The sequence below is a fragment of the Phalacrocorax carbo genome, chromosome 1, assembly GCF_963921805.1.
Source record: "Phalacrocorax carbo chromosome 1, bPhaCar2.1, whole genome shotgun sequence".
In the NCBI taxonomy this organism is placed as follows: Eukaryota; Metazoa; Chordata; class Aves; order Suliformes; family Phalacrocoracidae; genus Phalacrocorax; species Phalacrocorax carbo.
In genome coordinates this window covers 72,823,111-72,966,918 of record NC_087513.1, presented here as the reverse complement: position 1 = coordinate 72,966,918, position 143,808 = coordinate 72,823,111, and the positions used below count along the sequence as shown (strand labels likewise).

Sequence of the window (143,808 nt, the reverse complement as noted above, 5' to 3'; positions counted from 1 at the left end):
TGAAGTTTGCTTAACAGTTTAAAGGAACAAGCATGTTTATTAAGCCTGAACTGATACTGGGCTGAGGTAGGAGCAAAAAACACTGTCAAATTTTCTTTAAGGTCCGCCCATCTCTAAACTAGTTTTCTTGGATTTTGGTAGCAACGTAAGTATGCCAGCAGGCAAATTTACCCTATTTCTATGATAAGTTTTGACGCCTGAACTGCTCATTGATTTTATCTCTTTTCTTTGTTACTCTAGTTGAAGGAAAGGACTACCCAGGGACAGGTGTTTCTGCTGGCTTGTTAACGGAGTTTTGTTTTATTCATGTTCAAAAGCAGTTATGCCCATTATGCTTACATTTTACTGATACCATCTTAAAGTAAGAACTATCAATTCTTAAAGTCCCATGCTCCTTATGTATGGAAGTCTGTGCTGCAAGACCACTTCTACTTGCTTAATGCACATTGAGGTGGAAAGAGACCAGTTAGTTAACTGGTGTAATCATATGCACAATGCAGCCATCTTGTCTTATCTAGTTGTTCCTTCAGTTGTGCAAAACAACACACTGTAGATATTTCAAAAGCAGAAGATTCTTCTGTTTCACTTTCATTAGGACCGAACTTCTGTTAGCATTCTGGTTTTTGCCGGTCTCAATTAAGATGATCTCTTTCTCTTCCCAAACTGTGACCATAAAGACATACACATCATGGTTATCTTTTTCATCCTTTTAATAATAATAATAATAATAAAAAACCCTGTTGCAATTACTTGTCCATTTATTATTGTATTTTATATATATTTCTTTTTTACAAAGGAATTTGACAAGCAGATTTCTGGAGTTCTTAATGGACTTCAAACAATAGCCTATGCATGTCATTGTACATGCATAGTGAAATGATGAACATAAATCACATACCCACACACACGCACACAAAGAAAACAAGGCACCGTTAAGACTGTACAAGTAATAAATGACCAAAAGGTTATTGATACATTAAAAACTGAGCTCCTAATGAAAACTGTATCAGTAGTCATGTTAACACCCTAAAGCTGTGCCTTGTTTTGGGGTTCTCTGCTTAAAAGCCCAACTGTGTCCCTCTTTCCATATGTGTTAGACCCCACATTGGTAGGTGAATAAATTGCTCCGATGTTGTTGCTGGAACGAACTAAAAAGTCAGCCAAGCGTTGTGTCACACACGTAGCCGTGTTGCATTTCCGTTTCTCTAGGTGGTGACTACTAAGGTAAAACAAAAAGAGCCAAGATTAAGTCAAATGATGAGCAATCAAGTGTGCCACTTCTAATAGGCATTTGAACTGTGCTAATGTGGGAGTTCTTTTAATATGTGCACAAATACAGGAACATTACAATCTTCCTGCCACCTACTTTGTGCCTGAAAAAAACTTGCACTGTATGCTATTATGAGTTTTAATGATGAGGGTTATTTAAATGCAAAGACCTTAACAGTCATATGCCATTTTTATTGGTATTCTGCATAGCAGTTTATGACATCTAGAAAACCTGTAATGATAGTATAGTTAAGGCAGTAAGTGAAAACAATGAATAAATGTTTAGCTTTAAGCTGAAGTTCTAAATCTATTCAGAGCTCTTGCTGATATGAGGATTACTAACATAATGACGATCACTAATATTTAGTTCTCTTGTTCCCACAGAATCATATCTTACTCTCATTGAAGTGAGCCATAATCTTCCCGTCCATATCAAGCGGATTGTGCCCAAAGGCTTTGTCCCAACTGCACCATGTATTTTGAGAGGTGGCAGGAGTTGCCAACTTCTGCCAACTTCAGTACCACTTAAGATTAAGCTCTGTCTAAACAGAGATTTCTTCACTACTGAAAAACACCCACATCTTTGTTGAAAGACCAGAAACTTGAAAGTGCTGTTGTGGTAGATAATAATTTACCAGATGAGATTTTAAAGAGTGTCCATGGAAGAATCTATATCTAAAAAGTCCATTTTATGGTTTGAACCAACAGACCATTTATAGAACTCCATGTAGAATTTATGTAGCATGAAATTTATTTTATTTTTTAAATCACAATACAACAGTTAGCTTGAGAGATCTTGGGTTTTCAAACTTGTGTCTTAGACCACTATGTTGTTCCTTCAGACAGAAGTACTTGCTTGGCGAGATTGCTTATTGAGTTATTGCTAATTTTCTTGGGTTTCTTCATGTTTATGTGGCATGAGGTAGACAAGAGTTTGCAGCAAAAATTTACTGTGGAGAGTGACAGTTTCCCAGTTTCAAACTCTGAGCAATTACCAATGAGTACATTTTCCTATTGATTGACTAAATGTTATCTAAAATGTCATCTATTATCTTAGACTTACTTGTATTAATCTAAGAATCCAAATGGAATAGCAATTGTGAGAGAAATGTCTGTATTAGATTGGTTCTTCATTGACAAATAGGCAGCAATTTCTAAGTAATGAATACTTTAAATATGTAATTGTATTTAAAGGAAATGGCTGGATAGGTCTTGATATAGGTTCTCTTATGTTTTCATGGGTATTTCTATTTATTTAAAAATAGTTTAATCAAGCCTTTAAAATATGAGGTTCAAATAGACACTGGTTCTCATGGAAATCATGATTTGTTTGTGGAGGCAAAATTCTCTTTTTCATTAAAGGTACAAAATCAGGCCCTGACACTCCAAGTTTAAAACTCCTTTAAAACTTTGTTACAGGAAGCTACTAGATTTCAAGCTGATGCCTAGCCTGACTGAACCCATTATACCTGTTAGCTCTCTGATCTGCAGCCTTTAACTGAATACGTACTTCAATGAGACAGTTCACCCAGTAAAAGATTGTAAACCAAGGCCCCAGAAAAACAGCTGAGGCATACCACACTCATAAAGGTTATGCCTTGTGTTTGAGTATTACACTTATTATTCTATTTTTTTAATGTAATCGCTGTAAAAATGTGGGAACTTAGTCTCCATTATCAAAATATTTTGGAAGATAACCAAATTGTCATATAATAATGACACTTTAAAAATAAATTTGGAGAGGAAGAAACAGGCAACTATACAGACACGCATTTACTGAATCTATCCATAACAGAATCGTCATTGAAAGAAATCCACTCAAAAGCCTGATGAACAGTTAGAATAGTTCAGGGCTATTTATCTTTTAGTACAAATTGCAAATACTTTTTGAAATGCTATTTTATTAATAAAAAAGTTACCTGAAATTGGATTTATGGATTTATAAACATGAATGCATTTTAGACTACTTAAATTCTATCAGAGCCAATTGCTTCTTTTCCTTCTTCCACAATTAAATTGATATTTAACTCTGTAATGAAATATTACTTGCTTACAGGAAATAGTTATGTTATAAAATAATTCCATTCTAGTAGAGCATTAGTGTTATTAAGAAGGGTATATTTTCTTTTTTTTTCCTTTCAGGCTTGGAAATGTGACAAATTTAAATAAGAAAGCCCTTTCAAAATACACCTTTCTTCTCAAGGTAATGTAGTATTTGTAGCCTTTTTCATTTATGAAAGCATTATAATTGTAAAGTGGTTAAATGATCTACAACTTTTGTCTCTGGATTTCACTTTCTACCCTGAATGCTTTGATCTTTATGCTTACAGAATGGCTCTCTTTACAAGAAGAAGGGTATTTTAAGCTCTTTTTGAGAATAAACAACAGACACAAAGAGTCACAAGTAACAGAATATCACTGACATGAAGTTTACTTCATAATTTAATCCTAACTGATATGACTAGAAGAAACAGGGAAAATCAATACCTTTTTGTCTTTGCTCCTGGTTGTTCTGGCATTTCCTCACTAAGTCCTGAGAGTGTATTCCGTGACATTACTGGCAATATCCATCCTTGTCTTTTGGAAGTACCGTCAGATAGATCATCAGCCACAGACAGTAATCTTTAAACAACAATAATATACCCTGTGAAATTGAATAGCTTAATTTTTGCTCATATTATTTGAGATATGAAAGCAAAAGCAATTCATGCAATAATCTGAACACTTTTTTCCCCTGAAAAGAAATACCTGTGATTATTTATTACTCACTTCTCAATAGGTGTAGCTTCCAAACAGCTCAGAGTGACAGAAAGTGCAATGAAGAAAACTGACAGCTTTAGGTTGCACATCTTTGCTTCCAAACTTTCTGAAAAGAATAATGATTCAAAACTGAAAACAAACCCAAATAGTCTTCAGCCTGTCCTATTACTGAAGCCCATTCTGTCTTAAATCAACAGCAGCTATTCTTTTTCACAGGCTAGAGTGAAAAAAAATTATCCCCCTAAGTTTCATGACACAATGCAGTTTCAGACATAGCTCTCAGCAGCAAATGTTCATTTTCCATCTAGTAGTTTCAATCCTTTCCCTTATCTCCAGTTTGTATTTCCCAACATGTCCCAGTCTCAAAATTCTGGTCCCAGTCTCAAATTCTGGTCCCAGGTGCAATTTGCCTTGAAGTTATCTTAGCCTTTTCCTGAAAAATGCTGTTGATTAATAGAGAAACATTGTGCTTTCCTGAAAGCACATCTGCTGCACTGCATCTCAAGTTAAAAAAAAAAACAGGGAAATTGTTTACCTTTTACTGGTTGGGAGCTAATGGAAGAAGCACGCCTGTGTTAGCAAGAAAGGTACGTGCAACAGTTCCACGCTTGCATCTAGCTCTGGAGTATCCCTTTTCCCGCTTCCTTGCTGACAAGTAATACAGCTCTTATATACCCTCCACACTTTTCTCAGCTCTGACATCAGGCAGCACAGAGAGACTGTCATTAATTCCCATCCCTATAGATAGAAAGTACCCCTGAGAGGAGCAGAGGCAGATAGGTCATTATTACATTAGCACATCAGTAAATATTAACCTGGCATATGCAGGATGCCCCCGTGAAGATACTGTAATAGCATATTGCACATCAGAACTGTAGCCTCAATTTTATAGTTCTGATAAGATGCTGAGGTAATATTCCCTGTGGGTGTTTTCAAGGGCTCAGTAAGGTAACAAAAATTATAAAGAAAGCCAGAGTAAATGAAACACCAGTTTACCAGTAATTGAAATATAAGAAAACAGATATCTTAGAAAAGAGAGAATAGACAAAATTGTGGAGGTCTGTTATAGAAGTGTATAATGATCAAAACACAGAAAAAAGTATTTGAAGGGATAAAAGCTGTATGAGGAATAAGAAAAGTGTGAAAATTATTTCAGTTGACAGATAGGGTGATCATTCAGGGTAACAAGGTAGAAATAATGTACATTTTTCAGTAAAGTATAAATATGAATGAAAATTCTACATTATTAATTGAAAATATTAAGTTTTACTAACACAGGTAGATTCCTTGTTGTGCATGAAAATTGTGTCAATTAACATTCTTAAGAAGGCAAAGACTAGGATTTAAAAGCTAGCAAATTGCAGAATAAAGGCTGGCTGTACAAGTTTATTTCTCTAGTATGCATAGAGTATGTTTCAAGGAAAAATATACAGCTTTTAATAGACTAAATCCATTGTTAATAAATTACTTGATTGCAGATTTCCAGGGATACAAATTAGAACCATTTTTTCCCAATTTCAGTGGGAATTAGACAAATTACTTCCCCCTCCCGTCTCATTAGATACCTTTAGGTGCCCAGATGCCTTTAGAAAACAGGTCTTTCAATTATTTATGGAGGTTAAGGTGCTGACATGAAAGCCCAGGCAAAATTTTCTGGGATAAGAAGTTATCATATGCACCTTCCATATCCCCACAGAACATGAATTAATTCATAACTGCTACAAGGCCAAGTACATTGCCTTAACTGGAAGCGTCCTCTGCTGCTTTAGTCTGTAACACCAGGTTTTCACTGGAACAGCTAAAGTTCCAGTGCTGGCCCTCTTCAGGTATCTGTGCTACTTGAGTTGGCACAGAAGGAGTGTTTAGCTGGGATAGTAGCCTCTTAACCTGATACTACAGGTAGTCTGCCAGCAAGATTCTAGCAAGTGACAAAATGGTGGGGTTTTTTTGTTGTTGTTGTTTTAAAATGGGATTTTTTTAAACATGACCATATACTTTTTTTCTCCCCAGGTTCCTGTCCTCCTCCTCTGGATGGACAGTCCCAGTGTGAGAGAATTGTTGTTTTATTTTCACCATGACAATATGCTTGATGCAACATCTGAAACAAGTTATCTCTCCAAAGAGTCTTCTGATGTTATTTGCATCTGTAGCTTTTGACTACAATGAAATAACATTCTGGTGTTAGTTTCACAGTAGCCATTTCACTCCCCTGAAATGAAGGCATAATTAGATTCATTTTACAGTGATAGAATTGTGCTAAAAAAAACAATTATGCAAATAATCTGGCTGGTGATTGACACCAGCCAATATTCACAGCTTGAATATTGAATTCAAATGCCTTGGTGCATTTTTTCCAGAGTGGGAAGAGATCTGGGTCACACTGACACTCAGCAGTGGGGTATGTGCTCAGCTCTTGTAAAAAGGCAAGCTCATGCTGTTTCAACTCCTGAAAAGCAGTACATAGATCAGATGCAGTTTGCATCTAAGGTGTTAGAAGATTGGACTGACTATTCAGAATCAGTTAAATTTTAAGGCATCTAAGTGAATAGTTATTATGTCAATCTTGAGTCAAGCTATAGGTTGACATAGGAAAAGTGAAACAGGCTTTTCAAAGAAATATTGGACTGAAATCCTAATTCTAGCTGTCCTGCAGGCGGCCTTGCTTTGAGGGAAGAGGAGAAAGGCTGATTCTTGAGTGCATTATAGAAATCAAACTGGACTTATGATGTCCCAGGACCATTGTCTGCCTTCCAGGCCACATAGCATTTTGGCAGAGTTAGCAAGAAGTCTCTCCAACTATTATTCAGATGTAATGTTAACAAAATTAAGGTATTGTGGCTTCTGTTGCAATTTCTCTTAAGCAGAAGTAGTGTTTTCCCACACAAACAAGAATGGAATTAGAAGTCGTGTAATCTTTCTGACAGAAGAACTATTAATAACTCAAATTTCAAGAACCTGGCCCTAAGTACTGTGCAGTTAGTGCCATTCAATGAAGCAGTTAGAAAACTATTTTTATTACGGACAAAGTTCCTTAACCTTGGTCTTAGGCTGCCCCCCCCCCGCCCCCCCCGCCATGATTGTACCTAACAAATGTTATCAGCCTAAGGAAGAAGTCAAGTATTCTCAGTAAAGAGACTTTACTCTAAATAAACCCATGATCCACAACCAGTTCTATCCTGAGTCGTAACATGGTAGTTTTACATATTTGTATGGGTGTTTAAGTCTGTATGAAAAGATTTGTCTGAAATATGGTGCCTATATAAAGGTTAGGGGACACCAGAGCTGAGGTTTACAAAGAATCCAGAAGATATGGCATGCCAATGCCTGGTTCCTTCTGGAAACTACCTACATAAATGTCTTGAGTTGCAAGATGATGAACATGAGCTGCACTGCAACATACTGGCAGTGGAGGAATGTAGAACCAGTCGTGTCTCAAGTGTCTACTCCTCTTATGTACTGGGGAGTGGGATTTATCTGTCTAATTGTGAGATGAATAGAGAGAGCATTCTAGTGCCTGTTTCTAATGTAGAAGTCTAAAATAGCTCAGATGATTTGTGCCTGTTCCTCCTTTTTGACTATAAAACCAGCCGTGGGTGACTTGCTCACATATAGATGTTTACACTGCAGGTGTCTAAATATATGTGAAATGAATTCTGTCAGGGGTGCTTTAACCCTCTTACGTGCTCAGTTTCTAACGTTTAAGGTTGTCGCCCTCTCTTTCTCATATTTACCTTTTCTTAGGCTGTTCTTGACACCTGCTGGACAGCTGTTTCCCACTTTTAATGGCTGCTTTTCAATTTCTGAGTTCCACATTTGCTTAATAATATTAATTACATGCATTAAGGCTTCTGGTAATGGATGTGTCTCTCCCATTTGTGAGAGTGTTAAAAAACCCATATTACCTGCTGCATGCACTTTACCAGATGTTGTTCTGCTATGTAAGGTAAATTTCTCCAGTAAATTATATTGTTGCTCAGTTACCAGGAGCTATAAATGTGTGAATAGCTCATGGTTTAGTTTTTACTTTTCCTGTTGTATCAAAACAGAAAAGTAAAAGCTTTAGGCATTAACCTGAAATGAGCATATTTCAATTTTTTGAATAAACCAGACATCATAACAACAGCATTAATATGCATCAGTGTAAATATTACCAGTAATGAAACGGAACGGTGCATGTGTCACTGCTTGTAGCTGTTATATGAGTTGTTTCATGTGATCTGACAAAATTGTTTTATTTTTATAACAATTTTGTTAGCCTTTGATTCCTGTTAAATAAGTCTGAATCAAGCTTTGAAACAAAAGTAAAGTATAAAAAAAGGATTTCATTGATAATGTCAGCACCTCTGAAGCAGTCTAAGTGCCTTGTGTTGAAATGGCCAAATCTGAAATTAGAGGAGTAAATCAGGTGCCTAAACACAGTTTTCTGCTATCATTTCTGATGTCCTAGGATCTCCAGGACTGACATGCATGAACCTGACTAGCAGGACACTGTTGTAGCAACTGCAGACTAGGTGGAACAGCAGAAGGAGTCTAAAATTACACTAGACACCTATGATTTGGAACGCGAATTGTTCCCTAAATTTTTACATTTGGGTGCCAAAGTCTGAAATTTTTGGCTCTAACACTTTCTACCCAGTATTTCTTGTTTGGTACTATATTGATGAATACTACAATGTTTGTATTTTCTAGTGAGCGGAGTTGTAATTTGCTACTCTTAACACTTGAGCTATGTGTATCTGCTTTGTTTAAGTATTGTTTTATCAAATATGCTTTTGCTAGCCCAACTTTGTTACTGCTATTTGGTGTGGGCCATTTCAGCACTGATAAAAACTCAAAGAGCCCTTCTTGTTGATCCCAAAACTGATGTTAAACCTATGGAAGAAATGTGGAAAAAGCAGCAGAAGAGGTAAGAGGAGCAAAGTTTAAAAACTTTTGCTGAGTAAAAAACTGGCTGGATGGCTGAGCCCAGAGACTTGTGGTGAACGGAGCGAAATCCATTTGGCAGCTGGTCACGAGCAGGGAACCCCAGGGCTTGGTTTTGGGGCCAGTCTAGTTATTAAACACTTTGACTTGGTGATCCTAGAGGTCTTTTCCAACCTTAATGATTCTATGAAAGTTAATTTCTCCCCCAGTGGAAAAAACAGGTGATTCAGAAATGAAGGGTCAGCCATTCATGGAATTGACTAGCAAATGGAAAGAAGTCATCTGGATAGTTAACAATATCTTAAATCTGGCTTTTATGATGTATTATGCTACTCAGCTCACACCATTGTCAGAGCAATGATGTAGCCTTAAAAGGCTATTGGTAATGATTGCTCTGAGAATGAGCTCAGCAGAATTTGTGCTGAATCAGTTCCTATAGCTGGGAGTCTCCCAAGCAAGAGGAATAAACCCCATTTTTAGATCAGAAAAGTCAGAATTGACAGTACAGTGATTCACGAGTTATAGTTCCTAATGCCATTCCTACCTACAGTTTACAGAGTGTTAATTACATGGCTTCTACTGGCTTGCATCCAACAATTTAGCTTTGAATACAACAGAAGGCTTAAATTCTTGATTTTCTTTTCCAGTCTCTTCTGCAACCTTCTTCCAGAAGTGTAAGTAAAAGCAGAACTCTCCTTTGGTTATAAATGTCACTTACAAAGGCTCTAGACAGTGCTAACGGTAAATAAATAATATGATATAGTACTATTATTCTTCCTTCCTGGTAACCTAAGCCCTCCATTGCTTCCTGCTATGATCATTCTCTAAAGTTACTATCTGTAAGACTTAACTATAAAAAGGTATTCAGCTTTCAAATATATTGCTGTAATGTATATATACCACTACTACAATAGTATATGGAGTCCTATAATGTGGATTCTTGTGCGCTTCAAAGCGGAACAAATAGTTTTGCTAAAAGGAAGGCTATGGCACTTACTTGGAGTATCTCCTTACAGAGACAGTGCATTGTAAATTTGCATCCTGGCCCCTGCATAGGTCTCTCCTTACAGAATAGTCCAGAGTGATTATATTGCTACTGAATGTGCAGAATGAGGTCTTCCTGAATGCTCCTGTAAGGGGAAAAAAGAGGTTAAGGAATTAGGTATGTGTAGAAGTGCTGTTTCTGATTTACTAAGTCTAACTGTGAAAACTCTCCACCCACTCTTCCCCATCCCAGCATCTTATAAAGAGCACAGACATCTGTAGAAGATACAGTGAGACCAGGAACCACCCTCCATGCTCCCCAGACTTATTTCAGCGGAGGTGAATTGCTAGTAAGTACAGAACAAATGGAATCATTCACCAGTAAGAGAAACTGCTGTTTTCAAAATAAATCTGCACAGAATCACATCAGCCCTTCCTACCTGATCCAGTGCATAAGTTTTAACTAAGTTTTCTTTTAAACTATCTCAATTTCAATAATCAGACTTTCCCCCACGCCCACCCCCCGCAAACTGCAGCAAGAGAATGACAATCTGGCTTTGTCTTGAAACACTCTGAGTCTTTTAGATGATGTTGTCTTGACAGCTCTGCTATTAATAGTGGCATTTTCTCTGCTGTTTAAAAAGGAGAGTTGTGCTGAACTGAGAATCAGTCATGTTAGCAATAATTTTTTACTGAGGGTAAATGCAGTGCACTAGCTTACGTAGGAGGATTTAGGTTGACGATACCATGAAATATAAATTATTTATGGTATGTTGGCACATGTGGCTGCAAAATAAGATAGCCCTTCTTCAAAGAGAAGTGCAGTAGGGCTGCATTTACTGTATGCTTGGGTTATTGTATGTGTGAGTGCAAGACCTGACCTTTTCATTCTACTTGGAGATGAGAAAAGATTTTGATAAGCCCAGGGAGTGTGAATCAGTACATGAAATTGCCTCTCTATTGTAAGAAGCCATTAAAAATTCATTAGGACTTCAGCACGTGTTTCTGGAAAAATTTAGTGGATTTTTGCTCTGTTGTCGTAGTATTTTTTACACCAAATATTGCTGTTTCCATCCGTTTAACAACCACTCCGCTTTTGGCTGAGATCGTCCCTGACAACAGAAACCACAAATGGTATGGAAAAGCTAGTATATAAATGTGAGCTCTCTCAGATGCTTTAGGAGCTACAAGTGACATGGCTGATTCAAAAGGTGATGTTTTTTGCAATACACTGTTATTGAGCCAAATACCCAGTGGAAAATTGAAGGGACTGTTTTATTGGAAGACAAAAAAACCCTGAGGCTCTGGAATCTTTCAGCTACTAATGTATTAAAATAATTTCATATTAAAATATATTCTGCTAATGAACGCTACAGTTTCAGTGGGACAAAGCTGAGAAGTCATTTTATCATAGTGTTTGATTCAGAAAAGAACCTTGTGCAGAGCAGCAGAGAAGCACATACTTCAGGACAGGTGACTTCAAAGTCTGTGGGTGTTGAGTGTGTACTAAGTGTTTATTTAGAATGGGTATCTTAAGCTCTGCTTTTGGGTTCAGAGTCTTTTCTGTTGCATAAACTGTTGTCTACATTGGTAGTCTTCTTTTTTTTCCTTCTTGATTTACAGGATTCCTACACATTTCCGGATGGAGGGGTAGGCCTCTGGCTACTGTCTGTGATTCTAGTGACTGTAGGCTTGATTTCATTGTACTTCACAGAGGGCCTGTACCCCTTCCTGATGCATTCACAGAGGCTGTAAATGGCTAGTTTCATTTTATATAACTATGACATTGCTACATGGTTCATACTTATGGGTATTGTGTCAAAAAATGAAGAACGTTGGCAATGTATATAATTTCACCTCAATATAATATTTCATATAATTTCTTGTCAATGAAGGGTTAACACACTCAAATTATTTTATAAGCAGTTGTCATAAGCAGTCATAATCTTCTCCATGGTGTTATGCATCATTACAGCCCGCTGCTCTAGGTCATAACATCGTACTCTTGCCTTCTACAATACTCGGAACAGTCTGTAGCAGTTGAATAAATAACTGTTAAAAGAAACGTAAAAATTGCCACCATAAAGGTAATGCATTTTTTATTAGAAAGTCTTAAATGTACATTGTTATTTGAAGTCAGTTCTTTAATTTCCATTGTCAAAAGAGGATGTATATTTAATCAAAATTAAACCTTTCTGAGCAGGAATACCTGTTTTGGGCAGTCCTATGAAAATTTTCCATGTTTTAAAAATGAAGCGTTTGTAGTTAGAAAGCCATGCTTACTGGTAGGCGCATAGCTACATGCCTGATTCCCAAAAGTTACCCCATGTTCCTGGAGCTTCCACTTAGATGTTTCACACTTTTTAGGATTGAGCTGTCTTAGAAGATGTTTCTATGTAAAGTGTACTGGAAAGGCCAGGAGTATTGCATTTAAGCATCCTCTGGTAACTGGTACCATACCCTGTTGTGCGACAGTATCTCTGCACACAAAGCATATTATCACACACCAAAAAACCTGAGGACTTGATGGATAGCAAAAGTGAAATGCTATTAGGTTACATAAATCACTGGTTGATGAATCATAGCCAATGTCATTTTTTCAGAGGAAAAGACTCCAGAGAGACTTTGAAGCTTTTGAACTGCCAGTCAACCTACAGTATATTTGTTCCTTTAACTTTTCTTGAAATATGTTCATGAGATGATATACCTCGTTAGTGGAATGCTGACGTCCTGAGCACACAACAAATCCCGTTGTACTTTAAAAAGGAGGTACCGCCCAAAAGTATATAATTAGATTTTCAACTTTATTTTACACAGCTAATTTATTCTGAAAGCTGTTTTGACAATTGGAACATTTATGTTTGCTAACATTTAAAAATAGAAGTTTGTGTAACAGAATGCCTTCCAGCATTTGGCAAATTTTACAAAGTATAAAGAATTTTATGTCTCCATAAAGTTTGCCAGGAGGCTGGAAGAAACGAACCTGTTTTGCTAAAACAAAAGCAAACCTTCCAAATCCATACAAGTGGAAATCAATGTGCTAATCTTCTTTCTTAAGAGAGAAACTATTATAGCACTCTCACTAGTTTAAATAAATAAATAGTTATGAAAACAGACAATAATTAATGTTTTGCACATAGACAATATTATCTCCAATGTATGTATCTGAATCCTTGCTATAAATGACCGTTTATTGTTCTTGTATTACAGGGGAAAAAATTGAGATGATGATGAGTTAAGGGGGATGCACATAGTCAATGACAGAGTCAAGGATGGAAGACAGGTCTGAATCTTCATCTGGTCTGTAACCGACATGCACTCCATTGAGGTGAGAGGGAAGGAAATGTTACTGGATAGTCAAACAATCTGAATTCAGGCTCAGAAGGTCTTGTGCCTCTCTGTGATTCTGCATATGCAGGGATAAGCACCACCCACTCTGTTAAATGCAGATGGGTGCTTCCCTACCTGGCTTGTGTAGGTCACACTCTTACCTATTAGTCTCTTCATTGGCCAGTACAATGAGACCGTGTGACTCCACACAATTTACCTCAGTCTAGTATAACCACTTCCAGAGTAATAACAAATACATTTTTGATTAAGGGAGGATCAGTTAAATTATTACATCTTTATTTTGCATCCTTCCTGTCTTCTGAGAGAGTAAGTTCCCAAAATATCTTGAGAAGGGTTTTTTGTTCTCTGCAGATGTTGTGGCCTCTAAGAACAGTTGAAAGGAGGGAAAGTGTTGTGAAAGAGCCTGTCTTGTGAGGTTTCCAGATTCAGTTTTGCTGGCCTGTTCAAAGGTTTAACTTTGCAGTGAAGCTTTTGGAGTGTGTACCCAGGCCAGGGCACAACCCTGAGAAGAAAATTCTGTTTTGTCCTTGTTAGAAATTCTGTTAGTCTCCATTTGACTGGGAGCTGCATGGCTACTCAACTATCGCAGCTCTGCACAGCCACTGTCCCAGTCAGTACTAGTGAGGGGTAAAATTTTAAGCTCCCTTGTGTGTCCTGATAAACCTGCAGTAGAGAAGCAGATCTCAGGAGATACAACTGAGAAAAGAAATGGTTTTAAATATTTCTTGGATTGTGGATTGTGGTCCAGCTCTGAACTGATGGGGCAAATGACAGTGAACCTACTTTGTGTCATGACATCCTTATCTGGGTTGCCACGCTATGTCCTATGGGATGTCCAACCCTTGATTGCTGTAGTAGTCTGTTCTGTGGAGGCATAGCTCGTATTTCCAGCTTTTCCTGAATTAGTTGCATTTGTAGTTGTATACAACCGCAGTGCTGGGAAAGAGCTACTTAGTCTCCAGCATTTCCAAAATCATGTACTGTATTTACAGTGAGAAAGTGACTTCTGTGTTTTGGTAGGTAACCCATCATTACATACAACATTTAGACTAGGGCCAATAATTGTACGTCAGCTTTGCGTTTTTTACTGAGAACTACTGATTTCCTTAAGAACACCATTTATCCATTTGAATTGCCATGGAGCTTGGTTAAGCAATTCTAAGGGGCTCCTGACTTTAGGCTGGGAGCTGCTGGATGACAGGCTTTTTTGTTCCTTGGCCAAAATGAGTAGATCTAGAATAACATAAGGAGAGATAACCAGGACAGATGTCATCTGACCTGATTTTTATCTGTCTAAAAGTTAGTTATCTAGACTAAGCTAGATCTCTAGACTTTCAAATCAAAGGGAAGAAAGAAGCACCTCCAGAGGCTGTTTCCTCCCACTTATTTTAGACAGCTGTCTTAAGATGGGATAAATTACTCTCTGGAAATATCTGACTCTCTCAGATACATATTGTAAGACTCTAGATGAGGATCTTCAATAAATCTACTTGCTAAGAATAGGGTATACCTCATTCTATATGAATACTTTACCCTCTCAGGGTATTTTTCTTATGTTGAAGTGTTAGATTGATTAGAGTGACCCTCAAATAAAATCTATCCAGACAGAAGAAGATACTTGTAGTCTCAGTTTCTCAAGAGATGGGCTGATTATGCAGGAAGCAATGAACTTGGTGCAAATATGGCCTTTAGGAGAAATCCTGTGACGAAGATGGGAATTCAATATGCTAAGACATCATAGACTGTCTATAATGCTGCATTATCTGTGAATTAATCACAATAGAGAAAAATACCGAATTCCATACGCACAGATTTTTACATAAATTTAATGAATATTAAACTGTGCATTTGTGAATATATTTTAATTTGATATCCCTACTCCTATATTTTTGGAGAGTTATTTAATTTGTACATGTTGGTGATCACTGGCAAATGGCTGGGAGTGACTCCTTACCTTCATTCAGCACCTCAGTACCACAGCTGAAGGCTATGTGCTCAAAAAAAAAGCAGGTTATAAAGGTCAAGATCTGCACAGTAAGTGCTTCTCAGTGTCACCTAATCACATCTAAATGCTGAAAATTCACAGAAGTCACTTAAGTCCCCAGGTATGGACCTTATGGGTGTATTCCTTCAGACACTTTTTTATACACACAAACCATGCAAGAAGGCTACAATTACCTACTTTAAGATTAGGAACACACATATACCCTAAAAATGTTCCCCCAACATCCTTCATCTCCCCAAAAGCCTGGAAAAATAGAAAAGCTCTCCAGCATTCTCAGGCAGCTAAAAATTAAACTAAATATTTTTTTCAGTCTAATAATTTGTTTTTCTGGGAAAACATTATTTTCATAGGAATTATTTCTTTTGTTATCCCTGTAAAAGGCACTTCTCCTTCCTCCAAGACTGTGGAGCCAAATGTATGGATACTAGCCTTTGTTCATTTGTAAGCACAAGTCTATAAGATCCTTTCTCCATGAAGCAAAGATTGATATAATTCCAATAGTACTTCCTTCCTCATGGTGCTGCAGAAAAATAGAACACCAGAAAGGTTTGAATGCAGACAATCCTTGGGAAAACTTTTTTGTTTGTGTGTGTGTGTCCAAAGGAATATGCCCTTGAAACATGTATTTCTTCATTTTGCTTTTACAGATAAACTAAGCACATCAGTAAGTGAAATTATTTTGACTTCTGTGAATGTTCAGCATGTAGGTTCCTACTTTAAGGCACTTCGCAAATATGCTAATATGAATTGACCAAAATTAAGTGGCATGTATAAGAGTAAATCTTTTATAATGGGCAATGTGAATCTTTGCAAACAGGAGTTTAAAACTCATAAGTGAGATGAGATAAGCCAATGCATGCAGTAATTAAAGACATCGTCCTGAAGAGGTACTTCAACTTTTTAAAAGATAATATGTTTTTTTTTTTCTTTTCTTCTTCCCCTTTATTATTTTTCTTTTTAAAAGGAAAGAGGGCACTCATTCATCTTCAGTTTCTAAAATGCACATCATTGATGATGAATTCTAGGGGAAATTTTAAAAGCAAAGTTCTCTAAAGTGGAGCTAGAAAATAAAATGATAGTAGGGACAAACTGTAAATCACTTAAACTGCCACCTGGGTTATTTTTCTCTGATATGGAGAGAAGTGTTTAAAGCAATTTGTTAAGTGCCTGCTATAAGGAGGTATTTATTTGACCAAAATGTTTGCTTTTCATTTTTTGTAAGTCCTTTGCTGTGTCTGAATCTTCAGTTTTACTCACCCTGGGCAGAAATCATTATTGAACAAAATAATCCTACTGAGACTGTAGAATTACAGTCCTGTATGTGATGTGCCTATGACTGCCTATCTCATCAAGGTTTATGTAATGGTTATTTGTTTAATTAAAACCCCAGAGAATTGCTTTTATTTCACTGGTGTGCTTATTTCCTGTAGATACTGAAAATACTTTCATGCATCTCAGAAGCTCACTTTTAAATAATTATGGTGGATAAGGAGGTTTGAAAATAGGGATCTCAGTAGTCAAAATCATGGTGTCCCCTGCCCCCAAACAGACATGGATTAAAATATAAAATATATGTAGAATATGTTCTACAAATAGTTATGAGACGAAATATTAAAAAAAGAATGGTTGGGGTGAGAAAGAAAGAAGAAAGGTCTGGCAAGCCCTTGTTCCAGCTAAACACAGGGTTAAGAAACAACTAAACTGAGATCTACAGTTCTAGTTTCTAATCACCAAAAATAAATACCATATATCAAATTCCCTGTGCATTCTAGTCAAGTCTCTTGATTAGGTGCTTGCAGTGAGATTTCCAGAACTATTACGATTAGAATATTGAAGATATTTTTAATGCAAAAGCAAGGGTAATGCCCAAATGACATCAAGACTTCTCTCCTACATAGAACAAGGTTTAGTAATACACAGAGGGCTGTTGCACATGGTATGGGTACAGAAGTCACTTTACACCTGATGCATACTACATTGTTGTTGACGTACACTGTTGAACAACTGCTGTTTTGGTAGGCAGTATCCTGTTCCTTCATCACCTTTAGCTGTTTTTTTTTTTTAAGGGGAGCAAGGATGGCCACATGGAGTAAAGGCAGCTTTACACTCGGCCATTTTCTACCTCTGTTCACCATGGCTTTTTCATTGTACTGTCTTCTGTGAACACAAAACAGCATGTGACAGAACTCGGACCACTGTCTTCATATTTTGTACTTATTTTGTCAGAGGATTTTTCAACTTTCTGAAAGTGGCAATGGATAAGTGGACAAAATATAAAATGCAAGAAAACTCTCAAAATATCTTAGTGGGAAATAAGACTTCACCTCAGACTTTAGTTAAAGGAAATGAAAGCTGGAAACGGAATTTCTATTTCTACTTAAACTGTATGAGTAAAATCCCAGCACAGGCAGCCGTCAGGTGTGATTTGGAGACGATCATGAAGTGAGAACAGAAAGTAGTGCTATAGCTCTTATGAAAAGTATGTTTTCTGAGGGAGATTGAAGCTTTTCACGTATTGGAAGCATGTTAATAAATTTTTACTTGAGAAATTTTCTAGTGTGTGAGAACTGAGAAGATAAGCTGTCAGAAATTTTCAATCATGAACTGTTATTATAAGAAATAATAGGGAAAAATGCCTTACCTCATGTTCTGGTGCAGCACTGGGCAGGCCAGGATCCTCAGCCACCGGTGGTCTGTAAGATGTCAGCAGAGGGTCTACAAAATGTTTTTCAGTACAGCAACAGAGCTATAACCTTGTGAGACAAAAACATACCATGTAACAAAAATGCCAAGTACCTTGCTAGTCTGTATTTCCCACGCCCAGGAGCCTATCCACACAGGGTGTGTGATAGTCCAGGGATATTTTCAGGAAGGCTGGGTGCTTCCTGAGAAAGCTAAGAAACACTGCCCTGGAGGCTGTGCCCAAATCCAGGCTTTCATTAATCCCAATCCCACCCTCATCACACTTCTCAGACCTTGCATTTAGGCTTTTCATGTACATTAGTATTTACTCCTGTGAGGGAGACAAACACAAATGTCATCAAGAGATTTAAGGTTACAGATGAAACCTGAAGGAGGCTCCACAACCTTTCTGGGCAGCCTGTTCCACTGCTTTGCCACCCTCACCATAAAGAAGTTATTTCTCATGTTTAAGTGGAACTTCCTGTGTTCCAACTTGTGCCCATCGCCCCTTGTCCTGTCATCAGGCACCACTGAAAAGAGTCCGGCCCCATCCTCTTGTCACCCGCCCTTCAGATGTTTATAAATATTGATAAGATCCTCCCTCAGTCTTCTCTTCTCCAGGCTGAACAAACCCAAGCCTCTCAGCCTTTCCTCATAAGAGAGATGTTCCAGCCCCCTGATCATCTTGGTAGCTCTCCGCTGGCCTTGCTTGAGCAGTTCCCTGTCCTTCCTAAAGTGGGGAGTCCAGAACTGGATGCAGTACTCCAGATGTGGCCTCACTAGGGCAGAGTAGAGGGGGAGGCTAACCTCCCTTGATCTGCTGGACACATTCCTTTAAATGCAGTGCAGGATACTATTGGCCTTCTTGGTCCCCAGGTCACATTGCTGGTCAGCTCATGGTCAGCTTGCTGTGCACCAGAACTCCCAGGTCCTTCTCAACAGAGCTGCTTTCCAGCAGGTCAACCCCCAACTTGTACTGGTGCGGGGGGTTGTTTGTCCCCAGGTGCAGGACTATTTCCTGCTCGTGCTGAATTTCATGAGGTTCCCCTCAGCCCAGCTCTCCAGCCTGTCCAGGTCTCGTTGGATGGCAGCACAGCCTTCTGGTGTACCAGCCACTCCTCCTAGTTTTTATCATCATTAAACTTGCTGAGGGTACACTCTATCCCTATGTCCAGGTCATTGATGAGGATGTTGCGCAGGACTGGACCCAGCACAGACCCCTGGGGAACACCACTAGTGACAGGTCTCCATCCAGACTCTGCCCCTTTGGTCACAACCGTCTGAGCTCTGCCTTTCTGCCAGTTCCCTATGCACTTCACTGTCCTCTCATCTAACCCACGCTTCCTTAGCTTGTCTGTGAGGACGGTACTGGCGACGGTGTCAAACGGCTTGCTGAAGTCAAGATAAGCACATCCACTGCTCTCCCTTCATCGAGCCAGCCAGTCACACCATCATAGAAGGCTATCATGTTAGTGAATCCATGTTGACTACATCTGATAACCTCCTTTTCCTGTGCATGGCTGGAGACGACCTCTAGAATGAACTGTTCCATCGCCTTTCTGGGGATGGAGGTGAGGGTGACTGGCCTATAGTTTCCCGGGTCCTCTTTCTTGCCCTTTTTGAAGACTGGAGTGACGTTGGCTACTCTCCAGTCCTCGGGCACCTCTCCTGTCCTCCATGACCTTTCAAAGATGATGGAGAGTGGCTTGGCAAGAACATCCAGCAGCTCCCTCAGCACTTGTTGGTGCATCCCATCGGGGCCCAAGGATTTGCGAGGATCCAGTTTGCGTAGGTGATCTCTGACCCAATCCTCCTCAACGAAGGGGAATTCTTGCTTTCTCCAGATTTTTTCTCTCACTGCTGGGGGCTGGGATGCCTGAGGGCTAAGCATAGCAGTGAAGACTGAAGCAAAGAAGGCATTCAGTAACTCTGCCTTCTCTGCATCCTGTGTCACCTGGGCCCTTGTTCAGCAGCAGGCCCACACTTTCCCTGGTCTTCCTTTTGCTGATGATGTATTTAAAGAAGCCCTTCTTGTTATCTTTGACATCCCCTGACAAATTTAGTTCCAGTGGGCCTTTGCCTTCCTTGTCGTATCCCTGCAAACCCTGACAATGTTCCTATATTCCTCCCAAGTGGCCAGTCCCTTTCTCCCCATACTGTGAACCTCCTTCTTCCATTTAAATTTCTCTAGAAGGTCTTTGATCATTGGTGCAGGTCTCCTGGCTAATTTGCTTGACCTCTTCCTCCTGTCTTTCACTCTGAGTACTCTAAAATGCACAGCTGAAAGCATTTGGCAAAAACACAAATTCTGCAGGAAGTATACTTAGGTTAATTTTCAACAATTTAGAAAAAGTTCAAAGTTTAAGCATATGGTATCAGTCATTTCTTCTGAAAGCCTGTTTATAACTGTAAGTACCTAACTGCTTTGCCATGAGAATTTTTTCCTTTGTCTTAGTCTAACATTAGTGTAATTGCATTTGAGTAATAATTAGAACTGTGCATGGTAAAACAAGATGTCAGAATGCTTTTTGCAACTGGGAAAATAAATGATTTAAAAATTCTGACACTGTAATCACCCTCTGCTTCGTTACCTCATGTGGTTTTTAATCCTCTTTGTAAGCAAAACAAGGACTAATGTTTATCCATATGACTAAGCTGAACCAAATGGAAGATGCATTTTACATTGCAAATAGGATGTTCCCTTAGGACTCAGGGAAGGCAACTTGCAGAATATTGCTTCCTAGACATTTAAATCCAGGTATTTGTGCGCTTTTGTTCTCTTTTTTATTGGTTAGCTAACGTGAAATGTGGTTTAAAACTATAAACATGGGTTTGTTTAGGACAAATGGGTCCAAACTCATGTCTCTCAATGCTAGCCTGCCTGCTGTTGTCAACCCCACTGAATATGCCTGCTTTGATCCACAGAGAATATGTCTGCTTTGTTTTTAAGCCAACCTCATTCAGCCCAAGTTACATCAGCTGTACTTCACGCACCTCCTTTGTAGCTCTAGCCTGTTCTAAAACTGTCCACACTGTGCACTTCAGTTCTTTGTGCACTGTGTAAGGTGGCTATCTTCTAGACACAAGGCTTCTGATTACTTGTCTGTCTTTCTGGTTGCCTGTGGAAATTTATTCCAGTGGTGGAGACAGCTGGAAGAGGCAGCTGTGGCGTTACCACTAACTAACATTTTAGCCTGCCATAAATATGTTCCAAACTCAGTGCAGAAGTGCAGGGAGTAAGATCCTGTAAGGTGGGATTTTATTAACCTCTTCCCTGAATTTTCAGTGGATGTTGGAGGCCTATGAGTAGGATTCAAGTGAAGGTGTTTACATGATAGCTGGTAGGTCAATCAGAACCCAAGGGCAAACTTTTGCATAAATATATAGTCTCATCTGGACTGTACAAATTCCTCAAGAGGTTTGTTACAAAACTTAGTTGCAACATGAATATCCTAGTAGCATAAGCTGCCTCTCCGCTTGCTTTGGCTAAAGAGTTATTGACGGATGTTTGCTGAATTAGATAATTTCCTTACAACTGTGCTGATCCTAGGAGGCCAGCAGCATTCAGGATTGGCATGGGCAGCTTAGCTTAGGGCATGAGACCGTAGTTCCACAAATGTTAGAAGTGACATAACACATCACTTGTGCTTAGATGGGCAGGTTTCACTCTCCATCCTTTCCTACTCTGCTTTCACTCCCACTTTCTCCTATCTTCTCGTGTTCTTGCCTCCACTTTCCTGCCCTTTTGTTTATGTGGGTCTAACACTTGTTGAACCATTCTGCAGGTCAAATCAGTTCACTACCTGGAAAGCAATCTTTTGCTGCATTAAATTTCTGACTGTTTAATGAGTTAAAAAGGTTTGCAGAAGAGCCTGAAGAGCACAAGAGTGGAAGAATGGTAAAGCAACAGGAATGCACAACAAAGAGCAGGGAGATAGGAGTGGGAACACCATTGGTTCATCTTTAGGCACAGAAATGGTAGTCCGAGTTCTAACCTGGATTTAAAGTGTGGTATAAATGCACCTGAGCTGAGTGAGTTACGCACCTACATCTCTCTGATAATCTAGGCTGTTAGTCTGTGTTGGCTTCAGTTCCATTTGACCAAGTATGCTGACAAAAAAATTTTAAAGGTGGGGGAAACAACCTCAGGAACATAGCTGGAAATAAGAATTCTATTTAGTTATTCAATTAGTAATCTTAATAATCTTCCCAGTAAAACAATGGATTGCAGTTCATTTTTTTCCTACCATAATTTATGCTTTGAGGGAAGGTAAAAAGGCAAACATTGCTGTTTTGTCATCTGTAATTGTATGAGGAGTAGTGTGATGTTTCTGATGCCCCAAGAGAAACTTGGGCAGAGGTTGCTGGCTGGTTTCTTATAGCACCAGGAGAGAAAACCTGTAATTAGCCAGATGATGTTCAATGTATCAATGCAGTGAAAAGCAGGGACTGGTATAGTAAGGAATAGAATCCCATTGCCAACTCCTAGGAGCAGAAGAGGACAGACATAGGTGACTGCAATTTTTGTTCTGTTCCTTACCTTTTGGCATTGCAGGTGGGCTACAGTCTGAATAAAGCAGTATTAAGATAAGGCAGAAACGATTCCCTGGAATATAAACATTTATGCCAAATTGCAAAGAAAGTGCAAAGATGTATGAGCACTGTTTAGTACTGGTGATTGAACACAGTTTGTGTAAGCATCTTTAAGCAAAGCAGAAATGCAAATTTTTTATATATCATAGTTAATTGTCTGAGTTGCTGACCACCTACACTTAATTGTATAGTAAGTATTTGCAGGAATGCTATAAAAATTCATTATGCTTTCAGAGACTGAAAATGAGGAGGTAGCTGTAGAAGGAGTTAATGCCCATGCATTTGCTGGGAATCAAGTTAAGAAACACATTTGAGAGGATTAACATTGCTGTAGAAATTAGTGTTTGAAGAGATTGACTGGGGGGGTGTTGGCCTGAAGAATGTGAAAGGCAATTCAGTCCTATTGGTGGGCTTGTCAAGGACAACTTACTTCCCAGCCATAGCTCCATGAGGTGGAAAACATAGAGAAGAGCAGGTGCCACGAGATCACGCTTGGAAAGTGTATCCAAGACGAAAAAGTGGAAATTAGCCTATATTGATCCCGACTGTAAGGTAGGGCTCTGTCTTGCCCTGGTTTCCTTCAGCTTACCCCATCAGGCAGAGGGAACTGTATTGAATAACTTGATTTAATGAAGCATTTGTGGCAATCCTTAGGGAGAAATATTCTTTAAACCAGTGTTCTTCCTGTTTAACTCATTATGCTAACCCTCAGATAAGTAGGGACTTTCACAGATAAGTATATTTCAAGTCCCCAGAATATGTTGCTCCTTCTTTGAACTAATTTTTGGGAAATATGTAAGATGTATAAGAAAGTAAGTGGGTTAGTGCTACCAGAAGCTCTAACCATCAAGTCAATATGGAGGTGACTAAAAGTAGGCCGACAAGTAAAGAGGGATGTTTTTGCAAATCTTGGGAGGGGAAGCAGAACAGAGTCTGGTTTGTTTCCACTTAGAACTTAAGTTGATGTGGTGGTTTTGGTTTTATTTTTTCTTCTTCTGATTTTAATGCCAAGTTGTTAGTCTCCAATACAGTTTCTATTAAAATGAACAAATTTTTATTGATGCCAGTGGAAGAGGAGAGGGCTCAATAGAACATGCAGTGCAGAACTAAATATCCTTTTTATGGTTAGGAAGGACAGGCATAGTAAGTAAAGACCATGGAGACAAGTATATGTCAGTGAAATGTATAGGTCTTCATAACCCTGTCTCCAGCAGTGGTCAGTACCAAAAGCTTGTGAAGAAGACTGAAAAGCTGTATTACAAACTAGCTTCCCTCTGAACGTCTCTTTTCTCTGTTCTTTGCTTGTTGTAACCTGCTGACAGTATTCAGTGTTTGATCAGAAATGGCTACCTGTTACATTGTTGACATTCACATGCCAAATTTCTCTATTAGAATGAAGTTTACAGGCTGTAGCTCTTGTTGGAATTCAGCTTGCATTTATTTAAGGAAGAAATCTGAATATCAAATATCTTAGAAGGAATCTGGGTTTTTTTGTAAACATGGGATAAAACTGTTTCTTTTTTGCTTTTGCCTTTTTCAACACTGTAATAGGAACATTGGACAGACTCAGAAGCACACATCGGGATCAATTAAAAAACTCAACATGAAAGATGCTGAGAAGCCGCATGCAGAGGACAAATTCTGCTGCATTTCCAAGCTGAAGGTACAAAAATATTTTAGCAGGTTTTTATGAACCCACAATTGTGACTGCTTGTACCTATAGTGGCTTGGTATAAGTTACAATCTAGACTAAATGAATGATTAAGTTCTGTTTCTTTCCTTATCGTGAATGCCTTAACCAAGGTCAAGCAAGTTTGTAAGCAATCATGTGTTGCTTTTTATGTCCCTGAACTTTATACTCTGTGATGTGTTGGGGGTGTGGCTGATTGCTTCTTTGAAGCTCCACCTCTGAATTTGTGTAATCCCCCTAGTCTGACATTTGCCATTCCTTCTTAAACCTGTGAAATGAGCCCTACTGATTGTAACATGGCAGTAAAAATCGGCTTTTGATGTACCCATAGACTATTATTGTCAATAATCTCTATAAAAGTTGTAAAATAGCTTGGTTTTTATAGTAATTCAAAGCCCCAATACATTACTTATGCTTTTTAGCATTTGCAGGAGTTATATTTAAAAATACTGTTGATTGTATTTCATAAATACTGTTTATTAGGAACCCTAAAGTTAAAAAGATTTTAATGCTACTGCATATACTCTTTTTTTTTTTTTCTTACTGTCAAGTGCTACTATATTATTGTAAAAAGGACACACTATTTACTACTTCTGTTTGAAATTACTTGTTCTGGGCTCATGACCTCTACTGAGGTGGGAGAGCAGATACTTGATAAAGTAATTAGATCAAAGGAAAAGATCTTAGTTCTGCAGGTTGTTTATAATTCAGATAAGCAAAGGGTGCGAAGGTCTTTGCACCCTGGTCTGGCTGCAGATGTTATGCAGTCCTGCAGATGGCAATCTTGCAGCAGACACGGTGAGAGAGGCTGTGCTGTGTCTGTCTTGGCTGGGGAAATGGGGCTTAAGGTTTCCGAAGACGGTCAATGGGAGCAGGTGAAGAACAAAATCTTTCTTCATTTTATTTTGTTTAGTGAAGCCATAATTCTGTGGACAAAGATGATAGGATCTGAGCTTTACACACATATCAGTGGATCAGGACTGCTCACTTGTTTTATCTAGAAGCACATCTTTGGTGGGGAAAATAACCATGGAATACTCCTAAATACACAACTTTGAATTCTTTATGCATTCTCCTCTTTCCTTCCTAGGTATTTCTGCTGGCGCTATCACTTACATTTGTTGGTAAAACGATGTCTGGTGCTTACATGAACAGCATGTACACACAGATAGAGAAACAATTTAATATTCCGGCTTCTTTAGTGGGGATCATTAATGGAAGCTTTGAAACTGGTAATGACTCATTTTAGTATTCCTTATTCTTTGAAAATATAATATGTCGGCTGAACATGTGTTAGTGACTCTCATGTCCACAGCAGTCTGTCAATTGCTGTATGTGACAATAGTGACCGAATCTATCCTACCGTTTCAGCTGGTACTTACATATTTACTGTCTTGGAAACTAACACAGCAAATTAAATGAAGTTTAGGATTAAACCCTGGTTCAGCTGATTTATGCACTATTTAAAGATATTGCAGTGCAACTAACAAAGTAGAACTACTTTATGAGCTTTGTACTGAATCAACTAACAAACCAGAAAGATTTTATAAACTTTGTTTGAATTTAAGGTCATGTTTAATGCTTTACACTGCTTCTAATCAGTGACCTCAAAGTTGGTTGGAGTGGATTGTCTCTTTACTCAAACTCAATAATATTTCAAGATTTTGTACCTGTACAATTTTAAAGAAAGTTTCCAGCCCTACTGTTAGTGATCCTTACCTTGCCTATCCGTGAGTTTTATCGCCCAGTGACAGGCTTACGTCTTGTCGTTGCCAAAAAAAAACCAAACAAAAGGCTTGATAGTTCCAAACCCATCTAAATAGAGACCCTCAGAGGATGTGTTTTATACCCTTAAAGTCACAATGTGGGTCCTTATTATCCCTGGCTCAGCTGAGGAAATGGTTTGCACAGGGGAGATAAGGCTCTTCCCCCACTTTTCCTGGTCTCCTATATCCACATGTGCAAGAAGAAGAAAGTGTAGGCAACACCATGCTGCTGCTGGCAAAGCAGTCTGGTGAGGCAGCTCAAAGTTATGACAGAGAAGGAATACCCAGAATATATGCTTGCTTTAGGTAAGAGACTTCAAGAGATATGACATGGTCAAGATTAATGAAGTAGTATGTAAAAGGCTTATTATTTAAAATAAATTATCCTCTCATATGCACTTTTCTATAACAAGTTGTGGCATTCTTATCTCCAAGGATGTAAAATAACTGTGAATAATCATATTAATGTTTGAAATGATTAAGAGTCAGTGTATGTGGCAGACAAGGAACTTATTAGGACCATGTAAGTGTATATCTTTTAAGTATCATTCAAGCTACTGGTTCAATAGAGTTTGTCTAGCAATCATACATAAAAAATATATCTTCTTTCAGAGCGTGCTGCTCATTACTCAGAGGCATGGTTTTGTTCTTTTGCTAAAAAGATCACAAAACTAATTGGTGTATTATTACTAAATTGTTATTTTTATAGGACCTGATTCACAACACGAAGGTTGATTCTTTTCTTACTTGCATAGCAATAGATGAAGAGTATAGAAAATCAGCTGAATCTGAAGTGAAAGTGGAGGAGAAGAGAATGAAGATTTTCAGCCCATTTGTATTTTTAGATGGTATTAGGCACAAAAATCTGTATTTTTTTAATTTCTCTTAAGCTATTACTGAAATGAATATTAATTTATTATTCCCTTTTTCTCTGTATGTCATCTTATGATTATTATTTTCAGTACAAAAACGGTTGGATATATACTTATGTATTTTCCCACACATTGCAAAATAGAGTATCCTAGGAAAATAACTTCCTAAAACAGGTAATTTTCTGCACCCCCTGAGCCTGGTCTCTATGTAAATGGTGGGAAATTTCTTCTTTACATAAATGCAGTCAAAAATCTCTTTCACCATGATGTCTTTTCCATTCTGCCTTCTCTTCTCATGTTCTTCCATGTAGTGTAAGTCTCCCAGAAAAACATCACAGATAGGAGGGACTTACTGCATAATTTAGGAAGTTCCCTGTCTAGTTCCAGTTTTTGCAAGGCAGGTAGTAACAGATGTTGAGCTAACAAGGTATACTCAAATTTCCGTTGCACTTTAAAAGACATAGGGATGCTTTGGTTTGTAAATAATGACCAGGTTCTTTTGCAGGCAACTTGCTGCTGATAGCATTTGTGAGTCACTTTGGAGCAAAGCTTCACAGACCCAGAATAATTGCTCTGGGCTGCATAATTCTGTCATTTGGATGTCTTTTGATATCACTTCCTCATTTCCTATTTGGAAGGTGAGTATTTTGCTTAGCTTACAGCAGCTTCTGTGATCCTTACTTGCCTTAACTTCTTGCACTGAAATAGTATTGCTTATTGAGAGAGACATCACTAAGCATGGGTATGATATGATAGTTGTAGGGCAGCTTATTTTATTTTGCTTCTGAGATGGCTTCAAAGGTCAGTCATCACTTCCTGAGGAGAGTGACCCCTCTGCTGGGCACCTGCCTTTGCCCTTACCTTGCTTTGCTTTGCCTTGCCTTCATCCTTGTGCTACCTCTATTGTGGGTTCTCCAAAGAAACAGTGGCCTGTGATACTGTCACATTACACTACTAGCTCTTATCTGCTTGGATGGTCAATACAACACGATTTGTAAGATGTCTTTGGTCTGGAGCCTGGATGACAGATCATACCTGATTGCTGTGCTGGCAAGGCCTTTACAGACTATAATGATTCTTTAACCACTTTTTCACTATTTTTGCTTGGCTTAACAAAATAGTCATTTAGACTTGTCTATATTTTCATCAGTGAGATATCTTTTGAGAAAAGAAGGTCTTCTAATCTTGTTATGCCCGATGTGGTGTGGCTTTGACAGCCTTAGTGGCACCCTCTGTTCAGGGTGTAAATCGGATTAGAATGTAAGAAGAGTAGGAGAGAAGAAGGAAATACGAGGGATTTTGTTGGAGTGTTTCATCCACTTCTCCAGAAGCATCTGTTACAAGATTATGTTAGAGGCTAGATAACAGTCTGGGTAAAACACTGGGGGGTTGATTCCCTGCTGCAGTTACTTTGTTCCTAGCCTGATTTGTTACTGAGGCTCAGTTAGGTTTTGATGTGGTTTTCCTTCTTCCTGTAGCTACACACTCTTCTTACAGGTAGCTTCAATACTGCAGTACAGATTTAAGAGGTGGTTCTGATGTATTTCTTCTTAACCTACACATGCTTTCCGTTGATTCAAACAGGTATCATATTGAAAGCAGTATTTCACCACGGCAGAATTTTTCAGTCATGCCTCTGTGCCTTGTTAATCAAAGTGTGTTCTCTTTACCTACAGAGGAACCATCAACAGGTATGACTCTTCCTATATCTACTAGTACTTTTTACTCAGTTTTCATAGTGTTTAAGTAACTACGTTTTTATTTTTATTAGCAATTATTTCAGGTTCCTGCTTTTGATCAGGCATAAAAACTAGAGGTCAGGTAATTTCCTAGCTGCCTTGTTTCTTTAGACTGTGACTCCAGAGCTGTAGCTTTTTTTCATGCAGTATTCACAATATCTGAACAGCTCAGTCAATATCCCTATCATCCACTTTGGGGAAATATAACACCAGATTGCTCTCACAAATATTCCTCTTTTTGACTTGAAGCACTATGATACTGGAAAACATATCTGGACAATGGGTAAAAGGCATGAGGATACTTTTCCGTTGTACCACACAAGAATAAGAGAGATAGAGCAAGAAAGTAGATCCCACTTCCTTTTATAGAAAAGAGAAAATAGTTTAAACTAGACTGAAACTTACCTGGGAGACTGAAATATGTATGTGCGCTAGCAATATGCACATAAAGTAACTATTATGAAGTCAAAAGGCTCAGACGCAACTGTTAAACGATCACACACAAAATCCTCACACTGAGGATGGGATTAATCTCCTCAAAGGGAAGCATTTAGTCTGGACCATCTGTTTAGGCTCCCTTGATAGCTGGTCAAAGGAGGCTACAGAGCTCTTGCAGAGTGTGTCCCTTGCTGTAAGGACATTCATGCTCTTTACTTGAGGGCAGGTCAGATCACCTCCTGCATGCGCCTACTGACTGGTGGAAACTTAGATGATCGGTGGGTGGCAAAAGTTGGTTGAGATTAATCCCACAGTTAATTGTTACATTTTGTGATGGTCTTCCATCAGTGTGTGCTAAAGCTCAGTCACACTGCTGAAATATTTTATGTATACAGTGACATCAAACCATACTGTTGTACTGTAGTTTTCTGTGTCTCCATTTATTAATGGGCGTGGCTTCCAAGCTTTCCAAGACTGCATGTCACTTAAGGCATTAATTTTTCCATCTTCACAATGAAAAGTTGAGAAAAGTGTATACTTAATAGCACTTGGTATTAATATTTCATTTGAAGATTTCAGATATTGTTTTTCTTCATTTTATAAATGCACAAATTAAGGTATAGATAGATAAAGCATTTTCTTCTAAATTATACAGCCATTCAATGTACTAGAACACATGTGTCCTCAAGCCTATGACTACATTTGGGTAAGGTGATTGTATCTCTATTAGTTTATGGACAAACAAAACTGTGACATTCCTACATATGAGTTCATCTCCTGTGTAATGCAAAAAGTGGTTTGAATTTGACCATGTCTGCATGTGGAGTCTTCACCTGTGTTTGCTGACAGCAGTCTGACACTGATACAGGAGATCCAGGCTTGGTCTCTGAACAGTAATGCTTTCATTTAGAAAGTTATCAGTTGCTACTAACAATGACAGTTTTTATTTGTTAACGATTTGGCAGTGAGAAGTCTCAGCATGACAAAGTGGACCATAGAGAACAGTGGAATCTGAAACAAAGTGGTGGGATGAAGAAATCCAGGGTTAGAGAGAGAAAGAAAGTACTAAAGGTCATAACAGTTTCTGATACAACTGTTCTGATGTGGGACAAACAGGATTGTGCTGCAGCGCAGTATTCTTCTGTTGAGTTATGTAGGAGGACAGATGTGAATAAATATCCCCAGATAGATTCAGCAGGCTGGCCAGATATATTGTTATGGATGTTGATTTTGATTGAGAGTTGTATAAAGGTCATAGTGAGTCAGAAACTTCCTCAGAGCAGTGCCCAGATGGGCAGATTGCAGGCTATGTTCCGGTAGGTGCCTGCTCAGGGAAATACTGACCTTCTGAGTTGCAGAGATTTGATGGAGGTAGAAAACCTTTCTGTAACATCTGGTGACGTGCCAATTGTGGAATAATTTGTATATTATATGCCAAATCAGAACATGCATTGTCCTCAGGATGTCCCAAGTCTGAAATTGAATACCTGAACAGATAAGCAGCAGGATAGATGGAATTTCTGGTTAGGGAGGTCCTTGATTTGCAAGGCAAAAGTCTGTAGTGCTAGAACAGAGCTTTGAGGTAAGGGTCTAAGCTGGGGTTTCCAGGTGGTGAGGACTGTTGTACAGAGTGCTGGTTGATGCTACCAGCAAACAGTCAATGATTAGACATAGTCAAATTTACTCTCGATGTGCTTTTCTGGGGGCTTATGAACATTAGTAAACCCAAAGCTAGCAGTCTGAATCAAGGCAAAGAACCTGAAAAGCTCAGAAATCTCATTCCATGCAAAGGTAGAACACCACCACATCTTCTGCACTGGCAAAGCTTTCTTGGAAGCAAATGGTGGCACCTCACTGTGCAATCAGGAAGTCTTCAGGGTTATTTCAGACAATGTTCTTATAATTAACTGATAATGTATGGGCTTTAAGCAACAATTACCTGAATCATTGCAAAAGTCTCCTGAATTTCAGAGAGGTGGTCATACTGTTCTTGCTAGCCCACTCTTCCAAACTGTCCAAGTCTCTCTCTAAGATAGCTCTCCCTCCTGATGTGTCCACCTCACCATCCAGTTTGGTGTCATCAGCAAATTCAGTGGGGGTGCTTTCAATCCCATCATCCAGACCATTTCTGTAGATGTTGGATAGCATGGTGACCTCACTTGTGACAGGCTGCCAACCTGAGTGAAAGCCATTGATCACAATCTTCTGAGTGTGGTCTATGAGTCAATTTCCCACCCGTTTGGCAGACTGTCCCTCCAGTCTGTATCTTGCCCGTTTGTCTAGGAGGACACCATGGGAAACAGTGGCAGATGCTTTGCTGAAGTACAGGTAGACAACATCCGCTGCCCTCCCTGTGTCAACAGAGAGTATTACTTTGTTGTAGAAGGTGATCAGGTTAGTCAGGCATGATTTTTCATCCCTTCATCCCTGATGTTCAGGCACTGTCTTCTCTCTGCTGACATGAAAATGGCAGTTTTGTTGAGGGAAAGGGAAGGGCCTAGGTTATGCAGTAGCTGGACTGCCAGATGGTTGGATGAGTAATGGCATGGAGAGGGATGGTATTTAAACCCTACTCCAGCAAGTGCAACAGCTTCTTCCAGTTCTGGAGCCTTTCAAGTATCACAACTACTTATTTCCCTGATTTACAAGACAGACCTACCCATCAAAGTTTAAGCTGTTAGACAATTTTTTGTCTTCATCTCTAGAATTTACTTAAGAGTTGGAATTAAAATATTAACTCTGGCTTCTTATTTTATTCACAGAATGTGAAAAAGAGCCTGGGTCTTTGCTGTGGATATTTGTGATGGTTGGAAACATAGTACGAGGAATGGGTGAAACTCCCATCATGCCTCTAGGCATTTCATATTTGGAGGATTTTGCCAAAGCAGAGAATTCACCTTTCTACCTGGGTAAATAAACCCTAGTGTGATAACTTCCCTTCCCCAAACACACACACACATAAACAAAAGCAAAAGAGAAGGATATTATGACTCCCTTCAGTCCAGTAAAGGAAGAGAGAAGAAAGACATTACTGCCTTATCAAAAGAATAATACTGTAGAACTTGTAATTTAACTGGAGGTGAACTTGTTGAAATAAGGCAATTTTTAGGCACAAATGTCTATTCAGTAAAGCTGTCCTAAACATAGATAACAATTCCAAGAAAATAATTATGTCTGTGTTCTAATTTAGTATGTTTTCTCGTTTTCATACTTTAGGATGTCTCCATACAGCAACCGTAATCGGCCCCTTCCTTGGTTTCTTGTTGGCATCATTCTGTGCAGAACTGTTTGTTGATCTGGGATCAGTAGATACAGGTAATGGATGAATCTATAAAATCTTACAGATAAGATTTATAAGATTTATACCTACAGATCAGTAGGCATGATGGTGCATTTATGAACACTAAAAGATGCTTCATTGCTAATATGAGGTGTCTTCATTTTACCCAAGTTTGCTTATGTTTCTTTTAGAATGGAAAATCTGTGTATAATATTCAGTTCAATAAAAGGTCTGAATTCACACATACACAAATGAATCTGCATATCAATTATCTGATGAACAATTGTGTCAGCTGGCTTAACATAGGAGAAGGCCAGAATTGATTTAATACAAAACACTGAAATTTGCTAGAAAATTAGCAACATTAGAAAAGAAAACTAGAGACTATTCTTTTTCATCAGCCTCATTTTAAGAATCTCTAAAATGTTTTTAATATCTTGCATGTCAGAGATGACTAGGAAAACACACAATGACAGCAAAGACTGTTTCTGAACTGATTTAAGATGTGTGGATTTTTTTGTTTCTTTGAATTTTTTTTTAATAGAGGACATAAATATAACGACTACTGATGCCCGCTGGGTTGGAGCATGGTGGCTGGGCATTTTGATTTGTGCATCACTGAATCTTCTCGCAGGAATACCTTTTTGGTTTTTGCCCAAGTCACTTGTGAAGGAAGGAGAAACACATGAACCTGAGAGGACAAGTAAAAAAAGTGTAGTACTATTGCAAGAAAATGATGAAAATGAAGCCAAACAGACCATGTGTGAAATTGCTAAAGGCAAGTTGTATGGTATTTTATTTTATTCTTAATTTAGTCCCTAAGGTGTGAACTATGTATATTTTCGTAAATAAAGATGGGTCCAAGGTATGAAATGCATACTCTGTTCTTCACCTCTCTGTAGTACAACCAATTTATTTGTGTAGGGATTTAGAATGGCTCCTTGCAGAGGAAGAAAGCTAATTCCATAGATCCAGGATCTGAATTCACTCCTTTCCCCCTCCCGCATTTCAGGTGTATGTAGCTCTGGAGCTTTTCTTCCTGGTAGAGGATTAATGCACTGAAATCTGCTTAAGAATGTTACACCTTGGTGTGCTGAGGACAAGTTGCAGATATCAGTTGGTTGTACCCCTCATTTATTGTGCAGAAAAGCAGAAAATCAGCACAAGTCTTATGCGTTTCTTGACTCCAACTTGAAGCTATAAAAGGGAATTGACAGGTGCCTAAGTGACTCATAAACATTTAATATCTGTTGAACAAGGATCTATCTGACATATTTATTCATGTTACCATTGGCAGCATTAACATCTGTGGTCTTTCAGATCTATATATCTCTAGGAAGCTATTATTTTTCCTTCCATTTTTTGTGCTAGTTGGAAACATAAGTGAGTAACGTTCATCAAAGGCTATGATCTTCAGAGTAGTGTCATGATTCTGTATACTCAGCTCAGGGCCCCTTGACAGGATCTTCATTTTCAGAAAGTGCCAGGTGCCAGCTACCTCTCCATGGTGTTTCAAGCTGAATCCTGCAAATTCACCATACTCAGATCTTGGCTGATATTGCAGCTTCATTTTGATAAACACAGCATCTTTCTCTGCTGACATGTAGAGATGAATCCATGAATAAAGTACTGCTCTGGGGAGGAAAGGTTCCTAGTTCAGACTGTGGGTCCTAGTACTCCAGAGTCCCTTCAGAGCTTATGTTTTCATTATCATTCCCTCCTTGCGTTGGTGTGAATGTCCACTGTCCCTGAATATCCTGAATTAAGAACCTTTTCATTTCACAGAACAACTGAGTTTGGAGGTTGCTTGGTGTAACCCCCTGCTCAAGCAGGGCCACTTAAAGCCAGTTGACCAGGACATGTTCAGATGGCTTTTTAATATCCCTGAATATTTCAAGTTGAAAATTGAAGTATTTATAGTTAACTTTAATCTCTTCCTCAGAAAGCTCTGATTATAAACTGCATGGCATATATAAATAATACAGCCTATCTATAGTGTTTTGTATATTTGACTCATTTTTTGCAAGACTTGCCTACAGATCCTCTTCTAGTAAGATACTTGTCTACTTCTGAAAGATATATATCCTTCCTAAGCAGTGCCCACTTTCAATAAAGCACAGTCATTGTTTTACAGATGCTTATGTTTTTCTGCAGAGTTTCTTGACAATAGCTCAGCACATTAATTAACAGAGAATATTAAACAGAGACAAATTGTGGTAGTTTTTTTTTTTTATGGTTCAGATCCTGACTTAATAGGCATTGCATAGAGAAAAGACCTGTGTGAATAAGTTTCTCAGATGCTTACTTGGCCAAAGACTGGAGGATCCAGACTATGAGAGTATGGTGGGAATAACTGTGGTCACCTCCCTCTTCAGGCCTCTTCTGCCCCACCACTGACAGCAGCAATAACCAAAATCAGTGATCAAGTCTCTGAGGATGGGTTGTCACAGCTATCTAGTGCGTTTGCACCCCTTACCCCTTGTACTCCCTTTGCACGCCAGGTACAGGAAAGGGGTTTTGGTGAATGCTCTGAGGGCATGGGATGAGAGAAAAAGGAGTAGGAATAGTGAGGGAGTAGCTGCTGCTGCAAAACTCTAAGTGAAAAGTTCAGTCACTATACAACTAAAAAGTTTCAGGAAACGCTTATGATAAGACCATTACTGTGATACTTCTATAAGCAGCAACATGCATTAGTGTGCGCGTGTGTATGTGTGTTATCTTTGTGTGGAAGACATGTGTTGGGGTAGCCTGAGCTAAGCAAGTAATCTTTGGCCTGTGGGATCTGGCAAAGCACAAAAATTAGCCTGATCCAGCTAAGGAGCACTTCTGTTTCCCTCCTACTCCCTCAGCCACGCTGAGCAATGGCTGACACATTTCATAAAGCATCACACTAACTCATTACATTATTTCATTCCAGATTTCATCCCATTCCTCAAGGCTCTGTTTCACAACCCAGTTTATATGTTATTTATATGCATAACTGTGTTACAGTTCAGTGCCTTCAATGGCATGATATCCTTCATGCCCAAATATTTGGAACAGCAGTTCGGAAAATCTGCATCAGATGCCATCTTTTTAATTGGTACGTTTGCATTTTGCTTTGCTGTGTTCTACCAAGTAGTGATGTTTCTATGCAAAATCTCTCTATCTTTTTTTATACGTATATTTATATATGCATATATATATATTCATGTGTACAAGTATACTTATACATACTAAGGTCAAATGATTCTACAAATGAGAGATTCCACACTACAAAGCCTTTCTAAATAATAATGCATTTTCTGCCAAGCATCTCCTGATTTTATGTGCAGAATTTAATAACCTACTTCTCATCATTTGAAATGGCCCAGGAAGTTCAGCTGATGTAAAACTTGCACTGCTGATCTCAAAGACAATATGCTAGTTTGTACCAGGAGTGTGTGGGCCCAATTATCTTGATTTTTCTATTTTGAGGGTAGATTTCATGTTCATGAAAATGATATTGCTAGAACTCTTAAGGCATAGATGGATTGTACCTATGCACAACTAAAATTGCCAGTGATCTTCAACGCTTCCCGTCATCTCCACTCCTCAGGTATCGGTCTTGGGCCTTCTGAAATCCTCAGATCCTTCTTCATATGCAGAACTCCGTGGAAGGAAAGCACTGACTAAATAGCTTTCTTTTTTTGTCTCTTCTTTATCAGCTTGTCTTTTTTTTTATGAGTGAGGACAAGAAGGTGTCATACATTGGGAAATTGTAATGGCAAGTAGTTGTAGCACAAAGCAAATATCCTGAAACTGTAGGAGCCTTTCTATGGTTCCACTTTATCATATCTTAAACTCTCAGTTTCCTTATTTAACTGCAGTGACTTAATTAGACTAGAATTTATCTAATCATTATAGAAGAAACATCCTAAAATACTCTAGCAATACTTCTGTTCCTTAACTCAGTGCTCATCTCTCAGAGTAGCTGCACCCTTTTCTTTAAAACCTGTCACGCAGAATGTCACAGACCTTATGAATATTACTGTTGTCCTCTTACCAGTGTTTGGAAGCTGTGCATCCAAAGGCACGTAACTGTCATACATATTATCTGTGTTGTGGTGACATAGCGATGCTGGGTAGTTTTTTAGACAGCTACTTCCAAAATATCTTTCAATCAGTCTTTGCTTCGTTAAAGTATCAAACAGTAAAGAGAGCATGTTCAGTAATTTCATATCAGAACTGAAAGTCTGTTCCTCCTTTCTGTTCATCAAGATGTGCCTCACTAGCTTATCTTCCTGTTGAGTTTCTCTCTCAACTAGGGAGGCTGTATTGAAACACTGCCTTTTTTTTTTCTCGCGTGTGTGTGGTGGAGCTAGCTTGCAACTCTAGATTGCAATTTTCCCATGAATCGTTTCAGTCTTACCCTCTAGCTTGCCCTCCAAGCAATTCCCAACTGCTGTTGACTTTGGCAGATGTTTTGGGTGTGCAAGGGAACTAGTAGAGGCTCATTTCTGACTGTAGTGATATTATTGAGTCACAGGCACTATACAAGTCTTTGTCAAAAAAATTTCCCTTATGAGTAGCTTTGATGGTCTCCTTTATTTTAACATGGAAGTTTCACTTGTTTACATAGGTGTTTACAACTTACCAATTATATGCGTTGGGTATTTTGTTGGAGGCTTATTAATGAAGAAATTCAAGATAAATATCTATGGGGCTGCAAACATAGCATTTTGGGTATCTTTACTGGAATACCTTCTCTACTTTGCTGCCTATTGGACTGTCTGTGACACTTCACCAGTTGCTGGCCTAACAATTTCCTATGAAGGGTATGTTCTTTAAGATACAAGAGGACTTAAATCTTAAGACACTGGAATGATTTTGTTTGCCAAGAATCAGCCGGGAACTCCATAGTTTTGCAACATTTTAGTTCTATGACCGAAATTCTCAAGGCTTTTTACTTGCATGAGACGATAAGTCTATACTGTTATCCCTCTTTCAAACAATAAAGTGTATGAAAGAAAGATATTCACATCAAGACTCATGCAATTGCTTGTCCGTATTAATTCTTTTACTAATATAATCATACATTCAAGTCATGTAACTGCAGGTAAAAATAAGTTGTTGTTGATCAAATTAGGCATATGTGCATGCAATTTCAGAATTACAGAGGGACAAAACCCTTTGTTCATCTTACGCTGATTTACTGGAATTTGGTTGCTATCAAGTTACCAGCGGATATTTTATCTGCAGTTTCTTGATTTGATGCCTGCTGTTAATCATTGGGAGGAGTTGTGTGTCTGTAAAATGCACATGTAGGCACATGTAATGCTTATAGACAATCAAGAACATACATGCCATAGATGAGAAAAATGCTGTAGGGTATGCACCTATCTATGAATTGATAATATTAACATAATGTAATGTAATATAATACAATGTAATATAACATGCTATAGAAAGATAGAAAGACATGGCTCCAGGGTAGGAGCATGTAAGATTGTGTTCTGGATAGACATTTGAGCTAGAATGAATTTTAACCATTACAAGGGGTTACTGTAGGTATTTCATTACTGAAATATTTATTCATATTCCAAATGTATTTCAGAATAGAGCAAGTTTCATATGCAGAAAATACTCTACTTGCTGGCTGCAACAGGGATTGTGATTGCCCACTTAAAATATGGGATCCTGTTTGTGGGAACAATGGAATCACATACCTGTCACCTTGTCTTGCTGGGTGTAAAGCCTCAAGAGGAACTGGAAAAAGTGTGGTAAAGCATACATTTTGTTGTGCTGTAACTAGGAAATATAGTTTGTGAGAAATATCCATATCAATATAGGGTGGGAAATATCCATACATGTAAATTTAGTTGGATAGATGAGGTGATAAATAGAGTTGGACAAATTCATGGAAATTGCAAACTAAATATGAAAATTAGCTTAAGTTTAAATTAAAGGACATAATAAAGAAGCCTCCTTTTCTTCTAATTATTGAAGGAACCTTAAATGCTCAAAATAAAGTGAGAAATTATTCTTAAATTGTTGCCAGTTGGAAACCTGAGTGCACAAGAATATTTCAGCCAATATGAAATTCTATAGCATGGACTTATTAATCTCTTACCCTGTAGATTTAAACAAGCAACCAGGTATTATAGAACTTTTATTATCTTAATTAATAATATAATTTCAATTAAAAAAATACAAGTTCTAATGAGGCTGAAAACAAACAAAAATAATAAATTCAATGAAAACCCCAATTCACACAGATTTTAGAAAGCCTTTGTGCTTTACGAATATTTTAGAGAAGCATTAGGTGATAGTAAGGGTCAGATGCTGGTGCCTTTGCTCACTTTGGCTTGCAGTTGAGAGCCCTTATTCTGGCAATAGCCTCAATGATTTCAGTAGAAGCAAGTGTTTGAGTGAAATATTGCAACCCAGCCTCAATCAAACATCTCTGGTTTCTTCCCTTCTGACATATAAAAGATGACATACTACGTTATGAAAAAGAGGGTCAGATCTAGTAGCACTGGAAGGACTACATAACCAGGCTGTGCTGGAAAATATGAGAGCTCTTTTGATCATGGCCTCCTTGAGGAAGCGTAGTCCCAGCTGCATAAGAGGACCAAAGCTCCCTCCTGCTCCCTAACCCCATACACCACATACAGATGATGGTTGGACCAGTCAGTGCCTGGCAGACTGTGAGAGGGGCCACAGTGCAGTGCTGCACATGTGTAGCATAATCAGGTGCAGGAGAGAGGGAGCTAGGTGCCAGCTGTGCAAGTTTCGTGCTCAGTGTGTGAGTTTTGACAAGTCTGTGTGATTAAAATACTGTTTTGACAGGTATTTGAAAACTGCACCTGTGCTGCAGCCTCAGGGTTTTCATCTCAAAATGTCTCTGCAATTCTGGGCAAGTGTGATGGAGAAGAAAACTGTGACAAGATGCTTCAATATTTTTTAATATTGTCATTAGTCTGCAGCTTCATATTTTCCTTAGCAGCCATGCCTGGGTACATGGTCTTAATAAGGTACAGTAAAATGTCCCTACATTAAGAAACCTGCTGGACTTCTTATTCTGAGGTCAAACACCCCCAGGAATTAAAAGTGTGTTAGTTTGTGTATGGTGGGAGGAAGAATAGAAAGACCTTATGTCATTTCTGTGCTGTGTTAGGGTTTAGTGTCATGTCAACTTCATAACCTGTTGTTGCTTCTGGCTGTCAGCTGTATGCTGAATTAATGCAGGACCACTGAGTCAGTGCACTGAGATACTGAGAGCTCTGTGATACTCATGTGTTTATTGATCACATCAACATGACGTTGATTAAGGCACAACTATCTTGCACTTCTTGCTGACCTCAGTCCAAGTGGATGATACCAGGGCAATAGCTTTTCCTTTTGTGATTCGTAAGTCTTAGTTAAGGAACTTTAGTAAGTGTCATCTAATGAGGATAACAAAATCTCTCAACCAGTGCTCTGATTGGAATGGTTTGGGCCTAATGTGATGAAAAGTTTGATTAAAGAAAAACCAGAGGTAAACATTGCTTATTAATGTCACTTCTACTAATTGATGTGCAATGTAATTATCATACAGGTCTCTGAAGCCTAAAGAAAAGTCATTTGGAGTGGGTATCCATGGACTAGCTTCAAGAGTATTTGGTAAGAAAAGCTCTAACACACTTCGGAAGCACAGTTAGGTCTGATTAGAGTTAGATAAGGATCACATCAGGGCTATGGACATGGCACAGGAGTGTACTTTCTATGGAGTGCCTTTGATCAGGAAGAATTTGAGGATTTTACAGATCTATGCAGCCTGACAAATTAGAACATCTTTCAGTTTGCATTTATTTGTACTGGGTAATAGGCTGGCTACATCTGCTGTTCACCTGAAAGCTGTTTTACATTCCATTGCTCTTGTTATATGTTTACTGAACACAACACTCACTCTCACTGATGAGAAGAACCGTTGAGTTTTGAATAGGAATCGCAGTCCATAGTGTAGCATGTATATATTGTTAAACAGGCAACAGGAAAGCAAATCTTTGGTTGAGAGTAAGTGGATAAGGAAGAAGGGAGAAGATAAGAAATACAGAGATCATGGTTCATGCTGCAAGACAGGACAGATGGAGTAAGTGAGAAACAGCACAGGTTCTATAGTGTATCTGCTAATCAGAAAAAATATGCTATTCACAAAAACATTGCTAATATCCTTTTTAGCTGGAATTCCATCTCCCATTTATTTTGGAGCTTTGATAGATACCACGTGCTTGAAGTGGGGTACTATGACTTGTGGTGGAGAAGGAGCATGTAGGATGTACGACATTGTCACATATCGGTATATTTTGTACTTTATTTTCATTTCTCCTTCTTACTGTATTATTACATGCATAGACATATAATTGTATGGTCTTTGTCTTTTCCTAGTAGACAAACTGCTCCTGTGTTAGAGATTTGACACAACACTTTTCTTTGGCATTGGCTTTATTTGTCAAACGCAACCTTTGCCACAGACATTACAACACCCTTTGAACAGAAATGTTCTGGTGCCATAATTACATTCACTAATGGCCTTTCATGAGAACAGACCTTAAAACACTGATTTCTGATAAAAGAATTAAAATCAATAAGACCTTCTGGGAAAAAATACCAGATGTTTAATGGCTGACTATGCAAAATCTTTGAACAGAAAATGGTTGAAATAGTACTTGAATTAAAATATAGGAGAAATTATAGAGAGGATATAGTTACCGAAGTTGGAAATTGGCCCAGCATACTACGCTTCATGCTGTTGCAGTCCTTCAGGGAGCACTGTGGGAATTTTGAAGAAAAGTCTTGTTGAACTAATGGCCTCAGGCTGATTATTTTTCATACTGTGTTGTGGTTGATTTGGAAGAAGAATGCTAGCTCATGAATACCCAGAAGTCTTACTCAGGTGGTCTGAGCTGCCCTTTTCAGGGCTTGCTCTTTTCCCTATGGAGAAAGCCATAGGAGTACCAGGTGACCAACTACACTGACTAAATTAGTTGCCTGAAGTTGGGTGGTATAAACAGACATTTCACTGACATAATCTCTGTTCTCATATTGATTCCTCTTCTGAGAGGTCCAAAAGGATCGGGGCACAAGCTTTAGGGCGGCTGGGAAATTGTCGCAAAATAGTGTATGCTGAATAGCTTTGTTGTTTTTTCATGAATGATATATTTAATGAAGCTCATCCTTTATTTCAGGTGGCTCTACCTTGGCCTGCCAGCAATATTACGTGGAGTGTCATATATCCCAAGTGCACTAATTCTCCTCATTTTAAAGAAGAAACATGTATCTGAAAGCCAAGTCTTATTAAATGCACCAGTAGAAATGCAGGATAAAGTACAAGAAGCATTGAAATAACATTTCAAAGCAGGACATATTGTGAAAAAAACCTTGCAGTGTAAATTTTGGAAGCATCCTTGTGAAAGATTTCACTTTATCTAGTGAACACTTGGACAGAGATTAATAGAATTACACATAGTTGGATCATATATTATAAAAGTATCAGTTCATAAACAGAAGTCACAGGAAAAATGTGTTTGGTGCAAAGAACATGGAGTAGAAATAAGAAAACTTATGAAATGCAAGGTTTGAGTTGTCTGAGAAAAGGGCTATGAAGCAGAAACATATGTTTTTCAATCCTGGTTTCACTGAAGATAGGAGAGTTTTGCAACTGACTCCAATGGTGCCAGATTTCACCCTGGAATTCTCCAATGGCTCCTGCCACAGCCTCTCTCACTGACTGTAGACAGGATTTGTAGCTTCTTTGGGCCTGATTTTTCCATAAATTTATTGGATTATGCTGTTAGTCCTTTCAGGCAGGAACTGTTTGTTATTCTGCATAGTGTAGATGGTCAATATATTGGGAACCTGGTTACCTGGTTTATGACATGTCCTGGGTGCTGTGGTAGTAATAACATATAAAAAAAAGAAAAAAAAAATTTTAAAAAATGCAGTTTTATGGTGATGTTTTAAGATTTACATATGGACAAGGAAAAGTTATCAGGATTTGCTGCTTCAGTTGCATTCAGTCTAGAGGGGAATACTCATACATGAAGTGTGACAGAATGACATTTGTGAGTATTTTGCCCATCATATCACTGTCTGCTGAATCCTATACCTTCTCATGTCTTGAAAAATTAGTTTTTGAATGGCACATAACTGTAGTCAACCATGTGCTCTTCCTGGTCTTTGTGCAATTTTTATCTCTTTCAGATGTGATGCTACTATGAATGCAGTATCCATCTGTGGTTCACTGACAGTAAGCTGTTGCCCTAGGATGTCTTAAATATCTGAGGAGAAGACCCTGAATGTCTCAGGAAAAAAAAACATGCACAGAAAACCCTGTTGATAAGGGTATATGTGACACTGCGTGTATCTTCGGTTGAGTAGAATGCATTCGTGTTTACCTTCTAGACTGGAACTGCCTCACATATATGTCTGTCTGCAGGTGGCCATGTAGTAACTTCTCAAGCCCTTTTAGTACAGTGCTTGGAAATAAAAAACCCCGTCCTGATTATTATTCCGTACTGCATAAAGCATGGGGGGAGCTTCTGGAACTGTACCACAGACCAGTGCTCCAGCATTTGCAAGTATTACCTACCATTTAATCTGTATGACACAGATTACTCTCATTTTATCCATCTGGGACCTTCTGCAGCCACAGAAACATGGAAAGGATATTTCCTCAAAGTAGTTACGTTAGTTAAGTTATATTCTGTTTTACTTTAAGGTGTCTTATTAAAGCCACATGTATATGTGCTTGGAATTGCTTCCTGCCCTCATGGAATCAATGACAAAAGATGCATTTCTTCCCACAGAGCAGGAAATCAGCTCTAGAATTTAAAGTTTCTTCAAATACAGGAGATTCTCTAATTAATTAATTTGAAAAGGTATGCTACAGCCCCTTCTTCCCTTTGCATCAGATGATAGAGTTGGACAGGTATAACATGAGGAAGGGGAACAGAAGAAAAGACAAACGTGATGCAGCCTGTAACAGCACAGCAGAGAGAGCAGTCCTCTGTTAAGCCACAGGTCTTCCAGAAGCTTTGTGAACATTTGAAGAACAGCTGATTTTCAGCATTGTTCTTGCTACCATGGGGTGCTTACTGAAAGCTATCATTCTTCCTTGTAGATATTACATTCCTCCAAAGCTAGAGTTAAAAATCTTTTGCAGGCATTTAGTCACAGTTTGGTGCCAAGGTAACCTGGGAAACGTGAAAAGTTACAGTGCACTGAAGTTTCACAGCTGCAGCAAACAAAAGGGCTTTGTTAGGTAGGCAAATCTGTGCCATTTAAATGGAACACTGCCGAAGAGTCAGGCCTAGTTAACTCACTGTGTTTTGAAATCAAAGGAAGCAGATAGGAAAGTTTCCAAGTTTTAAATTTAGCATTTTAGAGATACATTAACTTTCTTTTTAATTGTTCCAGTTCATCTCCTTGAGCATGTGGCAGTGAAACAGGCTGCCTTCACCAGATGCTCTGAAGTCTTTAGCCTGCTACTCAGCATGTTTGCCAACTTGCACAGAGCTGGCTGGAAAGCTGGCTAGGTGATGGCACAGTAGAGAGGCTTCTTGGCATAAGCCTGTGGTGGGAACCTTACTTCTCCAGAGCAAAACCAGGAAATGAAGAGCGCAGGTCATTCCAAAGTAATCTCCACAAAACCTTTATGATATGCCATGTCTGGTACAACAGACATTCCTCGGATTAGATTGGAAAGTTACAAAAATACTCTTGGAGCTAATCCTTCAAATGTAAAGCCAACCTTTAGACTTGATCCTTCAAAGTTTTGAGCTTGCTGACCTTGATTCAGCAAAGCATTGAAGCATGCGCTTAACTTAAAAATGAGTGACCTTACTGATGTTTATTGTTTAAGTAGATGACATCAGACGTTTCAAGACTGGGCCCCGAACTGCCGCTGCTGTGACACACATTTGAACAGAGCTACTTGCTGTAGGTTACGGTAGGTACTCAGATGATATTCACTGTGTATGAAATTTTGGGCTGATCCTGGTCTGACGTTTCAAGCACCAAGACTTGCATCAGCACTGTGGGTAGCACAAGCCACAAATGGGAATAATGCTAATAGAAGTAACAGTCAGCATAAAGTTTTTATAAAGCATTGGCATATAAATATTTGAGTTGATTAAGCCCAATATCAAATTAATAAAAATAGGTGGTAAATTTATTTTCTGTGTGCCTGAGAGCTGAGCATATGGCTTTCACAGTTCAGTCAACCACGTTTCTTTGTCACTGAAGTTTCAACTCAGTAAAGGGTGCCCGTGAATTGAATTTTGATCCTCAAACCTACCAAGTGGAAAGCTAGGTGCTGGTGCCTGGGTATGGATGCTGCCAGATACTGAGAAACAAACCCTTGAAGTTTTTCTGGCAATGTGACAAGTGCAACCATCTTGGAGATATTTTAAAGGCAATGGTGCACAAACTGTGCACGCATTTTGTACTCAATGCCTTTTGTAATGATCCCTGATGTTCCACTGGGTGTTTTTGAACATGATCAGGTGCTGAGCCATCATTTTCAAAGAAATAATGACAGTGTCTTCAGTATCTTACTGAAAAATGGCAATGCCTTGTAAAAACCACATCTCTGTGCATGTGCGGGCTATGTGGGGCTTTTTTTTCCTCTTTACGTTATTTTCTCTGTCTCAGCTTTTAATTTTATCAGCTCCTTTATTGCCAAGCCTCTCAGTATTATAAAAATAATTATTAACAGTTTTATATATATCCTAAAAACTTCTTTGCTTCTATAAACTTCATTGTCTCCCTGATGCTTCTAACTTTTAAGAATTGAAATCTATTCTTGAAGCACAATTAAAAATTTCCGATTATGCATATTGTTCAAGCTACAATTGGTTTTATTATTTTTTTGAGAGGAAATTACTCATTTGGGAGGAAAAAATGTTACCTTGCAAGTTGATTTTAATTAGAGGGCATAAGGGAGGTGTGGTGACCAAAGCTCCATCGTTACACAATAATTTGGTTGATGACATGACCATCTGATTTATGATATGAATGCTGGCTTTGTGTTTGTGATACAAACATACTATGTTAACGTGTATAGCTTCTGAATACATGAGCATTACAGTTTTGGACTAGTATTATTGGCAGTTCAAGTTCACTTTCTTTTTCAGTCATTTCATCTACAGTGAACAGTAGGCTGTTTCTGTATCCTTTCTATCTCAAGTTGAGTTTTAGCAGATAACTCCTCCCTACAGACTCTTATCAAAGCAAGCCTCATAGTACCACAAGGTGATTCAACCTGTGGATGTGGAGAAAGGACCCTGAGCACCCTGAGCACACCTGGGATGGGATGGGATCTGGCATGCAAAAAAGCCAAATCACTTTTTAGTTTATGTAAGTTTGGTCATGCGATAAAAACTGGATATATCCAGCAACAAGCTCTTGGCTGCTGCTACTTTTTTTTTACAGAATTGTTGTTAGTCTTTCCCTTTCTTAGTAAGGCATAAAGTGTTCCTTGTTATGCTGGTTGGGATTTAGAACTTTAATTGTTTAGGGCTTTCTCTGAGAATGTGGAAAATTATGAGGTAATTGCCCTTCTCTTGCTTTGTTCAGGGAGTCAAAAGTATAGATTTCTTAAATCACAGGAGACTTAAATCACAGGACAGAAAGCAGTAGATTCCTTTAGAAGGTGAAATCTTAGGTATTGCAATGCCTAGCATCCCTTCAAGGAGAGACCATTTGTTAGCTCCATGCCAGAAGTGTGATATATGCCTGTTAATTTCCAACAGAGGTGCTTATGGAATACCAACAGAAGTTGTTCAGGGCAAACATGTATGTGACCACAGGTGGCAGCTTGCCGAAAGGATCCTTATAGCCTGGGCAGTGTCTGAGGAAGGTCCTCACTTGGAGGGCAGAAAGCCCATTACAAGTGGCAGAGAAAAAGTTCATTACAAAGGTTTTGCTTTTTAAAAGGACTTGACCCCCTGTGTTTGTATAAAAGCTTTATAATGTTATCATTTAAATGGTTCCAAAACAGGCTTTGAAAAAAACAAACTTCTCATTTGAGCTTAATGACACACAAAGTGGTCCAGTTCATGCTGTACCTTTGCTGTTACTATTGTTTCAAGGCGGCTCTCTGGAAGGCCAGGGTGCAGGCAACTGAGTGCTGTCTGGCACAGAGTTTTCTTTCTTCTGAAGCTAGTAAACCAATCTCAAGAAAACTTTCTGATGTAAAGACAGAATCATATATATAACAAGCTTCAGTTTCGCCAGGAATGTCCAAAATTTCAAAAAAAATTTCCAAGAAGGCATGACCTTCTTGATTCCACACACACACACTCCCCCACACCCAGTTCTCTACCTCACACTACTTTTTAACTTGGAATGTTCCTCCTGATGAATCTGAACAGTAGGATACCAGCCTTTGCAACATGGTTGCTGCTACTTCGTGACTCACTACCACTTTTGAGCAGGAACTTGCAGGAATATTCCTATCAAAGGTATACATGCACGCACACAGAAAACTTGTATTGTTTATTTATTTTTCAGACTGTCCTGAGTTTTGATGGGATAGCGTTAATTTTCTACCTAGTAGCTAGTATAGTATGAGGATAATGTTGATAACACACTGATGTTTTAGTTGCTAAGTAGTATTTACACCACGTCAAGGACTTTTCAGCTTCCCATTCTCTGCCAGGTGCACAAGAGGCTGGGAGGGGCACAGCCGAGGCAGCTGACCAAAACTGCCCAAAGGGATATTGCACAGCACATGACATCATGCTCAGTGTATAAACTGATGTCATGTGTTGGGCAGTTGGCCGGGGGGCAGTGATTGCTGCTCAGGGACAGGCTGGGCGTCAGTCAGTGGGTGGTGAGCAATTGCATCGTGCATCTCTTGCTTTGTATATTATTACTAATTATTATTATTATTGTTTATTTCTACTACTACTTGATTTTATTTCCATTATTAAACTGTTCTCGTCTCAACCCATGAGTTTTCTCACTTTTACTCTTCTGATTCTCTCCCCCATCCCACCCTGGAGGGAGTGAGCAAGTGGCTGGGTGGTGCTTAGTTGCTGGCTAGGGTTAAACCACAACACAGGCATTACAGTTTAACAGGCAGTCTGCTAAGGGACTTCTCTTTTCATTTCAATTCTTTTTATGTAGAAGTCTGGCTTCTGAAATCCTGTCCTAGGTGCTAGAGAAGTTATTTCTAAATTCAAATATACCAAACACAGAACTATAAATGGTTTCCAACTTTCTGTGTTAATTTATCTTGCTATGTTTTCAGGTCAGAGAAGGCCTGAGCAATAAAGGTTGAGTACAGTGTGAACTTTCCTCACAATCAGAGGCCTTGAGGTCCAGTTTAGTTTTTTCCTCTACTAATCAGCAAAGGCAGTGGTATGTAGAGAAGAGCTTAGGTTTCTCCAAATCTTATTTCTGTATGAACATAGTGAACTTGCTACTACAGCCATCCATGGCAGTAGACAGTGATATTGTTGAAGGAGAATTATGACTTCAGTGCACCTCTGTCCCGCACTAGAGGATTTGCCAGATGACAGTGTGCCCTGCAGCGAGATGAGTTGGCCTCGGTCCCCTTGGATTTGCAGCACCAATGAGATCCTCCATAGCTCCAGCGTGACCTGGGCTTTGCTTGAGAAGAGAAACTACTTCCCAAGAGTTCTAGGCTGGCAGGAAACTCTCCGTGATAACAGAGTGTTCCTTGTGGTAGCTAGAAAGGGAGAGCAATAAGCAGAGGGTGCTGTAGATGATGTCCCCAGCTTCACCACCACGGCAGGGAGAAGAGTGTCTGCTGCATCTGGTTTGGGTGTAACAATTGCACTGCAAGCTGCAAAGGGGAACACCCAGGCTATCAAAGGGGATTTAAACTACTGCCTGTTTAAAAAGTGCTCATGCTGGAGAACATAGGCAGTGATGATAACGAACAGATGGGAACAATTTAGTGTCCCAGGCCTCTAATTCTAGTCCTAATCAAGTTGGTTTAGCACTTCTGAGTTTATAAATTGAGTACCGTAAATAAATTACATTCCTTTCCACCAATAAAAGTTTATTCCTAGGCACATATTTATTAATGTTTGTTAAGTCTAATTTTAAAATATAGATGGCATGGCTTCCATCACTTCTCTGGAGATTATTTTATACTGCGTTAATTTTACTGTCTTGGAACGTTTCCCAGTATGTCACAGACACATTGTTGTATTAATTTTTACTTTTAATATAGAGTTTCTCATCCAATTTGATATTAATTTTTTCTCTTTGATGTTTTTAAATTCTTCATATATTTACTTGTGTCAGGTTCCCTAAAGTAAGCCTGTACCTTCTCTATCTACTGAGCGCCTTGTGATTTGTCCCAAGAATGCACCAAATTTGCGTGATGCTCATCTAATGAACAGTCTTTTGTTCTGGTTCTTGACTAGCATATTGCTTTATTGCCTTGAAAAAGGTCTTTGAGTATTGTTTTAACCAAGGTCTTCCTACATTTTGACACTGTGAATTTTTTACCTTTGAATTTTTCTATAATTTGTGCCATTTACAAAACAAAAAGCAAAGAAACATTTTTTTGCAAACTTTATTCTCATTGGATCTGTGTAACTGAATGTCAGAAACTTGTTTTAGGGTCTCCTATTTTTGCTTTACAGACCTGCAAAGCCAACAACAACAAAAGAAAAAACAAACCATGAGTCACCATGGTGCTGGGCTCGAATGGAACATGAAAATAGTGAGTATACTGCCTTTTTAATGTTCAAACTATATCACCGATGCTACCTATGACTTTTCTTACAGATTGTAGAGGAAAATAACTTTACACTTCTTAGCAGAATAAAGAAATTCCCATTGGGTTTGCCTGAGATTATGCTGCACAATAGTTTGAGTGATCGTTCACAATATATTTGCCTCATGTAAAAACTCTACTCCCTCAAAACCAGTTGCTGCAACTAATGCATTATTTAACTAAAACCCTAAAGTCTATATAAAATACCTGCTTGATGAGGGTGCAGAGGACCATGTCTAGGTGGATTTTGAATATTTCCGGGGAAGGAGACTCCACAACCTCTCTGGGCAGCCTGTTCCACTGCTTTGCCACCCTCACCATAAAGAAGTTATTTCTCATGTTTAAGTGGAACTTCCTGTGTTCCAACTTGTGCCCATTGCCCCTTGTCCTGTCATCAGGCACCACTGAAAAGAGTCCGGCCCCATCCTCTTGTCACCCACCCTTCAGATATTTACAAATATTGATAAGATCCTCCCTCAGTCTTCTCTTCTCCAGGCTGAACAAACCCAAGTCTCTCAGCCTTTCCTCATAAGAGAGATGTTCCAGCCCCCTGATCATCTTGGTAGCTCTCCGCTGGCCTTGCTTGAGCAGTTCCCTGTCCTTCCTAAAGTGGGGAGCCCAGAACTGGATGCAGTACTCCAGATGTGGCCTCACTAGGGCAGAGTAGAGGGGGAGGCTAACCTCCCTTGATCTGCTGGACACATTCCTTTAAATGCAGTGCAGGATACTATTGGCCTTCTTGGTCCCCAGGTCACATTGCTGGTCAGCTCATGGTCAGCTTGCTGTGCACCAGAACTCCCAGGTCCTTCTCAACAGAGCTGCTTTCCAGCAGGTCAACCCCCAACTTGTACTGGTGCGGGGGGTTGTTTGTCCCCAGGTGCAGGACTATTTCCTGCTCGTGCTGAATTTCATGAGGTTCCCCTCAGCCCAGCTCTCCAGCCTGTCCAGGTCTCGTTGGATGGCAGCACAGCCTTCTGGTGTACCAGCCACTCCTCCTAGTTTTTATCATCATTAAACTTGCTGAGGGTACACTCTATCCCTATGTCCAGGTCATTGATGAGGATGTTGCGCAGGACTGGACCCAGCACAGACCCCTGGGGAACACCACTAGTGACAGGTCTCCATCCAGACTCTGCCCCTTTGGTCACAACCGTCTGAGCTCTGCCTTTCTGCCAGTTCCCTATGCACTTCACTGTCCTCTCATCTAACCCACACTTCCTTAGCTTGTCTGTGAGGACGGTACTGGCGACGGTGTCAAACGGCTTGCTGAAGTCAAGATAAGCACATCCACTGCTCTCCCTTCATCGAGCCAGCCAGTCACACCATCATAGAAGGCTATCATGTTAGTGAATCCATGTTGACTACACCTGATAACCTCCTTTTCCTGTGCATGGCTGGAGACGACCTCTAGAATGAACTGTTCCATCGCCTTTCTGGGGATGGAGGTGAGGGTGACTGGCCTATAGTTTCCCGGGTCCTCTTTCTTGCCCTTTTTGAAGACTGGAGTGACGTTGGCTACTCTCCAGTCCTCGGGCACCTTTCCTGTCCTCCATGACCTTTCAAAGATGATGGAGAGTGGCTTGGCAAGAACATCCAGCAGCTCCCTCAGCACTTGTTGGTGCATCCCATCGGGGCCCATGGATTTGCGAGGATCCAGTTTGCGTAGATGATCTCTGACCCAATCCTCCTCAACGAAGGGGAATTCTTGCTTTCTCCAGATTTTTTCTCTCACCGCTGGGGGCTGGGATGCCTGAGGGCCAGGCATAGCAGTGAAGACTGAAGCAAAGAAGGCATTCAGTAACTCTGCCTTCTCTGCATCCAGTGTCACCTGGCACCCACCTTTTCTTTTTCAGAAGACTAATTAATTTAAACAGAAATTATATCTAAGTTCAACGGCACAGGCAGCCCATATTACCAAGTAAATATAAATCTTGATAAAATTTTTTTTTAGGTCTATTCCTCCAAGGTTAATAGTAATGTTTCCTATATGAACAGAAATGCAATATCTGTCTTACAGTTTGAAGAGAACAGTAATAGTCCTTTTCTACTACTATTATTATTTGAGGTTTTACATATGACTACTGAGTGGGGCCCCATCTTTGTGGAGAAAATTCCCTTACTGTGGAGTTAGAGTGTACCAATTTTGCAGGAGGCCTGTGAACTCTTGCCAAATTAAGTTTTACAGGAGAAAATTCTCATAGAAGAGCACTCTGAAATTATTTTACCACTTGTATCTTTGTCTTTTATTAATTCTCTTTGGGACCTAAGAAGCTGGAATTACTAAAATAAGATCATATGATAGCTTAGCATAGCAACCCCAAGTTCTCTGTGCACCTTTCTGGAGGTGAAAAATTCATGTCACGAATAAGACTGAGCACTTTATATATAAAACATGCTTCTAAAGGCTTTTTTTTTTTTTAAGCAGAGGATTAATCTTCCCCCACACACACATCTCCCCCCTTCTTTCACATCTTGTCCTTCCATGTTTCAGCAGTAGTAGGGAACAATCCATCAGATTTTGTGATCCTCCTCCCTCTGCTACCATTTACTCCTGAGGAAACCCACGACATGACTTGCAGACTGAGCTCTCTGAGCCTTGGTCTTGCAGCCACGTCAGTTCTGACATGGCATCACCACGTGGTCTTTTGGCTGCCGGCTTGGCACTTGGGATTGTGCCACTTTGGGCTGGGGCTGTGTTTGGCAGCAAAGCTCAATCAGTGCAACCGAGCACAACTAAAGCTATGACAAGCGGGTTCCCCTTGCACAAAGCTTCTTCCGCTGATAAACAAGATGCAGCTCCAAATGGGCAGCCTCCTGAGAGGGAGCTGCCATCTGGTTTACCTCTGCACGGCAGGAGGCCAAGCCTACAACTTTTGCAATTTCTTAAATGACTGCCACAGAAAACAACTTCCTGGAGAAACAAGCTGGCTGAGCATGGGAATATACACCCACTTGCTCTGAATGCCCTTACTTGTCCTCAGCTGCAGAATATCTTGCACCCTTTTGATGCGGTTCATAACACACCGAGGGCGTTGATGTGCAGCCAGCCAGGCACATCACACCAGGGACACTGTGTCCTGTTTTGCGAACACGGCTGGTGGTGCTATGCAGCGCAGTACCCGGCCAGGCTTCGGGAGGCAGCTCCCTTCACTAGAGATGTTCATGGAGCCATTTGCAGGGGGTCTTGCACCCATCTCTGAGCACCTGCCAGTACAAGATGTGATGGCTGTTGTTCAGCCTGTTGCAGACAGACAGTGTTGGGTCATGCAGGAAGCAGCAACACCTTATCAGCAACAACAAACCTTTCCTTGTTGGTGACCTACTCACCTGTTTTTGAGGTTCCATGCTACCACAGGCCTTGCAGAACAGGTTCCCAGTGGGCAAGGCCAATGTACAGCCGGTTGTCAGGCTGGTGGCTGACACAACAGCCCACACTAGCTCATGGACAGACACTGATGTGTGCTGCTGATGCTTCTCTCTGCCAGCATGTGCTAGTGGGCTGGCCGGGATACGGCAGCTGCAGCTTGCCTCCGCAGGACTGCCCTTCCATAACAAGGGCCCTTTTCCTCATCTGTTAGCAGCTGCCATATCGCAACTGAGTTGCATGGACAGGCACGATGGCAAATGCTGTCACAGACATCGGAGCTTAGTTTGCAAAAGCTACGGAAGACTATTTTTATGGGAGCGCTGAAGTCTTTTATAGTGGGATTCATCTCTCCTGAATTTCTGTTGTCAAAAGCTGATCTTGCTGTCTAGCCTTCTTTCACAGCCATATCTGGAGTTCATTTCATATCATACCTAAAGTAAGTATCTAAAATAGACTAGACAACTCATACCTTTGAAAATGCTTCTTTTTCCTCCTCTGACTATAAAAAGAAAGTCATTGAGTGTCTCATCTGGAAGTGTCTGCACTGAATCCATGCAGTGCTGCCTTGTAAGTGGATCCTACCATCTGTGTGTGACAATCACAAGAAGTGTCTTGCCCTCTATAGATGAAGTTCTTTGTATTCAACTTTAAAATGTATTTATCAAAGTGCTGATGGGATTTTTATGGGTGTCTCATTTTGAGAACTGTGGCTCCACTCCTGATAGACTTGCAGTTACCTTTTCAACAGACTAGTGTTCTTCCACCTGGTTGCAGTAGGGGACCCATTGCTAATGTTCATATATGTTTTTCCTCAAACTTTGCAATACCATCATAGTTAAAACCAGTCCAAATGCAGGTTGTAATATAAGTGAATTTAAAATTAGCAGATGAAGCAAATTCTCATTTATTCTAGTGATATTCTGGTGAGTGAATTTAAGCATTTTAAAAATAAAAAAAAATTAACATTAAGGCATTAAGAACTAGGCAAAGGTAACTCTTCTCACCTAAATAAAAGTATGAGAATGGATCAGTTTATCTTAAGAATAGGTTTAATTGCATTTCCTGTATTCTGAATTCTTTTAAGAGAAGGAAAGTTTCAGTATGTACTTTCTTCCCTTGTGTTAAAACTAAATTAATTAAACAAGAAGTTAGCATTTAATAATGAATGCAGAAACATTGCAATTGAAAATATTATAGAAAATAACATTTTTCTGTCTTGCATTTATTCTTACTAAATGGTAGAAATGAGCTGTGTTTTGATTTGCTCACTAAGTATTTGGTGACAGCATAGAGTCCCACTGGCAAAAATAGAAAAATTGAAACTTGAAGTAAAGACCCATAATAAATCAATAAATATATAATCATTAAAGTAAAGCTTGTAAAATTCTATCAAGCAAAATCCAATAGCTAGTGTGACTATGGCAGATAAAATGATTGTCTGCAGTTAACTACCAAGCTTCAGGGGAAAGTGAGAACTTGCACATTTATGGACCTGGCAAGTTTATTCTTTTAGCTTTCACAATGAAACAATACATTACCATGTATTTCATTGAGTCTTTAGCAAGTCTCTTAATGTATTTTTGTACAGAAAAAGCTAATCAAGGCTTTTCATACAAACTCTGTCAAAGTTTGTATTTCAGGAGTTTGCCTTTTGCTGGAAAGAAAGGGGATGGTGAGGCAACACTTTTTTCTTCCAGGGTTCCTGAAGTTATTGGAGTCATGAAACTCGTTTTTCTATATTTAGAAATCACTAGAATGGTCCTTTAATTAGATGCAAATCTGATTTTTAAATTCAAATTTCTGCAAAAATGAGCACCATGCTGTTACATGTAACCAGATGACCAAAAGCCATTTCTTGAGACTCTGTTGATAACGCCTGAGTGACTTCTGGGTCAGAATCTTTCCTTGCACTGGAAAGTGCTCTAGATAAGACACGGATTACATGGGTTTGCAGTCTGTATGTGCCATGTTAGACACGAGAGCTGGTTAAGTTGCGAGAGCTTGGCTAGCCATGGGTAATACACTCTCTCTCTTTGTTTGGCCAGTCTGTAGTCAGCTTGGAGGGACAGCTGTGTCATCCCACGTCTCCTGTTGACACCTGCAGGAACTGCTTGTGGCTGTGTTAAATAATCATGATTTAAAACAGGCAGGGGGTCTAATGGGAGGCTGTGATTTCCTGAGGGCATCTGCTTCTCTTTAGGTCTCTTGCATCTCTGCATCAGGGTTGTGAAACAGAGGGCCCATACCAAAAACTGGCAGATGTCAATATGTAATTCATGCCCTTTGAGGGGCTAAGTCATCCCTTAGTATCTCTGCTGACCCTCATCAAAGGCACCAAGAAGTGCAAGTTACTGAGGCTGCAGGTAAGATACTGGAAAAACTGAGCCTGCTGTCCCAGGGCTCTTGTATGTGAGCTGAGCCACACCATGGCTGTTGGATGGATAGTAGGAAGTCCCCTTTGGAGAGGTGCTTAAAGCAGCTTTAGTGTTTAGAGTTTAGGGAAAAAAAAAGGAAAAAAAAGTAAAGAAAACAAGCTGCTCCTCCCAGGAGAGGCTGGCACCACTAGCATGCTGGCAGGTAGGCTGCCAAAGTAATGACAACACAAGAAACCTGCCTTGTTTTGCAAACCTTTTGTATCGGTGATTGTGGAAAAGTTTTGCAATCACTGTAAGAAGGAAATCCAAGGTTTAAAAAAATGCTGTGGAGTGTTCCACTTCTTGGAGTAGGCAGCGCTTTTGCTGTGACGTTGCACTGGCTTCAAGCCTGAAAGCCCTAGGGCATGGGAAAGAAACAGCCTGACACGGCAGTGAGACCAAGTAAGTGCTCTCTCGATGCCTCCCACTGTCTCTCCCCACCCTGCCTTCCTACTTCTTTCCTTTTGTTTGTTTGTTTGTTTGTTTGTTTAATTGTTACGTGCTAGTGCAGGACAGGCTAGGCTTTTTGTACATCTCCGTGTCACTAAACTTGAAAGAGATTATGTAAAGTGCAAAGGTACAATTCTGCAAATTAGATAATTTTTTTTAAAGGATAATTGTGTGGACAGTGGGACGTTTTGTTTGTCTGTACAAAAACTATTCATTACCATTCATTTTTAAAAAATGTCATGAATTAAACCTGGCACTATTTTTCTTGCTTCGTTTAGTTTTAAATACCAGTTGTGTCCATGATTCACTGGTTTTCCAAAGTTCACATTTTTATAGAGTGGTTATGGAAAATGTTTCATTAGGCATAAGAGAAGGATTTATACAGTTTAACATTTTCTGTAAGTTTAAGGTAGATTATTAGGCTGGCAGCATAACATTAAATATTGTGAAAGGAAAACTATGTCATTGATTTAAATACTGTTTATTTAACAGAGTCAGATGTTTCACAAAGTTAATCATCAGCAAAATACAAGTCAATAAAGAATGTATTTACTTCAGAGAAATGTCTTTCAGCTTCCATCCTGTAAAGATCGGGGTAAACCTGAATTCGTCATACTTTAATTGTGTATAACTTCTTTTTTTCAATGTTTTTTTGATTTGTGAGCTGCTGAAGATGGCCTAAGGAAGGTTAAGTCCCTTTAGAAATTTCATATGTGGATCACTCTGAAATACACCTGTGTTTACTTTTCATAGTCACTTTTGGTGGATCCTACTGGAGTAGGATTTCGAACTAAAAACTACAAAATTCGTTAGAGTGCTTATGAGGCTTTATATCTCTTTATTAGTTGTCAATGCCTATTTGCAATCATTAGGAATAATTTTCAGGGGACTGTTGGGCTGCTTAGAGAGTGTTGTCCTTTCTGGGCATGGGTGTACATTTCTGAGGGAGTTCAGGTTGCTCCTGAGCATCTTGCTTGAGAGAATTGAGCTCTCCAGAGGAACAGAGCAACCTTTGCGGGTTGGCCCAGGGGCCTGCCACAGCCCTACTGCCCGCGGTGTTGAAAATGCCCTATGAAATTTAAATGGCCTCTCGGCCCTGCAAGTGGGGAACTTTGAGAAGTTCCAAGAGAAATTAAACAGAATGGGATATCTAAGATCCTATTGCCTTGGGAGGAAATTTTACAGGCCAATTTCTTGACCTATCTTCCTCTATATTCCTCTAATACGTGTGACAATGTATATCCAAGCTACCTAATTAGTTTTGGTGCTACCGCACCAGTTTTCCAACAGAGGAACTTGGCAATAGCTCTTTTTGTCTTGTTGTCATTCCAGAATTCTCTGTATTAGCTGGTTGCCCCTGATCAGCTTAATCTACACCAAGCAATGTAGCTAAGATGACTCCTTACATCAGAGCCATTTTTTAAACAGAAAACTTTGGCAATCTCATTAAAATAGCTACATTTATCATCTATCTTGCAGGAACTTGAGGACACTTTTGGACTTCAGGATAGTCATTATTAGTTTCTTTTAATCAGTGCCCTCTTTTTCCCTAATAAATCTTTACCTACCATATCTCTTACCCTATTTTCTCCTCAGTCATCATTTGTGGTCTGATTCTACAAACATTTATCTGATAAGTAACGTTACTCATAGGAATGTTGACAGAATGGTACAGGGTAGTGTTCAGTATTTCTGCAAATTCATAGGTCATGCAGTTAGAGAAAATCCTAATAAATATAACATAATATCAAGAGCCTACTGGATCGTACCAAAGGTCCATTTAGCCTGGACAATGATCAAAAGTGGATATCTAAAAGAGAATATAAGAATTAGGTCAAGCATGGTGAAGATGTTTCGCTTACATACTCTCCTAGCCTCTAGATGCCTAGGAACTTTTCTTCTCTATGAAGTTTTCTAAAAACTGTCAGCAAGTTGCCTCTAAATTTTCCATCTATGCAAGAAGGTCCTGAAGTCTTTTAGAATGCAGATTTCACAAAGCAGATGCACCAATCCTTAACTCATTACTTTGAATGCTTTTTAATATCCTTCCTGAGGAAAGGTGTCAATGTATAGATATCTCAGGTAGTGTCTCACCATCTAGTATGCCTGAAAAACATTGGAACCTTTATTCTTGTGCAATTAATAGTTAATCATAGTGATATTTTCCAAACAGAAAGACCTACATATCAGATCTGGAGGAGGAAAACCATGGATAGGCCAATCACTGCTGGCCAGCTTAAAGAAAAGTCTCTCTTCCAGGACAACAATGGCAGTGCAGTTCCTGCCAAGAACGTGTGCCATAACTGTTCAAAGCTAAAGGTATGGAAAGGAGCCCTCACCACATATTTTCTCTGGAATACTGAAAATGGCAATTTGAAATTCGATCAAGATTCAGTTAGTTCTGTATAACACTGTTTGACACTACATGTGTTGGAAATAACACTCTACATTGTGATTCCAAGCACATAGAATTCAATAAATGTGTTCAGCAGTTAAAAAGAGAGGTCATATTTTACTAATGAATCATTCAGAGGTGTGCTATAGTTGTAGTGGTAGTTGCAGCTATAACTTTTTATCCATGTTTTTTAGAACAGGAGAAGTAAGACTAATAAGACATGCCATAATAATAGTACCAGTAATGAACAACTTTATACTGCAGGTTTTCCCTAAGGAAGGAAACAGCTAAAACAGAATGTGGTAGAAAGGTAGAAGGTGCACACAGTCGATGTCAACTTTCTTTTTCTTTGCAGTAGAAGAGGCTTGGGAGGCCATCTGAAAGAGAAAGTAAAATCTTCTGTTTTAATGAAAATAATAGGAAGAATCTCTTCACAGATAATTAGAAAGCAAAAAATTGTTTCTTTGTTAACTCAATTATTTTCTCTCTTCAGATATTTCTTGGAGCTCTAGCTTTTTCCTTTTTTGCCAAAGGATTTTCTGGGAGCTACATGAAAAGCATGTCCAGTCAAATTGAAAGGAGATTTGAAATCTCGTCATCAATTGTTGGCATTATTGATGGCAGCTTTGAGATTGGTAAGTGTGCTTCCTTTGAAAGTGGATAAATACTACTTCTTAATACATTTTTTTCCCCTAAAAAACCTCTTTTTGTAATCTTACTGGTTCTCTCTTCTGTTGATGCAGGTAACTTAATGGTAATGGTGTTGGTGAGCTACCTTGGACCAAGAGTTCATCGACCAAAAGTAATTGCTGTTGGATGTGTCATCATGTCCTTAGGAGCATTTTTGTCAGTGATGCCTCAGTTCCTAATGGGACGGTAAATATGGAGAGTTTTTACATTGTGCAATAATTGAACTTGACCATATAAAGTGTTTTTTAATCACACACCTGAGTTAAAAGCTTGACAATAGTAGTTTCTTCCAGATAACAGGAAGGTTTTAATAGATGGATTTTTTATTATTGACTTTCTGATTTCCTCTCCGAAAGCTTACCTCTTTCTACAGGTAAGTAAGAGAGAAACCTCAAGTTTCTACAGAACTTATACATAATTAGGGATAAAGGGGGTTGAATTTTTCAGCTGGGATGGATGTATATAGATATGTATTTTTTTTCTTTTAGCTGTTCTTTTTTAAATACTTAAATGAACTGTAATGAGGTCTTGATGGAAGAGGTTTCTTCCTCCATGGTGGCTATATCAATGTAAAACTCTTTAAAATTATGAAGAATTTTATCTATCTACAGTGAATTTGGGGAGAGTTAACTATCTAAATACGCCTTCACATCTAAGCTTTAGAGCTTACAGAGTTGACAGAAGCAGCTCATACCTCTCCAATCCTTCAGCGGCTTTACTGAATAGTAGTTGAAAATAAATCCCTCTGTCATTCAAAAATTAAAATTTATTTGTGCATCTTCTTAAGTTCCAAGACCAATACCTTTGATAAGGAAGCTGTGGAAAGAATTATATCTGGGGACCATGGTATAGAATGGCCACAGTCACTACTCTGCTTGGCAACCTGCATTGCAGGGGACAGCACAGGCCAGAAGCAGAGCTGTGGAAATCTCTGATTTAAGCCAAACTCACAGCCAAGTTCTGAAGATTACCCGTTCTCCAAAACACTGAACAAAACCCAGTGGCTACAGGGGCCTCGCTGTCAACTATCACAATATTAAAGGTTGCTACTTGATTGCACAGTCCGAGGGAAGGTCTGCTCTCCATTTATCCCAAGGTAGCATAAATGTACTCAAGCTGGCTTCAATTTACTTAGCAGGTATGCTGTAGTAGTGGGCTGCCTAAATACAGACAAACTGGTGCATGTGTTTTGCAGCCTGTGTTAATCTCTATAGACATGGATAGGTTACTGCTAGATCCTTAGATAGCTATTTTAAACTAGCACAGAAATCTCTATGTTGTTATGCATCTGTCACATAGGTAAGAAACCGGTGGCAGCTCTGTTGTATGTAGATGGACTCTGGCTCTGTCCTTCAGTCTAAAGAATGTTCTCTTAAGCCCTGGAAGCAGCTTCTTTGCTCTTTAGCTTAAGAAAATATTGGGGTTAGAATGGTCAGGGCATTTTGAAAGTGTTATGAAAATACCTATCTTTTTTCAAGCAAAAGCACTGGAAATTGGTTGCCCCTCTGCTTTGCCTGCATGTAACAGGAATGGATGTGTATGAATACAAGGCTCATACACACCTCCTGCAAAGCAGTGTCTTTCATGTGTCAGTTGTATTTTACGTAGTTGTTTTCCAGTTATAATTATGAAAGGCTAACTGTTACTGTGGACAACTCCTCTATGAGTGTATCAGCTTGCTCCCCAGCATCAGAGGGCCATCCAGTCACAGATGTTACAGAAACACCCAGCACAATGAAAAATTTTGGTAAGCAAAAGCTCTGATGCTGGGTTCCCTTCTTCTGCTTGTCCCCATTTTATACACCCTCTTTTACTGGAAAGTAATAAGATCCCTGTTAGAAACATGATATATATATAAACCCACCCTATAGTGATTGTAAAACCCCCATATTTTATGTTATTTTTCTGTTGCAATGAAGTATTGTCAGAATTATGTTCACAGAAATGTATATGTTTATGGCTTTCAGGATGTGAGAAAACAACAAATTCCTACCTGTGGCTCTTTGTGTTGATGGGGAACCTTTTACGTGGAATTGGGGAGGCACCAGTTATGCCGCTGGGGGTTTCATATATTGATGATTTTTCTAAAGAAGAAAACTCAGCATTTTACATAGGTAATATGCAAATGAGTGATTTTTATGTTAAACAGTCTTTTCTTTAACATTTCTGTAGCCAAGCAAATACTCACCAAAGAAAAAAATCTATCTGCTCTATTCTGAATAATTCTGAGTCGTACAGAGGCAAAAAAAGCAATGCAAAAGAGATCTCATATTTATTTTTGAAGGATATTTCCCAGATGCTCCTTTTGCTTTCCCCAAGTGGCTTCTGCTAGATGTGCCAGTTAACTTTTTGGATTCTACACCAGCATACTTCCTGATTAAAGCATTTTCAAGTCACTAGTTACCATAGGAAAAGCCAAACCCTTTCCAGGGTGTTGTAATGAATCCCTTCTAGTTGGTATTTGGTTGTTATTTTAATGGAAGATAGCCTATTGTCCAAGACAGAAAGACTTACACTCAAAGCTAATTAATTTATTGCCAAACTGATTTAATAGCATGGAGTGTTTGTGTGGCTGAGGGAGGCCAAAACTGCTGCCTGAAGTAAACTTAGTGAAGGTGAACTGGTCATAAAGATAGTAAGATGTGATTTCAGGAAGAGTTCAGTATGTAATGCTATAGGGTAAGGACACTGCAAATGTCTTCATTTGTGGGATGAGGAAATCTGCAGGTTGAAGAAAATGGCAGTATTGTGGAGGGAGCTGACAAAAACAGAAGTTCCACTCAGCAGTTATCTATAATATTTGTCACCACCTCTGAGCTTCTGATTAAGGGTATTTTTAAAAGTTCAGCTGATTTTTTTTCTTGTCAGAATCTGATCTGGGAGAGATTGCAACAAGTTGGGGATTGCTGGGGAACCGACATTAAAAATATGAAGTAGACACAGAATAATATGGATTCAACAAAAATGAAAATTTGTTTAGGTCATGCAAAACGTGAAATTAAAAATGTGACAATTGAAGATATTTAATGAGTACTTCACTTCTATGGATTTCTCACCAAAGCAGAGGCTTTGAATGAATGAAATTTCATCACTGAGTTGAGCACTAGCACGTAATCTTGTATCTATTGAACCCATGGCTTCAACAAAAACATATCTGAGGCCAATGTATGTTGTAAATTTTAATACCTGATACATGCTAAAGTACTTATCAATGCAAGGGCTTGGCGTAGGTATGTCAATATGCAGCATCTGATTAACTGAATAAGTCTGCATGATGTACTGTTTGTGGTTTAGTCTGTTTGCTAATTACAAAGAATAAATATTACAAAGAAAAAATATACTAAGAAAATAAAACAGTGGATTTATTTTGTTCTGTTTTATCACAATACAAGCATATCAGTGAAGTTACTCTTGAATTTAAAGGGTACGCAAGTGTGACATTTAATTTAAAAGCTCTTCATATGCAAAATTATTGCACATATGCTTTTTAAGTTATCTGATACCTTATGGTGTCTTAAAGAAATATACTGTAAACAATATACAAAGTCATTGGTATGACTGTGCTGGTTTTTATCTGTTTATTTTAGAGAATGGACACTGAGTATTTGATCTTTGGAGATCACTGATAAATAACATAAAGAGTTAATTCCTGGCTTCTAGTGTCAAAATCCTGACCGCAGAAGTCAGTCATTTGGAAGCATCAGTATTTAGTCTAAAAGGCCAGTTCTTCCAATGAAGTAAAATGAGAGAACTAAATCAAAACAAAATGCAATTGGAACAATGAAGCAAAGATGAAAAACAGTCTGGTTAAATTATGCTGTAAGAATTTATTATGGAAGTCCTTGATCATAAGCTCAGCAATCACTACATTCAGAAGAGAGTTTGCAAAACCAACAGGAGAAAAAGCTCTGCAGTAGAGCAACACAGAAGGATTTACAGAGCATTGTGCCCAATGTAGGCAAGAACTGACAGGCACTTGGTCAAGAATTCCCTTTTTTCTAATAGAATTAAGCCTTCTGCAACTTCAATCAGCTCCCTGGTGTCAGTTCCATGATAGAACTCAGAAATCCGAATCAATGAATGTTTTTTTTTTAACTGTTACCCCCTCAGAACTAAACTTCAACAGATCAACACAAGTGACAAGTGAATGTCACTATGCTTGATTTATTTTGCAGATATTTTTATTTTATGTTGATTGCCAGCAGTGGTCACCAAAGTCAAATTGTGCTGTATTTACATACCGAGTCAGCAAAATGCAGTCCTAGCTTCCTAGGTTTCTGCTAGCCTTCACAGCTTATTAATTTGCTCCTAGGGGCAGCCTACCTTCTTCTGATCCCATGTTATCTCCTTTGTAAGCAGAGACAGAGCAAGAAATAGAAGCCCCAGTGAGGCCAGTAGCAAAATTGAAAGCTACTTTTAGAGGTCATTACTTTATGACTGGATTTCTTGTTTGGTTGGTTTTTATTTTTTTTATTTTATTTTTTATGGCTGCATAAGTACATATTAACACAACAGTTAGCTGATTTGCTTGTTCTGGAGCTGAATGAACCAACAAAGATTCTGTCTAATGAACTATGATCACACACAGGGACACTTACATCTCCTTGTTGCCTACAGAAAAATATTCTCAGGGTCCTCCACGTAATTCTGTTTCCACACACTTTTATTGTCCCTATCATCCTAATGTGATGCCAAACTGCAAAGGCGTGCCTTCTTATATGCCCATTATCAGATCAACCACTGCTGCTTAAAATTAAGCTGGGGGCCTGACCACATAGTACAGGGAAAAGTCCTGACTTCTACAATCACAGAACATCATGCAAGCTGTAGAGTTGCAGGTAGACTTATGATACCTCCAAGGGCCTAGAGTTGTATGTTCATTAGTTAACCACCATAAGCTGAACAATGCAATTACAAAAGTCTGAGGAGAGAAGGGAGGAGGAGGGGTGAAATCATGGCAATGTTATTGTCCTTCTTCCTGTGCCTTCCAATTCACCAACCTTGCCAATGAAATGCGTGGGGGGTCCACATGAGACTGTGCTCGCTTCAGCAAAGCCCCGTGCGAGTAAAGAAGCCTGCTTCCACATCACAGCTAGCACATTGGCACCTTACATCTTATTTTCTTGCTGCTCAGAAGCTTCCCATCAGACATCCTGTAACAGCCTGTGCCCTCTTCTGTCTCCTCCTTCCTTTCTCCTTTCCTTGTCCTCAGAGAAGAAGGCATGTTTGTCTGCGTAGCATTTTGCTCACTCTCCTGTGCTCCCTCCCTTCTTTTACAGGCCTGGTGAGATCCTCAGGCATGTTTGGGCCGACCCTGGGTTTCCTGCTTGGATCTTTCTGTGCTAGCCTCTGGGTTGACATTGGCATTGTGGATATCGGTAAGAAACCATGCGGTGGTGCAGTAACTGAGGAGATGACTGTATATAGGCACCTGCATGCCAAGAAGCACCTTCCCAGCTTACTACTCCAAAAACAGGGGCTCTCTAGAGAGTTTTCCCTAGTCAAAAGCTGCTGTTATTTACATTTTAAGATCTTCAGCATTGTAGTGTGACTGGAATATCCCTTGATGCAAGACCTCTACCCCCACTGCAGAAAAATGTTATACCTCTTTTCATGCTTGTGCACACACTTGTTACACTCTTGCTGTGCAGCTGAGAACAAATGAGCAAATGAAAGGCCATGCCCACGTTGAGAGAACAGTGAAAGGCCTTTGCTCATGGACACTTTCAACACCTGGCAAAAATTATGTTCTTGTAAAAACCGTGCAGCAAAGATTCATATGAAAACCCATCTCATTGTTCAAATCACTTTCAAGTCTCTAATCCCAGGGAAAATTTGAGGAACTTCAAAGAAAAACTTTTAAGTTTGGGGTTGGTAGAAAGAGGGGACAGTGGGAAACTAAGAAAGTGAAGTTCTTTTTGGATGGTGAAGGGCCCTCTTGCTGTCACTCATTCCCACAGGAAGTGTTGGAAGATTGTGGCAAGGAAATGCCACTGTGGGTCTAAATGGAGGCGTCTATTTTTGACTGCATGGGACTGATTTGATACAAGCTGCATTTCAAGTCTTTGTATGAAACATAAATCGCCTTGGTTCTGGTCTTTAAATAATATATATGAGGATGCCTATAATACATTTAATTACTCTGCATGATATCTATTTTCCTGTCTTTCTATATTTTATAGATGCCATCAGCATAAATCCTAAAGATACCCGTTGGGTTGGTGCCTGGTGGCTTGGATTGCTTATCTGTGGCGCAGTCAACTTCATTGCTTCATTGCCTTTCTGGTTTCTGCCTTATTCCTTACCGAAAGAAGGAGAGAATGAAAACCTGAAGATTAGTCATTTGCCTTCTCAAGGAGGTCACTGTAAAACAGACCTCCCAGCTCAGCCACAGTTAAAGTTCTCAGAGGCAGTAAAAGGTGAAAGATTATTGTCCAAATGTTTGTTTGCATGTGAATTCTCTCTCGTGGGTTCATTCTGAGCTGAGGATTTGCATAACCCTCAGAATATGCACATTTCTGCAGTGAAAATGATGGACAAAAATGCTCTCTTTAATTTGTAGTGTTATAATTACATGCTAAGGGTGTGTTTCAGTCCTGTCCTTATGTCAGACAGCCTGAAAAAGCTCATGCTGTTGCTTTGAGCACCAGAACTTCTCGGTTCAATGCGGTAGTTGTCATATCATGTATTACAGCTATAATCCTATGATTATGAAGGAAGAGGGGAGAAAACATCCCATCCCTCATTAATAAGCAATCCACTGCTGGCAGGTTACTGTTTCACTGAGGCCAACATAGGGGAGGGAAACATGGGGCTAGGTACTATGTTAGCTCTTGGAGGGATTTCACTGGATTCATAGCTCCTGTATATGAGCTCAGTGACGCTAAAGTAACCTTGTATAGGCAATATCAGACCACACTACCCATTGCTTGACTCCCCCAAGGATTTTATTCGTATGTATGTAGGCATGTGAACCCCTTAGTGGCTACAGTGAATGTGTTTTGAACTGTCACCTTTTAGGCAAGTGTGCCAACACCCAGACTACAGGTTAAATACAGGGTTTTGTCTTCAGTTTAATTTCATGGACTTAGATACACTAATCAAAGGTCTCAGGAAAGGTTCCAGCCTTTTCTGGATCAGGTGCTCCCTTTCTCTGAATATCAGCTGCATGTGGGGCTCTCATATGGTTTGTGAAGGCTCCTGCTTTAGGCACTAAACCTTTCACTTGGTTTATTATAGAGAGTCTTAATGTTCCTCTAGGGACACTCTCCTGTACAGGCATTGAGAATCAGTGCTGTGATCCTGAATGCCTTTGATGAATAGTCCTGTGTCACACACAAGATAATTTAGGATTTCTGCTTCCCAGTTCAGCTTCCTCTGTGCCGTTCAGCGTTGCTGCTCCTGTAAGTCATGTGTTGTCAATGAGGAAAACTCTCACTTGAGCAAGCATATGTTTTGATAGGCAAAGAATTATAACCTGCAATACAGCCTGTAATTAAATCAAAGTTAGTTTTATTATCTAAAGGATGTCAAAACAACTCTTCTCTGTGTTTAGCAGGGTGTACAGCATATACCTCTCCATTGCAGATTTCTTCCCAGCACTGAAGAAGCTGTTTGGAAATCCAGTTTTCCTGGTGTACATCTTTCTCACTATTCTGCAGTACAATTCTCTTATTGGGTTGATAACCTATGAGACAAAGTTCATGGAACAGCAATTTAATGTATCAGTGGCAAGAGCCATCTTTCTAATTGGTAGGTACCTGTCCTTTTAAATTCCAGTGTCAAAAAGGAAGATTTTCTTTGTTATTTTGCCTTCCTTTGTAGTAGGATCTTCTGTGAACTTTTTTGGTTAAAAAAAGTATGTAGTGGTTTATTAATTATCCTACCATATTTTGAAAGTGGATGTTCATTTTAGTGTTAATATTCCTGGTGTTCCTCTTTTAGTGAGCTAGAGGATTATTAGAACTGGGTGGATTTTTTTTGGCTGAAGTTTTTTCCAGAGTGAGATTATGGTTATGAATGTGTCTGTTTTCATGAACAGAAACCACACATAAACTGCAACTAAATAACAACTAAAAGAAAAAAACATTTAATTTAGAAAACGTCTAATGAAATGTGTGATTTTTCATTTCAGAATAACATCTTGGTATAAATGTTCTTCTGTTTTGATTACAAATACAAATTTTATTAGCAATAAGAAACCAAAATGTAAAATTTTGAGGAATTTCATTCAGCTCAAAACTCTTTCTATTTGCCAGTTCCATCAAAAATAAGTTCTTTGTAGTGTTCTACAAGAAAAGAATGCTGAAATTATATTAATCTTACAGTGATTAATATGGTGTCATAACCTGGCAAGAAAACCACGGTATTTTGAGGTCATTGCAGAACCGGTATTCCGTTACTTTAATCTGAAGGCACCCTGCTTTGCTGCGAGTCAGATAAAAATGAGAGAAGAACTTTCCTTTTCCTATCTTTTCTTGGATGCAGGGAAAGTTTTACAAAAACAACATGATCAAAAAACCCGACAAAACAAAAAAACCAAAACCACACAGAGAAAGGCAATCCCCGCACAAAACCTTGTAAAAGCTCTCTATTTAGCATGTAAATATTAGGGCTAGAGTTTGTGAAATCCTGAACGGATTATATCTAAATGCAAATCATTCCATGATTTACTCTGAGAGCAAAATGGAATCCAATGCAAAACCAGACGCTGCTTCCTTTCATGTTCTGTTTTGGGCTTTTGTTTTTTTGTAACTTTCAAAATGTTTAATGTTTTATTTTAGATGAAGTGCCCATGAGCTAAAACATCTATGTCATTTACTCCAGTTTCTAACAGGCACCTGTATAGGTTTTATTATATCACTGTACATTCAAACACCACTGTAATAAAAGGGTAGGGAATATTGAGCAACTAAGCTTTTTAAAGTCATAACACGACTTGAAAGAACATGAGGAAGTAAGCAAAATTACTTAAAGGTAATAAAAAGTCTTAGAACATCAAAGGATCAGTCCTAAAATAGGTTAGTATCTGATATTTTGGGAATGACTAGAACCAGATATTTATTCTGAAAAGGGTCAATGCAAGTGACAGCAATTAACATTTTTATTACTTTTTATTTGCAGGTGTGATACTTTTACCCATCACAATCTTGGGGATGTTTCTAGGAGGCTTGCTGATCAAGAAATTCAAACTTCACATAACTGAAATGGCAAAGTTCGCATGCATCACCTTTATAGTAGCATATTTGTTAAACCTCTTGTACTTTACATGCAGTTGTGAGGTGCTCCAGGTGGCTGGTTTGACAGTGCCCTACTCCGGGTTTGTATCCCCTCGGGTTTGTGTTGGTTGTGTCATTTGTCACAGTTGCTTCCTGCTCCTGCAACTGCAGAACACGGCGCACACATCTGTATTCCTCTACTCCCACAAACTAATCTGAGTTCTCATCTAATCTGGGTAATCTCAGCTGGGCTACAAACCTTCTACTCTAGAAAATATTTTGATTTGAATTTGAATGAGTTCTGAAATGTGTCTTCTCTGTTGATTTACTGTAGCATATTGCTATATCCTTTTACATTAAAAAAAATATGTTTGCTTAAAGACAAAATTTTTGTTGAAATTGACCTGTATTAAGTCATCTGCTAGTGTCAATCAGTGTGGTTTCAGCTAGAGTGGAGATACTGTGATTATATCATTTTACTGCTCCCGTGGTGATGATACACACAAGAAACTCCTGGGGTTTGAGATAGGCTTGTCAGGCTGGAATGATGCCTCATGTCGGGGATGGGCAGAATATCCTGATTTTGTTTTTCAAATTTTGTTTAAACTGGAAATTTTTTGTCTAAATTGTTTATTGCTGGGTATTGACAATATATGGCTATATTCTGGCAAATTGCTACTTAAGATGAAGTTTATCACAGACAAATTAAATTTTTATGTTCTCTTCCATGGCCTTAATTTAAAGCACGTCTCCTCCTAACATGTAGGGAGTGGGATGTAAAAAAAGTGTTGAAAGTGGCCTCCCCATAGTCCTCCAATGGCTTTGCCTCTAGAAGTGACCATCCTCTAGATCAGTAGCTATCATCTTGCACGGGGAGTTACCAGCCTCCCTTGGCAGCTGGAGATACTCACCTGCCTGAATACATTTTCTCATTTGGGAGGTAGAAAGTGGTCCTGTCAGGAGTGTGTGCTGCCCAAACAGACATTCCCTGTCCCTTAGCAGGACCATGGTCATGCTTTCTTGAGAACATTTTGCTGACTCTAGCATCCTGCCACAATTGCCTACTGTTTAAATTTAGCTCAATCTGATCCAACAAATTTCAAGGGATTTTAAAGGATTAAACTGAATCCAGCAGGGCGTGCTGAATTTTCAATTCAGACAGAAACTCAGTCCTGTGTTTTTTGAAACTGAGCCTATGTTCAGGGAAATACCTAAGTGGTCTTGGCAAACCTGACACCCAGTTCAACTTTGAGGTTAGTTACATAAAAGATGTCAGAGGTTTGTGCAATGGAGATAATTCTGGTTCAGTGCAACGTCTGATACTGTAGAGTGAATTAAAATTAAGCAGAAACATCAAGACAAATACTGAAAGAGCAATTACAGTTTCTTCAGGAGAACTGAGACTGGAGAATTTAACACGTGCTAGGATTGTTCTGGGTAAGAAACTCACATGCTGTTTTAACTGCTCAACAATTTGTAGCTTGAGGATGAGCAACAGCCTAATGAGGGCTAAAGCCCCTAGTATTTTCCCTTCTAGAAGACAGGAGAAATGTAGCCCTCTTGAGGTGTGTCTTGGATTGAGAGGTAAGGAGGAAGAAAAGGCAAACTTTAAACGTTATTTCCTTTATATTGTGAGTGACTTCAAAGCAGGGGTGATTTGTAGATCATGGACTCCTAGCACTTCCTGAAAATTGAGCCCTGCTACCATGTCCTCAGAGTTGCTGGCCACTTTTTACATTCTCAATTCTAGTTGTCATCCACTTATTTTAACTCCTTGGGACCTGATTTAGACATTTCTTACAGAAATGTTGAAATAAGTGGAAGCTATGAAAGTCTATGATAATGTACAACAAGAAATGAGATCTGATAAGAAATGGGGCTCAAGCCTGTCCCAGCTGCAGGGCTGCTGCTGCTGAGTATGGCCAGAGCTGAGACAGAAGCAGCATTTCTCACTCAGACTTATGAAACTTTCATTGCCACTAACTGGCTCTGATCCAGTGAAAAAAAATGTCAAGGACATCTTGCAGCTGTAGCTTTATGTATTTTAATATCACCACTTCTAGCACCCAGATATGGTATGATATCTACTGCTAAGGAAAAGCATGACCAGTCTACAGGTGATAAGAGATCCTAAGTATGATTTTCTTTTTCTTGGGTTGAGCTTTCAGATTAAAAAGTAATACCAAATATTCCCTCCTAGCCAATAATACCTAGTTTGTGAGTTCCACGCCTTTTCAGCAATAACCCCCAAAAATGTTGATGCTTTTTATTTTTCATAATTTCTCTTGATAAGAAATCTCAAGAAATATTTGGTTTAGCTCAAATTAGCTTAGTCCATATGACAACCTCACAGTCCTTTGGATGGTAGCAGTTGCCTACCCATGTTGATTGCTTCACTTTCTCCAAGTTTTTTCCTGCCTACTCCATCACATTTTGTTTGACTATGTAATTTGACTAAATAATTATTTTATTTCTTTGTTTTACCTCCAGATTAAAGCATCTTTCCTCCCCCAAAAACAGCTTCATGGCAAGTTGCAATGCTGACTGCGGCTGCAAGTTGGATCAGTGGGACCCTGTGTGTGGGGATAATGGGATCACTTACATGACGGCCTGCTTTGCAGGATGTAAATCATCAACCGGGATGGGAAAGAATATGGTAAATATATAGGTGGACAGATGATTATTTAGTAGGGCCTGTTGTGATAGAACAAGGGGTAATGATTCTAAACTGAAAGAGGGTAGATATAGACTAGATAAAAGGAAGACACTTTTTATGATCAGCGTGGTGAAACACTGGCACAGGTTGCCCAGAGAGCTGGTGGATGCCCCATCGCTGGGAACATTCAAGGTCAGGTTGGAGGGTGCTCTGAGCAACCTGATCTAGTTGAAGATGTCCCTGCTCACTGCAGGGTGGGGTTGGACTAGGTGACCTTTAAAGGTCCCTTCCAACCCAAACCATTCTATGATTCTATGATTATAGATATAGCTAGATTTCTCCATTTATTAAATTTTTGGCTGTGTGATTAAGAAATCCTGTAGATACAAAGTCCATTCTGTACAGTTTAACCTTGTAGTAGAAACTGAGTGAGTGCAAGGTTGCAGGGAGGGTTTTTAAAACAGTTGGGGTGAGGTAAGGAAGGTATGCAGGAAAGACATGAAAGCGTCAGACTCTTGACTTACATTTGTTGAATGCTTTTATTTTTATTTTTTTGTAATTTATTTTCTTCTCAGCAAGATGACCATAAATTTAGCTTTAAGTTTCTCAGTAGATCCCTTACTACGTAGGTACAACACAGACACAGCTAGGAGGGGTTTGCTTTAGAAGACCTTTACTAGTCATCTTGTTATACTAGCACAATTCCATGGTGTCAACTCATGTGCAACAGACCTGTCAGAGCTGCCATAGCTCAGGAAAGCAAATCATAACTCTAAATTTTACAGCCAGAAGTCCTGTAAATATACATCTGGCCATTTTGTTCTGTGTATCAACAGCAAAGCCATTTCCAGGATTTCAAACAATCCTACCTGGGTAAGATCATTAAAAACAGTAGATTTGCAGGAGTGTGTGCAAATAGTCATGTCTTCTGGCAGAGGCAGAATTGTCTTTATGTAACAACACTGAAAGAGTCAGGCAACATTTTCAGGCTTATATCCATACATCCCAGCAATATTCCCTTGTTTCTCTTCAGGGGAATTGGCTTTCAAACCCATTTCCTGCTAACTTCAAAGGCTATGAAACAGCCCTCTCCCAAACCAGTACCAAATGCTGTTTTAGATACATGGCAATAGACATGCATGATTGCACTTTTGGGGCCACATCTATATTTTTATTGTTACTCATCTAGTTCACAGGATTCCTGAGCAGAATGGCTGGATAACAGTCCGTGTCTGAATTTTATAGCTTTGACCCACTTTAAGCATACACAGAACACCTTCTGTCCTAGGAATGGCATGTCTGAAACTAAAGTCTCAGTTGCTTTGTGTCTCTGGAGCAGCTCAGAGTGGCTGGAGCATACCAATTAAATTGGATTGGTCATCAGTCCACAAAGATGATTAGGGAGGTACTTTCAGTGTAAACAACAGCCTGCCTGTTATGGGGAGTGAAAAATCTAGCTGCTAAAATAGTTTTGTGCTGCTGAATCCTGACTAAAATTCTTGTCATCTTCTCCTTTCAGGTGTTTCATGATTGTAGCTGTGTCGAAGGACAAATGCATGGACTTGGCAATTCCTCAGCAGTTCTGGGACAATGCCAAAGAGAAAGCTGTACCAAAGCGTTTCCCTATTTTTTAGCATTACAGACTGCATGTGCATTTATTTTAGCCTTAGGAGGCACTCCTACATATATGATTATGTTTAGGTGAAATACTTTACCTTACCTTGACCGTAAAGCTTTGGGGAAAGAGAAACAGAATATGGTATCTACTATTTCGCTCCTGTTGTGAGAAATGGCATGCTGATGAAACTGGGGCCCTGAGTCTTTGCCTGTACTCTGAAATCCAGCTCTGTTCATAGGCACAGCAGAGTGCCTGCCCACCAATTTATTCTAATTTAAGGCTGAGTAGATACATGGTGATGAAATGGGGGGCCTTATGCTGATCCTGAACATTAGTTTTTACTTCCAGTGAGAGGGATGCTTTTAACAGAGCAATGAACTTGAAATAAGATGCAGTGCTGCACCATATCCAAGGTGACTATGCTGTTCAAATTACTCAGGAGTAAAACATTCACCTTTGTTAAGCCTTGTTGGCTTAGAATGTTTTCTGTGTTGTGGGAAGTCTGATACTCCCATATTTTTTGTCAAGCTGGTATAAACAGAAATATGTCAGCAGCAATAATGTTTTAATTTTTATTCCTTCAATTGTAAAGCAGCACTGCTATTTTATACTCGGAAGAAAAGACAATGTTCTGTGCCTTTTGCATGGAAGTTTCTTTCCACTCGTGCTCACGGGTGAATTGCAATCCTCAGTAGTTATTGCGCATGACTAGGTAACTCTTTGCTAAGCTGCTGGTTCTTCTGCAATATTTCTAAGTGCAGCCATTCTTACCGCATGCCTGGATTATGGACCAGGCTAACTTTGCTGAGCAAAGTTTTCAGGATACTGATGTGTATAATGAGAAGCCTTTCATGTTAATGCTGGAAAGACGATATACTGATGTATAAACTCCAGTTCAGGAAACAGGCTGGCCATAGCAAGCCTCCCTCCCGTCCCTGTGCCAGCTCAGTACTCCCCCCCGCTTTTTGAGAGTTCTTCCAGTTCATCTGATGGACACAGGCTGTTTCTCCACTGGTAGGAACGAGGTACTTTTGCAGACAGGTAACACATGTTGCTGTCTCTCTCTGAAATGCTAGAGGCAGAGGTAGGTTTTACCTGCATGTAGCTAGCAAGGACCGCACACCTTTCTTCCCTCTGTTCACCACCGCACAGTACAGACCCTTCTAAAGCAAGGCAGCTTCTTGGAGCTTAACTTATGGACATGAAGTGCCTACTTTTAGTTGGTTCACTTTAATTTTCCCATGCATCCTCTCCCAAAAGTCTTTACAATCTGTTCTCCTCGGGTTCAAGCTCAGTTTCTGTAGAATCTCCCATTTATTTCAAGGAGAGTTTGTCCACTGAAGTCAATGGAAGGAGGCTCTACATCTGAACTTTAACTCTGGTGAATGTTTTCAGTTAGGGTTTGAGTCAGCTGTGTTAGGTAAGCCACAATACTCTTGCAATGGGGCACGTGCAGATGGTCGCAGGATGGCTATAGCTACATTATCCTATTGTTCCCCAAAACAATGTACTATTTTTGTTTCCTTTTAGATCTGTTTCACCAGACCTGAAATCCTTTGCTGTTGGGATTGAAACTTTAGGTGGTAGAGTACTAGGTAAAACTTCATTTCTTTGTGGGATTCAAGTAGGTAGTCAAAGAGACAGATCAAAGCTAGCCAGTGCAATGTCCTTGCTCTGAATGAGAACAGAAGAAATTTTTCAAAATTTTTCTCAGACTATGCATTTCAAAATTTTTGGAGGAGCTTGCTACATATTTCCTGGACCGTAATTATGTATTATGATTACCTCTTCAGAACTTTTATTATGCAGCAAAGGAATCAGGCAAAGGAAGGAAAGTGCATTGTACTTTTTTTTTTATTGGTGGGCACAACTACCTGAGCTTGATCAGTCTGGATATCCTTAACACCTATGCTGCCTTTTGCTGACCGTTTTTCACTTAGAGTTCCATGTACTCTGCCTGTTATTTTTTTCCTTGTGTTTATCTGCAATAAATAATCATTCCAGTCTTTAGACATGTAGTCTGCTCTGCCTCTAATGAACCTTGCCTTATCTTCACTTTCTTGCTGATTTCTGAGATCTTCCCCATGCAAATAAGCCCAAGTAGTCATTCTCTCTCCTAATCTCCATATTTTAGCTATTCAGAGAATCAATCTTGTGCGTTTATGAAATAATTTTCTTCACAACACTGCACATTATCCCTGAAACAACTTACCGATTATATTAAAGCATTATGACTGTCTAAAAGGAATTCTTTAGTACCACATAAGTAATACACTTATTACCTGGTTGGTTTTGAGCAAGTGCTTAATTTCAGCCCTTTTCACTCAGCTAACCATTTTTAATGGCAAACTGTTGTGTAATACCTGAAGAAATACATTAGTATACATAAATATTAATATGTAATGGTGTGTAATTCCACACCAGGGACTCAAAAAGTAATGTTGGTTATATTATTTCTTTAAATAACAGAAGCTATAATTCTAATAAAAATGCCATTAAAGTAGAATTACTAACATTTCCCTTGTTGAATACAGTAATGCTATAATCTTCCATCCTTTCAACTCCATTTAGGTGCTTGCTTAAATATTTTCACCAATCTTGGAATGTCAAAGCTGGAGGTGGATATTTAGTCCCATTTTATGCTGTCATAATTCAGAAGCCTTGAGATCAATTTCCTGATTTCTTTACCATGACATTAAATGCTGAGATCTTCATGTCTGAGATCATGTAATAAGAATTTTCTTTGCAGGAGGACTCCCAGCCCCTATTTATTTTGGTGCCTTGATAGATGAGACCTGCTTGAAATGGGGGACAAAAACCTGTGGGGGATCTGGATCTTGTCGGGTATATGACACGAAAGCATTCAGGTAAGCTGAAATCTTCATTAAGGGGTTGGGAATTCAGTTTCTGAGGCAGCTTTGGGCACCAAGGATCAAGGTATACTTTGCCCATGACAGTTGTCAATAGACAGATTAGTGTACTAAAAGCACCAAAACTCCTTGTTTTGACTAGGCCTTAATAGATCAAATAAGCCAAATAATATTAATAATATTGATTCAATCTCACATGTGACATTGCAATACACTCTCTTACATCGCCCAAATTAGTTCCTTTATCGAAGCCTTAGTGCACCGAATAACTCTGTGATGCTTTGGCTTTGTGGGAGACGGAACAACCGTGGAATAAGTGTAGTACTGAAGTCCCTCTTCCTCATCCCTTATTTCTCTGCTTCCTAATGTATAAGACAGGTCACAAAATCCCCTTGGTGAGGAGACCCAAATGACTGTTGGTGCGTGGAGAGCTGTGACCTGGAGCACTGAGTGCTGCCAGTGAGGGGCTGGAGAAAGGCTGGGAAAGGCAAAGCCATGGCTGGTGCAGCTCCTCCTGTCCCAGCCCTAAAATACCATCTGCTGAATGGAAGCACTCTTCAGACAGGAGGAATTTCTGCTATGAGTATAGGATGTTATTAGAACCTGCCTGGGGCTAAAAACCATTAGATTGTTTGCTTTCTGTTTGTTATTCCTTAAAATGTGGAGAAATACCTGGGTGAGAATAAATGGTTTTGCCAAAGTGTATTTGATATCTTACTTGCTTCTGCTCAGAAGGGGCAAGCTTTATTAATACAAACATATTTTGCACCTTTTTTTCTAGAAATGTCTATCTTGGCCTCATTGCAGGACTACGGGCAGGATGCTGTCTCTTATACATAGTGCTCTCTGTTTTAATAATGAAACGCTTTAAACCAGATGGCAAAGAGATGACAAATATTAAAAGTACAGAAAGATCAACCAGCAAAGAACCAGCTACTGCCAACAAAAAAGAAATTCTTCCTGGTGCAAGAACCTCAGAGGAGAGTGAGGAAACTTGTATGTAAAAAAACAGAAACAAGGCCTTTTCCTAACTCTGCCTACACTTCAGTTTTTCTAAGCAAGCACAACAGGGGTCTAATCACTGACTTCAGCAACTAGTTTACATTTTGGGGTTTCAAAAAACTATCTCTGAAACATTGACCTTTAATTTGCTTTACCTATCCTCTTTCTCTACTCATCTGAAACAATAGGGGGAAAAGGTTTTCAAAATCTGGGGAACTCTCCCATGCTCTTGAGGGTGCCAGAGCAGTGGCACAGGCTGCCCAGGGAGGGTGTGGAGTCTCCTGCCCTGGAGACATTCAAAACCCGCCTGGACACATTCCTGTGCCCCCTGCTCTAGGTGTCCCTGCTCAAGCAGGGGGTTGGACAAGATGATCTCCAGAGGTCCCTTCCGACCCCTGCCATTCTGTGATTCTGTGATTCTGAGATTAAGTTCCTTTTTAGACCAACAGTAAAACTAGCAAAAATTTTTCAAGTGTCATACATTTGATTATGATTGAAAAATTAAAAAGAAGAAATCCACAATAATCTTCCATTTTTCACAAATTTTATTTCAAGTCCTCTTGCTCTGCATTTAGTCCTACAGCTCTAAATGGCTAATTTAGAGCTAATGGTTACACTTGCCCAGTTGCTCTGATGGCTTTGCTGCGTGGTTCATGGCCAGAGAGAGCTCTCTGTTCTAGACTGGGTCCCATGGCCCAAGCTCAGGTGAGAGCCCCAGGGCCATTAGTGAGCACTCTGAACAAGAACTACACGACGACTCTGGGGTTTGGCTTGAACACAACAATCAAAATGGATTGCAAACAAAAGAAATTGTTGTATTAATTTTGCAGCACATCTCAGTATTGGGTATGAGTAAAATCACTCTGAACTGATGAAATAAAGTGATAGTGTGTCTTTAATTTTTTGTGTGTGTCTGCATGTGTGGGCCTTTTTATTCTAATGACCATTGCATTTATACCACAACTATATAGATTTCCTTCCTTGTTTAAGGAACCTCCAGTAAGCCTTGAAATGCAGTATTGAAAACGTGCAAATTTACAGCTTTCCACAGACAGCCTGGCTCAGAGAGAAACTTTTATTAAAGGGTGTTTCCAACAGTCATTACTGGGAAAAAAAGTCTCTAAAAATACTTGAAGTGTGATATTTCTTTGGAAGCCCTCATGATGTACCTTCGCAATGGGAGCAAACATGCCTAATAAGATCACTGCAGGTTTTGTCTGTATCATCACAGCCATTCTGCTTTCTTTTCTAAAGGGTGTCTTTGCTCCCTGTGGTCCTGTGCACAAGCCTAAAACTAGGAAACAAGCTTTCTTTCCAAATCTTAAACTTCCTCAGGACATGTGAAAGAACACTACACTAGTATGAAGAAAATCTACCACCTTTTATCTGAGAAAGCAGCAGAGCAGAGGGCTAAAGAGAGGGACTCCCCACAGTAAATGCTCTTCTGATCTTTCTTCTACCATCTGCCCTGTGTAAGTGCAAGAACAGGAATGGGAAAAGGGTTGATATGGTACTCACTGAAAGCAAGTTCTTCATATCCTAGCCTTGGGGATGGAGTTCTTTGCATTTTATGGCTTAAAGACAATGACCAGCACATTTAGACATTGCCCTTTACAATCATGGCTCTGATTATAAACTCCTAACAGATATGAGAAAGCAGCGTGTGTTATAAGGGAACAGAAATGAAAACTTCCCTACTACAGATGATAACAATATTGCATCTAGATCTGGAAATCATTAAAGAAAAATACAAGTTCCAGAAACCCCAGGCATTTTACACAGAGAGAATAATGATGTGTCTTTCTCATTCTGCAAACAGCGTTTTAACATTGAATAAATATATTGGCAGTTCTAGAAACACTCCTGATCTGTGCTAGGCATACAGACTCAGTCAGGTGACTCACACTAACGTCATTTCCCTTTTAATTCTGTTGTTTGGGTATTTATACTGGTATTTATATTGGTTTTTTATATTGCAGGCTTTTTGATGAGAGCATCTTTGGCATCTATTGCTTGCTTTTCCTAAGAGTTAATGTTTTACCAAAGGTGCATTAATTGATGTCAGACTAGAAATGAGATGCTGGTCAGATCTGATGATTCATGTCCAGTTATCTACCCCAGATACAACTTGGTAAAGGGAGCTTTTCCAAACAATAAGGCTTGACATCGTTCTCCGTAACAGTCCCAAACTGATAACAGTGTAAGTGCTGCCACAGGTGGTATTAAATGAAACTCTGGCTCAATATACTCCCAACTCCAAGGCTGGGTCTTATGCTTATGTTTTCAACACGCATTCCCTCATGTATAAATCTAAGCGCTCTCCTGTGAACACTGGGTAGAAATTTCTTCAAGGGAATAATTTGTTCTTCAACATGCAACTAACACATACAAAAAATGGTAGAGGTGGTCAACTGAGTGGCATTTTCCAAAAGTTTTTTATCCCCTTGCCTCTCACAAAAGAGAAGAAATAAGGATGTTTTCCCTTTTAATTTCACCTGCTCCAAAGGCAAGGTTTCACCAAACAGCAGGCAGAGAAGCCCCTGGGGCTCTGGTTTGTTTGCAAAGCCACATTACTGATTCTAGGGTCAAAACTGGTATCTTTGTCCTGGGTGACAGCTGTCTCAGCATGCTCAGAGCCAGCTCTGACATCCCTGAGCTCCATCACTGGGAAGATCCTCCAGGAAGGCAGAGAAACCTGTTGTATTCTAAGGTGGTAAGAGAAATTGTTAACCAAGAAAGCTATTTTGGAAGCAAATTTGCAACTGCACCAAGTCAGTCATGCTTTTGAATAAAGATGACAAACCAGGTGGTTTAGGGATCATTACAGACAACTTGGTGGGCCAAAAATCATGGCAATTCTGCTGAAAGGAATGAAGAAATAGCCAAACCAGTGAATTTTTATCAAACTGTGGGAGGTTTAAGGGCATGAGCCTTGTGTTTACCCAACTCTTGTTTGAGGCTATCAAAAAGCCCTTTAATGGCATTATCAAGGTCCTTCTGTCAGAATAACTATGGAAGACAGAGCCTTATCCCAGAAGACGTTTGGCATTTCTTTACCTTTAGATATATAATCAAGCAGACATAATGACTTATGACTGCCTGTTTTTATGGTATTTTCTGGTTGTTTATCAAAGGCAGAAAAACCCCAGCAGCCCTAAATCCACAGTTTTCTGTACGCATTATGATCATGTACCCTACAAAGACCAAGCCCTCCTGTGGGTTTTGTGTCCCCATTATTAACAAGTCCTGTCTACCCTGGCACAAAAATAAATTGGGAATAGAGTGCTACTGTTGCAGAATAAACAGAAAATACTTGAGGCTGTCAAATTAAATTTAAAGCTTTTCAAATATTTTAACATCATGGCAGAAAGGTAACATTAGATTTAGTCTACCAGTTTTTCACTGTGGAATATATTGTCATTTTGCCTACCTCTAGTTTGGAATACGGTCAAAGTTCTTTCTAGATCAAATTGTTAATATAGGACTGAACCACATATTTTTTTTCTCCAGTGTTACTTTTATATCTTACATTCTAATTAATTCATATTTTTATTCTAAGCTACTAAAGCATATCTTAATCACAGTTCAAGACAGCCAGGAAGAAAAAAAAAAAAATATCCTGCTACAAGTGCACCTGAATTTTGAGGCTGAGCAGGTTCCTTCATGAGATACAACTACACTACTATTAAAGAGGTCTGTAAGGGCAGAGACTGTTTTCAGAGAAGGTAAGTGATTTGTTTGTGTATGGCCATGGATGTGGAGGGTTCATGGGAGACATTCAAGTATTCTGCATGTGTCCTAAGGTGTTTGTCCATCTCTTTGGTCAGATCTGCATTATGGACAGGGTGGACTCTAAAGCCTGAGCCCTGCCTAATGCACCAGCAGTGCCCTGCAGGATATGGCAGCTCTTAGCTCAGGTCTGAAAACCCTGTATTTCAGTATCAGGTTAAGAAACCCAGGACACAGTGTCTCCCTCATGCAGTCAGGACTCTCGTAAGAATCAAGGAAAACCTGGGCATGGCATCCATGGCACAACCAAGTGCAGCACAGTGGAGTTATCATGTGGGTTTGGACAGGCTGTGTGTTGCATGAGTGGTAAATTTGGTCTTCTCTGAGAGCAACCCTGGTGTCACCGCACTTATGGTCCCACTTTAGTTCCTGGAACTTAATCCTCCTCCATGGGATGAGCTGCTTGAGGCAGGGGTTGACTTCCACTGGTGTAGGTGGAACAAAGGACCCCCCTGCAAAAGACTGAAAAGCCCAAGAGGTTGAAGCTGACAGTTAAACAAGAGCTTTCTATGCAGCTGCCCACCCATGCACCAAGGTGGGATAGCTCCTGCCTGGCCCACCCGTTGGCTGCAGGCTGCTTTTTGGGTGTCTCTGGTACAGAGTGGTTGTGGTGTGGGACTGGAAGCAGAAACCCTGGGATTACTTTCCAATGGGTCTGAAGCACGGTGTTCCTTAGGTCTTCTAAAGGTGTTGTGAAGTGATTACCACATTTAGTGAAAAAAAAGTAATAAGTCCTGAGTGATCAAGTCTACCAGGAAGCAACAGGCCAGCAGATTTCAGTAGATCACTGGAATAAACTTACAAGAGAGGCTACACAGAAATTTTTATAAGGGAAATAAGGTGGAGCCAAAGTATTCTTACAGAATCCTTGAGATTTGGTCAGTATAAGACTTACGTGATGCAGGGAAAAAAATCTGAGAAGTATTTATAAAATTATTATAACAGGTCTGCATCTTAAACCAGAGATATTATGAGTCAGTGACTGTCATACCTAAATAATTCATCTCATCAGCCATGTGGTCACTATAAGGCATTTATATAAAAATGCAGCATTTTTTTCTCCTCTAAAATCAGCAGGTAAGGAATCATCAGAAGAGTCTCATGTTTCTCAGTAGGATATATTGCTGTATAAATGAATGAATGCTCTTGCCATTATCTGCAAAAATAGTAAATGATTTAATCTCATTTGAATGTGTATTTATTTTATTATGATCTCATTGATGGAAAACTGATGCTATGTATTAGTTCATATCTCTAAAGTTAGTATTATACTAGATCTCAGACTTGGATTTCTTATATATATACTGAGCTCTGCCACTCCCATAGCTCAGATGACATTTTCAAAGGAGAGGTATTAATGCAGTTTCAGATGAGGCATCCTCCAAGAATACTCTGCTTTTAGGTGGCTTAATATATCTTCATCCATGGCTGTTGAGCTTCCCTACAGAGGGACCATCTGCAGCCCTGTGCAGGAGAGCTGTGGCTTGTCCCCTGCAGCTGCTGGTGGCTCTACTGGATGCATCCATCAAATTTTATCTCCCTGATAACAAAAGTGGATTCCTAGTCTGGCTCACACAGGGACATAGGGGCCTGATGTCCTGCTGTGAGGTGGCCCTACATGGGGTGCTGATTCATAATGAACAGTGGGAGAGCACAGGTCTGCCTGAACAAGCTGGTCCTCTTCCCTGCATCCCATGGGCTGCTCCTGCCAACGCAGCAGCCTCCCTGCCACAGCTGTGAGTCACAGATTGAGTTGGTTGTATCTGCATGGCCTTTCAGGGCATAGCTTGAGGGTGAGCTGGCGTCAGCTCTGCTGGATTTCCTTCTCCAGAAAGTCAGACGCTCTTGGTCTCTCCTTAGACTACAGCAAGGGCCAATATATGTTAGCAATATATATAACCATAGAGTTTTTGCTTGAGTCCTGACATAACCTGAGAAGACCGAGGAAACCTGAAATATTACTCCAGTAACAGGTTATAGTAATAACAATGATGGTGTGACCTGAAATATCTAAGAGGACCTGCTGGGTTTAATGTATTCATTGCTTCAATCTTTTTTAAAGCTGCAGGCACATGGGTGGAAAATAATTTCCTAAACATAACAGATAGATAGATTTCTACATAGACTTTTATTCGTCATAGCCAACAGAAGGTATAAATCACACAAGATTATCATGGCCAATTATAATATTATATCAGTTGGAGAATGGCTCATTGGGATACCTGTTCAGAAAGAGGAATATGTTAAAACATGAATAAAATTGCAAGCACAGAGAAGAATTGATTAAATACGACTTTAAGAGACTGTGAAGAAGTGTCCTATCAATGCTTAAAAGTATTGATCTGTGTATTTAGAAGATGATAATGAGTTTAGAGGAAGAGTTCCATTTTTAGGTTCCCTATTTCAGGTAATTTAGGTAACAGTTTTGAGTTTAAAAGAATTAGTACTCATTCTTCAAAAATCTAGTTCTGGGCATGCTGAATAATGCATTTCTTAAAAAAATAAAATCAGGACATTTCAAAAAATTTGAACTCATAATATGTAGGAATATTTTAATTGACGTTTCAAAGTCAGGTTCAACCTCTCTGAAGATAATAGATGTTTACCAATCCCTGACTGGCTTTAGCCTTCAAATACTTGACCTTATTTTGATCAGTAAAATGTCTAGGTCATAAAGTTAATAACCAGCAATAGACAAAAGAGGAGCAGATTTACACTGCAGTCAAAGGTATGATCACAGCTGGGTGAACTTAACCTACTGAATCCAGCCGCCACCTGCTACAGTGGTGAAGAAGACACCTTTGCATGAGCTTTACAAACTCACTACAGTTGCTGGGAAAGTGTTTGGACTGAAAGCCAAAAGCTTGTGCTGAAAACTGGGAGGCTAAGTTGTGTTCATAACTACTGTCATTCAAGGCTAAAAGAATTCAAGCTAAACATCCAGTGGCAGAGCTGTTATCTCCAGGCAAAAATTACTATTGGGTCAAGAAATAAAAAGTTGGGGCCTTCAGATAAAATCATGTTTGCAAAACACTTATAAGCTACAATATATTTTCCAGCCTTGGAAAGCTCATCCAGAATGAGGAGGCAACTCAATAACTATTAACAAAAAACATAACATTCTAGTTTTTGGGGCTATTTCTTTTTAGAATAGAAAATGCCTCCTGAAGCACTGCCTGTCTTTTATGTTTACTGTGATCAAAATAATTCAAATAGACTTAGACGGTCCTCAGTTTCATTATTGAATATGAGTTAAGCTTTTTGGAGCTTGCATCCATTGGCATGCCATTATAAAGTAATTGAAAGATTTTGGCTTATAAGTGCTTTGGAAAATGCTATTTTTTCTATGATTCCCAAGCTTGCCTTTCTTGGCCAAGGAAATAAGATTTTAACAGAGCAAGGAACTGAAGGCAGTCATCCTAAACACCAAAGTAGTCTGTTCAACTTCAATGTGTAAAAAAATGGCTACCTTGAGTTCATGTGTTTGGGTAACAGATCCTCTACTGAAGTTTTGGAAGATAAACAACATTGCTTCTCATGTAAGACCATTCAAGTCCTTATGTGTAATACAATAGTTATTTTCAACTCAGTTGTCCTCCGTTCTCCTTTGACTAGTGCTGATGGAGACCGATCTCAGATTTGAAGTCACTAATGAAAACTGTAGTGGAAGTACCATGATTTCCATTTGTTTCTGTACATCCTAGAAGACATAATCTGAGAGAAAAACTGAAGAGCAGGAAAGGAACAAAAATAGCTAATGCTGGTCATTGATGTCTCACTGTAGAAGAAATGTTACAGCAGCTTAGGAAGAGATGATTGCAAGTAGGCGAGTAACTCCTTAACACATGGTTTTCTTCTTCAGCTTGAAATTGCACACTGCAGACATTCACTCCTGTGTCAACCCAAACAATCCTAGCCCTGCATGCCATCCCTACCCAGAAGGTGCCTTTTTGGATCAGCTGGGCTGGATTATTCACAGTCTCTTTGTTGATGCCAGAATTTGGACCAGATGATTTAGTGTGGTTACTGTAATAAATCCTATTCCCTGTATTCCCATGTCTTTTCTCTTTTCCCTCTTAATTCAACTTTCAAAATAACACTGAATACCTGCTGTCTTGCAAAGACTTCCTATGTGTACTCTCTGACTGTATTATGATAACCGTTTTCACCACATCAGCCGGTTTAGGAGATAAAATAATTTAGGTAGTACATTTATCTGATATATTTTTATTCTGAATTTGAATGTTTTCCCATCCATCCATCCATCCATCCATCCATCCATCCATCCATCCATCCATCCATCCATCCATCCATCCATCCATCCATCCATCCATCCATCCATCCATCCATCCATCAGTACCTGCTGCTAAGGCAGTTTTGTTCTGCAATATTACATTTTGTGAAACCTTTAGTCCTCTCGAAGCTTTTTAGGAACAACAGAAAAGTACTTGTTCAATGCATCATCTGCTGTTGCTTTCCAATGAACATCTATGAATGCCAACGTTGACATTTATTGCAAGTCAAAATTGACCGCAAGCTAGCAAAGTTCATCCCTTGTGAGCAGTGACATCAATGTAGAGATAGTGAGAGTGCATGCAATGGCAGGTCTTCTAGACCTGCTAATGTCTGGATGACCTTAAGAACTAGCTGTTGAATTTCTTATAGCCCAGGAGGTTTGTCTAATAGGGCTGGAATACGGGCAGTTATGAGATCTGGATGGCAAAAACATTTCTTACCCTCCATAATGCTTCTTTTCAACCAACTCAATGCATTCCTGAAGTCAATGAAAACAACAAACAACTTTAAATCCCCTGTATTAAAATGAGGATAAAAAAAAGACTAGTGGGCTGAAATTAATCGTGATTCAGAAATGAGTCAGCTATTGTACTCTCTTTCAAATTCGGTTTTCAGGAAGAGAGAAAAAAAGAATAGTGTGAATAATTGGAAACTAAAGAGCTTTTGCAAGGAAATACTTGCAGGTCCTTAGCGTGTGTGGAAGTAAGGAATTCCAGAAAGCATGCACTAAGAAAACTAACTAGTGCTATCTCTGACCATTGGCAAGTATCTTTTAAAAAAAATGAGTAACTGCTAAGACTCCAGATGAATTTTTTGAAAGACCCGAGAGATAGAACTGCATATGAGACATCTACCCTTGAAGTGACTAGAGCACATCAGAGGTCCATCCCTGGCCAGGTCTGCGACCATAATCCAACAGGGCACACACTGTGGGCTTGCACAGTCCTGCAGAGTCTCCCATGTGTTTTGACATTACTCCAGAATATTTCACGCTGGTACATTCAATTAATGGTATTTTTTTAAAATGCCAAGAATTTTATTAGAAAATAAAATTCATATGTTTAAAACTAAAGTAACCATCTGATATTTTGCTGCTATGGATAAAACACATGACAGATGTCCATTTTGCCAAGAAATCAATTTTATAAATTCTGAAATAAAAGAGCTAATCGTTAACGTTGTTTCAGTTCAGCACTAATGAGCCCACATGCCAGCTTGGACAGATAAGTGAAGTTATTCACAGTGGATGGATTTGCACCAGTAGATAATCTATCGCCAAAATAAAACTGACAGATTAAGTTATTGTCTTTGTATTGTGTCATATGTCTGTGATGTATTTTATTGCATGTAGATCCTACTTCAGAATAAAACTAGGATAACATCCATGGGGTAGTATATACTACATAAAGACCAAATGATCCTTTCTCGCGCTTTGCATTGGATCAAATGTAAAGTTCATGGCACCACACACAGCCTTGGAAACCACTTCTTTATGCGTTTCAGCTTTGTCTTGAGATGTAGGAACTCACTTAAAAGTACATTAAGCAAAGCACGCTTAGCTCCAGAAGTATTTCTGTGTTGGTTTTGGACATCAGGTACTTTTTACTAAGTGGACAAGATTCAATATATTTACTTTCCTGTGCACTAACAGAAAAGACAAAAGTAATTGCCTGGCCTGCTTTAGGCACAGAAAGTAGCAAAACAGGAAGAGACTTTTCTTATTTTCATGCTTTTCTCTGTCACCCATGGTGCGCAGCACTGAACACAGTAAATTTATTTTGCAGTACATAGCATATAAGTTTTGCTGCCTTTTTTTTTTTGGGGGGGGGGGGGGGCAAGATAATTTCTTAAACTTTTAATAAACTTTTTTTATTTGCTTCTGCTCTCCCAGACCTCATTACGCAAATGCTTTCAGCTTTTCTTTTTGTTTGCATCCATTCTACTCTGAAAGAGCACTATTTGTAATTTTCCTCCTTTTTCATGCTCTTTTATGAAGCTCAGCGCTTGATGTTTGCAAGAAGCTTAAGGTGCTGGTAAGCTCTCAGTTCTGGAAACACAGGGAGGTGTCTGTTCAACAGGTACCTGTACTGCTGCTGAGGCCGTGTCTGCAGGGCTCACACCTGGCCTGGCTTCGGCCGAATCAGCAATATGAAGAAGGCTCAGGATTAGGCATTATAAGCATGCAAGATAAAACCTTTTCTCTTGTACAGTTTGCCAAGAAACCCCACCTATCCAGGAGAAAAATAAAGAAGCACACAGAGAACTTACCCACCCACCCCAACTGCTGCAACACCTTCCAGCTTTGTCAGTTGTATGTTCTGCCTCTCTGGGTTAGGGGCATTGCTCCTAATGTTCAAAACCTCAGTACCTAAAGGGAGGCACCCGAATAAAATTAGCCTGCCTTTCCAAAGAATTAAGCAAAGGGAGCTAAGGGTAGTTATATTTACAGCAGTAGATAAAAGAGTAGATGTAGGCATTTAATTTTACTTACTCAGGGTGTAAAAATTGTGGCTGCCGTGACAGATTATTGCTGAAACACATTCGTGTACATCTTTCCACCAAGTAATTGTCCTCCCTTCAAAATCAACAATGAAAAAAGTGTCTAGGCTTTCCTCCCAGAGCTGTAAAGATGCTCAAAATTAGCTCTCTAGTTTTCTTCAAATCTCTCCTGAACCTGCTTATCAGCAGTCATCATTTCTTTCTGATTTTCTGCTTGGCAATATATACCTCAAATGCATACATTTTGCAGCAGAGATTACCATTTTGTGTACCTGCACGCACGTGTGTGTGCATGTGTATGCATGTGTGTGCCGGGCTTCTTATGCAGCAAGGGCTCTCAGGACACAACAGTAGCAGAACCATTAATTGCAGAATTGCACTGTGACATTAAATAATTTGTTCTGTTTACTCTGCTTCCACCATAGATGCATGATCTACAGTTGCAGCTTTTTAACGATAGAGTGAAGGCCACAAGATTTTCAAGGCTGTCAACAAAGCAAAGTGCTGCTCTCGGTCTCTCTGGTGCTAAGCTGCTGTGGCACCCAAAGGCAGCTGGGCTTTGCACCGACTCTGGCTGAAGCCATTTTTTCCATAAGAAAGAAAAAAAATCCTCGATAATCAGGTTATGACCTTCCTGTGCCAGCCTTCCTCTCTGTATCCAAAGAGGCCGGCTTATTGACACCTCCTTGACCTCATGAGCCTGGAGTAAAAGCATTCTCAATCTGCTGCAGAATGTTACACTTTCTTTTGACATCATTGATTCCTCATGTATAATTCTCATAATCTGCCATATGGAATTAGCCTTACTTTCAGTTAAAACTGGTATATTTTGTCAGATAAAATACGTTTTCAAAGGTTACAGGTTTTCAGTTGAAAGTATCTCACCAGTACTCCTGGCTTTAAAGACACCATAGGAGATTATATATGCACCAGAAGATGTTAAAAAATATCATCTGGACAAAGCAGCTGAAAAGCAAGCAGAACTAGAGAGTTGCAGTTAGTTTCCTTGCTGAAACTCACTCCCAAGTTCAATAGTTAGGTAAGGTGGTTCATTTCTTTAGGTCCCACGGGTCATTCCTAAGGCTATACCTGGATATATCAAAACCTTTGCAAATGCTATTGTAAGACAAGATCAAGCAGAGTCATACCAGTTCTGCTAGATGGAGAATCTGTGCCTCCAGTAAATATCACTTCATTTGGAAAAAAAAGTGCCATTCTTCTTCTTTCAGCTGCTGCAATCACTACTAAGTGACTGTCATGGCAGACAACACATTTCAGAACAACTCAGTATTTTTATCAATGTAATTTTTTTATCTAACATGTCTATTAACCATATCCCACTGAGTCCTGAGCATCTATTTTAAAGTATCAACCAAAGAATTCAATGACTGTTGTGAAATGATACGCAAATACACATCTTTTTATTTAACGTAAAAACAGTTGTTAAGCTCTGAGTCACGCAAATACGATGTACACAAACCAATAAATGCACAAAAGCAACTTTGAATATACGAGCTAAAGGTTTGAGCTGAGAAAGTTTTAAGGTGTATGAAAACACAGGTAAGTGTTTTGCCTGCCTGGTGGTGAACTTCTCCCAGAACAATAAAGACTGAAGATGACAAATGGCTCGAGTATTTGCAGTAGTCATAGGGGTAACGGTATTGTTTGAGTGTCCTCTGCTGGACGGCACATGGTATAGCAATAAAGCCACCAGCATATGGTGCGTTGATTTTGCTTAGAAAACAACATCACTACAAAATTCAGATTATTACTTACGTTTCATAGTCAGTTAACTAAAAAAGTTAGTTTTTAATAACTGCTACAACTCTGAGATTTTTAAAAACAATTATTTTCTTCATGGGAGCCAATTTGTAGTTTTAAATAGGCATAAAGTTTTCAGCTGAGCTAAGTTAAAATGCTTCTTGGAAAAATACTGCTTTTGTCAATTTTGTGATAAAAATTGTTGAAGTGATTAATTTAGATTAGATGGAAACGTTTTACTTAAAGGCTTTGGTTTTATTATGAATTCTGACTGAACTTGATGAAATCAGAACGCTGCTGTTAGCCTTGAGCTTGTCATTCCTGTGGCAGTCTACTGCATGGATCTGCGTGCAGCATCAGCACCACATTGTGTTGGCCTTTGGCATGTGGCTGTTCTGCCAGCAGTCACCTTTGACCCCATTAAAAATTGCAGACTGGCTCTATGGGAAATGCCAAGGGAGGTTTCCCTGTATCTGTTGAGAATTTGGTTCAGTTCCTGTAACTTGTTCTGTCTGTTACTGATAACCAGGTACACGTAAGGCACTTTCATACTTGTATGTTAGTTTTTCTTGTTGATTGCAGGTTTGGTATTAGTTTTACTTTCTGAATGATGTTATTATTTAGTTATTCATAAAATTGTGAAAATTGTGTCTGAAAGAAGCTGTCCTGACTCATGTGACACTGGTCTAAATGGCTTTCTAAATACAGGATTCATTCTCTGCATCAGAAGATCCTGGCAAACGTTCTTTGATCTTGCAATTATCGTCTGTATTCATAGGAGCACTTTCTCTTCCTCCATTCTGCATAGGCCTGGAGTTCTTATTTTGAAAGTGTTTCTTTACCAATATATAAAAAAAGATTGCAATCAAGTAGGAAGGACCTCTTAACACTGCTGATAAACCAAGGTAGACATACCTGTGGGATGGAGCATAAAAGACAGTGTCAGGCATTAAAGTTTTCAGACACACTGAAAAAAATCACTGTAATGGATTTTAAGGATTACGTATATAACAAAACCACAGAGTAGCTTAGGGGAAAACATTAAAACTCATTCTTTGTGAATGACACCACAAACTGGACGTTTTTGCTTGCAAAAAGGTCTGTTAAAGAATGTATAATATTCTTTTTGCTTATGAGAAAAGCTGCAAAGATAACTTCCATCATCTTCCCTTTGTTTCTAAGATTTTTTGATCATTTTAAGGCCTTAGACTTTTTAGGACCCAAAACATATTGAGATCACCAGACTGGGCTATTTTATGCAAAAAATAAAAAACACAGCAGAAATGCCCATGGTTTGTGTGAAACAGACAAATCTCTGGAATATTCTTCCTGAAGATCGATACTGTTTGTGTTTAACCAATACCTTCAGCTGCTTGGTATGATTTTTTAAAATTTATTTTTCTCTCAAATGTGGCCAATGCACAAAGCTGACAGTCTTGCCAGTATGAAAAATCTACCTGCAAATAAGGTAAATTTGGGTATCTTTCCTCTTGATGGTAAATCATACAATCCTAGGTCTTTTAAATTGACTCAAAGGATATTAAAATTACATATTTCATTCCAGAAAGTCTCTGTCATTGATTTTTGCAACACATAAAAACTGACTGGAAAACTAAGAGTTTAAGATGTGATCTTCAGATTTATCAATTTCAGGAATTATGGGCTGACATAAATCTGAGTCCAGAGTTAGTATCTGACCATAATTTTTGATCAGTGGCCTCACACACTACAGTATAACAGAACAAAGCATGTCTATCTGTAGAGAGGAAATGCATGAGGCTTTTTGTGCACTAATTTGCCTTACCGGTATGCATTGGAGTCATATAGTCTGCAAGCCCCCCGCTGCCCACAGCTTGTGCTTCCCCATTTCAAGCATGTCTTGTCGATCAGTGCACCAAAATAAACCGGCGCTGGAATCCCAGCTGCAAGGGAACAAGCAAAAATGTCACAAGATTTCACAGGAAAAGACATCTTTTCAGGAATCAGCTTTGTGTTTTCTTAGTGGCAAGTTACATGCTGCAATAGTAGCACTAGGTGGTTTGGGCTGTGGGGAGTTTTCTTTATCAGAGTAACTGCAAGCTGGGACACCCTCTCTGTGCCACAGGGATCATCAGTCCCTAGGAAACATGGTCTGATGGGTTTGACCAGGCTTGTAGTCATGCACAATGGTTTCTCAAGCATGGCTCTAAGAGCCACTGCTGGCTTTCAGTGCATGTTAAGCTCCTGCAAGGGGGAGCTGGACTGATGGTGCATTTGGAGCACCGAACTGACATGTAGTTCCTTCTTTTATGCATCACCTGAACTATCCACACTGACTTCATATCTACCTGATAGCAGCTGAGAGTCACTTCTGCCAGCACCAAGTATACATTATTAGAGAGACTGAATATGCTTTTCAAAAATGCTGCTGAATGTAGAGGAACTCCAGTTGCACCCTTGGTGTGACTTGGCCAAATATAAGCTTATGCTTTACTACAAAACATGGCAGACATGGGACAAAATCCTAGCCTTGCCAAAGTAAAGGTGAGTATTAACTTCAGAGGAATCCAGGTTTCAGAGCGTACAGGACCATGTTTCACATTAACTTTGCTTCCACAGGAACATCCTGCATTCTTATACAGGAAAGAATTTATTTTGTAAAAAACAAGTATACTCTCAGCCTGCTCTACCCTCGGGCTCTTCTCAGAGTCTGAACTCAGTCCTCTATCTCTAAAGGCCTGTGTATTACAGTCACCAGTGCTGTAGTCAGGGAATGATGGGACAAATGCTCATTTTGGGGTTTCCTTAGAAAAGGAAGATGGGAGCACATCAGATTTGATCACTGAGTCACTGAAGGGAAATGCCAGCTTTTGTGACTCAGTGACAGTGGCTCTACCCCTTCTTACAATGCAAGGAGCATGCTGGCCCAATGTGCTGAAGCAGAAGCCTGTAGAAAGGGGGCAGTTCTTTTTTCATAATGGGTTTTTTTTATTATTTCCCATAGCTGAAAGACCTTCCAGGATCCCATTGACATCGCTTGTCCTGAGAGCTGGAGCAGAAATTGTGCCCCTCCATAGTGTGATGAGAAAAGTAGAAGAGGACAAAGTGTGGACAGACCTTTCTATCTCAAAACGTCCCATCACAATCCTGAGTAGAGACTACAGCCCTAACCTAGCTCTGCTTGTAGACATTTGTAAGCTGCTGTTGATTTTTTAGGCTTCATAGCAAAATCATGTGGCTTGATTCTTCACACACATTTCTCCACATTTCTGATATGCAGGCATTCCTATTCCACTGACAAAGAGAACAAAAGGAAACAGAGACATGTTTTCTTGCCTGCCTAGGCATCTTAATCAACCATCCCATTAGCAAGTCTCAAATAAAAAAGATTTTAAAAGAGCATTACAGTGTGCTTAAAGGGAATTGAAATCTAAGCTGTCATCTACCAGGAAAGTGAAGTTTCAACGTGAGGAAAGCACTCTGCTATGAGCAAAATTGTATTAGTGTTGAATGGAGCCCTACTAGAGCACATCTTTTCAATCTCACTTGCAGCATTGTGTCTCAGTGAGCCATTGGTTGAATCGCAATTTTGAAGCCTTACAGTGTTCTTTAGAAATTCAAGATAATACTTTAATTTTGCTTAGAAACTTTTCCCATTTTGGAACACCAGGCTGCCAACCTGCAACACCGTTTAATCAGCAGATCAAAGATTATAAAAATTGTGTTAGCTGGTTTCCTAATGAACGCTTGGCTGAATATTGGACCTTCAGGAAAAAAACCAGGATCTTCATGAACAGCCCAGGGTCTAACAGCTATTTCAAGGATACATCTGGTTTACAAATGGTGGTTGTATTGGTGTCATTTAAAGCCATACAAGCAAGCATCTTAGTTATTCAGAATGTTTTCTCTTACCTAGCGTTCTCATAATGAGTGTGTATAGACCAACTGCAAGAGATTTCAACTCTGGATGAACGCATCTGAAAGAAAGAGGGATAAGTATGAAGTATTTGCCTATCTAGTGCTTAGACGTGCCTATTAAACTGCCATTAATTACCCTGAATTTAATACTTTTAATGACAGAAAGCCAAGCTTTGGCAGGAGAGTGCTTCCTACATGTGCTGAAAATATGTTAAGTGGTACAAAAAAGGTGAATTAATCTATTATTTTCCATCACATAGCTCCTGGGAAGTCCATTCACTAAGCATAATTGAAGAAGTGAAATTTTAAAGTCATAATCAGAGTCTATCCTAGTCTTATTGAAATGGGGTCTGCAACTGCCTTAACTCCCTGGCTTACATTTTCCTCATGTGATGCTAAATACCTTACTTACTTGATGGGAAATATCACAGTGCCTTCAGACAAAAATATTGCAGGTAGATGCATTAGTGCAGCATCTTTCTATTCTCAAAAGACATTCCTCTTTCCAGTGTCACATCTTGAGCTATGCAAAGCCATCTGGCAATATGTCCATCTGTTTCATGAGGAACTACACTCTAAGCATCAGAAACAGGTTCTGATCTTGAACTCATTATATATCCAGCCTCTGTCATCTTCTTCCAAATATTAACATGGTCTGCACTCAGAAAGATACCTCAGAGAGATGAGGAAGGGAGGGGAGTTTGCATTCTGTTTTCCGTGCTCATTTAGGAGGACTTAATGCTCTTAGGACTACCATTGAATTTGCCACTAACGCATTTTTATGTATGTGGTTCCAAATCACATCCTGGTACACTTTCACCTGTGTACCTCAACAGACATGAGCATTAGAGCCTCAGGCTGAGCCCTCTAATGTCCTGAATTCCCAGACATCTGATAAGTGCAATCTGTTAGAGTAACCACACATCCAGAAATCCTGACAAATGCACTGCATTTTCAAAATCCATACAGCCAAAATATTGAAGCAGAGAAAGAGGACAGTTTCTGGAAAACTTGGGCATGTAACAGACAGAAGAGAAACATTATGCAATAGAACAGACTTAAAGACAGCAGCAAAGTATAATTTGATGCTAACAACCACAAACAAATGGGAAATGACATTAAAGAAAGCATGCTATACTGCAAGAGAGTCTTTTCTGCAATGGGAAAGAGAGAAACCTAAACACAACTTTAATCCCCTCACTGGAAAGCCTCAACCAGCGGTACACAGTTTTACTTACCTAAACATAATCATGTATGCTGGGGTGCCTCCCAATGCATAACAAAACCCACTTATGACTTGTATTACTGTATAATAAATAAACTTCATTGAACAATCCTCACTTTTTGGACATTGTCCCAGGGTGGCAGAGTTACTTCCTGTCCATGAACTGCTGGTTTCAAGACAGCTGCAGTTATGGAAGATCTGGAAGACACAAAGCAGATTTAGAATCATAGAATCATAGAATGGTTTGGGTTGGAAGGGACCTTTAAAGGTCACCTAGTCCAACCCCCCTGCAGTGAGCAGGGACATCTTCAACTAGATCAGGTTGCTCAGAGCGCCCTCCAACCTGACCTTGAATGTTCCCAGCGATGGGGCATCTACCAGCTCTCTGGGCAACCTGTGCCAGTGTTTCACCACGCTGATCATAAAAAGTGTCTTCCTTTTATCTAGTCTATATCTACCCTCTTTTAGTTTAGAACCATTACCCCTTGTTCTATCACAACAGGCCCTACTAAAAAGTCTGTCCCAACCATTCTTACAAGCTCCCTTTAAGTATTAAAAAGCCACAATAAGGTGTCCCTGGAGCCTTTTCTTCTCCAGGCTGAACAATTCTAATTTGCTCAGCCTTTCTTCAGAGGAGAGGTGATCCATCCCTCTGATCATTTTTGTAGCCCTCCTCTGGACCCAGTCCAACAGGTCCATGTCTTTCCTGTGATGAGGACTCCAGCATTGGATGCAGCACTCCAGGTGGGGTCTCACCAGAGCAGAGTAGAGGGACAGAATCACCTCTTTCAACCTGCTGGCCATGCTTGGTAGGACATTGCTCATGCAGTTGGGAATCCTGCTTTCAGACACAGGCAGAGCCTAAAGCCTTCCTAAGCGTCCTCTTCCTATTTTATTTATCTTTCCTGAGGCAATGGGCAGAATCTTTTTTTCTTTCATACAAAGAGTGCTCAGAGTTGGAAGGGATGTTCTGTGCCAGCATGTTTTTAACAGTGGACACAGCACCTCTTTCTGGAAGAGGTTTGGAGTACCTGCAGGATCTCCGAGGCTGGCCTCAGCTTTGTGTCCCTGGAGGGCAGTTGAAGGGGAAAAGTGAGGCTCAAGAAGATGTGCCTTTTGCTGCCAGGTAACACTACCAGTTAGCTTACTTCCCTCTGTGAAAAGCACCTGGATCACAGGTCCCTCTATGCTAATGCTGATTCACCAGAGGTACCTTACAGCTGTAATCAGAAGCTACCTGTCAAGACACAGCTCATGTAGAGCCTTGAGATCAGCAGTGGGTGTACTGGTAGCTTAGGAGCAATAGCTTTTAACCAGGTCTTGAGCGACTTGAAGAAGTGCTGAGGTAAAGGGAACTGTGAGCCACAAACCTGATCCTCTACAGGGACAGACTTGTGTGGGAGGCAGTAGTCCCACTGTCATGGATGCCATTGAGCCCTTCTCCCCTGCTTCCCACCTTAAGGCTTTAGCAAAGAATGTCTTTTGGAGAAAATGACTGTAGACATCAGAGAGAAACCAGCCACAAAGAAAAATGTGTTGGAGAGTGCAAGAGACAGCTCCAGATCACGTATTTTCTGGAGTGATCATCTGGCATCAGAAAACGGGAGTGACACAGTCCAATGAAGGCTTATATCCACGGACTGGAGCTTCCTCTCTGGGACTCTATGCAATATCCTCAACAATCTGCGCTGAACAAAATTCAGCCAGCTAGGAAAATAAGCAGTATCCTGCCATCCCAGAGGAAACGAGCTGCCTCTTCTCAAATAATTTTTTATATTTACACATTAATGATCAGTATCAAGAAAGATATTACACTATCTTAGTGTACTTCAACTGTTGGCTGAAAACTTTAGGGCAGCCAGAATGAGCTTTATGAAAGGCAAGCTATCGACAACTTTCAGACAACATGTAACTACTTTGAATTATTTGTTTTCCCCATCTTATTTGATCTACAAGAGGTGAAAGCTAGGGTCTACAACAAGGAGCTAAGGCTCTTCGCTTAGTGTGCAGTAACTCAGAGAAATATCTGTTTTCTGTGCTGTTTGTAGTCAGAAATCATAAATACTTTAGTGACTGGTCTCCAGCAATTTTGGTTTCCCTTAAATGCATTATATTACTAAATCCCTGATGTTACATGAAAAATAAGCTAGTAAAAAGCCTCAGAAACTGAAGCAGGGTCTTACTGTATTCTTTCCATGTCCCACCGAAGTTGTACACCCAGCTAGACACGCCGAAACATACGTGAGTCCATTGTCTCCACACACAGGATCCCACACATTGGAGGCACATTTGCAGCCAGAGTTGCACTCAGAAAATATGGCATTTTCATGGTACGGAATGGGTTTGCTTGGAAGTTAAGTTCAGACAGGGGTAAGAACTTTTAATTCAGTGCTGATGGCAACATAGTCCCTTCTGTGTGACAGTGTTGCTGTCCTGAAACCCACCTCATATGCCCAGGGCATATGTTTTCATAGCTGAGTCTACAGCATTGATCTCTTTGCCTGAAATTCCATCCTACTTGCACTGATACTAAAGTGATTACTAGATTATAAAGAATTTTAAAACAAATAATAATGTTGCTACTGATTTTAGCTGGCAGGTGTAGACAGAAAAGAAAAAGGAAAAGCTAAAATGCTTTGAGACGTTGGCCAGGCTATCCTCTAATCATATGTAGAGCTAGCAAGGGTTCATACAGCCTCTGCACGTATATCTTTACCTATTGGTCAAAATGTACCACTTATAGAAACTAGATTTCCTGGTCTCCATAATTAAAAATACTCCTCTCTTAAAGAATAGCCTAACTCTTCCTAGAGAATATGGAGAATGCAGAATACCCTTTCACTTTCAGACATCTTTTGGGTATTGAGACCTGTAACGAAGAGTGACGTCTTCCCTCAGGTTCTCATTTCTGGGTTAATTTACATGCTTTCCATCTCTTTCATCTCAGTGCTTACTAAACATATTCCCTGGTCCACCATTTGCACTGTTAGTGAAAATGTTGCAGGGTACAAGACAAGCAAAAGACCATTAGTTCCCAGGTTCCAACAAAAATAAATATCTGTGGCATCCTGCCTGTCCAGTTCCACCTTTTCAGCTGTGAACCAGTATGGCTTGATAAATGAACTCTATTGACAAGTTACTGAACTGTAGGTAAGCCTTCAGGGAGATGTAAACAGGTTCACACTAGACATGAGGTACTCTGAGCAGGTTGGACATGATGCAGTGACAACCCATATGCCAGCATGTTGCTGGGCCCCTTGGACCGCCATATCCTAGCATGCATCCCCTGTACTGGTAGCTTTACTCTCTCCAAGAATAAAGAACAGCCTGTAACTTTTAAACCCTGTTTCTCTCCTGAGAGGAGAGACCATCTTCAGTAGGCATAAAAACTTAATTTTTAGTTTACAGTAGGCAGAGAGTCTAGCATGTTGCAGTCTTTCCATCTCTGTGCAGGGTATGCTACCAATGTTCTCTGTTACATATGCTTTACCCTTTTACTGAATATACTTTGCTAGAAAATTACTGCTTGGGTAGAGATAGCAGTGTGTGAAACAGCAATACCACCCCCCACAGCCAAACAACCTACATCAGTAATGATGCAATTTTGTTAATGTATTTCTAACTAATCTTTACCCAGTGTTATGCTTTGCCAGGCTGACACTCTGCTGACCAATAAAACTATTACGGTGGCAAGCGGTAGTGTTCACTTTCTCTTAAGCATTGCAAAAGCATGTTTCTCATTTAGTTTTGATATCATAGTATGTTTTTTGAACTATTGCTGCAATGGAGAAAAACATACTCTTCATTTTATACTCACCCTTCATAGGACACTGTCATTCCTGCTACTACATGGTTCTCACAGCCAACAAAAAAGTGCAAGAGAGTGGTGACATAGGCTAAAAATGACATGGTAAATGCAAACTTGGTTGCTCCAATGATGCTCATTTTGTACTTTTTCATTATGAGCCCTCCTAGGAAAAGCCCAATACCTACAGGAGGTAAGGATGTCAGTCCTGAAAGAGATTATAAAAGGGGAATGTTAAAATAAGAGAGGCACACTGGGTTTAAGGGTCAAACTCTGTTCTCAGTGTGATATCCCTGGCAGCTTTATGTTGTACTTCAATGACTCCAGGTGGCTTTGTGCTCAGCCTAATCCCTGGGTTGCGTATGCTATTTCTGAAGGGCCTACATTGCAAGGCATTAATCAGATGTTGCAGCATTTAAAACTCCCACACCACACTCATTGCATATTTGGGGTGCCCTTGCTATAATATAATTAATATAACACAACACATATAATTATTATACTGTACTGTACTATACTATACTATACCAATTTATTCTAGTCCCATAGGCACCAAAACTGTAGTTTGTATGCTGCCTTTACATAATTTAAGTTCAGGAGAGATCGCCATTTACACCAGCTGGTTCTGCAAGGAATTCAGTCTCAGAAAAAGCATGCTAGAACTTCTCCCCATGCACAGCTTATAGCATAAGCAGTCTTTGCACAGTGTAACTCACCTATTAGAAAGTTAGATTTAGATGTAGATTGTCCATACTGCTGTTCCATGTACTTTGGTTTGTAAGTCAAGAAACCAATAAAGCTACTGAACTGTAACAGTGAGCAACACAAAAATGTAAAGTACATTCGATTACTCAATACTTTTTTCAGGGAGGTATAGAAATCTGAAAGAAAGGGATATATGAGTTGGCTTTGAAAAATGCATGGCATAATTACTGGTGAGTAATCTACAAAACTTAGGGCAAAATCCTTCTCTCAGCTGTCCAAGTGCAAGTTGTACTAATCTTCATTTGCATGTGAGTATCTGAAAGTAAAATCAGATTCTTGAAAAACAGCAGAGGTTGAGATACAGGAAGAGAATCCTAAAAGAAGACAGAGATATAGGTTAAGGCCTGGGTGCTCTAGTGAGATCTGTACATGAAGACTGAAGGGCTCCACACATCAAAGACTTCTTTCAGCTTACATGAATATCACCACAGGCTGAAGGCTAAGTGAGAGGTGCCTTTGTGGAGATGCCCAACAGTTTCCACTGAGATCTGAACAAAGACAGAAGAATTTGACTAATGCTGCAAAGCACTTTCCACTCCTTTCTTAGCCTAACAACTGCATGATCAGAGCTGATGTTCAAGCCTGCTGTATTTTCCTCAGGCAGCAATGTGCTTCAGAGTCTCCATGAGCTCCGTGCTCATCAGATAAATAATTTGGCTTTCCATATTGAGAAAGGAACCTCCTAATATTTTTTTTAGGTCCTGATACAGAAACAATTTTTCCACTCTTCAAATTTCTTCTAGCACAACATTTTAGAGGTAGGTGCCAGTCAGGTGATGATGCATTGCAGGTGATGCATGCAGAACCTCATAGCCTTGAAGAAGTTTTTTGACTTCTAATAATCTTTAGCAGACCCCTCCTTTCCTGGGATAGCTAACTGGTTTAGACTGAAGTGTAGGGGAGGCAAAATATTCTGCTGAACTATTACATTCCCGTGTACGTTGCGCCTATTGCTTTTCACATTCATACAACTTGCGAAACACTTGCCTTTCAGCATTACTGACCACTTCCTTGGCTTAGGTTTTGCAGGAGGAAGTGCCTTCCTCATGGCGCCCATGTTTTCCAAGAGACCATATGAAGTATTGTCATTATTAGCTTCCTCCTGCTTTTTCAGACTCTTTGGCAGAAAGCAAAATGGAATAGCAGCTAGGAAACTGGTTACTCCACCTATTAAAAAACCAAGCCACCATGCGCCCACCCAGCGGGAATCCTGTGGGGTGATAGTGATGCTGCCTAGAATTGAGGGAAACAGATACAAGTTACCTAAAAGAAGTTGAACTTTCCCACCCTTACCTGCTAAAATAGCTACATTTTACACAAGGTCTGATTTTCAGTGGTAATGGTAATCATCTAATGAGAGACTGTTCATGCAGTGAAGGCATCATACTTGCCTTCCTGTATATATTCCTATATATACAGTATATATATTCTTATACTGTACATACCACATCTGTAGGAAGCTTCATACCCTGAATGGTGTTATGTTTCGTCTGCCTTTCTATATGATTTGCTGACTGCCATTTTGTGGCATACATGGCAACATAGAGGTCCTTATCCAACAAACAGGAAACCAAAATGGGTGCAGACAGGCCTCAGGCATGGGGTCTTCCTAGTCTGAGACCTTTCTACTGAGACCATCCACTGCAAAACTGAATTGTGTTGGTTACTATTAAGCATATGGGCATTCTCTGTGGCTTTGGTGAGATTAGCCATAACTTTCAATTTCAAGGAAGATGAGAGCAGTTGGCTGTATTTTTATGAATGTTACATGCTGGCATGTCTGGTGGTGGACCAACACCGTAAGCCTTTTCACTGTGTGACCAGAATTGGCTCACTGTCCTTACGCTTAAGCAGAATCAGTCATTGGCTTAACAAAGGGCAGAGACAAAATAGTTAATCTATCAAACTATGGAATCATGAAGATCTGAGATCTTCTCTGTCCTGCTAGCAAAACCAGATCACCCACTGCTGCTGCTACACTGGGCCTTTTCCTGAAAAACCTGTCACCAGTCACACTGCCTGACTTCCCATCAGGCTGGTCTGGCAGGTGGGGAGGTGGGCTGGCTAGGGAACACCACCTCAGAGATGGTTCCTGACTCTTCCAGTGCAAGGGAACAGGATGCAGGACCATGGCCACCACTTATGGGGACTGCTCTGCTCCCTCTGGCATTTGGCAGATGTGATTACATTCATGTGTTTTTTTTTCATCTGAATAAGCAAGGGCTGGAAAGAAGTGTATTGCAAACATTACATGAATTGTAAATAACATAAAATGCTCAGCTGAAAGGGCAGATAATCCACCAAAACTGTAAAATGGTTATGCTAGCAGAATCCTTTCATTAATATCCTAGTTTAGTAAAACATCTAGTGTCTGTGAGAGTTCTTGGTACTAAATTTTAAAGTTAAACATATATTTTAATCCTTTAATTCCAAAACATGATTCTAAAATATGTTCCCTGCCTAATTCTGCCTTTACACTAAAAGCATCCAGTAATTTAATAAAATTTTAATAGACTATATATAAAAAGAAAGGAAAACAATATAAATTAAAGATAAATTATATTAATATGAGTGTAATAAAAACATATATAAGTGTGTAGAGGAACCTGTTACTGACAGGTATTAGCTTACTTTCACTTTACCTACATTTTGCTTACCTAAATCCACAGATCCAATATCCACGTACAGTTTTGCACATAAAGATCCCAACAGGAAACCAAACATCGGGCCCAACATGGCTATTGTGTGCAAACATGCTGAAAATACAATGAAGCAGATGCTAGTACATTTTAATGGCTGGATGTTTTCTTCTGCAGAATATGATCAACCTCCTACACTACAAATCTCTCAGTTTGCTTCATGTTGAGATTACCTACATACACAGGAACATCCTCTTCTTTAGCAAAATCATCAAGATAAGAGATGCCCAATGGGGTTATTGGTGTCTCACCAATTCCACGTAACATGTTTCCCAGAAAGATATATATCCACATATATGATGATGGTTCCTTCTCACAGCCTGCAGATAACGAGAGTTCATGTCTCTTACATCTAGTTTACATCAACTATAGAATAATGAATGGGAAAGAGTGACAAATCACAGGAAATTCAGCACATGAAATTATTATAGTTTAGTATTTAATGTATTAACAGCATTATCCTTATGGAAGATTAATGAAAGGCCATCAACCTCATTATACCTTTTAATAATCTTTTAGTAACACTTTCCTCCACCTCCATTGCATTTGGTTTCTAGAAATACAGATAAGTATCACCCATCAGAAAAAATGCCCATGTAAAAAAAACATGGCAGATTGATACTCTCATAAATAGATTATCTGGCATATAACTTATATCTTTAACTTGAGAAGTTTCAGATGGTTTCTTGGGCACAGCTTGGCTCTTTCTCTACCTATGTCACATGCCAAGCAACATGTAAACCAGCTGTATTCCATATAGTAAGCAGAATCATAGAAATCTCCATTTGCCTGCAGTTAACTCTCTCCAGTTTCATGTCCTTTCACGCTACCTCTTCCATCTCCCCAACTCCAGGTTCTGGGTAATTGAATGCCTTCAGAAATTTCTTCGCACACAGTCTCAGCATCCCCTTTAGTGTTAGGGTGATTTCAGATTTGGAAGTGTGAACATAGGAAAATGGGGATCCTAGTAATTTGTGTATGTTTCTTCTCCAAATAAAACGCACGAAGTGCATTTAAGTATGGGTAATGTTCCCAGACAGGTAGAGACTGAAGTTAGAAATCTAACTAAGCATCTTGCATGGGGCAATGATTTACTCCACTTGCAACCAGGGATAAAATCAGCTCCTCTATTTGTACTTATACTTACAGTTCCTTACCTGACTGGGAGACTTCCAAGAAGGTTTTGTTCGCATCTTGATGCAGGGAACAGGGATTCATGCTTGAAGTCAAGTTGGCTGAAGAAGCTGTATATGATGCTGTCTCATACTTATAACTGAAAACACACAACAGTAGGTTTAGAAGCAGTGTTCACTAAGGAAATACTAGCGTAGTAGGGCAGGAATCACTTGACTGCTGTTTCCCTAAAGAGAAAGGAATCTTTGTTTAAATATCAATCCAAAAATCAAATCCTACTAAAGGAGCGAAACAGATTATTTAAGCACATTTTGGAAAACCAAAACACTAAAAGGAAGAACAAATAGAAGTTAGAATCATCTGTCTAGAAGATATAATATTTTAAGCTGTAAAATTTAAGAAGCCTTTTGAAAGTAATTCAGGTAAGATTGAACTGTCAGTATCAAAATTTAGGGTCAGGTCCAAGCAAGCTCCCTATGCTGACCCCACAGCCAAGAAGAAAAAGAAGAATGTCTTGAGTATGAGTGTGAGTCCCCCTTTTCATAATAGATAAATTTTTGGGGGGTTGGGGGGGAGAGAGAGGAATGGAGACGTCATCTTCAGGAGGTTCCTCTTTGCCTAATAATTGGCATTGGCTTTAGAAAGAGCTGTTGTATGGCAGCGGGTGAATGAAGTTAGTGGCTAAAGGATACTCTCTAGCTGTATTTGCAGGCAGCAGAGCAATGCTGTGGGGTGGCAGCTGAGCAGCTCAGGTGCTCGAAGCCCTTTGACTGCTTTAGCATGATCCTTTTCCCAGATATGAGCTCTGCTGAGGTGCAAAGTACAATTAGCAGAAGTGGAATAACATGGTAAAGCACACATTTTGCTTCTAGGAATTGGGCTGGCTCTGTTAGACGAGGCAGGCTTATTTTTCAGGTTGAATCAAAGAACATACATTAGAATAGACAGTGCAGAACAGTTTCACCATAAAAATACTGGCACAAATACACAAGAAACTGTATGTTTCCCAGTGTAGATGAGCAAGATGCATAGTTTGGCTTAAACAGTGGAAAATACAAGTCTGATGCTAGTGGAAGATCCACTGTCATTATAAAAAAACCATTCCCTAGTTTTATCTTTACAGTAGTATACCTAAAATTATTCTAATACATTTAAGGGAGCAACAGAAATATGTCTTTATGCTATCACTGTATCAAAGCTTTGGCCAGAAACTTTATCACCTATAAGCAACACACAATGAATCTCTTAGCCTGGAGAAGATGAATAAAAATTAGCTTAACCAGCCACAGAAAATCAGTTTAACCAGCCATGTGCATTTGGAACAGGAAAAACCCTGGTACCAGTTCTACCAGTACTGATCCATCTGCAGCTCTGCATGAAGCTGAGAGGCTGCTTTGTGTGAAGAGCAGCTGTTTGCCACAGGAGAGAAAAATACGCCATCTGATGCAACAACGTTCCAGTTTCCTCTTTCAAGGAGTGAGATGTCTTCTAATAAGCACCTTTGTATGTTGGCTTCTTCAATGAGTGAGCTCTGAATCCCTGATTTTACACGAGACTTACCCGTTACCATAAATAAAGTCATATTTCAGGTAGAGATGTCACTCAATATGAAGTTACCCGCTCAGAGCTTTGAGGTCCTGTTCAAAACAGCACAAACTTATTCTGGAAATCATATAGGTAGATTCTATATCTCTCATCATTTTACTGTGGTTCTTAATCATTTGACTTTCCTGCCTACATGATCCTGAAATATCTATTAACAGCCAATGATAGCACATTCTTATGTTAACACTGATTTTCCCAGTAAGGTGTTCTTACAGTTAACCATTCAGGAAAAGTATATAATTCATTAAAGAAATAGCACTGGCACAGTAGCATGGTTGAAGATTTTCAAAGAACAATGTATTTCGTTTGAAAATTGAAGTTTCATAAGATTTCATGTTTCCTCCTGAAAAAAATAATCTAATGATTTTGTAAAATCGTTTCCTTCTCTGCCTCTTTTCTCAACAAGTCTGACTGAAATCTAAAGCATTTTGATTTTCCTGGGTTTTTTTTGAGAAGTTGAACATTTACTTCAGAAGAACTATATTTTTACAACCAGATAAAATGAACAGTGGTTTGTGTGTCAACTGTGATTCATTGTACATCAAGGTGAGGCTCTACAGGCCTTTGAAATCTAAGACTTTATATACACCAAGTGTCATTCATAAACCAGAAAGCAGTATCCAATTCCAAAATTAGATTACCTACATTAATCTTGGTACTTACTATCCCATGAAGAAATGAGGCATTGCTGTTAAAAGACTTCCCAAAGCCATAGTAAAGCATCCAGCAGCAATCACTTTGGGCCTATGAAGTTTAGCTCCAAAGTAGCTTACAAATGCAATCATCAGCAAGTTACCTGAAAGGTCATGAACCAAAATTAATGCCAGATACTCTGTCTTGTATTTCTCTGAATGGTTTTTTGTGCATTATGGAATATCAGTTACCCATCTCAAAGCTCCCATCGATGAAACCAACAGTAGAGGACGTCAGGCCAAACCTTCGTTCAATCTGAGTGATGGAACTTTTCATGATTGTACCAGACAACGCTTTACTCAAGTAGCTGAATGATAAAGCAGCAAGAAATGCCTGAGGAAAGATTAAGACAGAAAATGGGAGGCAGAGGCAGGGAAACTGGTCACAGAGGGATCAAATATATTTCAAAGTGTGTGGAGCAATCATCATCATAGTATGCATTTGTTACCCAAATTACAATCACAATATTGTAAGTGAATTTTCACGTACCCTAATGCTATGGAGCACCAGGGTGGTATCTCAGCAATGTCTGCTCCTGCTGGAGAGGGCTGGTTCTAGGTGCTGCACTGAGAGCAGCTGCTTGCTTTAAGGTTCAGGTTTGCAATAGCCATCTTAATGACCAGAAAGTCTGATCTTCCAGTCGTTTTCAATCCAGTCTGCACTGCTGGCCAGAGGTTTTCCAAAGTAGAAATCCTACAGATCATGGAACTTAAATTTGGCAAACAACTCACTGGGGACTACTTACCCTACTGATATCCTGAGGTTAAATTTATCAAAAAGCTGAGGCCCAGTGTTGGGCAGCCCAAAAGGTGGGATTTCTAAATTTCTAGTTGTTGCAGAAATGTAAAATTTGCCAGAGGTAAATTACCTCATCAAGATAGATTTATTGACACTGGACAGACCTAAAATTAATCTTAGACCCAATTATATTCTGTTTGGGCCACACGTCACTTACTTTAGGCCAGTTCATAACTAGTTCTAACTCAAACATATAGATAGCCATGGCATCGAAAGAAAGGCCTTATGCAAGTTTTTATGATATCGCAGTATGTGGAAGGTGGTACAGACCAAGTTCACCTTTGTCTCAAATGATATGTTTTGAAATGTGTGGATTATGGCTATGTTGCCCGTCCACCATATACCTCTTAAGGGAAAGCTTAATATTCTTTATAATATTATAGTTGCTTCCACCAACACATAACATGGCTTTTGCAAATAAAGATGTATTTGATAAAAAGCTAAACTAAGTTTGTTTAAATATTATCCAACTATTTCAACATAGTCTAAAAAACAAATAGACTTATTGCTCACTGGGTAAAAGTTCCAATATAACACAATGTTGGGCAAATATAGATTTAGACTTTGTAATACTATCTACTGTAAGAAATGAAGCTAATCCTGGAAGTAAAACTTGAAAATAGGTATATTTGCACTCTTTTTGGTCAGGAATGAAGAGAAAAATCTCGTAAGTGCAGGTTTTGTCCTGACACATTTTATTTTTCCTGAGCTCAACTGGCAAAAAGTCTGTGAGAACCACCATTCTTGCCTTATGCCAGCAGTGCTCTCATGGGTTTTGGCTGAAATCATATACTGCTGATAAGCACAAAAACACAAACAAAAATGACTTGGATATTTTGTGTTTGAAAATGCAATCCCCCGATAAACCACAAAATGTTTGATGGAAAGGTGAGGGAGAGTAACAGTTTGCCTTTTACTACCTCCAAGGTATTGTGTCTATTAAACTCCAATTGTCATAAAGTTAGACATAGATCCACAGTTGTGCAACTTTGCCCGCATACATGATGGCAAACTTAGTTCTGTGAGTCTCCCAGAGAGATCAGATTCTATTTTTGCAGGTGTAGATGGGTGGCAAATGTGAGTCACATAAACTAAAAAGTATAGCAAACTTTGCCTGATACTTGAGCCGAACTATTTTGGATGGTTAAGAAGCTTACAATTACCTATTTTTTTCCATTAATCTTTCATTTTACAGGCCTTTTATAGAGAGAAATATGTCCCTGACTGCAAGTCCACTGAGCCTACGGAATTTAACCTGAGATGAAACTGGCTGAAGAAGTAGTCAAAACATAAACCCAAACCCATCACTGTCAAAAGAAACCTTGCCCTTGCAGTATTTGCAGCTTGGCCAGAAGCAATAAATACTAAGGCTTTAAAGTGAAAGCAAAATTCTCACTAGTTTACTTGCTTTGTTCCGTCAATTCCTCTTGTGTGCTCCTGAAAGCTTGGATGCTTGCGGGAATCAGTGCTCTGTTTGACCTACAACCTTGCATTAGATGAAAGTCCTGGAATATGATTTACCTCACCCTATTTTGGCCCTACAAGAATGGGTGGTGAGAGCAACCTCCAGAAAACAGTGTATCACAGCCACCTGTTTTAGGATGCTTCAAGTCTTCCACTAGAGGTTGCTACCTCTCTCCAATGACCAAAAAGGGATCTACCTATGAGTATCTTTAGAGTAAGCATGTTAAATCAGGAATTTTTTTTTCTTTAGGACAAAGACAAGATCCAAACCTTCCCTGTACCTCCAGTATGTATCCAATTCCAGAAAAGATAAGGGGAACAGGAATGAAGTAACCTGTCATGTCATATCTTGAACAACATTTCCTAACGAATGGCAACAGTAATTTGTGGTGATACTGATAAAGCTCCAAACCTTCAAGCCAGTGCAACAGGAAGTCTTCTTTTTGACTGGTAGATTTTTGTTTGCGTCATCATCCAAAAGCTGGGCAGGTTCTGCTTCTTGATTTGAGTCACTAACATTGCTGGATTCAGTTTCCATTGTCATGGTTGATTTCTTTACTGAGTGTTCTGAACCCAAGAGAAAAAAAATAATAAGTACAAAAGCACATATGCCAAAGAAGAGTTGCGTAAGGACCTTTCTGATGAAACAATAGTTACAGGGAAATGCTGAGATATTGAAACTGAACCTTTTCATTGGAAAGGATTTGGCTCAATGACTTGGGTGTTTCAAAGTGTATATTCATTTAAATACTGAAGTGTATTGTTTTGACATCTTTCTGTTCTAGTGAAATGGCCTTCACTCTCCCCACTGCCCCCCACTCCTCCCCGCTCTTTTTTTCAGTCTAGAATGACTTTTAATGCTAAAAAGACAATTTCCACAGAAGAGTAAAAGACAAAGTCTCTTTCCAAAAACAAACTACAAGGGTCATTAAAGCACCAGTGCTGAAGCACAGACAGCCCTAGTGAAGCTCTGAATTTTCAGACCACCCAGCTTAGGACTCAATCAGTAACTGATCAGTAACTTGTGTAGTAACTCAGTGTACTAACACCGAGCCATCCGACTTATTCCTTCACACTGGCCTGTTGGAAACAATTCTTAATGACAAAAGAATTTATTATATTAGCTACCTGACCTCCTATAAGGAGACTATGTATTTTTTCTTCATGCAATAGTGTACTGGGTAACCTTAATTGCCTTCTGTTTGCAGAGTGCTGTCTATATCCCCTGATGCATGAAATCATCTGCAACTCAGCAGTTCAGCAGAACTGCTCCAGTTCCCCTGGGAAAAGCACACCCTGTAGCCATAGACAACAAATCTTCCCCCTTTGATATAACATAATTTTTTATTGTTGAAAGCCTTATTTCGTGATTAAGTTGAATTTGGTTTTGCTGCAATGAATAGTACAGTATCTCACCTCTTTCTTTTCTTAGTATTTTAAAATGCTGTATCGGAGAGATGGGTAAGCAATTAAAAAGAATGCTTCAGTTAAAATCTGTAAGGGAATTCTATGTATCTATTTGCAAAGTTTTTTTAAAGAATGAAAACACTTGCCCGTTCGTTCCACTCCAACTACAAACAGAACAGACTTCTGAAGGAAGATCCAGATGCCACTGCAGAGCCCCTCAGAAAAAAAAAATGGGTCACTTGAAACAAACTCGCTTCAGATCTGCAGATCTAGACACACAGAGGAGACAGGAGTGTTGAAGCTAAAGTCAGAACTCAGAAATCATAGCTCACAGGAACTGATTTATTTCACTTTTCACAGTAGTCTCCTCATTTGAGAAAAGGGTGAAGAAGAGAGAGAGTGGGGGGGAAATCACACAAAGAAAAGTTTTCCATGCTTGAACGGAGCTGAAAAAAGTTGGATGAACTTTTCCAATGCTGGAAAAAGTCCATCTGCAATTGCAAATTACTCTGCTACAGGCCATATAGCAGGGTAACACTTTTCAGAGCATTTAAAGGGTAGGCAGTGCTCTAATGCACATTTTTTTTCACTCAGGTGGAAGAAGGGTAATACCTAAGGATGTTTAAGACAAATACACAAACAGAGATTTAAACAGTTTAGGACTTTCTTGGGCTTAAGTTCATGAACATGTCCTTAGGTACTAATGGCATGAACAAGTTCCTTCCTTTCCCACTGCTCATATCTTCTTCCCAAACTCTTGACTCATGTGAGTAGCACTGCTTCTGTGGCTGTGCTGTAAGTCTAGGTCAGAACATATATCTGGACTAAAAAAATAGATTTTCCTTCCACTTGGCTCCTCAGACAGATAGGAACAAGAAGTAGAGGAAAGGATTTCCTCAAGTCTGCACAATTACCAACAGAAATGCTTGTGAAATGAGACTCTTAGTGCTCAGAAAAAGCTAGTACACAAATACTTTTAAGCATCTGGTCCTCTGAAATGTATCTGTCCTGGTGTAATCTGAAGATGTTAGCTTCTCCATGTTGCCATTATACATTGAGGACTACAATAAGATGCAGGGGTAGCAAGCCATTGCAGGTCACAGGACTAAAGAAATGGCATTTTTGAGAGTTTGAAGGTACAACATGACTTAGAATCTCAGTATAACGAGAGAAGGAATGAAAGCAGAGAAACATGAAGATAGAAATGAGAGACAAAGTAGAGAAAAGAGAAAGGCAGCCAGATATCCATACATGTAACTGAAGAAGTTTAGATATTAGCAGGCTATCCCAGTAAATGTTTCAGAAAAAGACTGTGAAGGTGCACAAAGGGAGGGCAGTAAGATTGAAAGTGCGAGCAGTAAGATCAAAAAGCAGGTTAAGCAGCTAGATGCAAATAGTGAAAAAGGCATCCAGAGGCAGAGGCAGAGGTTAGGGTACCAGGCAAGATAACGGATAAAAAAGAGAAGAAAAATAAAGTAAAATACATCTTCATGGGGCAAAAGCTGCTTGATGCACACAGAAAAGTGTAAAGCCAGCTAGGAGGTGGAAGTTAGTTGGCTCAGCGCTGTCAGTGCTCAGCTCCCCCAGCAATCCAGGGGAAGGACTCTCAGGCAAGAACAGCGGTGACCAGCTCCTATCAGTGGTGAATGACACAAGTCTTATCATTGCTTTGCAAAGAAGCTGCTGGGGATGGTGCTACATTTTCTGGGGAATGCTAGGACAGGGGAAAGGAAGCAAAAAGATGATGCAACTGATCTAGAGAAATGCTACTGAGCTATGTGCAAGGATCAACAGGTGGAGCTGCTGGCAGCATCTCCTCCCAGCCTCAGTTGACCCTGACCTAGACAGAAATCTGCTGGAGATAGAAGAGATCAAGGCTGGGGAAATGCCATGCCACAAGAAGATTAGGAAAAAAGACAAAAGATTCTTTCACGATTAATGTCAGCATGCGTTAGCTGTTGAGCCTGACGATTTCAAGTATTGATGAAGTTGCTATTTTAGATTTATTTCATTAATGTTTTTTTTTCCTGCATTTAATAAACAGAGGATCTGCCTACAAGCAAAGGAAAAGTATGAAGCTTTCTGCACCAAATGTGTCCTTTCACAAATATGACTTCTCTAAAACTGTTACGCTTTGTCTGTACAAGCTGTTCTGCCATAGTAATGACCTGAGGTAGTTGTCTCTGCAGAAAGATGAGATCAGTCAAATAATATATAGGTATTGTTTAGGTGGTCCATCAGCCTAAACAAAAATCACCCTGACTTCCTTCCCAATGGAAGAAAACAGTCCTTTGCCCAAAAGCGAGCATAAGGAAAAGAAAAAAAGACCAAAACCTCTCAAGCCATTCCGTGAGAATGAAAGTTAACACTCATCCAGTTCAGTTTTGCATCATACCCAGGGAATATTTGACAAATTCATTTGGTCTTGTGCTCAGCACAGTCTCTTCTGAGAAACACTTCGGGTTGGGGGAGATCGAGGGTCTTAACTAATAATCAGTGTGGATCATCTGTGTTGGTGGGAGCTGAGAGCCTTCACAGCATCATGGGAACCACGCAGCACCTTGTGAGTTCATTCCAGAGTACAGCAACCAGCCTTGCAAAGGACAACTGCAGACTTCTTCATTCTCCAGGGTATATGACCTTATAGCTGCCATGGCCTAACTCTGCCTGTTAGGTAGATCTATTCCTTAGTGAACATTAAAAAGAATCAAGCTTGATTTTCTACCCCCTAATTACATGCAAATTATAATGAATAAGAGCACCAGTTTAAACACCTTAGCATGAATAAAAGGTAATCAGTTTACAAAGGTCAAGACAATAGTTTGCTACAGGTTTTGTAGATTCTTATGAAAGAAAATACAATGATGTCTGAGGAATTTTCAGAATCTAGCAAAAACACTCTAAGTCCTTGGGCTGGTTTTTGCCGCAGTGGCACTCTCAAGGGTTATACCACCACCCAGTTGGCTAACAAATCACAAATCAAGAACCACATTTCATCCAGTCGTTCATGGAACTATATTGATTTATACTAACTGCAATGTAATCCAATTGCCTTATTGATTTTTAAATACATTAAGGAATCTTTTAAGTTTACCTAATTTGAAAAATAAATATCACAGTGCAGACCTCAACGCTGCTTACATTGTTCAGGACATGAGACACACATACAAATGTATGATGCCATCATTAAAGCATTGACATTTACGACAGGAATGTTACTGGTGTTATCAGTCGCAGGAAATGCAACTAGTACTACACAGGTAAAGCTCGTTAGCTGCAAACACTAAATGGCAACATTTAAAGGTTAAGACAAACAAAAAGAGTATTAAAGAGGTTCCTACCTAGGTTCTGTATCCACAACAACAGCAGTTATACTACCACACAAATGCTCAAAAGTCAGAGTATTGTCTCCTTAAGCAAGTCTGTGCTGGTACTTGGTAGAAGAATCATTAACTTCTAACACAAACTATGGTTTAGGCCGTTTTAATCTTGTCTCCTCCCAGTTCTGCCCTCTGTTAAAGGTCCCAAAATACATGTTTATCCACAGTGGTCAAAAATTAATTAGGTAGAAAATGTGCAAGTGTATTCCTTTTGTACACTCTTGTGAAATACCTTTTATCCTGAGCTTGTTAAGATTATAATACCTCATACCTTCCTGGCATTTAAAAACAGGGTGTCTCAACTTTAAAAGTGTTCCTGCTTACTGATAAGTAAAATATATTTTGGTATGAAGTTTTATTTTCACAGCCTATGGCTAAAGTCCATTCAGCTAAGACCTGCTAGAGCCAGCCACTGACTTGCAGGAAGAGATGTCTTGGGTATATTGAACAAACTAGGTGTTCAAGAAACTCTCATGCTTAGAAGACTGTTCAGATTTATAGTTCAGTGCTATTAACAGCACAGGCAAAGCCAATGTGAAAGTATATTGGAGCTACGTGTACTTTGGAGCTGCCCTTTGCCTACTTACAGCTCTAGCTCAAGGAAACCTGAACTGGTTTCCTGAGAAGTATTTTATTTGATTACACCCTTGTTATGCCTTATGCCTGATTCCTGAAAGTGAGTGTACTTGAAAGAGAAGTCATTCTTTAAGCATGTGAACTATCACTACTCTCTGCCTGGATGTTACACCAAAATGTGCCAATCCTCATAGTTTGTGCACCCTTCCCTACCACCACTGCTGCCACACTAATGTTTTTACTTGTTATGAAGAGTTACAGCCTACTTAAAAATTCTGACCTTTGGATAATCTTAATAAAATTTTGCCTTCGATGCTGTTAACCATGATACCTTGCACTGCTCTTGGCTTTTCTGACTCTTAACCGGCGACTTCCCTTTAGCTTCTTAGAACAAGAGGCATCATCAACAAGAAAATGGTAGTCACTCCAAAACTACATGTCAGGGCAATTCAACTGCAAGTATTACTAAGATTATAAAGTAAGAATGCAGGAGGAATCTAGATAAACAAATCCAGTTTGCAAACACAAAAACATCTTTTCTGAAAAGGCCAAGCCCTGCCTTGAAAACAATACAAATTTAATTCCCTCCCTCTTCTAAGGCTGCTGAAGAAGATTGGTTTTCTGATGCATAGGAACCTCCTTTTAATTTCAAATTATATTCCAGTTTTGAACTGACAGGGTCCTTTAGCTTTAAAAGCTCTTCCTCTCAACCTGATACTTAGGACTCAACCTTGATCATAAATGAAGAGAGCACAGTTTTTCAACCTGCTTTACTAGGCAAACAAGATAATTATGCTTAATAATTTAATGAAAAATAGGCTGTCTTGATTCTGCAGCACATCCTTGGAGCCCTTGGCTACAGCGCTTTCTATCTAGATCCATATTTCTTCAATGCACATGGCTAAAACCGTATACAATATTCCAGGTGCAATCTCACCAGTGCCACATCTTGAAATATTAACTATTCCTTATCTCTAGACTTGTCTGACATGTTCTAAGATTACATATAGCATTTTCAGAAAAGCATCTTTTTAAAGGTAGTTCCCAGTTATCTACAGTTAACAGGTACACCCAGGGTCTTCTCAAAACTTTTCAGCTCACCCTGGAGTTACTGGCCACCAGCTGTGCAACCTTCTATTTAACTTTGTATTCCACTCCTGTTTTGCCATTCTGATGCTCATTCTTCTTTTTTTCCCTCATGATATCTGGACTATCCTCTGTTTAACCATTCCATCCAGCTTTGTGCCTTTACTATTATTTTAAAAAGTGAAGCTGGAATGTTGCGCATAATATATTTAGAAATCTAATAACAGTAATGAAAACTAAAGAGACAGACTGGTGCCTAGCTAAGAAACCTAAAATAGATGGGTCTTAACTGTTGGCTTCATCAAAGTTTGGGATGCCTTCCAAAAGAAAGTAATCTTAGAGAAAAGCTTAGAGGAAAGTCTTGGAATCACAGCATAATTTAGACTGGAAGGAAACTCTGGAGCTCATCCGGTCCAATCTTCTGCACTAAGAGCAGGACTAAATTCAAAGTTTGTTGGTGTTGCTCAGGCCTCATCAAGTTGAGTTTTTGGTGGAAATCTCCAAGAAAGGAGGTTCCACAGCCTCCCTTGGCACCTGGTCCAGTATCTGACCACTCTGACAGTAAATAACTTCTATACGTAGCTGTGTATGCACATGTAATTAGAATTCTCTTTGCTGCGACCTGTGTCTATTGCCTCTCATCTTTTTGCTGTGCATCACCTGTGTGCAGGGGAGAGTCTGGTGCTCTCTTCTGTATAAGCACCCATTAGATAGCTGACAAAAGCTATAAGATCCATCATTGAGTGTATCAATATATGTCTTGTTCTGGAGTGACTCAAACCGGTCACAATATGCCAAATACAGCCTGACAATTACTGAACAGAGGGAAAGAACCACTTTTCCAGACCTCTGGTCTTTAATAACTGTAGCCTAGTATGTAGGCTCAAAGGGGCACTACCATCTTATGTTTAACTCACCATCTACCAGAACCCAAAGGTCCTTTTGTGAAAAGCTGTTCTCTGTCTGGCTGACTCCCTCGACATATTCTGTGGATAGATTAATTCTATCCCAGGTACAGGGCTTTGCATTTTTCTTTAGTGAACTTGAGGAGTTCCTGTCAGCCTGTTTCTCCATCCTCACCAAACCTCCTCTGCCATTCTGTCCTCCAGCGCATGAACTGCCCCTTTCCTGAGTTTGGTGTCATAGATGAACTTGCTGAGAGCAATTCTGGTCCTGTTCTCTAAACTATTAATAAAGTTGTTGACCATTACCAGTCCCAGTATTTACTGCTGTGGAACATCACTAGCAACTGGCCACCAGCTGCAGGGCTTTGAACTGCTGATCACACTTTCAGATCCTCTAGTTTTCTACCCACCCTATAGTGGGTAGACTATATCTCACCTGTTTGGCTACCAGGATAATAAGGGAGACTGTGCCAAAGGTCTCGCTGAAGTCCCATTAAACAACATGTACTGCTCTGCCCTTGTTCACCAGACCAGTCATCCCATTGTAGAAGGCAACCAGCTTGGTCAGGCCTTGATTTGCCCTTGACAAATCCATGCTGGTTGATCCCAATCACCAGTCCATCGTGTGCCTAATAATGGCTTCAAGGATAACTTGTTCCATAATATTCCATAAAGCTCTCTTGGCATTTTATTGATTCCTTTTATTTGTAACTTGTTGTGCAGAACTAATTTTAGTTTTCCATAACTAAGTGATCAATAACATGGTCAAGGGGGCCTTCGTGTATTGTTGCAGAGAAAAAACATGGTGTTATGTTATGATTGCATCTATCACATTTAGGTCTTAATAAAACAAACAAACAAACAAACAAAAAAACACCAAAACAAAACAACACTACTGCCCCCTGCAAGGTCTCAAAAAGAGTCAAGCATATCCTCTCAGTCAAATGATCATGTACTTAGCATTAACTACATGCAAGAGGCTGAAATTCGTGGTCCTGCAACAGATGTGAGTCTCCTCAGTGGTGAGGATTCTTCATGTTCTATTCTGGAATAAAGCATCAACCATCCACTTCCAGCAAGTTTCTTACACCATGATTGACATTTTCTGGTCACCAAAGAGGTATCTTGGTCCTTGTCTATTGCTCTTTATTACAGGATGGCATACCATACTTCTGCTAATCTGTGTCATTACTGGTGTTCCATCAAGGGCACATGCACACAAACACCTGTGTCCTTGTCCTTCTTTAAAGGTGTGCCGCAAGCCCCACTATTAGCTTCTGACTATGTCAAGATAAGTATTCCCTCCTGGTTTACAATGTTTTTCAATGGAGCCTTGCATTCCCAAGGTTTCATTTTCAGGTTGTCTTCAGATGTATTAGCAGACCTACCCAAGGGGGGGAGCAGTTTGCCTTTTGATCTTAAAACTATGAAAAGGCATGGAGCTAAATGTACTCTGTAATGGAAGTAGTAGAACCTGTAGAAAAAGTGCCCCTTTCTTCTTCATACAGTAAAAGGGGAGACAGCATTCCTTTGGTTTCCTAATTCTAACATATGAATACACAGCAATTTCTCCCTTTTTTTTTTTTAGCCCTGTATATAACATTAATTTATAATTTTTCAGGAATTAAAATATCTTTTATAGTTTGCTTTCTGTATGGCCGAGAAGAATTTTTCTATATTCAGACTGCTGTTGTCCAAGCTGTCTGTGAAAGCATTCACATTCCACGTTGACTTCTTGAATCAAGAACTGGAAAACTACTGAAATCAAATTAAAGCCTATGATCTCACACCTGAAAAAAGACATAGCTCATCATTTTTTTCATCCAAGCCCTCCCATATGACTGTAACTTACACTCATGGGAAAAAAAATTGGATTATGATAATAAAAATCCCCTGAGATACCAGTAATTGCTGATAAAAACAATCCTTACAAAAGCCACGCTAAGAATCACCTTTACTGCAGGAGCTGGTTGCAGACTCCTCCAGGCAGAGGGTGGCAGCAGACTCCCACCAGAAGTGGCTGCCAAGGCGTCAGTTTGAAAGGGGGAGCCAGCAGTAGCAGGGAGAAGTCGGCCAGGCGGAGGCCAACTGCAGTAGGCAGCTTTGATTAGAGCCCTTTTTATTCTCGGGACACTAATCCCTAAATAAAGAAAATCAATGTATTTTAAAAATTAACTCTTAGTTAATGAAGTAAGTAAAAGGGATGCTGTTCACCTAAGCAAATGTTAAGCTACTACAGGAATCCTGAGAACACCAAAAACCTTTACAATGATGGAAAAGGTTTCTTGGTGCTCCTGTTTCAGTGCATCTACTTTCACCTTGTTGCTGTAGAACTAATAAGAAATAAAAAGCATGCAGATAAGCTGATTTGGTGTTGCCATCTTAGCTGTTGTCTGGGACTTGTTCCTTCCACTGCTCAGTGAAGATTTTGTCCTTCATAAGAACTCATTGATAATTTTGTCATTGATTTGCATCATGTATCTATCTGGGGAAAAGTAGACTAGGATGTGCTCTTTTAATGTTATTTACTATTTTTCTATTTAAAATAAAAAGTGTAGTCTTTAATGCTGATTGTACAGCTTCTCTTTGCATTCAGTCTTAATCAGCAGCTTGGCTTTGACTTGTTACAATGGATGCAGAACTAAATGTGTGCAAGTCTTTGGCAAGTGGGAGTACTTAGACTTTTGTAGGAGCTGGTCCAAATGTGTGCTGCATCATAGCGTAACAACAATGACAAACACGCATACGTCAGGTGAAATCCCCAGGGTAAAAACGCCATCACCTTCACATGGTCTGGGATATTACCTGAGATATAAGGACTGAAAAAAAGTTTATGGTTCAAGTTATTGAATAGCTGGCATTATATACAACAAAACTTCACTAGGCCGTTCATCTGTCTTCTTACACTACATCTTCTTATACTTACATCTTTTGCAAGAATGGTCAAGTCGATTTAAAACTACACATGACAGAAAAATCTATAACATCCCAAAGACAGTTGTTCTAGTGAGAACAATGTATCTTATTTTTTGATGCAGTTTTGACCTGTTTGTTTTCCAAGCACTGGACCATAGTCTACCTTTGTCTGCAGAATTAGATAAACAGATTTTTGCTGACTGCATAGCATCTTCACAGGGTTTTTTCTAAACCAGTCCCCTTTTCTCAGCATCTTCTTTTAGAAGTGCCAACATCATGGGACCAAGTAGAGGGTTCTGGCTACCACTGTGTACAACAACCTTTCAAAGTTACCTTCCTCAACACCCGTGAGAGAAAATTTCCTGACCTGGTCACCATCAAGCTGTGAGAATGTACTCCACTTGCTCACCACTAAATCCTTTCCTTATTTACTCTCTTCAACATTCAGTGAACTGTATTAATCTGTGATGAGCTGTACCAACCTCCTGATGACATTAGCCACATGTTGCTTAAGTAAGTTCATTTTAATGAGCGCACTAAATCACTATTAAAGGGCCCCACCTTTAAATTGCTTTCATATTTTTTATGGCAACTATGGAGTTTCTTTCTTCCAGAGATTGATTAGGACTGGATGAAAAACTGCTTCATGTGGCACTTGCTTAGCAGTACTCCAGAATACAAGAAGAGACAAACAGCCTGTCAGACCTAAGATCCCTCTAGCTCAAAGGCTCTTGCTGGCAGGGGCTGCTCTACGAAGGGGAACAAGTTGGTAGCTGAGGGCCAACCCAGTGCAGGCTGTACATCCAACACCTGATCAAGGTCAGCAGAGCTGAGGCAGCAACAGCCCCTGGTCCCAGCCTCATGCCAGGGACCATCAGCCAAAAGCAAGTTAAGAAGTCAGGCCCTAGGACAATCCTGGAAACCCAAACAATAATTCAGGAAGAGCGAGGGAGGGGCTCAGCACATGCAAACCTCCAAAATGGCTCAGATCAGGACTGTGTGCGCATGCTGGAGCTGAAATGGAGCTCTGGAGCCCATGAGCAGAGGTGGAGATGGGTCTCAGGGAGGCAGGTCAGGGCCATCGTTGTCTTCAAAGCCCTGACAGGCAGTAGCCAAGGGAGGATGCTTAGGGAAAGCAAGAGTCAGCAGTACTTCTACTACTCTCCCAATACCAAATTAGTTTCAAAATACAAGAGAAGTGTTGAGCACAACCAGGAGGCAAAGGCAGGTACCCAATGACCCACACGACATTTTCTTTTGTAAAACTATCCTGTCTCCCCTTGAACCTATAGACACAAAATTTCTTTGTAAGGATTTCTGTACTTTCATCTGGTCTTCCCACCTAAAGAAAACAGAAATGTACTCCAGGGAGAATTTTCTTTGTAAGCAATGAATCATTTTCTTAGTACCAATCAAGTAGCATTTTCTTGGGCAGTTTTTTGTAATTCCCATCTTCAGTATTCCCTTGAGACATGCCAGGGGTTGGACTTGATGATCCCTGTGGGTCCCTTCCAACCCAAAGTATTTTATGGTGCTATGATTCTATGATTTCTTGTGTCTCACATCTGTTGTGTGAAAAGCCAACTCCTTCTCTTTGAACATTCCCTCTGCTATCTTGGTTTGGTGCTCCCTAGCACTTGTAATGGAAAAGATGGTGAGCAGCTGATCCCTAGCAACACTTCCCATGCCACCTACAGTTCTTCTTTTTGTTATCTTTTTCCCACACTAACCAGCCCTAATCTCTGTCGCTATTTGTCATCCTTGTAGTCTTATACATAACCATGCTTCCTCATATGATCTTTCACTCTCCAGGGATTTCTTTTTTAATTTTTGCCTGGGACTTTCTGAAGTGGTCTTTACAATTTAAAAGCCTTCAGTACATTTTTTCCTCTTCACCTAGTCACTATTTAAATCTGTGTAAACGTCTATCCCCATAATTCTACTATTAGTGAGATGAAACATCACCTCTGTTCATTTATGCTATACTTGCTAGTTTCCAATATCCTCCTATGCTCTTCTGTTAAACAAGTGTGCTCACTTTCTTCATATTTCTCACAATTATCCATAATGATTCTCTATTTACAAATACTTTTAAAATACCCCTGTGACTTAGCTACTTGCAAGACTATGTGCTATTCACTTCATAGCTTCTAGAGAGGAGTAACTTTTTCTTCTTTCAACGTTATGTTCAACTAAGTTGTATGTTTCAAACAGTTAAAGTATGTTGTGTCATCAGTAGTCAAACCAGCCAAAGTGGTAATGCCAGTGTTTTCTCTCAGATGATAATAATCACAGAATCACAGAGTGGCAAGGGTTGGAAGGGACCTCTGGCGATCATCTCGTCCAACCCCCCTGCTTGAGAAGGGACACCTAGAGTAGGGGGCACAGGAACACATACAGGTGCCTTTTGAATGTCTCCAGGGAAGGAGACCCCACACCCTCCCTCGGCAGCCTGTTCCCCTGCTCTGTCAACCCTCACAGGAAAGTTTTTTTCTCATGTTTAGCTGGAACCTCCTGTGTTCCAACTTGTTCCCATTGCTCCTTGTCCTGTCCTTGGGCACTATTGAAAAGAGCCTAGTCCCATCATCCTGACACCCACCCTTTAGATATTTATAGGTATTGTGATGAAATCGCCCCTCAGTCTTCTCTTCTCCAGGCTGAACAAACCCAGGTCATTCAGCCTTTCCTCATAAGGAAGATGCTCCAGTCCCCTGATCATCTTGGAGGCTCCCTGCTGGACTTCCTCAAGCAGTTCCCTGTCCTTCTTAACCTGGGGAGCCCAGAACTGGACACAGTACTCCAGATGTGGCCTCACTAGTGCAGAGTAGAGGGAGAGGATAACCTCCCCCGACCTGCTGGCCGCACTCCTTTTTATGCACCCCAGGATACTGTTGGCCTTCTTGGCCACAAGGGCAAATTGCTGGCTCATGGTCAGCTTGTTGTCCACCAGTGCTCCCAGGTCCTTCTCAACAGAGCTGCTTTCCAGCAGGTCAACCCCCCAACCTGTACTGGTGCATGGGGTTGTTCATCCCCGGGTACAGGACCTGGCACTTGCTGCTCCTATTTAAAAATATTAAAATAGTTATTTCATACATCAATCTTATTATTTTGAGCACATCAAGGAAGCAACTTATCATTATTCAGCATATGTATTCTTTTTGATACATTCATACCATTTGCTTTCTGTCCTTTGGCAGCTCCCTCAGAGTACAGGACCATATATAGCAATTTAACAGTGGCACAAGAGTGGGGTAGCTATTCTACTGTCTGTGACCTGAAGACACTTCATCCTATAGTGATGCTCTTTCCTCTCAAGTGCTGGGAGGGCATGAGCTATAGATCAAATGCATTGTTCCCACAGTCCACTGACCTTATCTTTTTGCCTCCCTCATTTGTTAGAAGTCCTTGATGTTTCCCTCCTGACATGATTAGAAATTATGTGCCTATAAGTATGACATATTATGTCATTTGAGAGTTGCATTTTCTGCTGGGAGGTAGAAGAGAAAGTGTGTACTGGCTCATATGCCCCAGGCCTGTTGCACATCCCAATATGTGGCATGGCCTAGTACCCTTGCCTTCTCCTATGTGGGCCAACTAGATTACTTGCTACAAGATGAAAATGTATGAATACCATTTTTGTATGGCATACAGCCCATGGGTACTTCTTTACAAAGTTGTGAGCCTCCCTCTGGCCACAAAAGCTGACATCAATGGTTGGGAAATCTCCTCAGCCTATTCTTTTAACAGTCTCACCTTTGAAAATGAAAGGCATTGGCTTCTTTGCAGTCTCTCAATTGTGGTTTAACATCTCTAATTCTAAAAAGAAAAGAAAAAAAATCCAAATTTGTTGACCTTTGTGAGACATTATCAGTTGTAAATTTAGTTTAAGACAAAGAACTCAGGTAGGAAGTACTTGACAGGTCCAAACCCCTTAGTGCTGAGACCACTTGTTCATCTGTTATAACAAATTCAGAATATGACTCTAGCCAGACGCTCATCCATGCATCCCTGTTACTACTTGAAGTATTAAAATAAAGTGGCAGACTTGATATTATTTCAAAATGGGAATGGAGTATATCTGCTTAGTAACTTAGAGTATTACCACTGCTGAAGGGTGAGAGGAAAAGAGTGCTCATTTTTAAACTGTTAGGGAAATAAGACTTACTGAAACAAATTCTTTTATAGTATTCCTCTTCCCTTCACGTGTAAAGAAAATGGGGTATGGAAGGAAAGCCCATTCTTAATAAAATCATTCACTAAGTACAGGCTTACATACATAAGCTTAGGTGGTAACCCAAGAAGTTGATTTTTTTTCCTGTTTCTTTCTGAGTTAGACTAGGATATGTTTATTCCTCTTAATTTCTTTCTCAGTCCTGTAAGCCCGTGAATTTTCCTGGCCATCTTGCTGCCAGGCACGTGCAGAACTGCCTCCATGACAGCTTCAGCATTGCTGAGCAGCAGTGTCCTGCCATAAATCCTGCCAGGACTGATTTGCAAATCAGGAATCATCCCCATTTATTTGACACATATACAACATTAAGCATTGAGTGAAATGCAGATATCCCTCCTTTTTGATTCCACTGTGTACTTAATTGGGTTGTCCCTTTCTGTCACTGGATCTGACAGCTCATTGATATGAAAAGTGCCCTCCCAAGGAGTCTATGGAAGGCTCCAAGCATCTCTCCTACTCCTAGGTGTTGATGTCATTTGGCATTTTTTACTGTTTTTATGATGATGTAGTATGAATGAGACCTGAGACAGGAATACCAATGTTTGTGATTTACTCTAGCCATAATGTTTCAGTTAGCCCCATATTCACAAACCTTCTAATTATTTTAATTTTGTTTGTTTAGTTCAATATCCAGTTATACAAGGCAAAGTGAACAGCCACAACTCTCCAGTATCCCATTGTCTGTAGCCTCTGACACTCACCTGGGAGGACAAAGAGCTGGGAGAGTGGACTGACTCTCCCATATTCCAGGCCACTGCCTGAACACTTGCCCACGTGGTGAATGGCTGGTGGCATTGTTCCTTCCTCTGACAACTGCATTTTCTCAAGTGATGGCTTTAAATCCTTACCTTCTGCAGATATTTGGTGCTTAAGCAACATCTTTCTTCTTGGTATTCCTATTGAATGGATTAGGCTGTTCCCTAATGGCACACGGTAAACATCTATCATTGATAAAGCTCAGTAAATCCCATTCTTATACATCTGCCCTTCCTCATGCATCCCACAGGAGAGGCTTCACATCTGCCTCTGACCTGCAAGCTCAGCAAGGTACCTACAGTCACTGGTGAGATGCAAGCAATGTGATATTAGATTGTTTTGCCAATATTATGATGAAGGGTGAAGCCTGCCTTTCATCATGTGTTCTAAAATTCTAGTTGCTTTAAAAGACATACTTTGTTGTGTTGTCACTATCTTTTCCAGTGCAAGCATTCCTGAGATTTTGTTCTGTCTTAAACATTGTACTTCCCACCCCAAATGTATTTAATACCAAATATTGTCAAACTGCAAAAATTATGTATAAAGGGATACTATGATACATGTCTTAGTTTCAGCTAGCAGATACAATAAATTAAAAGGAAAAGCCCCAACTCACCTGGTCTTTGAATTCATTTTATTGTTCCCAAGCTGTCTTATCATAGCTTTTTAAAAAAACTAAATCATATGTATCTTGTATCATAGTGTTATTACATTGCATAAAATGCATGGAATTAATAAGTAAACTGAGTACTAGCAAGCTAGAAAGTAACAAGAAACCACTGGAAACCTAAAAAAGCTCTATTTTTATTCCAGTTTCCTTTGAATTATACTCTTGTGGTCTCCTTGACTGCAATGTCAACTTTTATGCTGTTATTGTTGTGCTATAACAGAGCTACTTGAAAAAGAGTCCCTAACCACAACATTTGATATCCTAAGTGTTATGGGTTGAATTCATGAGATACCCAGACCCTGTAGCTGATTTGTCCTTCCAGGAAACCACCTTCCTCCTGCTCCGTGTCACACTGCTTGCAAGAGTGAGCTATGTGCAGAATATCCCTGCTCCTTCCTGGTTGCCAAGTCAGGTTTTGTGCACCAGCTCCTCTCGGGCTGGTACCACGGTGGAGAGAGCTGCATTGCAGCCTTCCCACTACCCTCACACACAGAAGGAAGCCGAGGGGCAGCGGCAGCAGTTGCAGCTTCATGAGAAGGGATGGAGTTGAGGGGCAGCCATAAAACTGGCCTCTTGGTGAGGCAGCAAGCCACACCTTCCCAGCCATAACAAATCCCCTCACTTGAGTGGCACTGACTTGGCAGGACAAATGGTGAGCAGTGTTTTCAGGGCTGTACATGTGCTAAAATGGTTGTCTTTGCTTTTGGTGTTTACAGTGAAAATTACATGAAGGTGAACATTTTCAGAGTGGATGCTAAGATACTGCTTCACTGATGATGAATTTTTGCCTGGAACACCACTCCCTGGGAAAAAGTCACGGTGAAGATCTTAGTCTTCCTAAAGTCTAGTCTCCTTTTCTGGCCAGTAAGTTGTCTGAATTAAACGGTCACTATTGACAAAATTATCTTTCCTGCTCTTTGTCCCACAGGCGCCTCTCTCCCCGTTGGCTGAGAGGGTCTCATCTTGTGGAGAAGACCTTTTCCGGAGAACCCAAAGGACAGCAACACTGAAGAAAATGGACACCGTGCCCAACACCAAAGTCAGCCCCAGGTACACATACCTGAGAGAGAAATGATTGATCAGAGCCTATTTCAAAGGCAACATATGACTAGAAGGCATCAAGGACACATTCATATTTTCATGCGGTAAGGCTGAGTAAGAAACCTCTTCAAGCAAGGTGATGACCCTGAAGATGAGAGTTTGCCAGCTCACCCAGGTCAAGTATTGTGTGGTCTGTGGCCAAGAAAGTGTCCCAGGCATTGACTGACCTCCTCCATCCCAATGTGCTTCAATGAGAATAACAGTAATATTTCTAGGGCAATTAATTTATTTTTTGGATGCCTCTTAAACAGTACCAGCGGTACCAAGATCATTTGATGGTATTTTTGCTTTACGGGCATAATAACAGTAACAACAACAACAGCAACAATAACATCATTATGTTTTATTATAATGAGTCCCAACTGAGCTTTTGTTCTTCACACTTTCAAAACAAGATGTACCTTCCCCTCATGCGTTTTCCTGGGGGTGGGCAGAAGGGCAACCTTTTCTCTCATTTTCCTTTTATCATTGTTATTCAATTTTCCATTTCTGGTAATGCCTTTCATGAATACAGTTCAGATAATTACTCTCCTTTAGCAATAAATTGATAAAGACAACACTGTGTTTAAGCCTCTAGATAAGCCAAGCATGCTTTGTGGCACCCTACCTTTCCTTTTTGTGGCCCAGCTCCAATATGGAGCAACGATGAGGTTTAACAGCCCTTTTACTTATCTACTTACCTATTTACTTACACACACACTCTCCCACAAGGGAGTTCTTAAAAAATGGGGGAAGTTTTACCATAAAATTGAGGATCTGACCGAACATTTTTTTGGGCGAAGAGTCAAGTGACTTAAATATTTCCAGCTAATATTGAAATAAGATGACACCCCTCTCCACCCCCCCCCCCCCCCCAAGAGACTAAACCAAAAGAGAATGCTAAAACCTGAGCACTAGTGTTAATATTGCTAGTCAGACTCTTTCATTTGGCATCAAATCTTTCACTCAAATTTTCTGACAGAAATTCTTCTACCAGTGCCAGGTGTATATACCCTTAAAGAACACAAGTTAAAGAACGAATGGAGAAGAACTTTTACCTGAGTGCACTGGAGTCGTAGAGTCTGCATGCTCCTCTTCCCCCACATCTTTTGCTTCCCCATTTCAGGCAAGTGGTATCTATGGCTACTCCAAAATACACTGGGGCTGGAATTCCCGCTGGGTGTATTTAACAAATATAGGCAAGAAGGTTACTTTCCAGGATGATCAGTTCTGATCTAGAGACAAGTTCATGTAGAACATCAAATAATACATTCAAACTGCACTGACACTTCCACATTGTTTGCTGGTTAAGAAGTCGTGCCTTGCACTGCCTAGGCACACACCGCCCTTTCCTCCCTGTGGGGAATCAGGGTGGGAAGGAAACACAGCTGACCATCAAAAAGCCTATGGAAGTCAGCGGAAGCTGTGCTGGCCATGGCTCAGTTTCCTCTCCCTGCAGGACCCCTCTGGGAACAAAAAAAAAAGGAGATACTTCTTTCTTGAGAGTGATGGAGCCTGTTCAGCTTGGGGGTTGGGGGTGTCTCCCTTCTCAGCCCCGAGAAGGGAGACAGACAGTGGGACTGGGAGCCTGCAGTGGGGCTACAAGTAGCCTGAGATCCTACTGTGGCAGGGGCAAACCTACTGCAGTGCTTGTGGATGATGGAAAGGAAAAGGCTTTCTTCAGGTGTTAATGGGGACATCATGGACTCTGTGCAACCTGGGGAGCCACCCATGGTTGCTGGAGAAGAAAGTAAGCCTGGGGGGAAAATCCTGGCCTGCAAAGGTGTGAGAAAGCAGCCGACATCTTGTTTTGATTTTGTCTGCCTCATGCATCTCATCTAATTCTGCTCTGTTTAAATAAGTGACTTGTTTCTTGCTAATTATCACCTTTTCTATAAGACCTAGAGGATTTTAAAGTTCCAGTTCATAGGCACCTCATGGTACACTTGACTTCAGAGAAAATTTATAGGTGGCTGTAGCACAAGGCTGCAGTGAACCCTGCCCTCAGACACACTTGTGCTTAGCCTAATTCCCTTAGAAACTAATGAAAATATGCCTGAAAAATTATCACTAATTCTGAGCCACAGCTGTTCTATTATGCTTGTTGTTGAATAAAAAGAGACAAGAAGCAATTTTGATGTTAGCTTCATAGTCCGAAGGATCACTTGTCACCTCTATGGATGTTAACAGTGTATATTTTTATCATACCTAAGGCACAGATATATGATTTATGCTTCCTTTTTCTACCCCTTTTCCTAATTTTTTTTTTTAAATAGTGTAATGTAAACTTGTCAGCTAAACATCATTCTTTCCAAGAATTAAAGTTTAATTCTAGGATAAATGATTAGTAAAGAGAGACCCAAGAGTACAACCGGACTTACCAAGTACTCTTATTGCCAGGGTATAGATACCAAGTGCAAATGATTTCAAGTGTGGTTTAATGCATCTAAAAAAAAAAAAAAGTGTTAAACAGAAATAAAGAATTGACTGTGGATAATTTTAACACAAATAGAAAGCAAGAGGAAGGAAAAATGTGAGTTTTTCCTCCTTACTGACACTGATGTTAACAGAATTACAGAAATATGGAAATAGTGTGATAAGCCAGATCGGTATCTAGGAATTCTGAATATCTATGCTCAAGATCACATTTTAAGAAGGTGGTGCGTTTTCAGATAATACCAGCATCTAGAAGTTACTAACACAGGACAAAAAAAAATTGGTTGTGAAATCATGTGTCATTGGATAGTCTTATTCAGTTAAACACACTGAAACTGTGGATCATGACCCAGGCTAGTACAAGGTATTTAGGCACTCAATTTTCGTTGCACTGTATCTAGGATTGGGACGACACCTCTTGTAAAGGTAAATCCTCCAATCCATTCTCTGACAGAACAGACCATTTGCATTTTGATTTTTTTGAGCTTGCAGCAGGTGCCCAGCAGAGACATCAGTCCTTCTGGCTCCAGGTCAGCCCTGCTCCAGCCTTGGGTCATCATCCTGGCTATTCTAGGAGGGTAGAGGTGGTGGGCAGGAGAACAGCTGCCTTTCACATCCAGTAATTGGAATTGGATATTTATTATGTGTTCCATAGGATTTATATCCTGAAAAAAAAATCTTCTTTTTCAGATGGAAAAAAAAATTGTTTGAGCATTTGTATTGCCTCTGCATGAAAACAGGAAACACAAGTGAGATCCTGAGTGAGAGCCAAACCTCTCAGGGAGATCTGAGACTTCCTTTTCACTGCCTAAACACCTGCTATAGTAACTTGTGCTTGACCAACAGCTATCTGAATTGCAGGGGTTTTTCTCCAAAACTTCAGGGCTTTCCCAAGTTCCTTGGCAATTGTAATTAGTCTAATACCACCAAAAAGACATTTCAGCAAATGACTTGGTCACTAGCTCTAAGTATATTTCAATGATTTCAGTAATGTAAACACTTGAAGTTGAAATGCCACTAAATCTTATAGGCTTTAAGCGATTTAGATGTATTTGTGTTCCATGGCAAGTGCAATGATATCCGCTCATCTGAAAACATCACCTTGCTTGAGTGTTGGAATCTTATCAGAACTGACTGAATACTGAATAATTTTGAAAACAGATAATTGGAAAAAAATACTTAATTAAGTCTGCAACTTGACCTTGGGACTATTTGTTTTTAAAGAGAATTTATTTTCTTTCTGGGAACAGAAGCACACCTTCAGTTCTGACAGATTTTCAGGGAAAGCCAGTCAGTGATGGATTTCAGGAAAGCAAGCATGGGCTTAAAGTGAAATTGTACCCACAGGTCATTTGTAGAGGAAAAAAACCCTGAAAGGATTAAACTTACTGAAACATGTTTTATTTAGCTGCACATCAGATTTGTGTGCCTTGTATCCAGCAGAAAAGCACATAACTTCCCAGTTTTGATCAAATGGCTCTCAAAGTAAAATGATTTTCAACAGAAATAAAAGCTCTGAAGCAGAACCAAGAAAACTGTTTTGCTGATTTCATATAAAAAATGTTTTAGTATCATTATTGAAAACCTCCCTAAGCTTTTCTAAATAAATCTATTAAGCATTAATTCCCCTGAGAGCAAGTTCTTAGGGCTGAGAGGTGCAGGCAACTCTGTGTGATTTTAGCTCATAGGTGTTCAGCTACAAATACCTCTTCCCAGGCACTTCTGCGGTGGAGATAAGGTGGGAAGCAGAAGGTTGAGCATGGCAAGAATCAAGGCCCTGTGTGGTACCATATCTGTGCATTTTCTACTGTATGTCTTATGGATAGAAAGGGGACATCGTGTGGACGGAAAGGGGGAGGAAACTGCAGCCCTGCATAGCCGTACGCCCATACTTATACAACACAAAAGATCCCCATGTGTGAGAAGCAACCACAGAGGGCAATCTGGTAAAAATCCTGAAGGCTTTGCTGCAAGACCTCAGCTCATGAATCATCCTCCTGTTGGTGCTTGGACAGTTTCAGCGGTGAATAAGCTTCAGTAAAAATTGTCTCAAATGTATTATAATATGATTGTTCTTCTTGGAGTGACTCCTTGGAGAAAGACCCACACTATGTGTTTTTGCAGTACTCAGTGGTAACCCTGAAAGGTGGGTGGGAAAAGCTATGCAGCTTATATGGTTTAAGGCATATACCTCACTGGCAGCATTTGTGGAGGGAAGGGTAGAAGGATCCTCACCGCAACCGTTTCTGAAAGTCTCTGTGTGAATATTATTTCTGGTTCAAGGACTGTTCTGGAACCGTAGCTGAAGTTACATTTTTTAATTTGGGTTTTCCATATAGCCTATATTCAGCCTGTTCTAGCACTGGCTTTTTCCATGTGATGTAAAGACACTGGCAATGAGACAGGGCCTGTTCCAGAAAATTTCATTCAAAAGCAAAGAGAATTTTGGGGTAAGAAAGCACAACAATAATAAAAATTAGTTAAACTGTATTTACCATTGTTTTGTTTGAGAAGTAGAATGTACCCATCTGGAAATAATTTGTAAAGAGGAATTGAGAAAGAAATCTTTCCAAAACAAAGTGAAACAGCACTTAGAATCCAAAAATTGCAAGAAGCTGACAAAAATCCAGATTAATCTCTGGAATTATTATATTCCTTTTGCACTTTCTAAAATTAGCTTAAAGCTTACACTCGGTGATGGACAAATAGTTCCAGCAGGTAAATATGTATTGGAACAAGATTTTAATAAGCCTGTGATTATTACGACAGAAAAAACCCCACCATCTCATGCTAAAACTGTCTTTGTTTTGAAGAGAGAAAACTGGAACAGAAAAATTATATGAAATAATAAAATGGACTAGAGGAGAAGAGGTGAGTGTACATAGAGGGTTTAGGATAGGTCACCTCTGTGCAGCTGTGCATCGGTATCCATAGTAAGTGAGGAAAACTGGCTGCCTATAAGTGTAACATGTACATACTGCCACATGCAGAGCTAATTTCCATCTGACTAGAGGCCATTTAACACAATCCTGGTAATGTAAAAGGCATTAAGGGAAGTGGAATTTGGTATAAATGATAACCAGACCTCCTATATCATGTTTAAAAAGAGAAAGGTATTGCTAGTAGAGATAATCATAAGCACATTGTTGCTTCAATGGTAGAAAACTCATTGTCAAATTATGAGGATGCCCTTCAACAGTAAAATAAGTATTTTAAAAGCCACCTTGCATAGCTGAAAATATTTATCAGTACCAGGCAGGGAGGGAGACCCAGTTACACATGTCAAAACACCTTGAAAGCATTTTGAAATGCTAGCAGAAATTATTCCTTACCTTAGAAGCAGTATGTATCCGGGTGTGCCACCTATTGACAAAGTATATGAAGTGATAACCGATATTACTAAAAAATACAGAAACATTTTTGGACACTCATTTCCTTTTTGACATAATCCCACCACAGCTGAGGAGCGTTGTGAAGGAGATTCCAGGGTTCCCACACAGCTGCAGTTAAAAAATACCTGGAAGACAGCAGGGGAAAGTGTATAATAACCTAAACAGTGGAGAAGCGGATATTCAGGAATCGCACATTATGCTTTTCTAGGTAGCTGACAGTTTAAATCCAAACTGGAAGATGTTTTTCAAAAGGAAAAGGCTTGTCATTGAACAAGAAATTTATAAAGAAAGTATCCACTGTTGATTAATGTATTTAGTGGTTTTTTTTAAAGAGTTTTGGTAGCCAACAGGTAAAAAAACCCCAAACCCTCCTACATTCTCTGCTTGGGATTTCTGCTGGAAACAGTAATTGAGAAAGTTTTAAATGTGGCTGGCACATTGCTAAAAAAATACCTGAAGAGTTCAGGGCTGGAAAGGATGTGCCTCACTCAGTTTTAATCCACTTACTCTGACAGAACTGGTTGCAGTAGGAAAACTATCACATCACATATGGAAATGAAAGATTGTCTTACTGTGTTTTTCCCACTGCCGTTGGATGCCTGGCAGCCAGCGAGACAAGCAGAAATGTAGGTAACTCCATTTTCCCCGCAGATGGGGTCCCAGTCATTCTTGGAACATGCGCAGCCTGAGTTGCACTCAGAAAACAGGGCTTGCTCATAATCAGTCATCCGTTTAGTTCTGGGGAAAAAAAGAACAATGACGTTTTCTAGCAGATGTGGAAGAAATCATTATCAAATCATGGGGCCTGGCCAGACCTTCTGTCTGTAGTCCATAAAGGTGTCTCTTCACATCCATGCTGCAGTGTAAATTCTTATTTCTCTGTTATCAAAAGGTTTTCACAATATCAGACCACCTACTGTGAAATAGTAGCTACTTTATTCAGGGGACAGATAACAATTTCTATTCATGTGTTTTCTCAGATTTTCTAAGCTTTTAGTTTTCCAAGGATTGATGCAGTTTTAACAAAACTGGGGAAAAAAGTTTGATCATTCCAGAGGCAAATAGGGGAGTGAGCTACTCATGGGAAATGGCTGCTGTCAAAGTTAGTGAGGAAATGATCAGAATGGGATTAATCCAAACTGAGGGTCTGATATAGCATGACAGCTATCTGCCCACTTCAGCCAGCTGCTGCTGAAGTCACCAGCGGAGCAGCTCCTGGGGCTGCTGTGCAGTCGGTGCTGGAAACTCCTCCCAAAAAGTGAGCTTTACAGAGCAGTAACATAGGCAAAAGTGACCAGAAAATGCTAGCCTCAGATGTTCCTCACGATTAACATAATGGCTAACTCATGGTTAATCCATGAATCCTTAGGTTTTGGGTTCAGAGTCTATTAAATGCCATGGGTCGTTCAGCAGCGCACAGAGGTAAGGAACAATTAATTGAATCTCACCCCCCTACTGAGCTCCTCACATTTCCAGAAATCTCTAGGCTCAAAGGATGGGTCCCATGCCAATAATAATTAAAAAAGTAATCAGAAAAATAATCTGCACTTGTGGCATAAACCCCTCTGGGCTGAAGGCAGCAATCATGAAACGGTTCTGACACACTGCCCGCTGGAATAGACGGAGTGGTTTCCACTGCTTTGAATCAAATTTCTGGGAAGCATATTTAGGTCAGTCATTCTCTTTTCAACAACATATACTTTGTGGAATCAAATGAGGAAGGCGTTTGGTTTGCAATAGCACTTTATGCTGAAGCATGCCCTTCCCAGCATACCCGTGGTATGACACGGTCAGTCCGGCCACATCCGAGTTCTCACACCCCATCGCAAACAATGAGAGGAGCAAAAGGTAACCAAAGAAAGATGATCCCAGGGAGAGTTTTGCAGCCCCTAAAACACTGATTCTGAATTTTTTCATAATCAGCCCCCCAGAGAATATGCCAAAGGCCACAGCAGGAATGTTGATAAGACCTGAAATCAAACAGAAAAAACTGTATTAACGAAAACCCCAGCTCAATGGACTATCCTCGTCAGCCACAAGAAACAGCAGCAGTGATAAGATGAAGCAACAAAACATGAAAAATCTTCAGTCAGGGCATTATATTTGTCCGGATTTGGATTGTTCCCAGAAAGGTGCTGGGACCACTTTTAAAACTTGCTCCCAGGGAAATGTTTCATTGCTAGTTCTTTGAAAGAGAGATATTATGTATAAGGTTTAGATAACTATCTTCCATTTTCTTAAGCTAGGTGGTTTTCTCCACTGTTAGTTTGTCAGTGGAGGGATCATTGAAGTGTTAATTCAAATACTTTTAGTGCCATTTCTCACAAGAGCTGCTCTGGGTACAGAGAAGTTTTCTGGGGCATCATGTTACCCCTGGCAGCCAAGACAGCCACAGTCCTGCTGCACAGTTTGGGGCTTTGCTATAGACCTTCCCTGTGTCCTTCGCTCATATAGCAACAGCAGGAGCAACAGGGGCCGCTCTCCGGGGCTGCCCCACTCTGGCTTTCCAGGGCAGCTTCTCTCCTTCCCTTTGCCACTCACAGGAGGAGCTTGAACTGCTCATTCTTAAAGGGCAAATTCAGTTTTATCTGGTGTTATGAAATCTGGAGTAAGACCTGCTTTTTCTGTTTTGATTCAACCACAAAATGAATGATCCCCTAGAGAAGCCTCTGAGAGGGACAGACACAATGATATGTTATTGTCTCTGTGCCCAGGAGAGTTAGGGAATTTCTTCAGCTTTGGTTGTTGAAATGCTCCCTTAGGTGAGTGTTGCAACAGCAAAAAGATAGGTATACGCTGTGGGGGTCTCTTTTTGCATCAGGCTTTAGGCAATCAAGTGAAGGAGCATTGAAGGAAACCTGTAAAACTGGGTGACCATTAATCCTTACCTGGACAGCTGTGCTCAAAGCAATGTCCATACTGATAGACATAGACAACAAGACCAAAAAGAATCAAATCAATCCCATTCAGTGCACGAAAAAAAAGGAGAGGTAAATAGAGATGACCATCAAAGCTACTGCATGAGCAAATAAGGTGCCCTTTGCTGGATTTCACTGTTACTGAAAATTATTTTCCCAGCTTTACCAGCCATTTCCAGCACATTAAATTCCCCCCTTGCCCAGGGCTGCGTATGCGGTTTGCAGCTTTTAATTCATGCTGACACCTAGCGGTGCTGAGCCGAGCGAGCGTACAAAGCACAAGCAAGTACCAAAGCATATGGCAGATGATGTTTTGGAAGTTTATTCAGAGGACTGGAAGCATTAGAACATGATTTCAAACAACTTGATATAAAAGCCTAGTTTATGACTTCGGAGTCTAATACCCCTACTAGGAAATGTGCTAGGATGCCTTGAATTTCTGGAATGAGTCTGTGTTTGATCCACCTGTACGCATGCAAAAATATTTAGGAGCTCAGTGTTTAGGAGCGATGCTAGTATGTATGTCTTGGCTGAGTACACGAGCCTAGCTCAGTTACTGATGAGGTAACCTGCAGCTTCAGTGTGTTTGCCCCATGCAAACACATCGGTTTTCCTGTTCTATTTGCTCGTAAGTGGAGACTGGGATTGAAACTGGGAGTTGTGTGATGCACCAGAGAGTACCCACACTCTTCCTGCCTGTTCCTACGCACCCCTTTTTTTCATGCCTTTGTCTCATAGCCTTACAGACAACTCTATTGCTTGACACTGGCATCAGGGGCAGGGGGGAGTGTGTATATTTAAGAAAAACCATACAAACACAGCAGGCGCCATTTTACTTCCTTGCACATTCCTTGGGTTGTGACTACTGGAAAATACCCTCTTATGACCTCCAGCTGGTTTTTTTTGTTGTTGTAGTGCTTCAGATTGCTCTGACAATTCTGATATCTGGCAGAGAGATTGTGATAGAAATTGTTCCAAAACAAAAAATAGAAAAAGAGGTAGGGAAAGGAAATAGCTACTGTTAGTTTCCCAGCAAGGGCACATTGGGAGAGAGTAGTAAAGGAGGAAGGTGAAACACCTTATTGCAGGGATGGCCACTCAGCCAGGATCTTTCCCTAACCAAGCCATAGTACATTCTCTGTTAGATAGAGTCCCTATGTTTTGTGAAATCAGATGGATTGTAATCCTCATTCAGTTTGTGCATACTTGAAAGCTTAGCTCCAGAAAATCTTTAAATACAATGAGAAGTGCTGTACTGAATGTAGGGATTATTTTCTGGACTTTCTCTGGCCATTGATTATGCTTGAAGATTTCTCCTTGCCTTTAGGAGTTTCGTGCCAGGAAATTCCAGCCTCTATCTTTAAGGAATTAACATAGCACAATGGATCAATACAGCTTTTCTGCATATATATAGCTCCGTTGCTGTGCAACTAATGCTGCTCTGAAACACGGCAGTGCCCTCTCTATTGGATGGATGTAAACCTCTTTGCTGTCTAATGCTATTGAATCCCTGGACCTCAGGAACTGAACCCAAGCCTGCAGGTTCAGCAAGTGGGCAGTGAAGTTCACCATCCTGAAGACATCTCCAGGAATATCCAAATTCATATCCATGCAGAAGCAGCATGGCTCTCTTGTGCTGTATGGGAGGGTTTGGGAGACTAAGTTCACAACAGAGAAAGGTTCTTAGATAAAATTATGGCAGAAATAACTATTTTTCCTTCACCAGCATCTCACTGAGATAATGTTAAGTTTTTAACATGATCACTGATATGACTTTGGTTTCCTTTTATTTAACACCAACCTCTTCAGAAAGTAAGAAATCACTGGCAATATCACAGCTACGGTATGGTCAATTCACTGAGTTGATCTTCATGTCATTGAAATAAATGGGAAGCCAGCAAGGGAACAGATCTGTCTGATGACAAATTTATGTAAAGCATTTTAAAATTAAATCTCTTTTCAGCTGCTCTCTTGTGATGTTCATACATTATTTTTCAAATTTCCAGTAGAATGGGAAATAAAGTATGAAATTGTGAAATCTTTTGCAGTAACACTTACATAAACTCAGAGCTAATTAGTGCTAAAGTAGAAATGAAATACTTACCTTCTATGAGCTACTAATTAAAGCCAGACAAGGAAGGAGAATAAATAAACATGTCCTAAAAACATCCAATTCTCCCTATTTGTATATATATGCCACTCCTAAAATGTCCATTTTTAAGGCATCAAGAAGCAGATATAGCATTACCTATAACAAAATTAGTTTTTGAAGATGTTTGCCCATACTGTTGTTCAATATACTTTGGTTTATATGTCACCATGCCAATTAAAGAATTGAACTGAATGATACTTGCACACAAATACAGAATGTAGACTGGATTCCCAAAGAGGTTCTTCAGCGATGGCAAGAAGTCTGGAAGACAAAATGGCAGAAATGACAACCAGGTCAGAAAGAGAAAAACTGCTGGGAATAATGCTTTGCAATCTGTTTACACCTTCCAGAGGGCTGCAGGGCATTTCAGAAGGAATCATGAAGTCCCACGATGCTCCTAAGAGCTCCCCCATTTCTGAATGGGGAACAGTGGAGCAAAATACTAAGCATCAATATTCCAGAGGATACATCTTATTTTATATACCTTCTTTTGATCATAAAACAGGACTGATTTGGTTTCTCTGTGCCCTCAACAGCCACAGCATCTCTTGGCTTAATTTGGGGGCAGAGGGAGCTCAGCACAGCTGACAGTAAGCACAGACATATTGAGCTACAGATTCAAGTACTGAGGGAAAATGATTTTGGCAAAGTAGGGCCAAGGAAATGTAATTGTGCAAAACAGCTCATGTCTAAATCCAGATAACCCCATAAATGCTGTATCTAGTCTGTGCCCATCCTTATTCTGATCAGGTAGTTTATGTGTTTTTCTAATGAATGACCTTGAAGAAAAAGGTTTAGCAGAAACTGATTGTCATATTTTTGACCCCCACTCCTGCAACAGTCAAGATCTGTGAATGAAAAATTTTTGCAGATTTTCATGATATTTGCTGGGCCACTAGCATAATTTTACAAACCACAGCTGGAGAAATTCTACATGCAAGAGCAGGTCCAGGGAACAATGGCAAGACCCTTTTTGTGCATACAAGTTAGATGGAGAGTGACACCTGATGGAGAAATTAATTCTGAGGCCATTAAAACATGGCCTCAGAAAGTGTAAATTGTAAACGCTAATGAGAGAGAGACTCAACGGTCAGGAAAGAAATTCTAGTGACTTGCCTTTTGCCATCTCAGCAATCTTCACTTGTTGCTGATAAGATCTGTGTTGGTCCTTGTTATCCTCAGTGATGAACTTTGACTGCTCAGAAGAGGTACTGGAGTCCTTTCTGCCCTCTGGTTTTGGGAGGTGCTTAGGCAGGAACCAGAAGGGGATGCCGGCCAGAACGCTAATCACACCTGCTATTAAGTAACCCAGCCACCAGGCTCCCACCCACTGCACGTCCTTGTGAGTAATTGTTACACTGTCTGGAGAAAGTCAAGAAAAGAAGAAACAAATAAAGGCTTTTTGAGAACGTTTGCTGATAACAAGGAAGGTGATTTTGCAGGAACTTTCTCCAGAGGAGTCCACCCCCATCTTGCCAGGTTTAGCTGTGCTATGTGTCTCTACTGGTGTTAAAAGAACAATTGTGGGGGGGTCAATAAGGACTTGCTGATTCCTGTGACACAGCAGCAGCCTTCCCCTGACACCGCAGGGTCCCCAGCCGTGCTGCTCGCACATCCTTACATAGGCTGCAAAGCCCAGGACATGGGGTAGTCCAGGTGGTCACACACTTGCTCCCAGTTAGGTTGTTCTGCACAAAAGTGCCATGGAAAAATGGGGTGGAAGGTCTTTTCTGAGGAGGAAGGCAATCAGGAGCCCTGGTACTCATTGGAGGATTGCTTTTCTAGGCGGTTACAAAGTACGACAAAATGTATGCACACAGCTCTCGGCAGGATCCTGAGCCTCAGTCCTGCCTCCTCCTGGTGCCTGCTGTCCCCCCAGAGCCTCCTCACCAGGGCATCTCCTGGGGAGACCACCAGCTGTAGATCTGCTGGGGCTGAGGAAGAGTCAGGCCTCCTACTTGCTCCTTACCCATCCTCTTGCTTGCCTTTTCTTCATGGGACATTGCATTGTTGTCATCCTTTTTATTTCATAAAATACCTGCTCTACCCCCACTAGGCCCTTTTGCGTAGAAGATAACTAGACCAGAACTAGACAAGAACTAGACTAGTTCTTGGCCTAAATTAGGCATTTTGGAGCCTGACTGAATTTTTAAAACCTGAGTTGTCTGACTTACCCAGATCTACAAAGCCAATGTCAACATAAAGTTTGGCACACAGGGATCCTAGAAGAAAGCCAAATATTGGCCCTATAATTGCAACTGTCTGTACGCAGCCTGCAATAGAAAACAGGGGACTGTTATGCTTCTGAGTTAAAAAGAGCACTGGTTCTTGCTGCACCTATCAGCAAAATATGACATGTGCTAGGTAACAAGTCCTAAAATACCAAGCCAGCCTTTGCTCCTAAGCACAACAGTTACACAAGTTAGAACGTGTTCAAGAAGAAAAAAGCCAACAATAAAATTTTCCCCACTACATTAATACTTCTACTTTTTTTGTTATCATCCAATTAAAGAATGAAATTCAGCCCAAAGGAAAAAAAGTCGGGGAACTTAATGGCCTAAACTCAATAGCGGCACCAATCTATAATTGCTAGAAACACTTTAGCTGACTAGATTAAAGTAACTGGAAAGCAAATGTCAATTATTTAAGTTAACTGATCACTTTAAGTTGTGATTTAACCCTGAATAGGCTGAAAACATCACTTTGCTTTGGTTCCTGATATTAACATGTTTCAATACACCCCCAGACAAATTTTCTGAATATGCTGAATTTTCAAAATGGATCTGGAAATCTGGTAAGACTGAATCTTTTACAGAGTAAACCTGAGTGTTTGCCTTTTGCCAGGCTCGAAACTTGTCACATAAGATGCTGATGGGGAAGGATATTTTGGTAATATTTCAGGTGAATGTGCAGAGGTCTTCAGACAAAGAGCACAAGAAAGCAGCGATACCAGCTTTTTAAAGCCTCAGCACTATTGTTTATAATTCTACCTGAATCTGGAGGGAATTTTTTGAGTGCCTGCTGAAATTCTAAGTGCTTAAAAGAGTACATGGTTTTTAATCACTTTCCAGGGAACTGAATGTGCACAGAGGCTCAGCAGTCCACATCCAGAAGAATTAGGAAGATTAGGGTAACAGCAGGAACCTAAGGTCAAATTCTTTCCTTAAATTAAGGTAATGGAACTGTACTGGTATAATTAAAGGGGAACTTGGTCCCTTGAGTATACGTAACTGTTAAATAAACTTTAATATTGGAAATTATGCAAACAAAACAATCAGGGCAAGTTAGTTCAATAATACTCATTCTGTTATTCAGAATCACTCAGTTTCCTCTGGGGAAAAATCCATTAGGAATAAAAATAATATTTATTTTACCAATGTATAAGGCAGCATTCTCTTCAATGGCATAATCATCAATGTATGTAATTCCCAGAGGCTGGATAGGGGTTTCACCTATTCCACGCAAAAGATTTCCCAGTAAAACATAGATCCACATGGAAGAGCCTGCTTCTTTTTCACATCCTGGGTACATCACAAGAGACATGACAATAATGTGTTTTTCATAGCAGTTTGAAGCACAGGACTTATAAAATACTTCTAATGTGAGAAAACTGGTATGAAAACTGAGAAAAATATTTTGTGGGGTGTGGGGATGGCAATTTTAACCCAATCAGCTTGAGGTGGATGCACATTTATCATGAACTGCTTCAGGCAAAGATATTAGAAGTTGGCCACTTTTATAAATGTGTTGCCATATCCCATTTTAGAAATCTTTTTCACTTCCTTCTAACCAAAACTGGGATCTTCTAACAGAAACCTTTGGGAAACACTGATGGTAGCGAGCACTACCAGCCACGTCTAATCCACAGGTACAAGGACACAAACATATACATGCTTTGTGACATACAGAGGGTTTTGTTTGTTCATCCACAGCTTATTCATGGCCTGGCATCGAGGAGGAATGCTCATTGCCCACAAGGAGCTCAATGCACCCGAAGGGGAGACAGCTTTGTGGGGTGCAAAGTGGGTCAGCAGGCAGGGAGAGAAACAAGAAAGGGGGGTCTGCAGGTTGGGAGACTCAAGTAGCTGTTTCCAGTGGGCCAAGGATCTAAAGGCACGTTTCCTGGCAGAAGGAAGACTATAACTTTCCAAGGTCGGCATGGGAGATTGGTGTTTCTGCAAGCCACAAAGCTGAAGAAAGTTGCTGGAGAAGACAGCAAGGCTGGAGGAAAGCTTGCAGCCTGAAAAATAAACACCTCTTGGCAGTGGGCAGTAGCAGCTATATATTTATTTTTAATAGATTTGCCCCAGCTAGTAGATCTGGCTTTTGTGGGGGAAAGATTCACCTGATGAATGATGCCCATTTATTATTTTTTGTGTTCTAATAAACTATTGCATGAGTGTTTGGGCGCCTTTTGATGTATTTTATTGCAGTTATCAAAATATTTAACAGAGATCGTTCTCACCTGCATTTATTTTTGCTTGAGATTTTTCCAAGGCTGAGAGTGGAGTTTGGCTTTTGTCCTGCAGACATGGAGAGATGCTAACAGTCGAATTGATGGTGGAAGGGAATCTTTCATACCGATATCTGTTTATAAACCAAAGTCGTTTTTTACTGTCCCAACTTATGAGAAAAAGCAAACAGATCTGTTACTACCATGGAAGATAGGCCCATAGGACATTAATGCAAATTTCATCTGCATCCAGTGTTGCCAATGATGGTTTACAGGGGATAAATAGAACTTGGTTTATACTGTGGTAGTACCTGAAAACTGTGCCTTCAGTTCTCTTTGTGTCACAGTGATGCATTTCAGCTTAACAGGCATTTTGTTCTGCTATGATGCATGAATCTGTACTAAGAGATTATCAGACAGTGGATTTATCCTCTGGCTTGTGTTTAATACTCAGATTGCCTTCCTGAGTTTAGTCATCACTTCATGAGTCAAGCTTCAACAATTCTTAAGCCGTGTCAAAATGTGGCCGATCAAGATCACAGACTAATAAAATGATAAGTTGATTACAACTAGGAATAGCATATATTGAACTATTTGCTCTACAGTACTAAGTCTTTTCACACACACACAAAAATTAAATTGAGTAACCACATCCACATATGTCTATTTCTATTGGCATCTTCACAAACAGTTCCTAAGTATTTTAGCGAGCTGACATTCAGTGTACATAGCCCAGTTGGAAAATACTGATCACTTTGCACTTACCGTCCCATGAAGAACTGGGGCATCGCAATTAGGAATGTTCCAGCTGACATAATTAAGCAGCCTGCTCCAATTATTCTTGGCCTGTGAAGCTTCGCTCCAAAGTAGCTTACAAGAATTATGATTAGGAGGTTCCCTTTGAGAGTACAAATGGAAAACTGAGTTTTACAGCTTGTTGATAAGAGATCCCCTAAAATAATGATTCCTGGTGTATGTTATGGGCAGCGATTTCAGGGGAAGAGGGCTGATTGCGTGGGTTTGGTGTTTCTCCCTCTTTCCAGGCATTCTTACAGGAGCCCAGTGCCTTCCATAACAAAAACCATAAACTTTCGGATAAGCAGCCGGAAAAGAGAAGGAGGACTGTGCCAGCTGAAGAGAACAAATAACCAGGAAAGCAGGAAAAGAGGGACTCAAACAGAACTTTATACGCTTAGGCTAAGATTTCATTCCCCTGAATACCACAGTCCACTGAACATCCACAAGATAAATTTAGTAATCGGAAATCGTAAGAGACAATGTCATACTGGAAACCTTAGTGCAAGAGTGAAGGGGATGGCCTGGACAATGAATGTAGATTACAGTTAGAGGTTATGTACTCTTGCTGCTTAATAAATCATGAAGGGCACACACTTGTGCGGGAGGTGGACTGCTGACAAAAGGAGAGAGAAGGTAGAAATCTGTGCAAGTAAATTCTCACTCGACAGTCAAAATTTCCATTAGTATTAATTAGCCAGACACTAAGCTTATCAAATTATAAAATATTTAGGACTATGCTGAATTGCTGGTATTAGCAACCCTTTCCTACCCAATGTAATCATAGTGACAGTCATGCTGATTTTTACTAGGTGACTCTTGCTCAGTTTTAATGGTTCAAGGAGATTCATGCAATCATTTTTCATAACAAATTGCATCACTGCTTTTTTCTGAAAAACAAAAATGCATTTTTATAGTACATACCAATTTCAAAACTGCCATCAATAATGCCAACCAAAGAGGAAGGGATATCAAATCTTCTTTCTATTTGTGTGATAGTACTTTTTAAATAACTTCCTGACAGTGCTTTAGCAAAATAAACAAAAGACAATGCACCAAGAAATATCTGTGAAAGAAATTGTCAGTGATTAAAATCAGACATCACAGAGGGCTTTACTTTACATATAATTTTAAAAAATTTTTACATTCCCACCTCTTTTCCCAAATAACCATGCCAATATTTCTTCTACTTACGAAATGCTAGTTTGCTGATTTGTCTATTTCTTATGAGCAATAATCATACAAACTAACCTTGCTATCAGCCACTGCTAATTTCAGGTTGAGGCCAAAGCTACCACTAGTTATCACTATATCTGATTTAGTCTTTTAGTCTGAATCAGGAGTGGGCTTTGGAATTGACGCTCCCACCCCTTTCACTGTGCTTTGGTACAGACTGCAAATGTGCAGACTGAATCCCTTTCACAAAATATTAAACTGGAAGATGTGCTCCAGAAGGACATTACATTCACTTCAAGAGCCAATGGCTCTTCAGTTTCTGGGACAAGACTAGAGCTGGTCTGAAGTAACTCCCCACCTGAAATGCATACAGTGGGAGTGCAGGCTCCTTAGCACAAACTGTTTCACTCCTGCAGAGCTGTTGCCTAAATTTGCCTTCACAGAATGCATCCTTACTGAGTTTACAAGCTCCAGGGATACTCACACACTGTGTAACAACATGGAAACAACAAAATTGCTTTCTACCTTCAGATACAGGTTGTGCTGACTAAAAATATAGGGATGCTCTTTGTAAAAGGTGTTAAACCCTCCCAGCCACAAACCCTAAACCAGAAATTAAAAAACACAATAATGTTTTGTATGAAGAGACGTCTAGACCCTTGGCCTGCTCTCTGAGCAATGAGGCTTCCAGTAAGCAGGTGCTCTGAAGCGATGTACTCACCTCCAGTGCAACATTCCCTACAACATCTCATTTGACAAGGCACATTGGTAATAACACTGTCATCACTGTTGAACACTTTATCTAGTGCTGATTATTCCTCCTTCAGAAGCACTTGTAGGTAAATAAACAGTATCTGGTTCTTATTTCCCACAGTGAGGGATCTCAAAGAACTCTCTAGTAAAGATATTGCCATAGTATTTTACATTTTCTCTGTGTTTATGCCCTTGGATTTTAAATAGCAATGTGAAAGCAAATATGTTTTTCCACAGGAAAATAGTATCGATCAAACTAGAACTTCAAATGCCTCTGTCCCTCTTTGGCACAAGCTTTTCTACTGGGTTTACAGCTGTCCCAGGAAGGAGATGGAGACCACACGCAGCAGTGGAAAAACGGTCCCCATTTAGGGCTGGGACAGAAAGGTGCACATTATTTCACATTCTTCTGTGGTTTGTCAATGACTGTAAGCAAATATTTCACCACATCTTTCTGGTTATTAATGGTAATTTTAACACAGGGGAAGACTGATAATTGGTTAAAAAACCACCTGTTGAATGTGCATGCTGTTTTGGTAACACATTAGGCAAATACAGATCTGAAGCAGAATTTTTTTGTGACTTAGAAATATCTTTAATAATTTCATACTGACTCATCAAGACATAATCAGAAATGAAAAGAGGTTAGTTTACTAAAAAAAGAGGTTTTGCTAAGTCCCTACTGGAATAGGTTAATCATATTAGTTTGGGTTCCCAGAAGGCACAAATTTTTTTAAACCTTTTGAAAGAAACTGAGCTGAAATATTATTGCTTTTCTATTTTTGGAGCTAATAAGCTGATTCCTGACTGGCTAATCTGTGACTGAAGGTTTATTCAATGAGGGAATTGGATTATTGTTGTAGCAAATGGAGGAACAATAGTAGAGTTACTATTATGCTACAAATTGAATTAATACAACTCATCATCTATTTCAAAACAGGATCCCATTTCTGGGCCTTTACAGGATCAGACAAAATAAAGGAGAATATTCAGGAACTGAAATATTTTTGTAGCAGTCATCAGACTCAATTAATCCCGCAGTATCTTAACTGCTTTGCATAATATGTAGATGTCAGGTCAACTATTGCTGAAGTCATTGACTGTACTGGGAGCTGGATTAGTTTCTGAAACCTGTTCAAGATGAAAAGAACTGGTTAAGGCAAAAGATTCATTTTCCATGTAACTCAAATCATCTCATCTCGCCATTGCATGGCGATTTATGGAGACCTCACCCAAGAGAGTGTCAGCGTTTTACAACCTGGCTCTAGAAAGCAGGTAGAGACATGATAACACATGCCGCCTCCTGTACCCCAGTGTCCCATACAGGGAGGAACGCTCCTCCAAGGTGCTACTGTCAGGTAGGTACAGCTACATTACGAGGCTTAAAGCAGGGACCTTCCATTGCCTCGAGAAATTACTGCTCGTGGGTGAGATAAATGCAGATACAGAGGTGGTGGTACTTCTGCAGTTTTGGTTCAAAGTCACCTCATGCGGAGTTCTCTCAGATCAGGAATATTACAATAATACTTTAATAATATAGCACTCAAATCACGCAGACAATAATACAAATATTATTTTTCAGAGCCCAGAAGCCTAACATGGCTACTATCCTAAAAAAGCAATCTGTACTAACAGCTGCCTGTGGTATCTGTCTGTCGATACTGTTCTTGGCTTCAGGAAAATAAGGTGGTGCGATAAGGAGGATACAGTGACCTTTCAGGATGACCCTTGAAGATATCATAAAACACAAGCTTCAATCAACATGTTATATTTGAACATTGCCAAACGTCAGGCAAATACAGATCTGAAGCAGATGGTTTTTGTGACTTAGAAATGTATTTAATAATTTCATACTAACTGAGCAAGACATAATCAGAACTGTAAAAGGGATAGCTCATCAAAAAAAGGTTTTCTAAGTCCCTACCGGAATATTCAAAAACTCTTACTCTACCTTTATATCTCCACACCATGACTGTTTTTCCTTGGATGCAGAAGATTCAGATTTGAATGAAGAACGGTCAACAGGCAGGATTGTGTTGTTTGAGAAAAACTGAGTATTTTCTTTTGACGAAATCTCCATGATGATATCCCCTGCCTATAAAGCAGAAAACATGGAGTACATTTTAAAAAGGCATCCTATTAGCTCAGCCTCAAAAGCTCGTCATGTGACAGCAACACCCCGCTGTACTGTTTTCCCTACAACAGCAATTATCAAACTTTACAACAGAATCTGACCAGCGCACTGGATGTTTAATTACGGAGACTTGCAATCCACTTGCCTATAATAATGAAGATTAAATCATACTCGGCAAACAGTCATCTTCATTCTCTAGCTATCATCAGTGTGATTTCATTGAACATTTGACCAAGTATTACTGGCAGACTAAATGAGGCTTGTTAACATTTTAAACAACATTTCTGGAGCCTATATGTAAGTTCATGTTTCTAGATGTGACCATGTCTGCAGCGATTTCTCAGAGCTGTTCTCTGAATTTCCCATATATC

General features: G+C 39.7%; 5 protein-coding genes across 8 annotated transcripts; 2 read left to right on the top strand and 3 right to left on the bottom strand.

Moving 5' to 3' along the window:
* Positions 1–813: 813 nt before the first annotated feature.
* On the bottom strand, positions 814–4,704 carry IAPP (islet amyloid polypeptide). The gene is made up of 4 exons (XM_009508898.2): positions 4,565–4,704; positions 4,039–4,135; positions 3,757–3,891; positions 814–1,219 (listed from the first exon to the last, which is right to left on the bottom strand). Exons 2-4 carry the CDS (start codon positions 4,116–4,118, stop codon positions 1,027–1,029), a joined length of 408 nt encoding a protein of 135 aa, XP_009507193.1. The 5' UTR covers positions 4,119–4,135; positions 4,565–4,704; the 3' UTR covers positions 814–1,026.
* A 19,420-nt stretch (positions 4,705–24,124) lies between these two features.
* LOC104040015 (solute carrier organic anion transporter family member 1A2) lies at positions 24,125–42,246 on the top strand. Its single transcript, XM_009507366.2, has 14 exons — positions 24,125–24,230; positions 25,348–25,489; positions 27,401–27,533; positions 28,480–28,586; positions 31,835–31,981; positions 32,289–32,387; positions 32,897–33,130; positions 35,270–35,434; positions 36,953–37,148; positions 37,928–38,093; positions 39,163–39,347; positions 39,911–39,975; positions 40,534–40,651; positions 41,541–42,246. The coding sequence occupies exons 1-14, from the start codon at positions 24,171–24,173 to the stop codon at positions 41,698–41,700; spliced, it is 1,977 nt and encodes a 658-aa protein (XP_009505661.2). The 5' UTR covers positions 24,125–24,170; the 3' UTR covers positions 41,701–42,246.
* A 12,557-nt stretch (positions 42,247–54,803) lies between these two features.
* On the top strand, positions 54,804–76,690 carry LOC104051674 (solute carrier organic anion transporter family member 1C1). The gene is made up of 15 exons (XM_009512778.2): positions 54,804–55,294; positions 57,516–57,661; positions 58,231–58,372; positions 58,481–58,613; positions 60,047–60,174; positions 60,395–60,541; positions 63,707–63,805; positions 64,610–64,846; positions 66,015–66,179; positions 67,551–67,746; positions 70,136–70,301; positions 71,821–72,002; positions 73,450–73,514; positions 74,669–74,786; positions 75,571–76,690. The coding sequence occupies exons 1-15, from the start codon at positions 55,258–55,260 to the stop codon at positions 75,791–75,793; spliced, it is 2,184 nt and encodes a 727-aa protein (XP_009511073.2). The 5' UTR covers positions 54,804–55,257; the 3' UTR covers positions 75,794–76,690.
* An 11,076-nt stretch (positions 76,691–87,766) lies between these two features.
* Positions 87,767–111,088, bottom strand: LOC104051675 (solute carrier organic anion transporter family member 1C1). 3 transcript variants are annotated; one of them, XM_064459591.1, is made up of 16 exons: positions 110,970–111,088; positions 107,775–107,897; positions 106,634–106,788; positions 104,151–104,292; positions 103,930–104,062; positions 101,685–101,800; positions 100,701–100,847; positions 100,486–100,584; positions 98,816–99,061; positions 97,780–97,944; positions 97,076–97,271; positions 95,442–95,604; positions 93,272–93,456; positions 92,028–92,092; positions 89,941–90,058; positions 87,767–89,051 (listed from the first exon to the last, which is right to left on the bottom strand). In XM_064459591.1, exons 3-16 carry the CDS (start codon positions 106,763–106,765, stop codon positions 88,835–88,837), a joined length of 2,124 nt encoding a protein of 707 aa, XP_064315661.1. In that variant the 5' UTR covers positions 106,766–106,788; positions 107,775–107,897; positions 110,970–111,088; the 3' UTR covers positions 87,767–88,834. The 3 variants fall into 3 exon arrangements, with proteins under 3 accessions (XP_064315661.1, XP_064315670.1, XP_064315678.1); XM_064459600.1 differs by having other exon boundaries at positions 107,775–107,844; XM_064459608.1 differs by having other exon boundaries at positions 107,775–107,833.
* Positions 111,089–122,769: 11,681 nt separating this feature from the next.
* SLCO1C1 (solute carrier organic anion transporter family member 1C1) lies at positions 122,770–143,383 on the bottom strand. Of its 2 annotated transcripts, XM_064462355.1 has the most exons (14): positions 143,255–143,383; positions 140,299–140,440; positions 139,345–139,477; positions 138,592–138,713; positions 137,501–137,647; positions 136,301–136,399; positions 135,243–135,488; positions 134,223–134,387; positions 130,831–131,026; positions 129,629–129,794; positions 128,997–129,181; positions 125,610–125,674; positions 124,287–124,404; positions 122,770–123,208 (listed from the first exon to the last, which is right to left on the bottom strand). In XM_064462355.1, exons 1-14 carry the CDS (start codon positions 143,381–143,383, stop codon positions 122,986–122,988), a joined length of 2,136 nt encoding a protein of 711 aa, XP_064318425.1. In that variant the 3' UTR covers positions 122,770–122,985. The 2 variants fall into 2 exon arrangements, with proteins under 2 accessions (XP_064318425.1, XP_064318514.1); XM_064462444.1 differs by lacking the exon at positions 137,501–137,647.
* Between the last annotated feature and the right edge of the window lie 425 nt (positions 143,384–143,808).

Excerpts from the sequence above, each read along its gene's own strand:
- IAPP (XM_009508898.2), bottom strand. The coding sequence starts at position 4,118 with ATGTGCAACCTAAAGCTGTCAGTTTTCTTCATTGCACTTTCTGTCACT. Across the intron at positions 3,892-4,038 it reads GAAGCTACACCTATTGAGAA|ATTACTGTCTGTGGCTGATG; the intron begins GTGAGTAATAAA and ends TGTTGTTTAAAG. Across the intron at positions 1,220-3,756 it reads CCAGGAGCAAAGACAAAAAG|TAGTCACCACCTAGAGAAAC; the intron begins GTATTGATTTTC and ends GTTTTACCTTAG.
- LOC104040015 (XM_009507366.2), top strand. The coding sequence starts at position 24,171 with ATGAAAGATGCTGAGAAGCCGCATGCAGAGGACAAATTCTGCTGCATT. Across the intron at positions 27,534-28,479 it reads CCTCATTTCCTATTTGGAAG|GTATCATATTGAAAGCAGTA; the intron begins GTGAGTATTTTG and ends TGATTCAAACAG. Across the intron at positions 35,435-36,952 it reads AGATGCCATCTTTTTAATTG|GTGTTTACAACTTACCAATT; the intron begins GTACGTTTGCAT and ends TTGTTTACATAG.
- LOC104051674 (XM_009512778.2), top strand. The coding sequence starts at position 55,258 with ATGGGAAAGAAACAGCCTGACACGGCAGTGAGACCAA. Across the intron at positions 60,542-63,706 it reads AAACTCAGCATTTTACATAG|GCCTGGTGAGATCCTCAGGC; the intron begins GTAATATGCAAA and ends CTTCTTTTACAG. Across the intron at positions 63,806-64,609 it reads CATTGGCATTGTGGATATCG|ATGCCATCAGCATAAATCCT; the intron begins GTAAGAAACCAT and ends TATATTTTATAG.
- LOC104051675 (XM_064459591.1), bottom strand. The coding sequence starts at position 106,765 with ATGACAATGGAAACTGAATCCAGCAATGTTAGTGACTCAAATCAAGAA. Across the intron at positions 104,063-104,150 it reads CGATGGGAGCTTTGAGATGG|GTAACTTGCTGATGATTGCA; the intron begins GTAACTGATATT and ends ATGACCTTTCAG. Across the intron at positions 89,052-89,940 it reads TATGACTCCAATGCATACCG|GTATGTCTACCTTGGTTTAT; the intron begins GTAAGGCAAATT and ends TCCATCCCACAG.
- SLCO1C1 (XM_064462355.1), bottom strand. The coding sequence starts at position 143,383 with ATGGAGATTTCGTCAAAAGAAAATACTCAGTTTTTCTCAAACAACACA. Across the intron at positions 136,400-137,500 it reads GAATGCTGCCTTATACATTG|GCTGCGTACAGACAGTTGCA; the intron begins GTAAAATAAATA and ends TTTCTATTGCAG. Across the intron at positions 129,795-130,830 it reads CTGACCGTGTCATACCACGG|AACTAAACGGATGACTGATT; the intron begins GTATGCTGGGAA and ends TTTTTTCCCCAG.